The sequence below is a fragment of the Podarcis tiliguerta genome (assembly GCF_965153285.1).
Source record: "Podarcis tiliguerta genome assembly, chromosome: 5".
Classification (NCBI taxonomy): Eukaryota; Metazoa; Chordata; class Lepidosauria; order Squamata; family Lacertidae; genus Podarcis; species Podarcis tiliguerta.
The window spans coordinates 41079518-41213681 of NC_139538.1; the positions used below are offsets into that span (position 1 = coordinate 41079518).

Below are 134164 nucleotides of genomic sequence, written 5' to 3' on the forward strand. Positions count from 1 at the left end.
AAGGGAAGTACTGGGAAATACTCTGGAAAGTGTGGAATAACACTTGCTTTGATGCAACATCATCTAACTGCCCTGAAAACAAATAAGAGCGGATGCTCATTAAATAGCTGATACTGTCTAATATCCCCACAAGAAATCAGGATGGTAGTTTTTTCTTTTAAAAGGTTGTGTGAAAGTGCCCTTAGAAGATTCTTGGTCCTGCGATCTTTTGAAGGGAAGGGTTGTGTGAATAACCAGCAGCAAGCTGTTTTAGAGATTTGCAATTTTGTTGAGCAGACAATTGTTGTAGGTACAACCTTAGGTGAGAATAATTATGCAGATGAGGACACTATGTTGAGATGTAATTTGGTGCCGACCCTACCATTAGGCAGAGTCAGGCAGATGCTCAGGAGTGTGGAACAGACAGAGGTGTGCAGAAGACCACATGACCAGCCCTGCACCCCACCCTCAGGCTAGCCTGGTACCGTCAGATTCAGTTGAGGGCATTGCCATGTTGCCAGTGTGGAAGAGTCAACTGCCAATGTTGCTGGTTTCCATACACTGACTAGGAGAAGGCAACATCTTGTCTTTCCTCAGGCAGAAAAATATCTTAGGCAGGCTTTGATGTAAGCTGACTCCACATCCAAGGCCTGAGCATTTGAACCCTGCATTTCATTCTTTTCACAGCCTTGGCTCTCTTGTGATTAGGCAGACTCTCACATGAAAGGGAGCAGAGAGGCAAAGATCCTCTTCCTTTGTTGGAGAGAGAGAGAGAGAATCAGAACTGCTACCTGTGAAACCTAATGTGAGATCCATCATCCATAGCCTTTGAAACACAGGCTTCTTATTTCCTTTGGAAAACAATTTTGGGGAAACAACTGCCTACCAGGAATCTTGCTTGGTTTTGTCTGAAATCTAAAGATTTCAAAACTTGAGATGGCAGAGCCTTCAAGCTTCTGCTTAGTGAAGTTAAGGAAGATGGTGAGACTTGGCTGTGGCCACGTGGGCATTCTGGGACAGAGCTAAGGTTTCCCATCCCAGGGATGTTGATGGGATCAATGCAGGAAAAGTTTGCTCAGATTCCAATCCTGCTCCAGGAGCGATGCCAACTATTAGGGTGTATCAGGAGCAAGTCTGTATTGCTGCTGCTTTAGCTTCTTCTACCCTTCTTCAAAAGAGAAACCTTCCACACACACCCAACAGGCCAGAGAGCCTCTTGGGTTTCCCCTTAAATATGTGGCATAGCTTCTCTCTCCAGCCCTGGTCATCCAACAGGGTCACAGGATGCCCATGCACTTTGGGCCAACTCAGTCCTGGACACGTAAGGTTTGGAGAGGCACAAACACAAGCATTCAACTGGCAGCATCCTGGCATGGACTTCCCCATCCTCCCTGCAAATCACATTGCCCTTTTCTCTGCCCAGATGCCCTTTCAGGAGGATATCCAACAGGTGAAGTCTACCCCAGATGCATCAATACTTCAGCTGTTGAATTCTTCTCTTGGCAGCTTTCAAGACTGGGCTGGCGAACCTGTGAATCATAGAATCGTAGAATTGGATGGGACCCCATGGGCCATCTATTCCAACCCCTGGGCAAGCGGGAATCTTTTTATTGGACTCTGGCGCCCAAAAGCTGGAGTCAGCAAGAGCGATGGTCAGGAATGATGGGAAAAGCCCTCCAACGCTATCTGGAGGACCACCTGTTCCCCAGCCCTGATTTAAACGCAAAGGGACCTGCCCAAAGTGTTTTTCCCCCTGAGATGGAGAAAGCAGCGGCAGGCTGCGGCCACCCTATTCGTGGGCTCTTTCTGAAGGCCCCCCCTCCCTCTTGAGCATCCAGGCAGTCGAGGCTCCGTCCTGCCCTGCCCCTTCTCGGATCTGTCCTAGAGCCAGAGGGGGCGGCCGCCACGATAAAAAGGCTGGACGGGACGGGCTGCGGACGGAGCGGACGAGAGGCGGCAGCGCGGAGACAGGCTCGGCTCACCTCTCGCTCTCTGCTCCGCGTGGACATCCTGGTCGGGATCGACGCCGCCTGAGCGCCCGCAGCCCCTGCGCTTCTCCTCTCCGGCTCCGTCGCTCGTGGCCGCCAGCATCGCTCACTTGTTGCCTGAAGCCCCGTCTCTCCTTCTCCTGGACTGGCTGAGCCGCGCGTGCACGTGAGTATTCAGACGGAAAGTCTCGCTGGGGAGAGAGGTTTTGCGGGACTGGCTCTGGATTTCTGGGGAGATTTATTATTTTGGGGGTGGGGGAGAGGGGGGTGTCCCCTGCAACTCTTTCCCCCAAAAATCGGGCGCGTCAGTTATTTTGCAAGACAGAACCCCCCCCCCCAAAAAAAAAAACACCAGGTGGTAGAAAGTAATGGAACATGGATCTCAACAGCAAGTGCATTCTGTTGATTTTGAGGGGGGGGGGGCATTGGGAAAATAGCGATAAAAGAGGGGAGGGTCCAGCAATGTTTCCTTTTCTCTCCCATGAGGGGCTTGAACTAGATGACTCTGGAGTCTCTTCCGATTCTGTGAGCTCTGCATTCTCAGGTGAAAACACTGACAACCGCTACCCCCGCCCCCCCCCAAACCACCCAAGGCAGCGTCTAAATAAAGGAAAAGCAGACAAACAAACACCTCAGCTCTCTGAATTGGAGGTATTCAGCAGAAGATTATAAGTCACCATCCCGCGCGTGTGGGTGGCTGGAATGTTCTTGCCTCAACCTGTTCACATCTGTCTCTCTGTCCCTCCACATCTGTCTGCCGGCCATCCATTCATCCTGGAGGAACGGGCTGTGCGTTTTTTTGTTTTGTTTAAACCCTGTAGGGTATCAGTGTTAGGTGCTTCGCGTGGGATAACTATCATCATTTCCTGGTCCTGCATTTTTTGTTTTGGCTGTTTTCACACACACTCTCCCAGACGAGTGTTAGTTTTTAAAATACTGTGTTACAAGTCACCTTGAAAATCTCCAGTGGAAAAGCAGGATATAAATGTTTTAAAAAATCAGTCGCAGTAACTAACAATAGAAACCATTTAACTGCATAGTTTTATCCTGTCTTCATTTGTCCCTAGCATGACAATAGGATGGGAAAAACTAACGTGATGAGTCTGGACTACAACTCCCATCATCCCTAGCCATTGGCTCTGCTGACTAGGGCTGATGGGAGATGGAGTCCAACAGCAACTGGAGGCCCCTGCTGTAGTACAATATCCAGTCTTTTGGGAAGGACCAACCCTGTTAGACTTGCCCAGCCGCTTTCCTTCTCACACTGTAACTTTGTGTGTCTGTAATGATACCTGATCAAACATGGTTTCATTGTAGCAGGGAGTTCCGCTGACCTCGTTCCTTACCCAGAAAACTATGTTTCCACTAATCAGGTTTCTCATATTTCCCAGGTCTTGCAGTCATCCTTGGACCCACGATGCTTTCTCATCTCACCTTCCTTCTGCTGGCATGCCTGGCTGGGCCCAGCTGGGCCCAGCGTCCACAGATTCAGCTGCGGCTGGTGGGGCCCAGGAGCCAAGTAGGCGAAGGGCGGCTGGAAGTGTTGTACAATGGGCAGTGGGGCACCGTGTGTGACGACGACTTCAACATCCATGTGGCGGGCGTGGCTTGCAGGGAGCTGGGCTACGAAGGTGCCGTGAACTGGGCGCACAGTGCCAAGTATGGCCCAGGAGATGGTAAGGAGGAACTGGAATGGGGGGACATGGGGTGCTGCTGCTGCTGGGCTCAGATTTAGATGGGTTTCATAATAGAATCATGGAACTGTAGAGCTGGAAGGGACCACGAGGGTCATCTAGTCCAACCCCCTGCAATCCAGGAATCTTTTCCCCCAATGTTGGGCTTGAACCTACGACCATGAGATTAAGAGTCTTGTGCTCTACTGACTGAGCTATCCTGCAGACTTCAGCCTTCTGACCTATTCCCAGTTTCCAAGCTGAGGTCCTGCAAAGAGGACCTCTGAGCAGGTACAGAGAGCATTGTCTTCACTGTCAAGTAACCACAGTCCACATTAAGATCATGGGCCCTTGTTTTCAGGATCTGAAATGCTGCTTCCAGGCCAGTCTGAGCTGTACAGCACATTTCTTTTTAGAAACAAGTGCTTTGGTCAGGCTCTAGCCTTCTTATCAGCTCCAGTGTCACCAAGGGCTCGCAGTGGGTGGAAGATTTGGTCTGGCACACCTCAGTAAAACTGCTCTCGGCAAGGGGCACCATAAAGAGCAGGGCAAGTGTGCCACCTGAAGTTTTTTAGAAGGAACTCCCTGCTAATGGCTCACTTCAACCCTCCTCAGTGTTCCAAAGTGCTGGCTGCCTTGCCAAGGGCACAGAGATGCCAACCTGGAGTGGCACCAAAGGTGGAGAAATTACTTTTGAAAATGTGCTTGTCTGTTGGCACGCACATCTGAAACGTACGTCTCCATCTTGAACCTATGCATCCAGGTCTAGGGGGCTGTGAAATGCCAGACCCCCTCTATGATGCAGCGTATTTCGTTCCGGCTAATTTATATCCATGGTGCTTTTTTCTTTTCTTTTCGGTCAGGTAATTCTACTGAAAATATCTCAGGTCTGAAAATATCTCAGGTCTGAAAATATCTCATGTCGCCGCAGATAGTCTGGCATCCGATTAGCACAGTCAATCTGCCCAGAGAAATCTGCATGATAAATTAAGTCCTTGTTCTAATGTCAAATGCTTTGGTGTTGTGCTAATGGGAAGATTTACCTTAGCAGGGATGGGCAGACTTCAGGTTTAGGGGATGTACTCTGGATCCCCCCCTCCAAACATGAACCCCAACGTTCACCATCCAGAACCAGGTACAAAATAGTGGCTCCAAAGAGGCAGATATTTGTTTAGAATGAGCACATAAGTAGCACAGAAATCTGGTTTTGGTACCCAAACTGAACTCAGGGGTCTTTTTGCTCCAAAATCATCTCCATCTTTCCACCCACCCTCAGCAGCCTCATTTAGAAAAAGATAGGTGCTTTTCTTTTACAGTACAATCCTATACATGTTAACTCAGAAATAGCTCAATGGGACTTGCTCCCAGAGAAGTGGGTACAGGAATATGGCGTTATCATTCCTGTTTCCAAGCAACTAAAATTAGGAGCCAAGAAACCCTTGATCACCTACTGAAGATCACCCAGCGGTCTCCTACCAGTAGGTTTTTGTCTGCTTTCTGCCTACCCCTGCCTTTCAGTATAAATCAGAGTATGGGTTTTCCTAGGAAAGTGGCACCTACCTGGAGGCTGTGACAGCCATGCTTGGAAAAAGAATAGCTAGGAATCCTTGTTCTGTCTATCCATAGGCCCCATCTGGCTGGACAACATGCGCTGCTCTGGCACAGAAAGTTCCTTGGCTGAGTGTGAATCCAATGGCTGGGGTGTGACAGACTGCAACCACAACGAGGACACGGGCGTGATCTGCACAGGTCTACGCCGATCCAACCCAGCTACAGCACGCATCCAGGTGAGGGCCTCTCATCGGACACTGGAGCTCTGCAAGAGGGGCTTGGAGCAGGTGTGGACAGCCTTTGACCCTCCAGATGTCACTGAACGATAACTCCTACCAGTTGGCCAATGGGTAGAGATGATGGGACTCACGAGTTCAGCAACATCTGGAGAGCTAAAGGTTCCCCACATCTGGCTTAGACCCACATCTCATGCCTATTTACTCTGATGTGAGCCAAAGTGAGTTTCATGGTACATATTCCTCAGTAACTGGCCATAAATCTGCAGCCTAATGGGAGACAAACCCAACCTTGGAACATGTCTCCCCTCATCTGTGGACGGGTGAAGTAACACGTACCATTTCCTTTCTTTTGTGCAGGACTCCAGAGTGGAAGAGGTGCGTATCAAGCCGATCCTGGCCAGGGCCAAGTTGGCTTCTCCCATCACAGAAGGCGCCCTGGAAGTGAAAATCCACGGGCGTTGGCGCCAGGTGTGTGATGCCGGCTGGACGCGCAACAACACTCGAGTGGTGTGCGGGATGCTGGGCTTCCCCAAGGAAGGACGAGTTGCCACAGGCTTCTACAGGTCAGAGCTGGTGGGGGGCTGCACAGGTGGAAGGGCAAGTTGCCTTGTCAGGGTGCAGTGGTGCAGATGCGGCTGAGAAAGCGACAGAGGGCACCCATGATGCGAGGCAGCTTGATGCATCAGTATAGGATGTTTGGTGGGGAAGCATTTGGTGCATAGGAACACTGGAAGCTGTTTAAGTCAGATGATTAGGTCTACCTTGCTTGCTATTGTTACAGAAGCCTGGCACCTGTCCCACACGGGATCTCAGGCGCCCACACAGATTCTGTGTCCCTTTTGAGAACAGAAGACACAGCAGAGGTTGTTATGCTTTAAGAAATACCATTTATTCGCCTGTTTACACCTTCCATCTGCATGGAAGAGGTTCAGATCCTACAGCATGGTCCACAGCAGTGCAGGCAGTCTTTCCTTCACCCTCACCAATATTTTCCCTTCCTCCTCTTTCTTCTTCCCAGAAACCCCTTGCCCTCCCCTGAGCTGTTACCCTGGCAACCTTCCAAATCTCCAGTCTCTGGTCATACCTGGGACAAGGAGTTGTTGATGACCCTCAATGGCTCTCTAACTTTTATTATTTTCCTTTTTTTATAACACAAAATATAACAACTTTTCAAACACAAATCAAATACTTTTGCTCCACCGAGCCCATGACTTCCTTCCTTCCCTTCAACTGGTTTCCCAATTTCTAATAAATTGCATGCACATTTCAACTGCCAGTTTCTGTCCTTCAGTATACATCAAGTTATTTTTTGGTCCATGATCAGATACTATTTTTTACGTCACATTACAAGATTTATTTCAGTCCGGCTAGTGTCTTCACATTTTTGCAATAATCTTTCAAGTACTCAATAAATTTACTCCAATCTCTTTGGAATTTCTGGCCGCCTTGGTTCCAGATCCTAAAAGTCAGCTTGGCTAACTCCACATAGTCCATCATCTTAGTCTGCCACCCTTCAATCGTTGATAATTCTTGTGACTTCCACCTTTGGGCTAACAAAATTCTTGCTGCTGTTGGGGCATACATGAATAGTCTTTGATCTACTTTTGCAATTTTGCAAAAATTGCAAAATGGTTCTCTGTTGTAATGCTCACAGCTCTGCTCTTCCCTCAGCCAGCCAGGAACCCCCTTGCAGCTTATATTCTCCCTTCATATCACAAAGAACCCCAAATCCTAGCATTTCTTAACTTCTAGGTCGACTCCACATCTCTAACACTATTGTCTATGCTGACTGACAGTTTCGGGGAGGGAAACTTTCCCAGCCCTACCTTAGAGATGCTGGGGCTTGAACTGGGGAGCTTCTGCTGCAAAGCAGATGCTCTACCACTGAGCTATGGCTGTTCTCACATAGACTCATAGAACTGTAGAGTTGGAAGGGACCACGAGGGTCATCTAGTCCAACCCTCTGCAACGCAGGAATCTTTTGCCCATCCTGGGGCTTGAACCCACAACCCTGAGACTGACAGTCTCCTGTTCTACCAACTGAGCTACCCCAGAGTCTTATGCAGTATGTGATTTGGTGTGGTTTTTTAACACCATTTTCACAATAGTCCTGCATACACAGGTGACTGGTGCACATGAGCGGCTTCCTGGGGCACAATGGCCTCTCTATGTCTTGCCTCAATGTCCATTTTTGTCTCCCACGACTGTCCTGTCCCATTCCTGTGGCTTTGTGGGATCTGACTATGCCCCCCCCCCTCACGTGCTGGTAGTCCCACGTGCCCCTGTTTTCTTCTGCTCATCTTCCATGCTCCACCCACCATTCTCTCTATAAATATAGCCCTGCAATGAGCAGGTGTGGGTGCCAGGACCATCTCTCTGGCGGGATGAGCCAAACCGCAGTGGGGTAATTACAGAGAAGGCTGGGGCTGGCCCAGGCAGCTTCTCACAGAGGAGAAGGACCTGCTGTTTCTGGCTCTGAGCCCGGGAGGCTTCCTCCCCAGACCAACATATTTCTTGCAGCCAAAGCGGGCTGTGGAAAGACTTGGGCCCATCTTCCCAGACCATGAGGGTGAGGATTCAGCTAAAGATGCCAAGGCCCTTGGTACAGCTGCACAATCTTGATTTAGATTACCCATCCTTTTCTGTGGCTGCTGGCAGTCTTGTACCATCTGCCACAGCTCTGGAATTTGTTTACAGGAGAAACCATGCAGCTTTCCAGGAGTCCGGTGGTGGTGAGGGCATGACAACAGTAGCATCATCCAGTTGCTGTTTGAAATGTGGGCAGCTCCCCCAGAGGGGAAAAGTGGGAGAAAGGAAGGGCAGTTGGATGAATAAGGCTCTGGCAGGGGTGTTTACTTTGTACAGTGGTACCTCAGGTTACAGATGCTTCAGGTTACAGACTCTGCTAACCCAGAAATAGTACCTCGGGTTAAGAGCTTTACTTCAGGATGAGAACAGAAATCGTGCAGCGGAGGCAGCAGGAGACCCCATTAGCTAAAGTGGCACCTCAGGTTAAGAACAGTTTCAGGTTAAGAACGTACCTCCAGAACCAATTAAGTTTTTAACCCGAGGTACCACTGTATTGTGTCTTTTAAATTTACTGCTGTTTTCTGTGTTGTTGGTTTTTTTTACTATTTTTATTACATGTCGTACATTACTTTGAGATGTGTGAGAAAGGTGATAAATAAATAAATTGTTATGACTATTAGCAATAGTAGTAGTAGCCAAATAAGTGTTTATAATCTAAGATGATGAACTTTTTGATAAAGAACCCACCCAAACAAAAAGTCAGTGCTTTTTTTCTTAAAAAATATTTAGGGGTACTCTTATTTTGACTAAAAAAATAAATCACCATTTTATAGTTCAAATTGGGGAAAATAAATACAGTAAATGGACAAAAGTACAAAGATACGCAAGATGTTGAGGGGTATGCGTACCACTGTGTGCCCCCCAGAAAAAATCCCACTGCAAAACGTCTCAATAGAAAGCACATTTGGGTCTCTATAGAAGTGGCAACTCCTGACACACCATGCGTGTTCTCAATACCACTCTCCTGATGCACTGATATTCAATCTTTTCACCCTTCAGGAAACTCTGGAATCAGAAGCTGAAGGATCCACGGTCCAGGTGAGGATTTTTACTAGTCTTGTCCTTCTGTTCAGCAGTGCACAATCAAAATGTGATAAGAGGAGACTTGGAAATGCTTGGAAGGAGAAGCATCATCTCTAGAGGCCAGAATATGAGATCTCTGCACAAGGCTGACCCCTCTCACCTACCCTGTCCAAGAGTCAGGGTGGGCAATGTCTGCCTCAGGCTCAGAGCCAGAAGTGAGATGTGGGTCTCAGGGATTCGTTTGCCCCACCCACTTTCCCTGCTTGCTCCCAAGAGTTCGTAGCAGCAAATTTTTGAAGCACCAGCAAAGATTGTGAGAGGAAAGATCATTTGGGATGGGGTTCACCCACCTCCCTATCACCTCTGCCTTTTAATTTTACAGTTTAAAGAGCCTGACCGCGAACAACACGTTCTGGATCCACCGGATCAAGTGCCTGGGCACGGAGGCCCATCTGGGTGAATGCAAGCTGCATGTGCCTCCCCCAGCTAGGAACCAATCTTCCTGTCCCCGGGGCATGCATGCCCTGGTCAGCTGTATAGCAGGACCACAGTTCCAGCCTAGCAGAGCCAAGCTGCCTGGCCAAGCCAAGCCCAAAGAGGTAAGCAGAAGGGGGCACTGGGCAGAGTCAGTGTCAGACACACCTTGCAAAGAAGGATTCCTTTATTTATTTCATAAAATTTAAACACTGCTTGATTGTAAAGGGGTGGGGACACCTCAAAGCGGTTTACAAAAGATAAGGCTATAAAATCAAGAACTAGACCAAAGTCTTCCTATCAAGCGTAGAACTGATGGTGCAGGGGAACTGCAGAATCCACCAGCAACTGCACTGTCATGGCAAAAAACCCCATTATTTCCCTCTTGGTCTTCCCTGTCATTGCTACTTTAGAAGTCACCCAGTCCTAGCAGCCAATTCCTGGGGGGCAACATCCCTTCGGCCCCCCAATAAGATATTTGAGGGGGCTGCTGCCCCAGAGTTGATGAGCATTGCCATTCAAATGGTGTGCGTGTGCTACTTCCTGTGATCAGTTATGTGGGGTGGGGCTTACCTGCTCCATGCCAATATTTTATTCAAGTTGGCAGTTTTGTCAAGACAGGCAGGTGCCCTCATGCCTGCTTTGACTCATACCCGCCTTTCCACTCCTGCAGGAGCAGCAGGTTCGTCTCCGTGCGGGCGCACAAGTAGGCGAAGGACGTGTGGAAGTGCTGGTGGGTGGCCAGTGGGGCACCGTGTGTGATGAAGACTGGGACCTGCCTGCCGCCAGTGTGGTGTGCCGACAACTGGGATATGGCACGGCACGAGAAGCTCTTTCCAGGGCTCAGCTGGGCCAAGGTGAGTGGAGGATGAGGCTATGCAAGCATTATAGGGGAGCTTCCCTCGTCCTATGGGGGAAGGAGAGACAAGGAAAGGACCAGCCGAATGTCCCTCCCTCTAGAACACACCACAAAGCCACACAGTTTGGACGGGGAAAGGGAGACCCGTGGAGGGTGGCAGAAGGAATATTTGGTGATGGAGAGTGTGGGCTGGGGAGAGAGATCCAAGGGACTGTTGAGGCAGGGGAGGAAGAAGAAGAAGCAGCAGGGAGAGGAAGAGCCAAGCAAAACATCCTGCTGGGATAGCTCAGTTGGTAGAGCGTGAGTGAGCCTCTTAATCTCAGGGTCGTGGGTTTGAGCCCCACGTTGGGCAAAAGAGTCCTACATTGTAGGGGGTTGAACTGGGTGGCCCTCGTGGTCCCTCCTGACTCTACAAGTCCACAAAAACAGAGGTTGGGGAAGCAGTGAGACCAGTCTGGTGACTGTCCATCCCTACTAAAAGCGGCTCCTGTTACAGGCCTGGGTCCCATCCACTTGACAAGAGTGCGGTGCAGGGGCTACGAGCGCTCGCTGGCAGAGTGCCGCTCCCAAGGGGCGATGCAGACGGGGTGCCGTCACGAAGCAGATGCGGCTGTTCGCTGTAATGTGCCCCGGACAGAAGCTCGGAGCCAGGTAAGACCCGATTCCTTGGGGGCACACAGGGAGCGAGACAAATAACACGAGGAGGGGGATCAGGTGTTATTCTTTTAGACTCTGGTAGCTGAAATGACACTTGCTGGGCCCAAAGTTCAGGGCTGGGGGGCTGGAAAGCGGCTGAGGCCCATCTCAAGCCCATGTGAAGACAAACAGCTGCCACTTGGTTCATCCAAGAGGTGAGGTGCTCTCAAGCCTGCATCCCTTAGTCACTGGGCCCTTTCCTTCTCTGAATTCTTAGCAGTGGTCATAGGTACACCTGTGACCCAGACCTTACTACACTGGAATGATCTAGCCCATTAATCCATTTCCCTCTTTCAGGTACGCCTGGCCGGAGGGCGCACTCCAGAGGAGGGCGTGGTTGAGATCCTGGTTTCCAAGGGAGGTGCCTTGCGCTGGGGTGCCGTCTGCGGGGAACACTGGGGACTCCAGGAAGCCATGGTCGTGTGCCGGCAACTGGGGCTGGGCTTTGCCAGCCATGCTCTCCAGGTGAGTTCTTGCACCCAGATCCAGGTTCTGATCCTCCCTTGAGCAGTCAGCTGCAAGTGGCTCACTTCCTCAGTCGCACGGATGGAGGCTGAGGATTCCTGTCCAAGCATCCAGAGCTGGGGAGGAGTTGAACAGGGCGCCCTGGAGCTTGTGCGATGAAGAAGGGCTGCTTCACACCCAATGCTCCCAGGGTCGTGTGGGGTTTTGCTCAACAGAATTGCCTTTGCTCTCTTTCCAGGAGACGTGGTACTGGCAGGGAAACTCTGACGCTGCCAAGGTGGTGCTGAGCGGCGTGCGCTGCAAAGGCACTGAACTCTCCATCCTGGAGTGCCAGCACCATGGGCCTGTGCACTGCCCGTCCGGAGGGGGGCGCTTTTCTGCCGGAGTCACCTGCACCAGCAGTGAGTGGAAAGGGAAACAGACCAGCATCACATGATATGGCAGCTACATCTGTGGGGATGTAGCAGCCACGTAGAGAGCTGGTGTGGCATAATGGTTAGAGTCTTGGACCAGGACCTGCGAGAGCAGGGTTCGAATCCCTACTCAGCCATGAAGCTCTTTGGGTGACCTTGGACCCGTCGCCTTCTATCTCTTAGCCTAGCCTACCTCATAGGGTGGTTGTGATGATTAAATGGAGAAAAGGAGAACCATGTACACCGCCTTGAGATCCTCGGAACATAAAACTGGCATATAAATGTAATAAATAAAAAACATGAGAAGCACAGTTCTGTCCTGGGGGAAGGCAGGTAGATTCATCTCTGGCCAGGTCCAGACAGAGGGGGGGGGCATATGGGCCACTTGGCCTGGGCCTCCGATTCCAAAGGGGAGCTTGGTCAGCATATTCACAATCGCAGGGGATGCACCGGGCCCCTGAAATAAAATTATTTGTCTGCATAACTTTTGTGAAAATTATTTATATACTTACTTATTTATAAGACCTCAGTTATCCCCAGGGTAAAAAAAGGGGGGGCACATTATTTACCCGGTCCGGGCTTCTGCCTGGCTCTGCAAGGCCCTTTCTGTGGCCATATGCCAAAGCTGAGCCAAGGACTGCAGTGCTGAGTTCCAAGGATGCAGCTATTCAGGAGGCGCTTGGGAGGGAGCAGTACGGCAGAGCAGGGTTGTCAGAGTTTAACCTCCCACTACACACACAGTCGGGACAGCGGGACACCTCATGTAACTTTGGACTTCTCTTTGCAGCTGCCCCAGATCTGGTGATGAGCGCCCAAATAGTGCAGGAGACTGCCTATCTAGAGGACCGCCCACTGAGCATGCTGTCCTGTGCGCACGAGGAAGGCTGCCTTTCTGCCTCTGCCGATCGCATGGAGTGGCCCTACGGCCACCGGCGCCTGCTGCGCTTCTCCTCGCAGATCCACAACCTCGGCCGGGCTGACTTCCTTCCAAAAACCGGGCGCCACGCCTGGATCTGGCACCAGTGCCACAGGTAGGGGGTTCCCTCTTGACGCAGCGCTGCCACTCCTGCCATAGTCACCGCTAGCAGAGGGATGCAGGTGCCCTATGGAGCACGTGCAGGATTTGGAGCTGGATGCCAGAAACTGATTGTCAGGTTCTCCCTGCTATGCATATGCGGTCCAGACTTCCTTTCCTCTCCCCAAACCCAGTGGCTTCCTCTCCCTGTGAGATGAGGCTCACGTGTCCCAAAGAGCAGCATTTACCCCCGGCGAGATGTTTTGTGGTGCAAGCGGAGTTTGTTGCATCTGGGAAAATAGCAACGTTGACACCAGGCTTGTCATTATGGGTGAGCGGGGTTGCAGAGCTATAATAGTAGCTCAGCCGACAGCCCCGCCTAATCCTCCTGCACTGCCCGGCTTCATGGATCAGCAGATTTCTACTCCTCCCCACCCCAAAAAAAGGGCTCCAGTGGCCGCTGCCCAGCCCAGCCCACTTTCTCCCCAACCCTCACCTTCCCCTGATTGCACAGCAGGCTCCTGATGGCCCTTCCTCCCACAGGCACTACCACAGCATAGAGGTTTTCACCCACTATGACTTGCTGACTCTCAATGGCTCCAGGGTGGCTCAAGGACACAAGGCCAGCTTCTGCCTGGAGGACACCAACTGCCCAGATGGTAAGTGCCAAGAGGGAGCAGGGCCAAAGCCAGAATCTGGGGTTGCCTCTACAGCTGGGGTCCCCAAACTTTCCCCCCGAGCCACTCCCCCCCCCCCCCGGTTCCATAAAGTCCTCTCCAGTGGGTTGGACTACATGACTCTCATTGTCCCTTCCAATTCTATGATTCTAAGTTATGCACACAAGCAGTCCCTGAAAGCAGAGGACCTTGGTAGAGATGCAGGGCAGGCCTTATTCTGTATCAGTGCATTGAGAACCCAGCCTATGGTCATTCCCCTACAGGACTGCAGCGGCGCTTTGCCTGCGCCAACTTTGGAGAGCAAGGTGTCAGCGTAGGCTGCTGGGACACATACAGACACGACATTGACTGCCAGTGGGTGGACATCACTGATGTGCCAAGTGGGAGTTACATCTTCCAGGTAAGTGGTGGCAAGTGACAGGGATGGGCAGGTGGACCGATCGGGGCACAGAACATCCCCTTCCCACAATAGCTCTCTGAGCCACGCTTACAGCAGTCTCTACCTTCTGCCCTACCAGGTGGTTGTGAATCCTAAACACGAGGTAGCTGAGTCAGACTTCTCCAACAATGTCCTTCGCTGCCAGTGCCAGTATGATGGACACCGCATCTGGCTGCATGGGTGCCACACGGGTAAGAAGAGAACAGCGAGGGAGCCTTGGCTATGGCCAAAGCTGGGTGGGGGAGATGCACATTGCAACAGCACTGCAGAACACGAATAGTGTTATGATCTGGGGTTGTATGACAGCAAAAGGTGTGGGCAGAATTTGGGTCATTAATGGGAATGTAAATGCCCCAAAATACATTCAAATGAAGGAAAGCTACTGCATATCAACCCAAGCAAATTGTGCTTCCTTTTTCTGGTTATTTGACTATAAATTTTGATAGAATACAGATAATTTTATAAACTTTGTTGCATTACAAAGTTTCTTCATTTAATTATCTTTCCATTGATATATATATAATGATATTACTAAAAATAAAAGTGGTATTATGAGCTATCAAACTTCGGAAATACACTTTTTCCAAAAGGTTTCCACAAATTGGGCCACTAGTGTATAAGTATTATTATTACTATTATTATTATTATTATTACTATATTAGCCACCCACCTGATTGGGTTGCCCCAGCCACCCTGGGTGGCTTCCAGCAAAATATAAAAACACCATAAAACATCAAACATTAAAAACTTCCTTATGCAGGGCTGCCTTCAGATGTCCTCTAAAAGTCAGATAGTTGTTTATTTCATTGAGATCTGATGGGAAGGCATTCCCCAGGGTGGCCACCACTACCGAGAAGGCCCTCTGCCTGGTTCCCTGTAGCTTCAATTCTTGCGGTTCGCCAGAAGGCCATCGGAGGAGAATCTCAGTGTCTGGGCTGAATGACGGGGTCGAGGTGCTCCTTCAGGTATACAGAGCCATTTAGGGCTTTAAAGGTCAGCACCAACACTTCGAATTGTGCTCGGAAACGTCCTGGGAGCCTTTAGGACTGGTGTTATATGGTTCCAGTGGTTGCTCCCTGTCACCATCTGGCTGCCTTATTCTGGATTAGTTGTAGTTTCTGAGTCACTGTCAAAAGTAACCCAAAGCCACTGTTTCTTCCTCTCACTTGTAGGTGATGAATATGGAGCCAACATAGAATGCGATGAAGAGGCACAGCAGAGACTAGCCAGCAACTTGGTCTGAGGCAAATGCGGTGCAAGGAATTCAGGTTCTCAACTGTTCCTGGGCCCAGAACCTGCTCAAAACTCAGAGTAAACAGCAGATACCAGCTGGCACAAAAATGATAGCTGAAAGGATTGTCTCCATGCCTCCCTGCCTCACCACCAGCCTTGGGGTGACATGCAGCAGCAGCAGCAGCAACAACAACTATCCTTGCAGTGCCTGTTGCCCCTTGCCTGCTTATCACAGCCCAGCCTGCACAGTCTGCTTCCTATTTTTACTGAGGTTGGCAGCTACGGACAGAAATGGGGCTGAAATGAGCTGGGAGGCTATAGTCTTCTCTCTCCACCCCCACCCCTACCCCACCCAGGCCAAGAAAGTAGCACTGCTCAGACGAGGCCCTTTCCTCTTGCCTCTCTGGCAGATGGGCACGGGAGCAGCCCAGTCCAGAGCGACTACCTCAACCAGCTCCACCCGCTGAAGAATTCTGCCTCAGGAGCCCACGTATTTGGGGGCGGCCCTGTTTGCTGGCTAGTCCCACAGGCATCCCCACCTCTACCACTGGCATGGAGGAGCCAGCTTCCTGCCCCTGGGCACAGAACCCTGTGACGTACCTCTGAATGGATGCAGAGGAAACCAGGCATCTGGGCCTTGCCTGCTACACACTCCAGCCAGAACATTCCTGAGGCTTAAACTTTAAGGGATTGGGGAAGAGGGTCTGGTGCTATCTGTGGAGTTATTTAATGTGCAATGGACTGTGACGGCCGACAGCATGGAGGGCAAAGGCCCTGTGTAGGGGGTCACTTGGTCACCTCAGGGAAGAGTCCTCGACCCCACTCCACCAGCCCAAGCGCCAAAGGGCTCTCCGTTTCCACATTTCATAGAGCTTGTTCCTGCCAATAAAGATTGTTGTGTTTTGTTTTTTTAAAAAACTAGGCAATGGTGTTTGTGTGACTGAGTCATAGAGTGGAGTAAAAACACAGAGGTATGCAGTGCCTCCGTTGGGGGTTGCTGCTTCTTCGCTCTTCCTGCAGGAGGCAAGACCACAGGGGCAAGTGGAGAAACAGCAGGGGAAGGCAGAGGGGTGGGAGACCCTGAGGGCAATCTTCTGGGGGTCACATGTCCAGAAGTGGGTGTGGCCAGAGGTAAAAGTGGGTGGGGCAATGAATGTAAACATCACCTATGCACAGTAGGCTGGCATCCCTCTCCTCCATCCAGACAAGAGTTCCAGGACACATTCCAGCCACTGAAAAGCTCAAGCAAAGTGAGAGAAGGTTGTGGCCTGAGAGTCCAAAGGGCCAAACAGAGAGGGCTGGGGGCTGCAATTGACTGCTGGGTCTAACATTCCCCATGCCTGGAGAAACACTACTGCAGGGTTTCCCAAATTCCAGCTGGTTTTGGACTACAATTCCCATCATGCCTGACCACTAACCCTGCTAGCTAGGCATGATGGGAGCTGTAGTCCAAAAACAGCTAGAGACTCAAGCTTGGGAAACCCTGCCCTACTTCACAAGCCACAGCATTTATAGGACGATCCCTGAGAAGGCTCTTTCTCTCCGCAAGCGCAGCGGAGGGTGGGAACAGCTGGTGACTATGAAGCCAGATGGAGCACACACCTTGCAGGAGGAGTGAGGCTGCTGTCCTATGATCAAGGACGACAATGTAGATAGCTATCGATGTGTGGTCACAAGTGGAGCCTTCATGCGATGTTTAAAGAAGTCAGGCTGAAAGTCCGGGTCATAGCAAAGTGGTATCTCTCCCCTCACTCAGCGCTGACTCCATTGCAGTGCTCCCCCTCCCCAGGCAATGAGCAAAGCCTGGAGAAATGGCAGATGGACAGCAGCTGCTTGCAATCCATCAGGTCTTGTGGGTTGGGGAGGGGGGTAGCCCTCAGGCCTGTGTCAAGGCATGAAGAGGAATGGGTGGGAGTGATTTATGCCTGCCTGCAGCAAAGGCAAGACCCTGCGGCCTTATTGATCCTCCAGCACCGCAGTGGAGCCATATACCAAGACCAACAGCTTCACTCTTACCTCTTGTCCTTCCTTGCCTGGCTACTGAACTCAAATAAAAGGGCCTGTCCCTGTTCCTAATCCTGGCCGGCAAGAGATCAATAAACACCCAAAGTTCTGCTAGCGTTCCAAAGCCCTTCTGGCAGCCAGCCCCACCTATTTCAGGGTGCATCTTGACCTAAGGGAGAGGAAGGGTGGAGGGCACAGAACCACTCCACAAATATATGCCTCTCTTCCACCTCCAAATCAGAGCAGAAGGGGGAAAGCGAGCAGAGGTCAGCTTGACCAAGGCACTCCTGAAGCATTTGGCTAGACAGGAAATTACAGAAAAAGCAAAGGCATAAAAAGGGCCGAGCCAAAGAGATCCACCCCTCAAATTAAGCAGCACCTGCTACATTCCTCTGTAGAGGGTGTCTCACTACCCCTTCTAGCCAGCATCCAAAGTGTTGAGCCAACATTTGGGATTAAACTCCAGGGGAATTTAAAACTCTTCTGTGCCCCTTTTGTCCAACCGATGTTAGGATAATCTGGAAGGGCCCCATGCTTTGACAGATCTGGACGTCCTGCTCCGTGGCTTGAGCAGAAGAGCCAACGGCAACCAGGGACACCTTGTGCAGCCTTGTTCATGTTCTGGCTAAAGGCAGAGAGTATTAAATGGGTTCTGAAGAGAGCCTGTTCATAGCACGAAGCCCCAGGAGGGTGAGGCAGCAGAAGGTAATCACTCCTGGAGCCTGGGTGGGACAGAGAGAGCAAGGAGGAGTGTTCAAAACAGGAAGACTTTATGATGTAATAAAGCTCTTGTGTGGAATTTAGCGTCATTTTCAGTTCCCAATGTGTTTTTGAGAAGAGTGGTTTTTTGCCCCTTCTCGCTCCCTTTTCACATTTGGCCGCCGGCCTCTCCTCCATTTCTTCCACTTCCAAAGTTTGCACATTCTTATGAATTACACTTCCTTTGGCATCCTACACCTACTGGCACCCTGTCCTGCTCCCTCCTCGCTTGGGTGGGGTTCCTTGTTTTTAGCTGCTTCCTGAACTTTCAGTGCCACAACATTGCTTTGAAGATCTGCCCTGTTCCTCCGTTCCCAATAGTTCTCTCATGCTCTTGCTTTGACTACAACCTCCTCTCTGATCTTGCATTAAACCATTTCCACCTGTTTACCACCCTCTATACTAAGATTAGCCAGCTCACCTTCCACACAGCACTTCAAGTGAGAGTGAAAAGGGAAGTGGGAAGCTTTCATTTCAAAATAGACCAGACTCAATTTAGCCTGTGGTCCGTTCACTTCAATGCTGGGGTTAAAAGGATGTGGGACACCTTCATGTTCCTCCCTCCCCATCCTGAGCATTACTGCTGTCCAATATTCACTGGTTTCCTTTGGAGCCCAATACAAAGCGAGTGCTGTTGCCTTCCTTCCCTGGGCGCGCTTGCGTCCTGCCCAGTTTCATCTCCTGTTCTCCATGGCCTTGTGCCCCTGATCTCTCTGCTCTTCTGTCCCAGGACATCCCTACCTGAGATTTCTGCTCCTCCAAGCTCAGTCATCTGTTCTCTCAAAGGCAGGGCAAGGGAACCTTCTTCATTCTCAGGGGCTGTATCTTCTCATAGGCAACTTTCTTGGTGACACGTGTCGATGGTGGACAGGGCTGGAGACAAAAGCAGGTGTAGCCACAGACAGGACACACACTTTGGGGTGTAAGGCTACATTCCAGCCACAAGCAAGCACCTCTTTGCTGTCACCCAAGCAAGCGAGAGGGGCTCACAGTTGAATGGCACATTCTAGCCTGGCAAAAGCACTCAGAGAGGGTGCAGAGAAGGGCTGGTGGGATGTGTGGGCTGAAGAGAGTGAAAGGGCCAAGCAGAGAGGCCTAGAGGGCTGCGTCTGCCAGGCCCTGGACCTGAGTCTTATACACTAATTCACAACCTTGAAAGGCTGCTTCGAAGATCAGGAAAGGTGTACTTTGGGAAATCCAATCCAAATCAGACATTGAAGCTACTATAAGCTCAGTGTGTGTGTGTGGGGGGGGGATGACAGGCACTGAAGCTGTACTTGTCATCTTCTTTTCCTTTGTAATGTTGCAGGGATAGTAGCAACTTTGGGAGGCTGGGGAAATTAGTTTGGTAAAACAAGGGCAGAAAGAATTAAAGGCACTCTGCCAGACTGCCACTTCCCCCATCTCTGAAGCAACCATATGGGGTTGCTAATTAGTAATAATACTTTTTAAAAAAAATTTAAAGCATAGTTCTCCAGCATCTTATATAGCTTGGCAGTATAAGGCAGCCAATTCAGAGGGCATGTGAAAGGTAAACATTAAACTAGCTTGATGGTTCAGTTCTGCTCTCTTAAAATTCTCTTTCAAGTTGAAACCCACTCAGTGCAGGCTCCGGGCAATTTCTGATGTTGGGAAGCCAGGAGATACACATTGGGACCCGGTCTCTGCCTTCTGGGTCTGCTTCAGCTGCTTCCCTGGATATTAAATCGGTCTTCAAAGTCTTGGTCTCAGTCCCAGTGGACCTGGGTTCAGAGTTCAGGCAAAACATTCCTTCCTGTAGAAGACAGCCTCTACCATGAACTTGAATTCCCAGTGATACGCATCCATGGTCACAATATACGTCGATGTTTTCAAGCTCATTGCACAGGGAGCTGTTTTTTAAAACTCTTTAGGTGAAAACCATCTATATTGCCATAACCAGAGTCTGCCTGACCACGATCTTCCAAGCTCTTGTCATTACCAACAAGTCCTATCCTACAGTTGTTTGCTGCTACCAAGGCTTGTCTGGTAATGTGCTATGCTGTTCTCTTGCAGACTGCACATTTTACAAGAGGATGGTGGCCTTAAAAAAACAAACAACCCACCTATTATCCTTCTGTACAATATGGGCCATTGTGTGCTAATGCACTTCCTTCCTCTCTCCCCGAGGTGTGATATAGACTCAAAACATGGTTGCCAACTATCAGCGCTGAAGAGGAATAAAGCAGCTGCTGCCACAGCTATAGGCCTGGGCTTCTGAGCTTCCCAAAGAGGGAAGGGCATTTCACAAGACTTAGATGCCAAAGCTGGGCTTTGGGAAAAAGTTGTTTAGCCAAACCCAGAGGACGCAAGGCAAGGGCATTTGTACTTTTATGCTGTGAATTGCCCTGTGATCTTCAAATGAAAGGCAGTATATAATTTTAATACATAACAAAATAATAATAAATAAGGGTGGCTGACCGCCACATCTGGGACTCCACTGCCCCTCCTCTGCTGCCTTACCTGCCTGCACATGTGGGGTGTGTGAGCCCACGTTTGCCATGCTTGTGGACCTGAGGCTGAGTAAGGTTAGCCACCCCAACACAAAACTTTTCATGGAGGCTGGACTAACCATCTGGAGCAATGGACAGTGGAGAAGACAGTGAACTCCCCAGTGCTGTAGCCTTTTGAAGTCAAGCCCAACAGACTAGGGAAACGCAAGAACCGCCTCTCTACATTTGATCGTACCCGGATCGTGATACCATTCTCCGAGGTCTTTCTTCGTGTGCCTCCTTCACGAGAGATCCAGAGGCGGCAAAACAAGAAAGGGCCTTTTCTGCAGTGGCTCCCCTTTTGTGGAATGGTGTCTCCAGGAAGATTTGGCTGGTGCCTTCATTATACACCTGTAGCTGCCAGGCAAAAACGTTCCTCTTCAACCAGGCCTTTGGCTGATTGACATCCGATGCCCTTTCAAATGTGTTGGGGGGGGGGGATTATTGGTTTGTTGCTATTTTTACTATGTATTTTGTGGATTTTATATTGTAATTTTATATTGCGAACCACCCTGAGTTCTACAGGTGTAGGGTAGTATACTAACTAACTAAATGTATGTGTGTATTGTTTTAGGGGGGGGGGTGTACATACACACAGTGCTTTTTTCTGGGGGGACACAGGGGTATGTATACCTCTAAACATTTTGTGAATCTCTGTACTTAGTCCATTTGCTGTATTTAATTTCCCCAATTTGAACTATAAAATGGTGATTTTCTTGAGTCAAAATGAGAGTACCCCTAAACATTCTTTTTTAGAAAAAAGCACTGTGTACACACACACAAACACACAGATGGTCCCTACACTTTATTCTGAAGGCCTTCAAAACAATGGTCAGCTGCATGTGTGGCACAAATTCTGTCAATCTAACACAAAGGCAACGAGAAGGAGCGAGAAGAGGGACTGAACCAAGGTCCATCAGGATGGAGGTGCAGAAACAGCCACCCAACACAGGACTTGAGGCACAACTTCATGAGGAATGCTTTTACTTCTGAGCAACATGCCTAGGACTGCATGAAGTCTCCTGATCAAGGTACAAAAGAAACAAGCCAAGCATTTCTGAGGGAAAGAGTAGCCAGAGCAGAGACATTTCCAGCCCTTGTGCTGATGGAAACTCCCTCTCAAGTTGCTCGCAAGGCACAGATGGCTCATGGCTGCTGGCCTTTCATGTCGGCAGCCTCCGCAGGCTGCCAGAAGCTATAAACAGGGGTGGGACACAGTTTAGCCGCTGCGCTGTATCAGTATTTAGAGTATTTAATTGGCCCAAATAGACGGGGCTTGTTTTCGGGGAGCAGCTGGCAGGCCAGAGCAAGCCAGGCCTCACCAGGGGGTTAGAGACTACTGGAACTGCCAGGAAAAGCAGTGAGCACCCATCCGCCTCCCCTTCCAGAATGCTGCCCACATCAGAGTCTCGGGCTCCACCCTGCCCAAGAGGAGACACAAGAGAGAGCTGTTCCAGGCAGGGAGATGCCTGCGAGCTTGGCTGGCCAGTAAACACTCGGCCTGCCAGCACATTCCAGGCTTGAGAGCTGTCTTGGCCTACCTTGACCTGACCCCGGGCAAAGCTAAACACGACTGGATGCTTCTGAGACAATATTTCCCATGCAGCGTCTCCCCAGGCTCTGACAAGGCGGCTCCAGTCTCCCTTTTCCCTCTCAGGCCATGTGGCGCCACAGACACCCTTTCAAACGGGCTGGGAACATTTTGCAGCCTGGGGGCCACATGTCCTCTTTGGCAGCCTTCAGGGGGCCACTAACCAAAGGCGGGTGGGGCCAGAAGCAAAAGGGACTGGAGCAACAAGTGCCAATTTGCTCATCTCTCTGTATTTGCCATCCAGGCAGTGCAAGGATACAGGCTGGGCAGGCAAAAAACACTCAAGGAGGCTGCAATGCAGGGCCAGCGAGGGGCGTGGCCAGTGGAGGAGGGGTGTGGCCTGGGGAGAGTTCCAAGGGCCAAGCAGAGAGTTCTGGAGGGCCATACAGTGGTACCTCGGGTTAAGAACTTAATTCGTTCTGGAGGTCTGTTCTTAACCTGAGGTACCACTTTAGCTAATGGGGCCTCTCGCTGCCGCTGTGCGATTTCTGTTCTCATCCTGAAGCAAAGTTTTTAACCCGAAGTACTATTTCTGGATTAGCGGAGTCTGTAACCTGAAGCATCTGTAACCTGAAGCATCTGTAACCCAAGGTACCACTGTATTTGCTCCCATCCCTGCCATGAAGCATCAGCCAAGAGGACTCTGCCGCACCACTCCCATTTTTACAGCCTGTGAATCCCGAGTCTCTACCCGCTGCTGGGCCTGGGACACGTTGTGCTGCATTTGGGCTGCAGTCATGCCTGCTCCTGCCATGCTGTTATCTTTGGGTCTCGAACTCTGGGGCAATCAGGCGGCAGCAGCCGCTACTCAGGGAGCCAAGTTGCTCCCAGGGTGTTGACCCCAAACACAGCTGGGAGAGTCTGACCACAGGAATCTCCGGCACGGCTTAGCAGGGGCGTGTTGTCGATGTCAGTTTACAAGGAAGTGGCCAATCTGCCTGCAGCTCGGGCGTTTGTAATCAGGCTACCTGGAACAGAGAGGACTTTGTCTGCTGGCCCTGGGGAGGCATTCCTGGGGGGGTCGGTGCCCGTAAAGCGAAATCCAACCTTTCCTGCAAGCTGGCCAGAGCAAGCATGTTTGTGCTGTGACCTGGGTCCGGCAGCTATTACAAGCCCTATATTCACAAGGTGGGAATGACATGCTGTAGGGGCCTCTGCCAAAGCATTCCTGCTATGAGGAGGGGAATCCCAGCAGCAGCAATATCCTGGTAGGGCCAGGGATCTTGCATACAGCTTGGGTGGCAAAGGCCTCCCGTAAACATGCCAGCTTCCCAGCACGCACAAGGGAAAAGAGCATCTCAACACCAGCTCTTTACTGGAACTTAGCTCTATCAGGATTCTGCTAACATACAAGAGTTGCTGTTTTCTGTGCATCTGATGCTGACGTCCGGTCAGCATTTGGACATCCTGAGGAGCCGGGAGGAGGTCTGGTCCAGCCATAGCGTTGGCAACTCACTGGCTGCCACCACCGGCTGTTGCTGAATCCACAAGGTTGCAGAGGTTAATTCAAGAGCAACTTGGAAGGAGTGTAATTGCACACTGCACCATGTGATTTTTTAAAAAATAAAAAAGCCTTTAATAAGAAACTCAATGGCGGGCACTTGATCATCCTAAAGGGCCCATTGTAAAAGCTGCCACAGCTCAGTCCAGTCCCACAGAACCCAAGGGCACCACACTGCTCAGTGGTCTTCCTGCTGCCCACAGTGGAGGAAGGCACCGCATCCAAGAAGGGCCGAGCCAACGTCATTTGGATATTGAGGGTTATGTTTCCATGGCACAACAAGTGGAACAGTGCCCAGTCTTTGGGCCGGATGCCCAGTGGCAGCTCTTGCAGAGGCACTGCCAACTCCGGCTCCACTGTTTCAGGGTCCCAGGGCAAGGCTTGCTGGGGCTCATTTGAGCACGTTTCTGACGCTCAGGAGTGCCCATGTTCTTGCTGCTTAGCCCAAAGGGAGCAACAGAACTTTCCCCGATGCTGCCGAGCGCAACCTGCCCGCCTGCGCCCAAGCCCCAGTCCTGCTCAGGTGAAGTCTCAAGACATCTCTCCCCTTTCTCCTTGAGATGGTGCGGCCTCACTCACGTCCTTCCCAGGCATCTTCTCGTTGTTTCATCTCCAAGCGCTTCCGCTCTGCGAGGAGAAAAGGGGCAGGTGAAGTCATGGGGATGCACTCTGCCAGCGCAGGAAAGCGCCACACTTGGAAGGTGCAGGGGACTGCAGCCTGTTAGAATTCCTGCTCCATGATTGCAGTCATGGGATTGCTGTCTATCACATGACGGTATATGTTTTGATTCCACAGAGTGGCGCTTCTCCGAAGCCTTGGCGCTTCCTCTCCCTCCTTCCTCCACCTCCCGCCCTTCCCAGCGCACCAGGCTCTGCTGTCGTGACACAGCACAACCACTTTCCTCAGCAAACTGTGGTTGCCTACCCAGCTGGCACTCAGAAAGCGTGTGCCCTGTGCTGACCTTGCTTCACGCCGCCGTGTCCTTCCTCCCATCTCAGCCACACTGTGCCTGCCCCTTGACCAGCCTCTACCGGCAGTGCCATGCCATGTTCCGATGGACTGCGTCTCACTGTGCTAGGATCAGAAAGCCTGCCTGGTGACCCGAGGGAAAGGCTAGCGAGCGGAGAAGAGCAGGGAGACTGCAGAGTTGGCAGCTTCAATTAAAACAAATCACCTATTCCTATGCATGACTTACACTGCCTCCTGCAGCTGGCACTGGCTCCCAGTTCCACATCCTGGAGCAGTAATCAGGATTGGAGCACCACCTAGTGCCCAAACCTGAGGATCACAGACCTGATGCCCCCTCATTTTACCATATAGCATTTTGGGAGAGCAATTGAGGAACGGGGCCAAGTATATGGGAGCGCCGCTGCTGGTGCCTCCTGTCTCATAAGCATCTGGCTGAAGCCATAAACTAATCTTCCAGCTTTTGTCCCTCGCAGCGCCATGGCAGAAAAATGGGCAAAAAAGAAAAAGAAAAGAATAAGAATCACTGCTCTAATGTGGTCACAAAGAGGACATCTGCAAGGACAGTACAGTAAAAATATGAGAGCAGGGGGAGGCCTGGGCTGAACGAGGCTACAGTAACCTGGACATCATATGTATACAATGAGAAATCTGCTGCAGGAATTAGTCCAAAATGCTGTGTTCACAGGGCACACGCCATCATTGGCAGGGGTAATAGCGCTGGAAACGCTGCAGTGATTATTGGATTCAGATCCTATTCAAAATGCTAAAGTGAAAGCTATGGAGAAAAACAATTTTTAACAGCTTCTGATTATGCTGGGAATGTCAGAGAGACCCAGAGTAATCCATGCTCATACTCCAGTTTCAAAAAGAATGACAGAGGGTAATAGAGTCATTGTATGAGAGAAGCTTCCTCAGAAAACTCCATAGGAAGGGGCCAGGCTGTGCTGTGTGTGTGTGTGTGGAGTGGGGGCTGGAGAGGAGCAGGTGTAGGGGAGAAAGAGGCTATATTAGAAACAGGAAAATCACGGGGAAATTTATCACCTGAACTGACAAACAACTATCAACACTTTTTTTTTTAATGTGCAAAAAGCTTGTTGTTAAAGACATATACCTACAGTGACTAAAATATTTGCATTGTTAATTACCTGCACCCTCTTCTCCTGATTTTCACTGCTGCCTGAAGGGTCTTTGCAAGCTTAAAATACTGCATTTTGTTTCAAAAAGAGCAGCAGGATTTTTTTAAAAAGGCAAAGCCTAACTTGACCTCTCTAGGATGTACGGTGCTCTTCTTTGAGATCAGAGGCTATTCAGCTTCCCTCTTCAAGCCCAATTTTTGACTGTCTCTAGGGGGCATGATCCACCAGCTCTGCCCCCACCCTCCACCTGCTTCAATGAGAGGCCCTGCCTCATCCCACTTCCCTGAAATCTCTTCTTCCTTCCACATTTTAGGGCAGGGGTGAGTAGCCTGCAGCCCAAGCAATGTATGTGTCTGAAGCAGATGGCAAGGTGGGGCAGGAGGACCAGGGGGAAAGAAAGTGGGAGAAAGAGAAAAGTGGGAGAGAATGAAAGAAAGAGAAAGTGAGAGTGAGAGAAAGTGAGAGTGAGAGAGAAGTGGTGCTCCCCACTTTGGGTCAGGCTGCCTCCACTGCTGGCACACAGTCCCCAACAGATCATCCCCAAGAGAATGTGGCTCTCAAAAGAAATAAAAGGTCATTGTCTCCCTACAGCATATATTCCTGCAACAAAATCAGAGGCTCTGGATGAACTGAAAACGAACATGGGAACCAAAGAGCTGCCAGCTCCTTTGCCCAACCTGCCAATCTGGAGTACAAGACAGATCTGAACATCTTCTAGACTACCTGCCCTGCAAGGCCCATAGGCCTACTGTCAGGTTCCACTATATACAAAAGACTTTACTGATGTAATAGAATCAACTCAGCCCAGAGGGAGTCCTTGCCTGTGACTTTTAGTACCAACTAACCCTTTCACACCAATTCAATCCAGTTGCATCTTCCATAAAACTCCTCCACTTCTGAGCCAAGTCTGTGATCCTTGGTTCCACCTACTGCTACCCCTAGGGCAAATACTCGGCCGAATCAAAAGTCACATATCCATCAGGGTTAAGGGCCATACACCACAGGTACAACATGTGTGTGAATTTTAGTCTGGGCAACCACTGGGGAGAGTGGGAGCTTTGTGGATTCCCATGAAGACTGGAGATGTCAAAATATCCCAGCCCAGAGGACTAGGACATTGGGAGCTGGTACCTGGAGAGACAAGGTAATCCCTAACTACTCCTTTCTTAACAAAGGATGCTGAAGCTGCGATTGACAGCTGTAGGACAGGAGAATAGCATCCTCAGGCTCCTACAAGCTGCTCTGCAGTGGCTGGCTCCTGCTACCCAACAGAGCCCTCCCAGTCCTCACAGGAAATAACAGACACGTGGGGAATCTGAAAGGACCTCACTGATCTCATTACAGTTTCCAAACAAGTATGGCAAAGCTGCGCACTCCCCAGCCAGGCGGGCACGCTCCACCGCTGTTATCTAGCTGGTGCAGCTGAAGGGCAGGCGGAGAGCCAGATGCCATCACACTGGGAAGGGACAAGGCCCTTAATGGATACAATAAGCCCAGGACAGCAGCGTGGCTGAGGTGGCAGCTCATCTGATCATGGGTCTCCTGTGCCCTGGAAAAAGCTGGTAGTGGTGGGGAATGGGGGAAACAACCCCTTTCCCCAGCCAGGCCACCTGGTTCCCCCTTTGTTGTGCAGAGGATGCTTCCCTTAACACCATTCTGCCTTAGCAGCAGAAAGTGGAAGGAGAGGGGAGGGCTAAGAGGGAACCCTTTCCCAGAATGCAACCTGACACCAAGGGTGATCCCCTCTCCTGTATCCCTGCATGTTTCCGTGACCTACACATTGGCTGCCTAACAGACTCCCTCAGGTCCTCAGGCAGGCAGAGCTGTCTGTGTGACAGCAAGGAGAGTGAGCGAGCACGTGGTTGGTGTAGCTTACTTGCAACCCCGCCTGGAAGCAGAGAGCCAGACTCCCCAGAGACTCCCGGGACGTGGGTAGTGAGTGAGAGCAGGGAGGCCTGAGGCGGAGACATCAAGAAATCCCCCAGCATCCCTCGCCTGCACTCCGCAGCACCGCAGCCTGGGCCACCTCTGTCTCCAACACACTTCCTGCCTCTACAACACAACAGCGTTCACGTCTTTCCCCGCACCCTTAGGCTTACCTCGGGCTGCTTGCAGCTGCCTGCGTTCAGCTTCCCGCTCGGCCTTGCTTTGGTTGCTCCGCACGCCCAGGGCGCCTGTCACCAGTCTCCTGGCCAGAGCGGCTGAGGTCTCGGGGCGCTCTTTGGCTGGCTGCAGGAATTCTAGAGGAATTGGCAGAGGGAGGAGAACAGTCTCAGTGCTCAGAGTCAGGACTCCCATTGCTGGAAGATGAGAGTATTTAGGCACTACACCAGCAGATGAGTCCTTTTCCAAAAGCACATATTAAAGGAAAAGAGATAAGGCAGGGAAGAGCCTGGGTGCTGCCCTCTATCACATACAAAGGAGGATAGCAGAGGAGGCTGAGAGCACCTCTAATGGTTAGGAAAACGGGAGTGCAAGCAGCTGTCAAAGGGATCTGCTATGGGCAAGAGACACGTGGGAGCAATGGGGTGACAGTGTGTGTGTGGGAAACACTGGCTGGATGGGGTATGCTGGGCTGCACTGTTGCCTGCCTGACTCTTCTCTCCTGTGTGTCACACACCCACAAAGCTGCATTGCAAACAGGCCATGTGACACCGGAACGTTTCGAATTGTTTTAAATATCTGCTTCTAATGTTATCTTCTATTGATGATTTTAATGTTTGTTTAATTTTCTGTATTTTTTTTGTAAACCGCGTTGCAGATTCTACTTTCAATATTAATTTTGTTACTTTTTCTTAATGCACCTTTCAATTCCCTGGGTGTTGCCTGGCGTTGCCCTAGGAAGCCAACCAGACTTCCTGTTATTCTCAGCCCCAATGAGATGCAAGGGGGCTCAGGGACTAGGGCAGCCGGCAGGAACCCGAAGGGGGGCAACCCATTCTTATTGATTCCACTGTTACAGTTAACAAGCCCTGTTTGGTGCTAGCAGGAGAACTTCCACTGGTTTAAACTGCAGCTGCTTCCCTGGAAAGGTGGTTGTAGGATTTGGGAAGCCCAATGTTCATGTAAGAGAGAGACAGACTTCCAGCAGACCAGGTTTCATAAGCAGTTGTGCTGAAGAACCCGTGCTCATCTGCACCTGAGAGGAGCAGAGATGGAGGGTCCAGGTGAGTGGGTGGGGCTGTTGAAGCCCTACAACTATGGCTACCTACAATGATGCGGGATAATCTCTGCAAGGTAAGAATACATAGTGCAGCTATGAGCTACGGGCTGGAAGATGCTCAGCATCCCAGGCATCTCTTTCTTCTGGACTCACCAGAAAAGGCTCGGGCCTTGGTCTTTGCAGCTCGCGTGGCCTGGGACAGCGGACGGGTTTTCACCATCAGGTGCTTGGTGCTGAGAGCATCTCGGGCTGCGAGAAGAGAAGCAGGTATCATACGGGGAAGAAGACTCCCTTCCCAGTGAATACATTAGACAGGCCATCCCCACAAGGTACCAAGACAGTCGCTTCCTGTTGCCCAGTCAAGCCCTGCTGAAAAGCAAGCCTCACCTGTGATGGGGCTGGAGAAGATCCCCAGGGCGTGTCTGTCATCCACCCATTTAATGTCAAAGCCTTTCTTCCTGGAGAGCAGAAAAGAGAAATATGGGGACGTCAGGGTTCTTGTGGGGGTGCTGGTGGGAGGGTGTACAGAGGAAGAAAAAAGCAATTGTGTGCAGTCCTGGGAGGAGCTCAAGAGAGGGTGCAGGGCTAAGGAGGGTTGGAAGGATGCCTGGTGGGTAGTGATGCCAGAGCATGCCTGGGCATCTTTGGAACAAGACTGGCCTTTGCATCTCTGAGCCAGGGGGCACATCTGGATCCAGGTCTAAGGACTCACAGAAGTCAGGAGGCCATAGAAGGGAAAGCTCCAGGTGAAGAGAGCCATCACCCCCAGCCCTGCCTGTAGGGTGTGATCCACACCCAAGGGGAAGGTGTGACATGCGACATAGAATCGCCGAGTTGGAAGGAGCCACAAGGGCCCTCTAGTCCAACACAACGGGGACAAATGGCTCACTGGTAGATGCAGAAGACGCGCAGCAGGTCCTCGGTGCGAAACTCCGCTGGGAAGTCGTAGATCTCAATGACGTGTGGCATCTCAGAGTCACTCAAGTCCAAGTCAGCTGGGGTGTAGTTGTAGTAGTCAAAGCGTGGTTCCTGTAGCCCCGCAGGGTGTGGTCTGTGGGGAGAAAGCTGGAGGGAGGAGAGAGGAAAGCAGTGAGGGGTGGTGAGCTGCTGCAGCCCTCAGCCTCGGCCTCTTGCCCCTTCCCCCAAAGCAGCCCAGGCCACCGGTGGACTGCCACCCCAATGCCATTTCAGGGAGCTCATCCTGATCCCCCACACACCACCTTTGAAACGACAGCCAGGCGCTGCCTCTGACTGCTGAGCGCCGTGGTGCATCTCAGCCCCTGAGCCCTTCTGGCAGCCCTGGAGCGGGTGCGCTGGCTGATTGATGAAGCCGTGGGCTCGTGTTGCGGAGAAGGATTGATGGCCCACGGGAGATTGGGAGTTATTGATCAGGTGCCTCCTGCTGCTTGCATACTTTCCCCATTAACCGTTTCGCCAGGCTCCCTCGTTCTTTTCAGGGGAGGAAGCTTGAGTGGGTGCCCAGCTCCCCAGCAGACATCTTCCTCCCTGCTCCGTGAAAGGGCGTTGGTGGCACCCAAACCAAGGAAGCTGAAAACCCCAGCTTACAGAGCAGGCGCGGCAGCCCCCTCTCCCCTTGGCTAAGCAGGTGAAGCTAGAAGAAGTGTGAGACAGAAATAAAAGGGGTGATTGGGTTCAGACACAGGTGGGAGAAGACCTGGGCCCATGTTTTACTTGCGGTAGCTATTGCCCCAGTAAACTCTGGGCCAGAAAAATATATGAATTGCGGAACAGTTGAGAATAATGATAGACAGCAGCCAGAGATTTTTTATTCTTTTTAAGACAGGTTCAGGGAGGAGACAGGTGTGCTGGGACCCGGCTCCCGAGATGCTGTGCACACCTGCACCCCAAAATCAAAGAAGAGAGCGGGAGAATGAAGCAGGCTGATCTCACACTGTTCCTAAGGGAAACAAATTACGCTGTGATTACTAACACACTCTAGATGTGAGGTTGCCCTTGAAAACTTTTCAGAAACCACAGCTGGTGCAAAATGCTGAAGCCAGAATAATGTCTGGTGTCTGCTTTTCTGGCCATATTACACTGGCCTTGTTTAAATTGCAGCGGCTTTCAATTCATTTTCAGACCCAATTCAAGGAGTTGGTTATTATCAATAAAGCCCTAAATGGCTTTGGGCCAGGATATATGAAGGCCTGCCTCCCCTCGCATGAACTTGCCCATCAGTTGTAGTCATCTTCCGAGGCCCTGTTCTGTATTCCACTGACAACATATGTGCATTTATTTATTTAGAGCTTTTATTTTCATCCCATTCTTTGGCTATAAAAAGCTCCCTGAACAGCTTATAAGTCACTAAGCAAAGATTTCTCTGCACTCAAGACACATCACAAAAGGGAAATGGATTGGGAGGGATGAGAAAATAAGCAAACTCAGGGTCAACTTCTTTATTTACAAGCAGTTCCAATGGTGGAGGACATTGTCTTTTAGATGAGCAGTTAAGAAGGTTTTATTTCATCTGGATTTTAGTGTATATCCTATTCTGGATGTTTTATTTTGGCTTTTTAAATACTTGCTAGTTTTAACTGCAGCGAGATTTTAACAGCTGTAAACCACCTTGGAGGATTTGCAAGAACCAAAAGCCAAAATGCAAACACGGTTCCTTCCCCTGCAAAAGCGGGGAGGGAAGAGACTCAGGCCTCTGGGAACAACTGCGAAATGCTGGCAGATCTCATGTCTCCAGGTCTGCAACATCATGGCCTAATGAACAACGACCCTTCACTGAATTGCTTAGCCTGACCACTCAGCTCCCCTCCATACGTGTGCCTTGGCAAACCTTTACCCCCAAAGTCAACCATCATAGCTGCTGGGAGACTGAAAGCTGGATGCAGCTTTCCTAGGGAAACGCACTTGTGCTAGGTCCCTAAGCGGCACAGCTCCGCACGCATCCTGTGGGCAAGGGAGTCTATAATTCAGCCAGACTCTGTCTGCTTCCCCAAGTACCTGTACCAACAGAAGCCACGGCTGTACAGGGAAAGTCTATAAATTCCAGCTACTTCGGTCAATAAAAGACAGCAATTCAGATAATTTCTTCGGGAAAGTGAATTTGTGGGTGGGTGGAGCACGGAAGAACGAGCCGGCGAATCAGGGAGGAAGAGGTGGATCTGCAGCAAGAGGGACAGGATGGAGTGAGTGCCTCGGTGGATTTAACAGGATCCAAGCTATTAACTTGATCGTTAAGGAACCTAAGCGAACTACACTCGGTCGCAGCGGGAGCTGGCCAAGAAATGCTTGAGGGAGCAGCCTCTCATAACATTAAGTGGCATGGCAGATCTTCAGAGATGATGGAGAGCAACTGCATGAGCACCCCTGACCTTCACAAACCACTGGGTGCAGCAGAAGGCACACTGAGGACCAGGAGCTGCCTGCCTGGCAAGGGTGGTGACAATCCATGCACAATGCGCAACATGTACAAACCTGCCCACAAAGCCTGCTTATCTCTGCACACTTTAGGCTTGACGGATGTGAGCCTGCTCTGCAGCGACAAAGCACACACATGTTTCGGGGCAGCGCAGCGGGGAACATGGCACCGCATTCTTACAAATATGCTTGCAATGGTTCGCGCAGGAAAAAGCGAGCCCATTAATGGGCTTCCTGTCTTGGGTTGCTTACAGGAACCGTGCGCCCTCGTGCCGCATTAACACAGTCCCAGCCTCCTGCTCGCAGTCTCCTTCCCAGAGATCGCTAATGTTCAGATGTTGTCCTGTGCTGGGAAAGCTTCTGCCGGCGGATGCACAGGCAGCAAGGAGCAAGAGGACACAGGAAATGAAGACTGTCTGCCACGGCTCAACGCTCTCCAAAGATTTATCCACGCTGCTGCGCTGACTCTCGCTCGCTCGCTCAGCTTTTGAGACGGAGAAGACAGTCAACATGCGGCGGGGGGAGAGTGAAGCACAGTGGCAGAGGCCGGAGGAGCCTTATAGAGATAAAAGCGTGTAAGGCAAGAGGCAGAAATGTGTGCCCGTGGCAGCCTGCTCTAGCACACTCCTCCCTTTTGCAGACAGGGCTGCCTAGTTACAATCTCTCCAACAGAATTGGCCAGTTTAGCCAAAAGTAATCCTCCCAGAAACACTGTATTACCAGCTATTCCATATTTTCCACGGATGACTGAAAAAAGCGCATCACACGGCACATGCATTGGCCTTTCGGGTGTGCAGCCTGCAAGGACAGCTGGGTTGCTGGTCAGTGCTGGGCACCCAAACTAGACAAGTAATGGCCTTCAAAACGACAGAATGAATTATTTTCACATTTTCCATTGCATGTTAAAGTTTTTGTTCTGATTTGGGAAGGATCATATTTTCTTCTTTTTCTTCTTCTTCTTCTTCTGAGTGAAGGGAGACAGGTTGGACTGGATCAAAAGAAACAGGAGGGATGGATCGAATAGCCTTTTGGTGGTCCCTTCCAACTTTGTGAAATGAAAATGAAAGAATCCACTCTAGACTCCAGGGCCATGAGGACCAAAGGCCCAGCCCCAGAGCAAGACCCCCCCCCCCAGTCATTGAAAACAGGGTGTTCCAAAAAGGCTTCGCAGATTCCCAAACAGGAACCAGCAGCAGTGGTTTCTAGGTAGTGAGGAAATGCCCAAGGGCTGTGCCAGAAGAAGGCAACTCTCAAACATCTGCACAGGGCCTGAACATAAGCCCTTACCCTGATCCCCAGGCAAGCCTGCACAGAAGCATTTACTCCCAACTCCACTCTTACACACAGAGAATTAAGCAAACACATCTCACCTGCAGCTCAGCACCGACACACAAGCCATAACATCAACTCATGCAAAGCACCCTCTTTTGTGTATGCCATGATCTGATCGCTCTCATTTTAAATCCCACTTTCACACACCCGAATCTCAGCGCAACACTCCTCCTATGCAACGAAATGAGTTATACTGACCTTGGTACGAGAAACTAAAGTAAGTTTTTCACCAGGGAAAGCAATAGCAGAGGAACAGCTTTATTTAGTCACGAGCTGTTTTCCCCCTCCTTCCATTTTTATCTCACCATATTCTTCTTTTCTTAAAACACAAGCAGGAGGATATAGATATGTGCATATCTGCATCAGCACCGTCACTAGGCTGGAGCTGCAGAAAGGAAGCCAGACTCTGAGCTTTGCAGGAATCTTGCCTGTGAATTTTCACTGCCACATTTCTCCAGCACCCGGAGATCTTCTGATACCCGGACTCTGGGGACATTCATAGTTTAAAGGAGAAGCATTTTCACCAAGGACAGGATCTTCCTGTAGTATTTTAAAAACACTCCAGGGAACAATTTACTGCAGGACAGATGCAAGTTGACCCAAAGCAGGGGCATGTCCCAAAGTAAATATCATTAAATGCTCAGGAGAAATTGCTAATGTGAATGGGCCCTCCATTAGAGATATTGGCCGGCATCACTCACAAATTCTGCTGCTGATATTCGCACGAGGAGGAGCACAGCTCACACCACATCCCAGAATCTGTCACTGTAGGCAACCCAAGTCCTGTCTTATCCACACACAATCTTGTACCTCATTAAAGCGATACAAGCTTTTGTGTAATTGGTCTCGACAAAAGTCTCATGCTGTCCCTTGTCCCAGCCATCGTCCCGCCTTCTCTCTTTCATTATCAGAACTCTTTTCTTCCTCAAGGTGAATTTCCAGCACTGTGCCCATTTGCCAGGGCATTCTTCAGCTATATCAACTCATTTTTCTTAGCAGACAGTAAATCTCGTGTCGGAACTATGTGATTCTAGAGAGTCCAGCTATTTCACAAGGTTCTCAGCTTTTTAGGGCCGGGAGGAATCAAAGCTGATAAATGGATTGGGTGAAAATATATGTGGGCATATTTGTGCAATCACACATAGCTCAGTGCTCATTAAGATAAATATGACAAGCCCGGTGTTCATTAAGATAAATATGAAAAGCCCAAACTACAATTCTAGGAGGGAAATGAATACACTTAAGAACATAAAAAGAGCCTCCTGGATCAGGCCAATGGGCCATCTAGTCCAGCATCCTCTTCTCACAGTGCCCAACCAGATGCCCATGGGAAACCCAAGAACACTCTCCCCTCCTGCAGTTTATTCTGAAGCTTTATTGCCTCTGACTGCGAAGGTAGAGCATATCCATTCTGGGTAGTAGCCCAGCTCTCAGTGAACCCACACATTTATTTATATTTTATTTAACAAAATGCACATACAGTATTGCTTGATTGTAAGAAGACCCTCGAAACGGTTTACAAAGGGGGGGGGAGAGTCAAAGGTTTGTTCTGGTACAGTGAAAAGAGACTGCTGAAACGAACTGCAGTATGGACACGGCCTGGCGCTCCACAAGGTTTTGAACTACAGCTTCCAGCAGCCAGTATGCTTGCTCTGGCTGAGGCTTAAAGGAGTTGTAGTTCTAAGCATCTGAAGGACATCAGGCGGGGGAAATCAAGGCCTCCACAATTATTACATGATATTCTGCATCCCCACACCATCTACGTTTGGTTTTTTTTGCTCGCAAGTACAAAACAAAATTGTGTCTCCATTTTTTTTAAAAAATGGCTAAAAGCCAACTGCTCAAGTTCATTCCTCACTGTGGCAAATGGAAATCCTGGGGTTCTCCGAGCGTGGCACTGTTACAAAAGATGCAGCTGCAATTGTGTTTAAGAAATATGTAAACCACATTAAGACCCCCTCACCCTGCCCCAAAGAGCCTAAGTCATCCCCTTAGACTTTCCCTTAGCCTGCCCTAATGCAACACTGAGCCTTTTCCCAGAGTATCGACTCCCGAGACCTCACCTTCATTCTTTCAACTCTGCAGTCTGCACCTTCCTCCAAGTGGTTACTTGTGAGATAATTGAAAGGAAATTATCCCTGACTTTTCTAAAATTAGTGCTTTCTAATGCAGGCAGTTTACTGGTATCAGCTCTCTGATGAAAGCAGGCGCAGAGTTTGTTTAAACAAAGCAAAGCGATTTCATAATGCAGAATTCACAATGCTACAAATAGGTCATGCCCACAACTAGGCACGCATCCATGCGGTCAGGCCTTTGGGATCGGAGGCGAGAGCACAGAGAAGCAATCTGGCCACAGGACTCGTCCGCTGGTTGCCCCTCCACTTCTGTCCAAGCCCAGCCATGCTATTGCCCTACTGCTCTCCCTCTGGCGACACCAATGCAGCAGATCCAGCCTTACGGAAGAAGGAAAGCAGACCTAAAGTAGATCATCTAGATTCCTTCCTCACCACACCCGCTTTCCTTGTGTCTTTCAGGACACAACCATTTCCACCCAGCAGTATCCTGAGCATCGTAGCTGCAGAAACATGTGAACATCCAGTAAACCCTGCAAATTTTCCTTTGCAGCTGGATTTGTTTATATGAGCCTGGGAGTCGTGGAGGTTGTCTATGCGCCTTGATATGCAAGACCAGCACCATACAGAGATTGAGCCACACATGGGCAGCAAAATCGGTTTGGAGGCAATTCTGTTCTTGCTACGCCTTCAACACCTATGAAGACAAGTTCTGCTTGGTGTGCTAGCACTTCTGCACAGAGGCGCAATGGGTAGCCTGTGCAACGATTGCATGATCCGGCCTCACTTTCAACTGGCCGGTCACCTGCCAGAAAGGGAGATTTAATTTCCTTGCCGTTAACTGACTGGAATAAGCAGCAGTGAACCCAAAGCTACTTCCTGTAAAAGCTGCCCCCATGGAGTTTTAACAGCTTCCATTACCAGGAGTTTAGGATGGTTTATGAGCTAACCCTTGGTAATGAGCCTGCTTAGTTAATTTCAATGGTTCGCCGGAGCTATTAGCAAGCCGAATCCATTCAGATCAACCCCCGGCTCCTAAGCAGGCCTGAATGCACATCGCAGCAATATTAGGACACTTTGTTACTTTAGGTACTATTGTGTCACTCCAAAAGTACAGGGTTTATGGTATTGATTTAAGCTTTAATAAGGGGCTCTCAGCCATCCAGCCGACACAGTGCTTTCCTCATAAACGGAAGGCAAGGCTGCACGCTCCCCGTGCTGAGCTACTCATCGCAACACATTTCGCGCTATTCTTGCAGGGCGATATGCTAACAAGCCAGAGCCAATTAAAAACCTGCCATTTCCATGAAACTTCACGGTATGTCTCTGCACGCCTCGTGGTCATCATGAAGGCTCTGCTTCGTAGCAACGGAGCCATCGTGCAGAGGAACTTCCGCCTGCCTTATTTTACGCATTTTATTATATCCAGTCAGCCAAGAGAGTTTGGCAAGCGTTGCGGAGTTCAAGGTGTTGGAGAGTTCTCAAGCCAATTGTTGTGCTCCTCTTGTTTAATGATTTCTCAAGCACCACTTCTGTTGGAGACCTCCACGGACTACTAGGCCATTCGTGGTGTTTCTTTTGAGTCCTCCTCTAGCCTCATGACAGAATACATGTGACCATCTCCCCACAATTATTGAAGGCGACAGAAATCGGCTCAACCCAGAAAGTGTCATCATCATGCGTTAACTTTGCAAAAGCTTTCTCCACACCCTCTAACTCTCATCATGACTTCATAAAGAAGCAACTTAGTAGCTCCCATGCCTCTGGTGAAAAGCTTCAAAGTGTGCAGGCAATCTGTACTAAATGCTCAAAAAACAGAGTAGAACTCGGGCTCTCTGTCTCTGCTGATCACCAGGTTCCAGTCCCTGTACATACAGAGACCCAATGTGGCTTCTCTCTCCTCTCCCTCCAAAAGAATGGAAATGTTTCAATAAATGGAATCTAAAAACTGAAATCAGGACCACCTACAGATTTAAACTGGGGTGTGTGTGTGTGTAAAAATCAGTTTACTCCAAGAATAGAGGTTTGGATTTTCCAACAGAAAATTTTAAATCTCTTGCTTATGGTATGACCTTCTGGGAAAGGGCATTGGATAAATATTGAGATTGAAAGAGAAAGAGAAGGCGAGAAATAAAGCACATCTGCAGTTTAAAGGCATTGCAGACACACCAGCTCAGCCAGCCATGCAGGACTTCAAAACTAAAAATGCATTCTCCATAAACCAGCTGCGTCACGTGCTCCCCAACATGCAACTATCTCCCGCCACCATGTCTCATGACACCCAGATCCAGGAAAAGTCCACAGAGAGTACTCACCCCCGCCAGTAAATGCGGATCCAGGCAGTCACCATCGTCATTAAACAGAGCATCCCAGCTCTCATCTGCCACGCCGTCATCCTCATTGCCGGTTGCCGGGTCAATGCTGGTTCCAGCAGGCTCCTCGCTCCATCCAGCTTCTTTGCCTGCCTTGGCTTCAGACGGATGCCACCACCTCGTGCCCACATCCCCATGGCTTGGCTTTTGCACTGAGGCGTCCCCCGAGAGAGCGCCTGCTCCCTCCATGACTCTCTCTGCGCTGCACGCCGCCTTCTTTGAGGCACGTCCCAGTGACTGGCCAGCAGCCTCCCTTCCATCAGCACTTTGCTCTCCCATGCCCAAAGTCGCTTCTCCTGTTGCCGGTGCAGCCTCGGCCCCAGAGACATCGCCTTTGCACCGACAGGTGTGATGGGAAATGCTGCCTCCCTCCTCGTGTTCCCTGCCACACCCTTGCCCCACTTCATCCTCCAAGACACAACTGGGGTGACAATCCCTTGCCCCACAGTCACTATCTGAAGAGTTACAGCCTGCAGCCACCCCTGAACCACCTGCCTCAATTAAAGGGCTCTCATCCCTGTTTCCAGGCCCGTTATCAAAGCTCACTCCAATCTGATCAGACATGTGTTCAACTGCATGACTGGGCACACTACTCTCATTCTCCTCGCCATGCTCTAGTGTGCTCTGCTCGTTGGCTTCTGCCTGAGCAGTGACGCTCCCGTTTGCGTCTTTGATGCCACTGCCTTCCTTTGGTTCTGTCTGATCTGGAACTTTATTGGCCGTATAGTCCAACATGCTACCATCACTCATCTCTGTCGGATTGGAGTTGCTCTTATCGGTGCCTTCACATCCACCAGGCTCAACTGTCTCAGGGCAAACCAACGTGTTTCCCTTGCCTGCATCTGTTGGATCAGGCACGCCCTCACCTGCACATGCCGAGAGGCAATCCTCATGTGCCCCTGGGCCACCTGGAACCCCCTCAGCTAAACTTCCAGACACATCGCCCTCACTTACTCCAGCTGGTTCTGAGTCACCTTGGCTCGCGGGTGCCATTGTGCTTTCCCTGCTGGCCAACAGGCCACCGTCACCCACCTCTCCCTCATCCGAGAGCCTCTCGCTGCTGGATGTCTGCACACTCCCTTCACTCAGCCCTACCTGGTCTGTGAGGAGTGTTCCTGCCTGCTTGCTCACGCCAGTGCGGGGAGTCCTTTGCAAAGAGAAAGCGTCCTGCTCTGCTGACGGACACACGTGCTGCTGCTCCCAAGAGCAGTCTACCTCGTTACGCCTTGGCTGGAGCTGGAGCTCGGCCATCCTCCACAATAGATTAGTATGAGAGAGGTCAGTGCAGGACTCTGCGTGATGGTTGGGCAGTGCAGAGGGAGTTGTGGCTAGGGAGCTGGAGGAAGCGGGCAGTCTGTGTGACTCAGCCTTCTGCTGGGATGCTTTCCGAGCCTTTGGCCTTGTGCAGAAGGCATTGCTATAGCTCCCGCCTTGGGACGAGGTTCCTCTTGGTTCTCTGGGCGCATCCACTCCATCCCGGTCCTCGTGAAACAGGCCTCTCCCAGCTCTGGGACTCGGCCTTCCCTCACATCCTTTGGTGATCTCCTTCCCTGAGGAGCAGGAGAGGCTCCCCTCACTCCCATGTCTGGTGGCTAATGAGGTGCTGGTTTTTGAGCCGGCCGTCTCGCGTAGAGCTCTGGGGACGTACAGGGCCTTGTCTGGCTTCTTGGGCCGTATCCGAGTCTTCTCCATAGCTGGCTGCATAGTGCTGCCAAGATCTGTAAGAGAGGAAAGAAATCAGTCGAGTGAGCAGCAGAGCAATGTAGCCCCACGTAGGTGTTTGGGGAAGCAGGGAGGGGAGGATAACCTGGAAACAGCAGCACAATCTATGTCCCACCTGCTGCCTCTTACAGAGCAGAAATAGTCTACAGCCAAGGGAAGGCAGAGGTGGAACTAGATCAGTAACTCCTTTCCTGGCCAAAGGATGGGTGGATTTATGCATGCCGTTATGCACAGTTACAATAGCCTCATAACCATGGCTACATTCTAAGCACAGGGTACAGCTGTTTTGTCTTACTTCATTTTGCTTTCATGATTCAAATTCTCAGTGATTGTACCAGATCTCTTTCAACTTAAAAGAAAAATGGTACAGGCATTGGCTAGGGTAGAGGCATGTGAGGCAGGAAGGCACAAAGACAGAAGTTGGGAACTGGGATGCAGCCCAGAAGGTCTCAAAAATTTTTCTCTGGTTCACACTTTAATAACAAAAATTTGCTCGTGCCATGCCAATTTTTTGAAAGTAAGAAATACACTGGAAAACACAACTAGGAATGTCACTTGAGGCTCCTGCTCTCATTTGGAAAAGATATCTATCTATATTCTTCAAATAAAAAAATATATTTCGATATTATACTTGTACTATCCTATGTAAAATTGAAATGTTTAAATGTTTCTTTGATTGTCCTTGGGTTTCCCCACGACCCTTGCCATCCTCTCCTGCAGCACTCATTGAGAACCACTGATGTAGCCAGTTATAGAGCAGGAAGGGGGAGCTGAAATACTATCCACTGACATTTGACAACCTTGTGTAGCCTCTCCCCTCTACAATCCTTGCCAACGTGTTTCCAAACTTCTCTTTGCAACCATGAGGACTAAAAACATGCTCCAAGCACCAGTAATTTCATAACGGTGTGGCACTTCTAAAACCGAGGCGGCTCTATTGATTTGTTGTTTCCTTAAACAGAGCTACACCTGGAATCAAACATTCTGCCAAAAAAGCTCTATATACCCTCTATTACTCTGTATTTTGATTATTCTTTTGGATCGAGGAACTACCCATGCATCTCTTATGTGCCTTGCACTAGGATTTAATGGTACCCAGCCCTCTTTGTGGCTTCCACTCTCCCCCTAAACACTTTCAGAAACAGCTCTCTAGAAAGCAGGGCAACCATGTCCAAGGAAGTCACTGTGACTTTGCTCTGGATGTGGGAGAGAGCTAATGTCACATGGCTTTTTCATATGCTGGACCTACAGCTACCTTGCTATTTCCAAGAAACTGGTAGAAGCAAGCTCCCACCTGCACATCAGCATCCTGACCCCAGATTCTTCAAGCCCTAACCAAGCTGCTCTAAGGCTTTTATCGGCTTTGCCTCAATCCGGCACAGAGAACCACAGCAGTGCTTGTCGTTGACTCAGAGCACTTCAAAGTGCATGAAAGTCAGAAAATGGATTGCTGCCTTTAAAATGCCAGAGCCCTCCTCTCAATTTGATTGTTTCCACATCCAACTTATCCATGTTTACTGGACAGTGTTAAGTACAGGACTGAACAAGCAAAACAAGTCAAAATAATAATAATGTAGTTTTAGCCTACACTTGCAACAGCTACCTTCCAGTCTCTCAGCTGGGGCAGGGTAGGGATGGGGGTCGGACGGACCAATGGTTCCCAAACCATCCATCCCCCCATGGACCACTTGAAAACTGCTGAGGGTCTTGCAGAACCACTTAATGGGTTTGTTTGTTTGTTTTTTTGGCCTGTCATAGCAGTTGATGTGCTAGTTGCTGTCTGCTTTTTAAGTATGCCTTTAATTGCTTCTTTTATTTCTACGGCATTGCATTTTATGGTATTACAATTTTAATTCCACAGAATTAAAACTGCACTATAATAAAATACAATATAAGGAATAAAAGATAATTAAAATACACTTAAAATCAACATATTTAATTTGAGGATGTGCCATTTCCTGTATTCAATCCAAAAGCCACAGACACACCATGGTCCACCTGAATGGAGTTCATAGACCACGGATGATCCACGGAACTCCTGCTCCAGGCCTTTCTTTTACACTCAGACTTCCTAATCCATGCCCCACAGAATTGACAATGGCCTTCTCTATCTTTTGGGTGGGGGTGGAGATCCACTATCAAGATTAGTCAAGGCAAGCCATCTCTTCCATACGTCTCCCCTCAAATTAACAAGCCAAATCCACAGCTAGGTCCCCTAATAAGGTGAAGTCCAGATACTAACTTCATCTCACTTTTAATAAACTGGGCATTAGCTGGCAAGACAGATTAACACACAGAGGGAAAGGCTGTTCTTATCTAATTAGTAAGGTAGGACGCATTTCTGAGCAATTACTGTTCAGAAGCAAGGTTAGCCCCAGAGGGTGACAAGGTAATATTTTTGCTGCGATCCCAAGAAATGCAAAATGCCCATTGCCTAAGAACGTGGCCATTCTTATTTTGCACAGAGCACCAGAAAGTACAGAAGCCGTGTGAAAGAATCCAGCGAGCAGAGGTCTCTAGCAGAGGTACCCACTATGATGCTCCGCGTATGTTACTGGACTACAATTCCCATCATCCTTGATCACTGGCCAGCTGGCTAGTCCATCAACACCTGGAGGGCACCATGTTGCCTCCCTCTGATCTAGAGATATTAAAGGTAGGTAAAAGGTAGGTAAAATCTAGAGGTATTGTTCTTGCTCAGGGAATGAGAGGTCCTGTGTTAAATCTAGGCGAAGCCATGCCTGAGAAACCAATGCTCAGTGGCAGAGCACATGCATTACATGCAGAAGATATCAAGTCCCATCCCTGGCATCCTTTTAAAAAAGGATAAGGCAGCAGATGGTGAGAAAGACCTCTGTCTGAGACCCTGGAGAGCTATTATCACTCAGTGCAGACAGTTGCTGGGGTAGGTGGACAGATAGTCTGGCCAAGTAGTCTTGCCCAAAGATCTCCCAAATTCTGGATCCAGAACTGTTAGGGGGAAATAAATAGCAACATGAGGAGTCCAAGCCACCAAGGTTGCGTGCAAACTTTGAACACCCAGAGATTTGGGTGAAATTTAAAGAGTCTGTGATGACCCATTTGGTTGCATCCATCTGGACAGGAACCTAGGCTTTCAGCTGATCCAGGAAGCAGCCCGTCCTGCTTCCTAATGCAAAACAACACCAAACCCCCGCTAAGTCCCAATCTTGCTGCCTCCAGGCGGAAATGATACAGACACTCATCAAAGTCTCCAGTGCTTAGATAAGAAGGCCAGAGTGTTGCTTTGTACACTCTTCCCCCGCCCCTAATGGCAAGGGGAGGGGGCTGTGGTGTGCCATCTCCTCCTTGCAATTGCATTCCCATGGATATGCCATAAGTGCAGCATATAAATCCTAAACCGCCAGGCACCTAAGGGACAGATTTAAGCTTCTGCAAACCAGAGATCTACAGAATATGCTAAACACGTTGTATCTCCTGTTAGCTAAACTTCTGAAAATATATAGCGTGTGCTGTATTAAATTAAGGTCCACACATTAATAAAGCAGCAGCAAAAGATGTTGCCGTGAACATATCACATGTCTGCAACGAGATCGGCTTTGTGCTATCTTCCCCTTCCTACTGACACTATCTAGTCACCTCCACACACCTTCCTGTGAAGCCTATATGCTGATCCTGCCCCGTTTAATGTACGGTGACACCCAAACCCCCACCTCAATAGACACACTCAAGCAACAACTAAGGAGATTCATGCCCCATCTCTTCTCTTACTTCAGATAAGAGAAGCCCATCAGACTTTGAGGCTTATGGGAGTGACTGCTGCCACGCCAAGCCCATCTTACATGTGCATGAGGGGTCTAACGACTGCAGGATAGATGAGTTACGCTAAAAGGTAAAGGTAAAGGTACCCCTGCCCGTACGGGCCAGTCTTGACAGACTCTAGGGTTGTGCGCTCATCTCACTCTAAAAGCCAGGAGCCAGCGCTGTCCGCAGACACTTCCGGGTCACGTGGCCAGCGTGACAAGCTGCATCTGGCGAGCCAGCACAGCACACAGAACGCTGTTTACCTTCCCACTAGTAAGCGGTCCCTATTTATCTACTTGCACCTGGGGGTGCTTTCGAACTGCTAGGTTGGCAGGCACTGGGACCGAGCGACGGGAGCGCACCCCATCATGGGGATTCGAACCGCCGACCTTTCGATCGGCAAGTCCTAGGCGCTGAGGCTTTTACCCACAGCGCCACTAGTAAGGGATAAATGAGTTATGGAGAAAGCTGGATATTAGGACTAGCAAGAGGAAGGAGTGCTCTTGTACCTATGGAGGTGAATGTCTAGGTTTGACCTTAGTCAGCCCAGCTGCTACCAACCCTAAGCTTCAAAATATACAGAGAGGATCAGAAGCATCCAGAAGTGCTAGAAATAAGCCTAACATGTAGTGCAAGGACCCCCACATTTTTGCTCACTTGCCGCTCACCAACTAGAACACCACTTGATGTTACCAACGCAGGATCAGTAAAATGATGAGCCAGTGATGCACTGGCCCATCTGTGCTTGCTTAGACAGAGCAGGTAGAGACAGAATCCCTAGGAGCCCTGCCTCTATCAAAGACCAACCAGCACCCCGCATGCTCAGTGTTTCAGAAATGTAAACCCAAAATGCACAGGCTTTCCTCCTACCAGGACGACATGTTCCTTTGGGAGCACAATGCAGTTTCTACACTCGCAGATAGCACAAGCCACACTGAAAACAGGCACTCAGCCTCATGCCACTTTGGGAAAGGGTCTCACGTGCATTCTGCAAGTGGGAAAACTACACGACTGGCCAAGTTCACACATGCAGCCAATTAGGAACAGGTCTGTGAAACGCACTTGGAAACCCTGGCTCGTAGGGCTTCCATTTCAGCTGATCTAGGGTCAGGAGCAAGTGTGCAGCACACAGTCTCCCTCCCCGAGCCCACTAGGCCATACTGCCCTCCGCGAGCCCTGCATCGCTGCTCTAATCACCAACGGCGCCTACTTCTTTCCAGGAGCGGAGTCCAGGAATCCTGGCTCTCAGACCTATTGACGGCTGCTAGGCCACGTTCTCTTCCTCTCGCTCAAGCCCCCTTGACCCTTTCCTCAAACCCCAGACCACACAGCCTTCAAGGCTAACCGCCACCCTGAGGCCCCAGGTACTTGCGGCCCCCCTCTTGCCAGAGAGATTTATTTTTCATAAGCTTTGGCACAAACAGCAAGGCTGCTATCTGCCAGGCCCCAGGCCCCTATAAATATGCATCAGGCCACATTTATGGAGACGGATGGCTCGGGGGTCTGTCCTGTGGTTGTGGGGGAAAGGAAGAGTTGGGGAAGGGTGTGGCCGCAAGATTAATCACTGCCCACTCCGTTTAGGGGTATTCATCATGGCCCACTGTCAGGTAAATCACTGGAAAAACACCTCTCTAGTAATTAATGGGAAGTGACGGATGGACAGCCCCTGGGCCCATTAATCTGGACCATCAGAAGCAGACCAAGATTATGAATGTCAGGATGCATAAACTGTATACCAATCAATAGGGCCAGGAATTCATCCAAGGTTCTCATTTCCGAGGCACCTCCGGTGCATTAGGCTCCGCTCACCTTCCCCGCCCCTCCTTCTCTCTCCTCTTTCTTCTCCCCTCTGCTGATTTGAACTGAAAACAGATCCCTCCCCAGCCAAGCAGACGGTATGTACGAGCCTGGAGGGGCAGGAACGTCGCCAGAGAGCCACGCAGAAGCCTCAGACAGGGCAATGGAAGCAAACACCCCCCAAATGAAAACGCAGGCATGGCAGCCGGATCATTCATGCCGCACCTTCCATCTGCCTGCACTTCAATCTGCTTCATTCCAGAGCAAGCGCACACATCTAAGGGGTTAAAATAAAGTGGGCCTTGCACCACATAGTCACTGGATCGTACTGGTAATGGGAACCCTTGCCAAATGCCAGTCTCTACTCCAGTGAGATTATGCCATGGTTGAAATGCAGTGCCCTGGATTTTGGGCAACCTGTTCTACCCAGAATGCAGCACGAGGTTCTTACTTCACCTGCTCCCACATTTGTCTTCACTGTCTGCTGACTCAACCTTAGGCGGGAACTAAGTAGGGCTGGGTGATATATTGATAGATTTGAAGTCCATATCGTGATATCAGTTTCATAATTTTTGACCTGACAATATATTCATAATAATGTGTGTGCGCGCGTGCGCACGCTATGCAAAAATCACGATGCAGGAAAAAGCCAGAGCTCTTGCCTTATTTCAGACACATATATGAGTGCTGTATCAGTATACCGTGATGTTTAGCTGGTGATATATTGCAGTGTTGAAAACCAGATATTGTCCAGCCCTAGAACCAAGAGAGCATTCACAGGGCAAGGTGCCTGCTCTACACTTGAAGGCAATTTGTGCTCAAGTTTTTGTGGGACAGGTGTCGGATCAAACTGCTAGTAGACACAGTGACAAAGATGGTGGACACAGTCCTTTTCCGCTGTCTCCTGAGTTGCACAGGACCTTCACTCTAAAGCAGAGATGGGGCCCTCCAGATGCTGTTGGACTACAACTCCAATCATCCCTGACCATCAGCCATGCCATCTGGGGCTGATCAGAGACTAACAACATCTGGAAGGTCACAGTGTCCTCATGCCTTTTCTGCAGCCTAACCAACTCTTCAGAAAACTAGAAGGACAGCGAGGATTCCCTAGATGGTGAACAAAATGGTTTTCATGCAGCACAAGTTAGCACGGGTGCCGGTAGTCAAGCTGCTAAAACATTATCCCCTGCACCCGGGGGCAAACTTTTTACACAGACTGTAAGGAGTCTAGCAAAGAGACCAATCCATTTCCTCACCAAGAAGCAGGCAGAGCTCTTGGATCTTTTCCATTCTCCAATAAGCTAATTTCACCTGCAGAATAGTCCCCTTCATCTTTATTGACTCGGTGAGAAAAGAACGTATCATTAAGACAGCTTCAGCCCAGAGGAGTCATTTTTCAGCACAAAATATAATCTATTTCTTTCCGAACAGCCACACCCACCGTGAACAAGGAGCTGCGCTCAGCTAACTGAGTGCTCTGGGGGTCTCTCACGGCAACAAAGCCTGCTACTGCTAGGTAGGGGCAACATCACACAAAAGCCCTGCTCATAACCACGTTACAAAAACCATTTGGGTGGCAGACACAGAACTGGGCACCATGCAGAGTGGAGGCAGCCTTGCGGAAACCCAAACATTTAGCCAAAGAGGCCATAAGAGCCCCAGAAAAGTGAAGATGGGAGGGCTGAAAGAAGAAAGGCAGAGTTCCCCACCTAAAAACATAACGGCGGCTTTTAGGATTGAAAGTCTACTGGGCTTGCTCTCAGGCCAGCCACATTCCAACATCAAGATGGCAAAGTGAATCTGGGGACATTTATTATCTTAGGGCTGCTGACATTTGCTGATTCCAGTGCTTCTTTACAGTCACAGTTGCTGAAACAAAGGGGGTCTCAGGTTCTCTTCAATGCTTTTTAGGCCTGATGATCATGGAGATAAAGAAAAGACGTGACTGCAATGCATCCGAGAGCTCAAGACTCAGTACCAGGAAGTCTGGAAACAAAAACCCCAAAGAATACAATACGTATTTTAAGGAGTGGGGGCTCTGGAACAGAGTCAATTTTTTTTTAAAATCAACAGTATTAGTGACCCTCTCATCACCTAGACCAGGAATAGCTAACTGGCAGCCTGCCTCTGGCCCCCAAAGCAACTTAATAAGGTCCCAATAATGCTACCAAATTTTGAACTGCATTGTTAGAAAGAAAACCACACAGCTTTGCTCATCAGGAAAAAGAAGCAATGAGTCTACGTCTGTTTCACTGCCAACCTGCCACTTGTTTAGGAAAGTTTTTAATGTTTGATTCTATTTTAATATTCTGTTGGGAGCCGCCCAGAGTGGCTGGGGAAACCCAGCCAGATGGGCAGGGTATAATTTTATTATTATTATTGAAAGAATCAGCCCCAGTTCCCATTCCCTATTAATAATCCTGTATCATCTGATCACATGCTATCCACATCTACAAACCCAAATTAACTACAGAATCTGGACAGGCATGAGGTCAGGTTGTTCCAGCTCTGGACAACATACAGTCCAGGGAATAGAGTAGTCCTGAGAACAAGGAGGTTGGCTTTCCCTGACCTACACTCCACTGATGCAACAAGTCTTGTGCAGAGCCAACACTTTCAGATAGCCCAAACTTAGCCTGCAAATTGTAAGCCTTCCTGAAAACGGCTTATCTGTCTATCTCCTCCCACCCCACCACTGCTCATCTGACTGGAGAGTCGTCCATCATCTGTGCCGAGACAGCCCTGCCACCATCTCTCATCACAAAGCAGCACAACCTGCACCTTGCTATGGTCTGAAGAGCCACAGCCGGTCGTGCCTCCCATTAAAACCCTACGGAAGTCAGAATTTGTAGCCTTTTCAAGCACCTCCGGTTCTCCTTGTTGCACCCTCTTTAGGAACGTCTACCCTTTATGCGGCAAATACACCTATTAGACGTACACTGATGGACATGTACACAGTGTGGACATCACATAAAATGTGGACATAGATTTGGGAGCCCTGCCCCAAGTTCCCAGACCCATCCTGATGGTGTGCAACATTCATTTATTACATGGAAATACTAGCGTAACATCAATGTACACACAGCAGTTGTGCTTGTTGTGTCACGTGTGAAAGCAAGAGCATTTCTCAAGCTGCCCTTATCCAGGCAATCAAATGAAATCCAGCTCACAGGATGGCAAAGCTGTACAGCCCAGGTTACTCCATCTCTAAAATGATACTGTCGAGCTGAAAAAGGTACAGAGAAGGACAACTTAAGAGTGGAGACACAGAATCATAGAATTGCAGAGTTGGAGGGGACCCCTGAGGGTCATACTAAAAGGGGGTTCGGCCACCCTTTAAAATGCAAATGGTAGGGAGAAAGTGAATATTTCCTCCCTCTCTGACAACACAAGAACTCAGATCACACAATTAAAACTAATTAGCAGTAGATTCAGGACACACAAAAGGAAGCTCTTCTTCACCCAACGCATAATTAACTGGAAATTGACTGCCACAAAGGACCTAGTGATGACCACTGGCTTAGAGGGCTTCAAAAGGAGATTAGAGAAATTTCAGAGGAGTAGGAGGAAGTCCGTCAGCAGCTATTTCTCCAGGACTGCTAAATGGAATTTACAGTTTTAGAGGCAACTGCCACTTGGGGACCTTAAAGAATGGGGAAGAGCCGAGGCCTTGATGCCTGGGCTTGCCCCAGAACAAACTGAGTGGCCACACTTAGAAACAGCATGCTGGACTAGATGAACACTTGGCCTCATCAACATATATTTAAACTATGGGACTGACTCACACAGTGATAGCAACCTCCTGGCTTTAAAAGGGGATTGAACAAGTTCATTGAGGATGTGGCTGTCAATGGTTACTAGCCTTGACAGGTAGGCTCTGTCTCCACGGCTGGAGGCAGTAATGCTTCTGAATTATGGAAACTGGAGAGTGCTCTTGCACTTGGCTCCTGCTTGCAGATTTCCCACAGGCATCTGGCTGGTCACTGTGAGAACAGGATGTTGGAGTAGATGGGCCATTCGCCTGGGCCAGCAGGGCTTTTGAAAATTATTATTTCAAGTACCCTGCCCTGTGCTGCAGGAGAGCCTAGCTAGGCCATGGCTACCGCATCAGCCTCTGCAGAGATTTGTTTTGTTCTGTTTGTTATTAAGGGCAGGGAGAGAAACTGCAGCCCACAAATTCCATTCCTTTGGATCCTGTATCTCCCTCGCATCCGCAGTCTATTACACACTCCATCAGACGCCCCCCGCCACGCCTCGGCACCAACCCATTTCATGCTCAAGAGGGTCGAATCAGTGTCCCTTGGCGTGTCTCCTTTTCACACTACACCGAGCAACGTAACTTCCAACTTGCTGCACTAACTTCTGCGCTAAAGCCCTCCGTCCGCAACGAGGGGCAGGGCAGGAGCTGAAGAACCGCAGAAGCAACAAGGCAGCTCCCAGGCTGACTCAGCCGTTGTGCCAAAACTGAAAGAATGGTGTTGGTTCTCAAGCGGATGAAGGTACGCACCTCAGCTTACTCTGAGGGAGGCTTTTACCGCTAACCACATGAGCATTTTTCTTCTCGTTTTAACTGTGTTTTCTTTTTAATCCATTCTCTATTATGTTTTTCTCTCTCTGCATCCCATTGCAAGCGCCCTCCTCTCCCTGCACCATTACATCTCTCTCAAAAGTATTCTGTGAACCCTCCACTCCTTCTTTCTCTCTCCAAACGCTCTTATCTAGCTCTCAGTTACCCCTGCAGCCTCCATGACTTTTACTCCCTGTTTTCCTCTCTGTACCTTAAAGGCTCTTCATTTTCTGGATCACATCAAGTCTCTTAGGGTCCTCACCTCTTTCACTCCATGTTCTTTCCTATCAGCACCTTACGGCCCTCTTCTCTGGCCTCTGTTCATTAACCAGTCATTTCCTCTTTTCTCACCCTATAAGACTTTCTGTGAGTCCATTCACCTGCCCTCCCTTTTCTTCCTCCACTGCCTTTCTTTGCTTCTGTTCCTCTGCTTGCAACATCTACTTTTCCCTTCTTGGAATTCAGTGACAACAGCACAGCTGGCTTCCACTCTGCCAGCAACAGGCACCTTGAGGCTGGCCAGGTGACACGGCAAGCCAACTGGGAAAGCTGGCGCCAACTCCTTCACATGCCTCTGAGATGGAGTGTAGACAAAGCAACACTGAAAGCTCAGGTCCTAGTGGCCTTTTGGTGGGATTTCCTATGCAGCAGGGGAAAGGACCACCACCAAGGGGCATCTGGAATTCTCCCAGGTGGTCACAACTAAGCCGCCATCAGTCCCCAGGCATCAGGTTGTGCGGGGCTGATCTAAGGAAAAACATAAGACAAAAGACAAAGCCTACTGAGCCTGCTGAGCAACAGGAACCCAGAATGCCATAGTGACCCAAGCTTAGCAAAATAAATAAATATATATTTAAATCACCCAGCAACCGCATCAGAGAAAACCCAAGCAGATGTGCCACATGAAAATGCACACAAACAGCCTTCTCTACAAGCCATCCTCAGAATATAATTCCACTGGCGCGCCTGTCTTGGCAAAAAGCAAGTGATATCCTGTAAAAGGAACACAGCCAGGACGAGCGACTGGGACCTGAAGCCGCTGCTATTTGGAACAGAGAGCTCGTTTGTTTATCGGAAAAACAGGGGAAGCCTACTGTGTAATCAGGACACCCCCAGAGCAGAAATCCATCCACCACACCAGCTGCAGCACAGGCTGAAGTGGCACCCCAGCAGCTCCCAGAAGCCTATATTGTTTCCTGGCAGCAAACTGTATTTTTAGCCTTTGAGGTTTCCGATTCCACTCAATCCATAATTCCATCAATAGAATATTTAACCTTAGAGCCTTGATCACAGGAGAGAAACGGCAACCCCTTGGACCAGGCAGTGAACGGAAGGCAGTGCTAAATCTCCCTTGCCCCAGAGCACTGAGGAAGCAAAGCTCACGCCGGCTCCTTTGCCAGCCGGAGGGATTGGGCTGCTGCCCTCCCTGGGCTCAGCAGTGACCAGAACTCCATCTGCCCACCCGCCTCCTTCCTGCAAAGTGGGAGAGGCTCTTGATCGGTGCTTGGGGAACAGCAAAGTGCCCTTGAGGGACAGCACCAGGTGTCACTCAGCGCTCGCACATGCACAATGTCACTCTTTATGGCGTGCTGCAGAACGGGTGCTTCTTCCAAAATAATAACGCCAATAAAAGAGAGAGAAGTGCAAGGAGACTCCAAACAGCCCAAATTAGAAAGCCCTTTGGACGCCGCCACTCATTTAGTCTCCAGGCACATGGCAAGAGTGCCTCCCCCTCCCCAGCAAGGAATGACGAGGCTGCGCAGAATCTTTTCCTCCAAGTTCCTTACTATAGACCGGAGGTGCAATACAAGCTAAATATAATCTCTCACACACCAAAAAATCCCACCTACCTGCTCTCAGCAATAACTAAAGTAGCAGTGGGCCAACCCCCAATATCAGAGTCCCATTCCCCCACCCCAAGGACAGCCCACCTTTTATTTCCCTTTTCTTCCCTTCCCCTCCCCTTTTATGAAGATCACCCGCTCTGAGACTCCACAGCTAATTCTCTCCTGGCCTCCTCGCTGGCCCAATTCAGCCAGCTAGCCCTAAATACAATATTTTATGCTGTTTTTATAATTAAGTGTTTTAAATTTGTTGATAGCTGCCCTGAGCCTGGTTTTTGAACCGGTAAAGGCGTGATATAAATAAAAAATTATTATTATTATTATTATTGTAGACCAGGGGAATGCCTATGAACAGCTAACGAAAGTCTAGCAGTTGAGACAATGGGCTGTGTGCATTAACGCAAATCCTAGCACTCAGATCTGCTGTACAGGAAAAAAGAAATGTTGGTTCTAGACAGGTATGAAGCTTCCTTAAAAGCAGTATCCAACAGTCTAATAAAACCCAAAGCCAGCAACATTCAAAACTCAGCAGTCAGGAACCAGTTAGTGCCATGGGGAGGGGTGGGTGGAATGGGAAGCATCCAATGCAAAATACCAAAAAAAGCAGGAGAGCCAATCTCAAGATGCTGAAGAATACTGCACTAGTCATTGATGCCCAATGTGCTTTGGCCAGAACACGCCTTCCTCGGGGGCTTTTATGCTTCCTAACAGGCAGCTCAAAAACCTCTGTTTTGAAATCCCTGCAAGGCAAAGCTGCCCTGCACCACTCTGACCATTCCTGCCCCTTCTTCTTCCCCAGTCTTCCTGGGCAGAGGGTGATGTATCTTCTGTGGCGGGGAGGGCTACAACACTTGCAGGATCTTTCATCCAGTGGTCTGAGGGAAGGCTATAAATATCGTATCATTTACGCTTGCTGTTGGAGCAAGAGTGTAAAGCTTCCCATTCAGCAGCAAAAGACTGAGCTGACTGCCATCAGGAAGCAGCCTGCAAAGCAGAAGCGGAAAAACATTGCCTCGGGGCTCAGTCATGCTCCCTTGCACCTTAGGAACACTTGCCACACTTGTCATAAAGCCAGTAAGTAGCTCTGAATCCAGCCAGCTGGATGGCAGGAGATCCATATCCCACCCCTGCCCTGATTCTCAATCACCTTTTAGAGTCATACAATTTCACATCTATATTATTCCACATTCTTTTCTTTTATAACAGGAAAAAACCCTCTTGCCCTCCATACTTGATTCCCCAATGAACTATAAAGACCCACACAAAGAACAGGGAATCAATTGCACTTCACGAGGCAATTCCAAACATGCAAAGACAAATCTCTTTAAAAATAATAAGACACAACAGAGGAAGCAGTTCATTTTCTGCCCGTTGCCCGTCTCCTGAGTTAAGCACTAACACCAGTCCGACATAAGAATGGGGTCTGGAGTCAATGGCATTCCTTTAAGACTGCATGGAAAGGACAATGCAACAACGGAGGAAAGTGAATTAATGTCTGACCAAAAGAACTAAGGGAATTAGGCAGGATTGTACAGATATATCAAGGGCAGAGGCCCAGCCAGAGAGCACATCAATAAAAAGGGAGAGAGATGAAAATAACAAGGAGTCCAACAGGAATAAGATTATTTAAAAAGATGAGAGGAATGACCTTGTGGAAAAAATATCCAGCACATATACATCTCAGACCAGCACCTCCTGATAACATGCACACCAGGCCAAATCAGGTTTAGCTAATGAGCTGAGTGAACCCCAGATAAGCTACTGCTAATGGCAGGGGGGGGGGTCTAAGCAAGAGGCACCTTGCATTGCTGGTTCTTGCATTCCCCACCTAGCTGCTTTTTTTTTTTTATTGCCCTCTAAATGCAGCTTCTCCCTAAGCATGGCTGGGTTTCTGGCAGAGGAAAGGGACGTGCAATTTCTAAAATGTCTGCTTCCAAGCATAGCATCAATACAGGGTATAAGAGAATGGGGAGACGAAGAACGAGTGACAGTGATGGGATCAGGGGCACCCAGGATTAAAAGAGCACAAGACCAACTCCGTCAGAATTGCCATAAAAAGATACTGAGTGGAGAAACAGCATTAAAATTCGATGCAACTGAACTTCAGGGAAAGTTTCCTCAATTTTTATTTCCCAAATGCCTGACAATTACATTTGCAGATGACACTAAAGGGGAATTTGCGGCAAAGAGCTGAGAGAACAAGGAAATAATTCAAAGGAAGTGAGGGAGGCTAGAAATAAGACGCGATTCAGCCGGGCAAGGCACAGCTTGCAGAGACGGGAAATGCAGACGCTGAGCAGGGACAGAAACCTGGAAAGAGACACAGGGTGAGAGCAAATTGGAGATGAGCTGACAATGATGAAAGAGCTGCTGCTATTTCAGGCTGCAGAAACATCTCACCCCAAGGGAAGGGGGGATGACAGGCAAGATGCACCCACAATCAGGAAGATCAGCTTTGCCCAAAGGAACCCGGCAAAGTGGATGGAATTGGTGGGGTAGACCTGGTAGATTAAAAGAGGCAGAGGCCAAAGGAAGTGACATTCTCAGTGGTGGGTAGGCCTTTGATCTCCCATGCGCAAGATGCCCCTCCATGAAACACTTAGGCAAGCTCCTCCTTTCCTTCAGTTCCATGCTCAGACAGCCATATTCAACACTCAGTATGTCCCTCTCCCACAAGAAGCAGCCCTTCTGTTGCACATGGTCCGTATAGGCTCACCAAGACTGCAAAGCCTAAAGAGGGATGGCAATGGGCCTCAAGCTATCCCTAGTGGCAAGCTCTTGCAGGACAGCTGCATGGGCTTCACAGTGAGAGGCTGGCTGTACTGCCTGCCCTTCCTGACCCGGCCTTTAGTACCCACACTCCTGAGAATAATTCATGCCCACTAAGCCGAAGGATGCCTGCTTGGCCCTTCCCACACCCATCCACTTGAAGCCCACACAGCAAACGTGAAGCCCACAATTCCTCAAACATGGGCTGCAGCTTCAACAGCTTCGCCCATTAGAAAACTGAGTTCACTGGTCAGAAGTTGGAATCCACAGAATTCTATTTTTGCAAAGGACAATAGGTGCTGAATCTCCTAGGCCGCAGAGGAAATCTTGAAAACCTGGGAGGGAGACAGTTATCTAACTTGTTTGCTGCTCTCTTTGCAATTTCCCCCCAGTCACTTTGTGCTCCCCCAGAACCTCTATGCTTACATCTCACTCTCTTAATTGTGTGAATTTCTTCCCCCAAGTAGGAACTGGGTGTTTTAACAGGAGTGGAGAAACACAGTTGATTTGGTTTGGGACACATAACGGAAACAGGGTGTTCACAACTTTAAAATATGGAGTTCAGAGAGAGAGAGAGAGAAAATGAAGTTGAGCCCAAAGGTTATAACATGATACATTAAATGCTTTTCAGGAAATGGATTCAACTAGGGGTCTTCCACCTTCTGGGGCCAGGGACACATTTGGAAATCTAAGAAACTGTAGTGGGCACCACAAAATGCCCATTTCACAAAAGAAGAACTGGGGATGCCCAGAGACATGCTCCTAAAACAAGTGGAATACCTACATGCATCCCAAAGAAAACAACACACTGGGGAGGAAAGCAGGGAAACGCCCCCCCCCCCCAATTCACAAATGGCCAAAAAAGGCAGGTGCTCAGAAGGGTGTCTGAGGACACCATGATGCTCACAGCTGCCATATTGGGGATTCATTAATGTATTCAACAGCAGAGTCCTAGGTTTTTTTTATTTTGATTGTAATCTGAAATGACAATAGGATCTAAATCCCAGAAAAGCAGCACACAGCCAGGCATAGGTTACTGGCATCCACCTTAAATAACATAATTTATACCCTGCTGAGGCTTAGTAGTTGCTACATGTGCTTGCCTAATGAAAGAATCTGCAAAGTTCAAAAGCCTGGTCATGTACACACCAACGTGTCAGCAAAACCACGTTTATGCCCCTAACTAAATCCTGGCCTCTCCTTACTAAAGGACTACCCAACACTTCTCCCCATCTGAATTCCAGCACAAGCACTGTTCTTGCCAGAAAATGATCCACCACACAGCTGGTCACCAGCCGCCGCCTGTGAACAAGACAAGAGAGCTGAAAACACCACAATGAAAAATGGCACTTATGGCATGCACTAGCAGGAGACAGTGAAAAACACAGCCTGGTGGCTGGGAGCGAAGGGATGTGTGTTTTATGAGGCATCGAGTGCCTGGGACTATGAGTGCGTCAGGAGAGGAGGGAGGTACGCCGCAGCTCTTCTGAGGGACACCATATAACTTCCCTCCTGCAGGGGCTCTGACAAACAGAATTTCTTTCTAATTCAATAAAGGCCCGGCGGTTACCATGGCTCATCCATTGTACCCAAAAGGGTTATAGCTGCTGCTCACATAATTTTCCCCTGTCCAAAATGCACAGGAAAAGGGCTCACCTGGTGGGTGAGGGGCAGTGATGACCTTCCCAAAATGCAGCACCAGTTAAAAGGCAGGGAGAACACAAAGCACTGCCAGAACTCAGAGCAGGAGAACCACGTAAGGTAAGGAGAACAGTGTCTCTGAGACTGCTCCAGGCAAGAGGGTTCCTAGAACCAGGAGTCTGGACGTGTGGTGGTGGGAAATCTGATACAAGGAGTTTCAAAGACAGTTCATTGTACCAGGATGGATAACCTGTGGTCATCCAGTTATTGCTGGACTCCAGTTCCCCTCAATGATACACAGAACAGCCAATGGTTAGGAATCATGGGAGTTGTAGTCTAACATATTGAGGGGCCCCACCACTGCCACTGCATTCATCTAATCTATTCCAGGGCTAGTCATGGACACTTTCACATCCCACAAAAAAGTAAGCCAGAAACTATAGACTCAGACAACTGAATATCATGCAGGGCAGTGGGGCGGGGGGATAACTGAAATTCTTTTATCGCTCTTACACAAAGAAAATTTACCCAGATGCATATATTTGTACTGGCTTCTATTATCTTCCAGGCATCAGGCTGGTTGTGAACTAGAAGGCTTTAAGAAACTGAGCCAATGTATCTAAGGGGCTACTTCTTCTCCTATGACTTGTTGCAAAATTAACTAAGATCTCTTAGTGGACAGTTGCTATTTGCCCACTAAAAAGGATGTTAAAATTTACATAAGCATCTTGAATCCTTTCACCACAGCTTTTAAATGCCTTTTCCATTGAGATATGATACATAGGATTTCAGCCATAGAGTAGACCTGCTGCTGGTGGGGAAAATACCATGTTGATTGCTTTTGGGGGTGAGTAGGAGCACCATTTTTTAAAAAAAATATAAAGCAACAGAAACCTCGTGGATCTGGGGTGTGTGTTCTAGTACCAGAGAGAAGCACTCAGCATTTAAGCAACTATTAAGACAGCACCTATCTGGAATCACACCATCTTCCCGATTAAAAAAGCAGTGAAAGGCAAATATGACTTTAAAAAGAGTTCTCTAAAACGGCACAAACGTCAGGAAGAGTTGTGCTCCTCAGTGCCACTGATGTCACAGGCATTATCCAACCAAAGCTCATCATAATTGCAAAACTGTATTTCACGAGGTAACTAACAAGCTTCTACTGAGGAAAGAAAGATTTACCCAGTGACAAAGAGCTGCGGCATGCGCGATGGGGAAATGCAATAACCCCACAGCAGAAGTGTGAACTTGAAGGAAGAGGCCCGGATCCCTTTGAACAACTGCCCTTGTGATGCGCAAACACGACACCCGTCTGGAAAAGTTCTAACACAAGGCTGAATCTCCCTGGACAGCAACCACAGCACGACCCGGCCCCCACCTGAACCACGGGGCAAGGTTTTACAGTCAGTGTGGGCCTTCCAGGTAAAAATACACTCGCCTGTCCTATTGTTTTATATGGATAAAAGTGATCTTGGATAATACATGCAGAGACGAATCAACTATCTGAAGTTTAAGCCCCAGCCGCTTCCTTCGTGGAAATAAACTGCTCCCCGCCTGTTGCTCGACTGCAATAAGCTTCTGCGGGGAGGACGCAGCAATAGCCCCCGTCACATTATGGGATGGAGGAACACCGCGGGGTGGGGGGAGGACCAACAGCAAAAGGTGTCGGTATTAGGGGAGTCCAGTCCTAAAGTGGGAAAAGGGCAGGAGGAGGAAGGCAAATAAGCTGCTTTTAGGACCCGATATAGGAAAGTTTGGGGGGGTGGGGAAGAGACAAGTTACCGGGCGCACGGCAGGGTCGTGCTGGCTCTGTTGCTTCCGCCTTCGCCGCTTCCGCCCGCCCCCAGCCTGGCCCCGCCCCCCCATGGCGAGGAATGCTGGGAAATGTAGTCCGGATGGGGGGTAGGAGTGCCTGGTCCGCAAGCGTCTTCTCATTCCATCGCGTTCTGCCTCTTTGCTATGGCGGATGCCGTTCACAGCGCCCACGAAACGACCCAGTGGCATTCGCGCAGTCGCCTCTCCGTGCTGCCATTGACTGCAGTGCTGGGGTGTAACGCGGCTGGCAAGAGGCGCCTTGTGACTGTCCGGAACCTATAAAGCATTCCCACACACCCGCTCCCCGTGAATCACACGTGCGTTTCTGTCATCAGCGGGGAAAAGGTATTCTGCATCTGTTCACATGTACTTTTTGCAGTCCCCGAGGAAGTAGAAGGCGTGCATCCGGGTATAGATTTGAGGGAAACTTGGTGTGCCCTTAGCACCCAAAGACAATCAAGGTATTTGGGTCGTGTGAAAGGTCCCAAGTAGGTAAATCCTGAAGATGGACAACGGGGGAAAGCCCACCGCCTGCACTGTGGAACATATGTGTGGTTGCTTAAGGAAAGGCACTTTGCACATACTCAGAGTACTTTTTTATAATAATAAATCTATATACTTTCCAACGCTGCCTTGCGGGATATCTTTGGGTGGGAATCTGGAGTGGAATCCCTAAGATGATTGGGTGGTGTCTTGTAGGCCTCCTCCCGGCAATTCCTGCAGTCAAGCTGGTGCCCAGTGTATTGCTCTGCTTTCCTTTGAGCCACATCAACAAGGCTGAGAGCAGGGACTTGCCTCTGGGCAGCCCAGGACCTCCATACATTGCCCAGACTTGCACCCGAGGGAGGTCACTTTGGTGCTAATAACACAGTGGTTTGACTTCACCCCTGGAGGCGCACTCCATTGACTATTGAGACAGATATATGCCAACAATAGGCTTCTAAAAGCAGTAGCTTGGGGGATCATCACAAAAATAAATTCAACCCTCCCTCCCAAAAAAACCCCCTGCTATGAAGCTATTGCAGCAAAAAGCAACACTCCTGTGGCATCTTAAAGACTGACAGGTTTATTGTGACATACAGTAAACATGTTAGACTGTAAGACGCCACAAGTCTCTTTTTATATATATAAAGAGTCGGTAGGTCCCCATGGGCTCACTTTCACCTGCTGCAGGTGACAGAATTGGAGTGGGGGAGGAGAACCTTCAACTCAATCAATAGGCCATAACTTCAGTAAAAACATATTTAGGATTATCGTGAATTCTCTGTGATTTCTCTTTCAGAAATCTAAGTTGCGGAACAAAAGCCACACCTTCTGTGCCATTCCAATATTCTTCAGTGGTGTTTCTACTATGCACCCAGCCAGCCCCATTGGCAACTGCTGCTGAGTAAATCACACCAGTCCAAGCTACCTCACTGGTCTGTGAGGAGGGCAAATGCCACAAACCGGAACAGCTGCAGCAGTAGCATTTATTGTTCCAGAGTCAAGTCCTAGTAAGCCATGTCTCCATTCAACCAAAGTTCAGAGTACAAGACTAATTTCAACTGACAACTCCAGATACAACTCTCTCCCCCCTACCCCCGCAACACAGTTAAATCTTACTCTGACATTAGGCATGGGACGGGGTCTTCTACAGCACCTGAGGACAGAAGGGTGGGGGTGGGGCAGGGTGGGCCACATGCCACACCTAGGTCTGTAGGCTCCCTTCGTTTCAGTTGAGGTGACTGTTTCACTATTTCCTGGTAGAGCTGGCCATGGGTGTAAAGCCATCTAGGAGACCTACCTGAAACCTCCAACAATGGCCTTGCTTTGACTGTGACAAAATGTAGCATCTAGAAGACATGTTATTGCCCCACCAATGTTGCCACAAAAGATAGTGTTCCCTAGTCCATGTCAACGATTAGTACTGAGGGTCAATTAAATAAGCCAGTTGTAACTGGGATTCCATCACATCCATGGGCCTAGCACTGTCACAATAAATAAATAAGTTGTTTGCTGTAATTGTATGATTTAGGGACTAGCTGCTTATCATATATGGGCCAGGAAGTAGTCCCCTCTGCAAAAGGGGGCCTGGCTCATTAGCTTGAGTTTCCTTGAGCTATTTATCTTGTAGGCTCCCATCTGTGGTGCATCCACAGCTGGTTTGTGGCACATTGTAAGCTGCTTTCCGGAGGCTGGTGGTTCTGCCTTGTACTGAAGCTTGTACCGGATAGCTTTTTTGATGTTTTATGATGTGACGGAGATCTAGGGCATAAAAGACTGACCCATGTGGAATGCTAAGTCCCCCAGGTATTCAGGCTAAAAGGAGACTACCTTTTTCTCCTGAACTTCTTTTCTCTCTGAACACTTCTGTTTGACGCTGCTTATCTGATTCTGGTGAGCGTGTTCATGTGTAACTGAAGAATGGCAATGCCACATTGCAGTGTCACACAAGCACCAGCCAGCAGGATCTCTTGAGAACTGCCAAAGCTGGAAGGCTGATGCTGATAACAAGACACTGACAACACTGAAAATGCACATGTTTTGAGTAAAACTGGAGCCAACAGGGAGTGCGGCTGGGAGGCACACGTAGCCAAGATTTATGGGATTGTCAGGATCTAGCTCTGGGTTAAGACTCTGCGCAGAAGAGTTGCGTCTTTAACTTCCTTGGACCTTAACCGATTATTAGCTGAGAACCTCTGGGAGTTACAAATTACTATGCTAAAGTCATCAGACCCATATTGTAGTTGGCTCACCAACAAATTGGTTTTTCTGGACCTTGGTAGAAGCATGCTGACATCTCCCAGTTGACATGCGCTTGGATCTACATGTTTCTTTTTGAGTCTAGAATCTCTGGAGTCTCCCTTTCCTGGAGATTTCAGCCATGCTAGGATTTTCCCCTGGTACCATAACACCTGGCTCCCTCTGAATCCACTAGATACAGTAGTTTTGTTCCTACAATTTCTACCTTTTTTGTTCTATTATTTCTTCTTCTGTGATGTCGCTGGGCAAGTATACCTCGTGTGGACGAGAGATGTCCTACTGCTCCACAATCCTTTGTATCTTAATCATATAACTTCTCTTATCAAACTCTGTTCCTGCCTCTACTGTCGCATATCCCGATGCTAGACCGGCCTCCCCATTTTGAACAAGGATTTTCCTTTTCCCCATTCCTCATCTTGAACACCATCTTCACCCTGACTTCCAAGGTTCAACAAAACCAGGGAACTGCCAGCTAATTGTACACACCTGGTGAAATGCAGAGTGCCACTTTTTATGGCCCAGGTCAACCAGTCAAGCCATGCCTCAGGCCAGCGAACAAGGAGGGCGTTGGTGTTGCTCCTGCGCCACTGCCGTCTCTGCAACCTTCCGTTCCTTTGCCATGCAGACTCCCCAGGATTCCAGTTCTGATACTGTAATAACCTCCCTCTCTGTGACAGAGTGTTTATACATATAAGGTCCCAGGTTCCATTTCTCACCGTCGTCTCCAGTTAAAGCCAATCATTAGAAGAGTTTGAAGGAACGCTTTCCTGTCTGAGACCCTGTCTGGTGAGCTGTGTAGGTTGGCCTGGACCATTTGGGGTTTCTGTCTCAGCGTCAGAGGCCAGCCCGGGCCTATGTCTCTAGGACTGAATCTCTGCCAGGCAGGGTGTCCACACTCCTTTCAGGAAAGGAGGTAGATGGGCTGACATCTTCATCACACAAGGGGGGGGGGCTGTGGAAGTGCCATTAAATCATGATTCATTAACTCCCACTTCCCGGCATGCCATGGCCCAGTTCTGAGGGACTCTACTTCAGCTTCCGGGGTCAATGCCTGCCACAACAGGGCATTTTCCCACACAGAGGCAAGGGTGCTCACAGGATTCACTGCCAAGGGGCCAGTCGTGGGGCCTTGCTTACAGTGGATTTCATGCACCAGTGTCCTCAGCAGCCCTGTCTTCAATGCCAGAAGAACTAGAAGGACTAAACAAAGTGTCTACGGAAGAAGGACATACATGGAATGTCTTTTGAAATCTGGACTCTTCTCACCCCCAGCTCCCCCCAGAGTCAGTATAGGCCTTTTGGGTCTGTGTTTCCTCACCTCTTCACTTCCTACAAGTTCAGTGCCCATGGGAAACTGCAAATCACTTGTACTCTCCTAGAAATGTAAAGTAGGGATGTTGATATTCCAGTGTATTTATTTACTGAATAAATGTATGGATAAAAAAGTATAGCTTTAAAAGGCCTTTCTTTTGATATTTTTTGAATTGGACTCAGAAGTGTACAGACATTTTCATTTCTTTTCCAGTGTGTATTTGTTCCTTATTTGCTTACCTCCACCCTCAGTATACCTGAAGGAGCGTCTCCACCCCCATCGCTCTACCCGGACACTGAGGTCCAGCACCGAGAGCCTTCTGGCGGTTCCCTCACTGCGAGAAGCCAAGTTACAGGGAACCAGGCAGAGGGCCTTCTCAGTAGTGGCACCCGCCCTGTGGAACGCCCTCCCACCAGATGTCAAAGAGAACAACAACTACCAGACTTTTAGAAGACATCTGAAGGCAGCCCTGTTTAGGGAAGCTCTTAATGTTTGATGTATCACAATATTTTAATATTCTTTTGGAAGCCGCCCAGAGTGGCTGGGGAAACCCAGCCAGATGGGCGGGGTATAAATAATAAATTATTATTATTATTATTATTATTATTATTACTCAGAGAACTACTGCTCTGGTTTTCCGTAAGTGAGACTTGGTATGTTCTGTAGTGAAGAGGTGAGGAACTGTGGTGAACTGGTCAGCTCTGGTGGTCATCTTCACAGAGGTGGTGGTGCTAGCCTCCTTCGCATCATGCCCTCTGGAGCGTCCTGGGTTTGGGATGAGCATCACTGCCATTCCTTAGGGAGGAATGGACAGGTGTGGAGGATGGCAAATGCCTGAGAGAAACTTGCATGTATCTCACATTGCCTGGGGCTCAGAATCCTGCGTAGAGGAAGGGTCAGTGGTGGATCATTCCTGTCCATTTGGAGAAGGGCTGTAGCTCAGCAATAGAGCATCTCTCCTTTGAATGCAGAATTCCCCAACCTCAATCCCTGGCATCTCAGTTAGATCTGGGAATGTCCCCTGCCTGAAACCTTGGAGAGCCTCTGCCAGTCAGTGTAGATAACACTGGGCTAGATGGATTAATAACTTCCTACTTTTCTTGCAGTGGGGATCACCTGAACTCTTAAGTGCTGAAGAGCTGTGCGATTACTAGCATCACATATGCAAATCCAGGGAGGGCATAAAAGCCATCAGAGCAGCCCAGTTTTCTTACTGATGGAACAGATTCAAGGTGGGCATCTACATCACCCAGATTCCCACTCGCATAGGTTGTCATGCTGGAAGAGAACTCCTGCATCTGTATGCTAGGCAAGGGGCAGGCTGGGTTTTTATTTCATTTTGCAGCGTAAGTTAATCATGTTTCTCCCTTATCCTATCCAATTATCTCTTCTATCATCAATAAACAAATTTTAATTTAGCATAATTGGACACGAGTGTGGTATGATTGAGGGCTGGGATATAGATTTGAAATAATCAACTTGGGAGGGTTTTGTCTCTTCAGAGGGAGCCTGCAGTCCAGTGTCTGGAGTCCCATGGAGGTGTCATGGAAGGGGGTGGTCAGACCCTGAAGAGGAGTGGGGGAAGCTTGGGGAATTAGATCTGGAGGACTCTAGGAAGGGTCCTGGGAGCGTTGGGTTGCAGATTCCAACCCCCAAAAGATGTTTGATTCTAGGGAGGCTCTTTGTGGGTTAGGGGGTCATCCACCCTCCAGAGGAGACTCAGGCATGCTCTCAAAAGTGCTTCCCATTGCCTCACCTCCAGACATGCAATCTTCAGCTTCTCCAGCCAAAGTGCTGCCTCTAGTGACTTCTCCTGTTACACAGGAGCTTCTCACTTCCAGGGAAGCAACTGGGAGCAGATCTGATGCTGAGCCAGCTCCCACCACATCTCCATTGCCTAGGATGTGGAGACACAAGTGCTGCCACGCACAAACCATACAAAGGCGGGTTTGGGTTATTGCTTTTTTAAAAAAAAGAAACATTCACAAATAGATGTGGAAATGAGCAAACTGCACTTAAGGTTGGAAACATGAGCGACCCAGATCAACAGGCTCGTCCACCTTACTTGTAAACTACCACCACCATGGTTTTGGCTTAGCACCTTATCCATTTTAGGCTCATTTAAAGAGCTTAGATGTTGTTAATTTTTTTTGGCTAAGAGACCCCCTACCACCGTCACAGGACTACAAGGCTTGTGACGGATTTTCTCTTCAGCACAGTTTGTCTGCTTCGACTAAGGGTGCAGTTAGATCATTTCAGACTCTGGGTTTGTTGAGTCTTCTGTAGATGGTAATGTTGTTTGCTTGACTTCCTTTGAAATGGGAAAGCAGCCAGGCTTGCTGCGTTTCTGGGCCCTCCTTCATATTCTGCTGAGTGGGGTCCTAGACCTCTGTCCCAAAGTCCTGTCCTGAGTACACCACTGGTTTTGACCACCTCAGTGAGAAGGTGCTGACAAGACTAGATCAGAGCTAGTCTTTTGGTGGGGGGTGGGGAGAGAAAGAGAAGGAGAGATTGTAATTGTTGTGATGAAAGACATATGCCCACGGTTACATGGTGATGTCCTTGAAGCCAGCACAAACAAGCTCCACAGCTGCTTACGGGGAGCAGGCAGCAACCAAGATTCCTCTGTTGCTTAAAAACAATAACCTTAGAACAGGGAGTGTACGGAAGAACCCTGGTGACATGCCTTCAATGTATATTCCACACCTTTGACATTTCCCCCAACATGGTCATGGTAAAAGCCGTATGCAAAACATGTGCTTTACAATTGATGAGGAAAAATACACACTTCGTTATGCGTGCTTGGAAGCAGCAGCAACAATTAGAACATCTCCCTCCATAATCTGTGAGCAGAGGGCCACACCTAGTACTAGTTGCTCCCCACCTATGGAACAAACACGCCCCAATAAAGCAGCTCTGGATTTATCAGAGCGGAACAAAGACAGGTTTGCCACCTTGCTCTGTTTTAACAGGTCTGCTTTGAAGTAGCATGGGGTGGTGAGGGTGGGGGGTGGGCCACTGTTTTGTCTTTATTCAACCTTACCAATATGCCTGGGTGTTTCTTCCCCCCCCTAAATGCGCATATGTTTAAGTAAATTAAAACATACAGTTGAGCAATGACTTTGTTCCCCTCCGAAAGGTAGCAGTGCTCATTAGGACAGCTGTGCCAGCTGTTGTGTCTCTGGGGGCCTCTGCTGTGGCCAATTTGAAGAGGTTGGGGGACAGGAGGAAGAATGTGCAGGATTCACTCCCTTACTGGATCACTCCCAAGTCGAGGGACCTGAGTCTAGGGAGCCGGAGATGTTTGTGTATTAGGTTTTTCCCCCCCCCCTGCAGGCAGTAAAGTTAATTATTATTTGATTAATCTGTCTCTCGGGTAATGAAAGAGCAGTTATCGCAGCCTTGAGCACACAGCACCCTCCACCTGCTCAACACTTCCCTGCAGCCACGCCTTGTCTCTTCACCTCTTCTCACTCCAACCCCCCAGGACTCTAACCAAGCCCCAGATCTGGTGTACGGTGCAAGCAGAGGTATTGCTTCTGAGCAAATTCCCCTTGACTGAGATCCTATGTTGGGGGCCCATAAAAGTTAGCTTGGCAGCCAGGGTCAAATTGTGAGGGAGGGGGAGAGTGGGAGGCTGCATCCAAACCAGCAGCATGAATTCAGTCCAGGAGGGACAGGTCGCTCTGGAGCAAAGGATTAGGAAATGCAACAAAGACGGTGCCATTATGATCCATTCAGAGGCTTCAACTGAGTTGCCAGCCTGGCATCATCATTAGAGAATACACAGAACGCCTGCGGTGGGGGGAACTCCATGCCACACACTCTGCAGCACAGACACCAGGTGCCCTGTTGTGCATTCCGGCAGCAGCTAGCACAGGTGATCCTGGCCTGCGTGCTGTTTTGTGCTGTGTTTAATTTACTAAGCAGGGAAGTTTTACTGATGGAGGCGATAAGCTTCCATTTCTCTAGCAGAGAGAGGATGTAATAACGGCGATAACTCCTGCCCTTCGCTCCTGGGATATGAATGCCTCTTCAGCTCTTAATAATTCAACCTTGCATTTGCACATGTACGTCAGGGCACAGACACGCATGCATATACACACAAACATGCACTCCTTTCATCCACCCACGGTAGTTTCAAATTCCAGCTCCAAATTCAACCCTCTTCTTGGTTCTTCTCATTACCGATCAAAGGAGTTTTGAATTATTTGGGGCTGACACTGCCAGCACCAGTTCCTTTGGAGGCTTCACTGAAGATGTTCCCGAATCCCATGGGGTACACAACTATCGTTCCCTCTACCTGTCTCTATCCCACATCGCTCTTTGCCAGAATGATACCTGGATTCAGATACAGAACACCTAACTTAGGGGGTGATCTGGTCTCCCTTCGTAGAATCACAGAATTGGAAGGGACCACGAGGGTCAACTAGTCCAACCCCCTGCAACTCAGAAGTCTTTCACCCGACATAGTGCTCGAACCCATGACCTTGAGATTAAGAGCCTCATGCTCTACTGACTGAGCTATCCAGCTTGCATGCATGCCCTGCTTGTGGACTCTTCCCACAGGCATCGTACATGGAGGAGAGGGCTATCAAAGGCTACTCAACAAGATGGCTACGCTCTGCCTCCACAGTTGGAGGCCATAACGCTTCTGAATACCAATTGCTGGAAACCACATGAGGGGAGAGTGTTCTTGTGCTTCAGTTCTGCTTGCCAGTTTCCCAGAGTCACCTGGCTCACCTCTGTGATATACCAGGATGCTTGATGAGATGGGCCTTTGGCCTCACCAAGTAGGACTCTTTGTGTGTTCTTAACCTGTTGGTTGGAGTCACTGGGAACTGGGATAAAGTCGGTACAAGGCTCATGGAGCCAACACAATACCTTTGTAAGCCGCAGGAACCCCTGGCACCAGGCACCAGGCGGCAGCAGTTAGGGTGGGTGTATATGTCATAACTGCTAAGCTGGATTTCAACAGCCCAGGATCCTCACTTGGGCAGTAGCCAGAATTGCAAAGTCCCCAGCTCCCTGCTATTGGAGCTCAGGGACATCTTGCATCCAAAATACCCACGCGCACACACTTTCCTGGGCATTATTTAGGACGGCACGACGCAAATAGTGGAAATAACAACAGGTGACGCTTCGTACAAAAACAGCTGCGCCGAGGAGAATTGCAAACCTCGAGATCTCTATTCTCCTTGTATGGTGCTTCAATTATTCAACATTTAAAATGGGAGCTGCTGCCAAATGAATATCCCGCGACTTGTCACAACACATGAAACCCTGGCACAGCGTGAGGCGTGCAGCACCTGACACCTCCAGCTCCCCTGGCACTGCCAAACAAATACGGCTGGTGCCTTTGTTGCACTTGCTGCGGAGGGAACCCTGCTGTTGCTGGGATTGATTTTCCCATTACCTTTTAATGTCGCATATTAAAGCCATATGGATTCACTCCGTTACTCCTCTGCTTTATTAGCTTCCGGCAGGGCTGAACTGGCATTGCTGCGACTTTCCAGGGCTGCGTGTAGGCAAGGGTGCTGTGGGGGAGGGGGGGCAAACACAGGGCTGGAGGGACAGTGAAGGGACCGGGGCTAGTGCCAGACAGGCCCAGAACCCATGCAAGGCAGGCAGTGCTCTCCTGGGCAGGTAGACTTAGGTAGCTGGACTAACAGATTGAAACTTAGGGCCAAACCAAAAAAGACGTGAGGGGGGATTCTGCTTAATTTATTTACCCCTTACCCCAAAATTAATGGGGAGCACAGGTACCAGTTCCTGGGGTCTGAGGCAGTTTCAGTCCCTCCCCCCTATGTTTTTCTTGAGGGGCTGAACCCCCATCAATGTTCAGAGGTTGTGTGGCTCTGTCCCGTGGTGGGCAGTACTGATGGAGAAACTCATTCATCTACCTCACCCCTGTTTTTATCCTAAAACCATCTCTCTCTATCTCTCTTTCTCTCTCTCTATCTCTCTTTCTCTCTTTCTTTCTCTTTCTCTTTCTCTGTACACACTATACAGTATCTTTAAAGAACATTTCCCTCCTCAAAGAATTATGGGCACTGTAGTTTTCCCCTCACAGTTACACTTCCCACCAACACTTAACAAACTATAGTGCCCAAAATGTGCTTTGAATGTGCTTTAAAGCTATAGCCCCTCCCATCTCTCTGTCAAAAAGCCATTCATGACTGAAATCCAGTGGTGCATTGGTAAATTTTGAAGTTGCAGTTCCCATAGAAACACTGGAAGCCAGCTTAGGCCAAGTCAGACTATTGGTCCATTTAACTCAGTATTGTCTACACTGACTGGCAGCAGCTCCCCAGAGTATCAGGCAGGGGAGAGTCCCAGCCCTACCTGGAGTGATTGAACTTGGGGCCTTCTGCACACCAAGCAGATGCTCTGTCACTAAGCTATGGCCTTTCCCTAAACATCCATGGCCTCAAGTAGATGCCATAGCCACAGTAGTGTAGCATGCAGGGGTGGGTGTCACAGGGGCAGTTGCCACCAGTGCAAAATGTCAACACGCAGTGTCACCTCAATACAGCTGGGGGCTTCTGTTGCTGGGCTGCATTGAAAACAGCTTCTCCATGAGAATCCGGAAGTGATCTCTCCGGACGATGGAATGACTCTTATCCCTGCAGCTGTGATATCCTGGGTGATGCAGACACTGTTAGGCAGTTGAATGCACAGGTGTACTCTGTCCATTTCCTTTGCACCCACCCATCTCCTCCATGCAGCCCCGGGCACTGACAACCCACGCTATGCCACTGCTTAGGAGAGCCAGAAACTGTTCTGATCCATTATGCAACCCCTTCCCAAGAACAGCAGCTCCCGAAGAGCTGGCAGTCTGGAAACAGTAGTCCCACCTTTAGTTGGTGAGAGCGGATAACATGGTGAGTGAGGCCCGTGCATCTGCAATAGGAGCAGCCCAAACTGAAAGCATTCCTACACACCAGCAGCACATCTGCTTCCAAAGAGCACACACCATTTGCCGTGCATTGACCTTTCTGTTCCCTGTCCCCCAGAATTCACGGAAGATCTCGCCCAGAAACATTTGGGTGGTGCTACAGCTCATAAGGCAGCTTGAGAAACCCATAGGATTGTGAGAAATATGAGGTTAGCTGCTCTCTCCCAGGAAAGTTCTGAAACTGATAAGAAAAAAAAGCCATTAGCAGCTAGTGCACAATTGCCTGTGGAACCTGCCACTCTGAGAGCTGCAATGCAAATGGGGAAACTATGTGGAAAAAAGAAAGAAGCAGTCAATGAGGCAACTGTCTGTGGCTGCAGTCCTTTAAGCACACTTGCATACGTTAGAATGAGATCAATAGGATATGCTGCCTGCCGTGCATTTTTCACACGATTCTTCCTTTACCGGGGATCTTAACTCAGGCTCCTTCAAGCATGCTGTGGTTCCATGTGGTCTTGGTTCCTCTTCATCCATCCACTTCTCCCTGCGTGGGTCTGAGAAAAGAATGAACGCTGCTGGGAAACCATCTTTATTTTGCCTTTACAACAATGGGGAGGTTCAGACAGCTGCTTTGTTGCTTTTTAGGGAGCCTCACAGTGATGATTCTAAATGTCGAGGGTGGGGAAAGATTCGAAGTAACCACTTTAGTGGACAGAAAACAAGGCATTTCTTCTGCAACGTGCATCATCCCTGCAGCCAGCGCATTGCTGCGAAGCATCCAGCTCTTAACGAGGACGGCCACTTATGCCTTGGAAAAAAGAGGACAAAAGATGGCACAGATTTGCATAGGTTAATTTATATATATAGATGCAGATTTAGAAATAATTACTGACCAGGTGACCTGATGGATCTGCTGTCCAGGTGCTGAATGTTAATAGGCAACTTCAAGTGGCCTCCTGCTCTCCTTTATTTATCTTTAAACTGGGCTTTAAAGCAGGGGTGATAAAGCTACAGCCCTTCAGATGGTGCAGGGCAACTCCAGTCTTTCTTGACCATTGGACATGCTGGCTGGGGCTGACTAAAGTCTGTTTATTCATTGCATTAATACCCCACCTTCTTCTGCCAGGAGCTCCAGGTGGCCTATGTGGTTCTCCCTGTCCTCATCAATCCCCACAACAACCCTGTGAGGTAGGTTAGGCTGAGAGGTAGTAACTGGCCCCAGATCGCCTGTTGAGCTTCGTGGTCAAGTAGGGAATTGAACCATGGTCTCCCAGGGCCTCATCTACGCCACACTATCTAACAATGTCTGGCGAGCCACCATTTCCTTAACTGTGAAATAGAGGATGCCCTCAAATGGAAGACTGTCCTCTGTAAAATGGGCCACATGGCCACTCTAGCTCTTAGCTGTTGTTAAGAAAGGATAATGGTGCAGGTGCATGAATTTGATGATGGTGATGATGATGATAGCAGCAGCAGCAACAACAACAACAGCAGCAGCAGCAATGTAATCAGGGCCCATTTTCACTGCCAGATTTTGTACCACAAATATTTGAAGTGCCATATTTTTCGCTCCATAAGACACACTTTTTTCCTCCTAAAAAGTAAGGGGAAATGTCTGTGCGTCTTATGGAGTGAATGTGTGGTCCCTGGAGCCGAATTGCCCAGGGGCAAAAAGCAGATTGTGCTTTTTTTAGAAAGAGGAAAGGGGGTGTTGAAACAAAGCTGCTGAACAGCTGATCGGCAAGTGATTGGGAGGGGAGATAAGGGTCTCTAGCGATAAAGGAGGCTGCCTGGGAGGGGGGAGGTGAAGACAGCAAACTTGCAAAGAGAGGAGATAGGGAGATTAAAGCAATGAGGAAAGAAATTAGAAGAAAAGGAGAAGCAAAAAACTGCTCCAGCTAAGGAAAAGACACTAAGGCAAACAAGAGGGAAGGGGATGTTGAAGAAGGCTACCTGGGAGGGGGGAGGTAAAAGCACAATGGCACAAAAACATAGTTACAAAGCACAGATCCACATGGATCCTCAGGATTTTTGCATTGGGTCACCTCAAATTCACCATCAGATCACATAGCATGTCCATGGCTATAGCCTGCACCAAAAAATCATGCATCCATTGTTTCGTGGGACTGCAATGCTGCAAAAACATGTTTACAAAGCACCGATCCACATGGATCTTCAGAATTTTTGCATTGGGCTACCCCTAACTCACCGTTAAATCACATATCATGTCTGTGGCCACAGCATGAACCACATACAGCATGAAATCATACATCCACTGTTTTGTTCAGAATATTTTTTGTTGTTGTTTTCCTCCTCTAAAAACTAGGTGCGTCTTATGGTCAGGTGCATCTTATTGAGTGAAAAATACGGTATAATGAATTGAAAAAAATGTTTAAAATAACTTTTGTAAAAACAAACAAACAAACCCAGAAGCCTTTTATTAGGAATTGTAGGTACTGACATTCCAAAGGAACAGAAAAGACTTTTCATGTATGTGACAACAGCAATGCGGATACTACTAGCCCAGAGATGGAAAGAAGACAAAGTCCCCACCAGAGAGGAATGGCAAACCAAGCTGTTGGACTATGCCGAAATGACAAAACTGACCGGAAGGCTCAGGAACCAAGAAGACCAAAACTTCAGCAAAGAATGGCACTAATAAAGAAAAGTTCCAGGGTGGCAACAGAAAGCAAACTAAAAATGCTTTTGCAGTTCATCAGAACTATCGAGCAATATCAAGTTATAGGGAAACTGGTGCTATTAACAGTAACCCTAGTTGGTTAATTGATTTGGCAACTTCCATGCACATGACGTCTGATGCTAATTCCCCCCCCCCCCAAGAGTTAAATGAGATTCAGGTGAGGGTCATATGCCTTGTCAATCCCAGCAGGTATATAACAGGAAGACCTGGCCTGCCTAGGCCTATGGCCTGCCCACCCTGCACTGTCCCTGAATCTGGATTTGGGGAAAGCTGTAGAAAAGATTTAGGGGGATCAAAGGGGGAAGAGAGGGAGGAAAATCCCATTGTGGTCCGCTCATGCAATTATTTAATTGAATATCACCCTATGTCTGCATGTCGAGCTGCTGTTAAAAGCACAGCTACAATGGCCGCTTGAAAACATTACTTGGGCAGAATGTGGAATCTTTTAAAATCATAGGCCACCCACAACCAGTAGCATTTGGTGGGGGGAGACACTTGGCATATCTCCCAACGCTGACATCACTGTGGCTTACAAGAAGGTAGAGGAGGAAGGAGGTAAGGTTGATGTGGTGTGAACACACTGGCATGAGCACCAGTTTGGCTGCACTGGTGTGTTTGCACTGTGCCAACCTTACTCAACCCTACCAGCACCAGCAATGCCAGTAGTGAGAGGTCATGTAAGTGCCAGGACCTTACCCTGCCGGCAGTGCTAGCTGCAATCCAACATGGAAACCCTATGCATAATCCTACTAAACCTACTTGGTTTAATAGCAGTATTAGGTTAGCAAGGTCTTGTGAGATCTAACTGAAATCTCACAAGATCTCATGAGTTCCGTAAGATCTTGCAAGAGCTCAGTGAGATCTCACAAGATCTCACCAGAATCTGCCCTTGTTGCTGCCAGGCACCGCTGCACAGGTAATGGAAGCTTGGGCGGTGGTGAAATTCTTAGCATGTTGTACGCTGAAAGAAAATTATATGAAAATGATGTACTGGTGGTATTTGACTCCTAGTAAGCTTGCAAAGGACGCGTGTGGCGCTGTGGGTAAAAGCCTCAGCACCTAGGGCTTCCCGATCGAAAGGTTGGCAGTTCGAATCCCCACGGCGGGGTGCGCTCCCGTCGCTCGGTCCCAGCACCTGCCAACCTAGCAGTTCGAAAGCACCCTCGGGTGCAAGTAGATAAATAGGGACCGCTTACTAGCGGGAAGGTAAACGGCGTTCCGTGTGCTGCGCTGGCTCGCCAGATGCAGCTTGTCACGCTGGCCACGTGACCCGGAAGTGTCTTCGGACAGCGCTGCCCCCCGGCCTCTTAAGTGAGATGGGCGCACAACCCTAGAGTCTGTCAAGACTGGCCCGTACGGGCAGGGGTAACTTTACCTTTTTTAAGCTTGCAAAAATGTATAAGACAAGTGCAGATATCTGCTGTAAATGTAAGCAAAAGGAAGGCACCTTCTATCATTCGTGGTGGACCTGTAAAGTTCTAAAAGCATTCTTGGAAATGATATACTGGTAATTAAAAAAGACAGTGCTACTGGTCATGAGTAGAGGTTGACTGGCCATCTGTCATGGATGCTTCTGTTGAGATTTCTGCATTGCGGGGGGGGGGGGGCTAGACTAGATGCTCCTCAGGGTCCCTTCCAACTCTACAATTCCATGATTCTATGTGTGGAGCGCCTTTCCATCAAAAACGAGTCACAAGCTCTCCACAAACATTTGCGATTACAGGGCAGAGTGCTTGTGTCTGATTTCCAAGCAGAATCGCACCCAGACGTTGCTCCTTTTGTAAACTGACCCCTCAAAATGAAGCCCGAGCAAATGATATTATTTTGACCCTGTAGAGCATGACAGAGCCCATCTCCATAGCCAAACATTTCCCATGATAAAATGTCCGAATAATACTGCTCCAGAAACCTGTCCTTCCCACAGTTCTGTCAGGGGTTTTCTTATCTGCTACTCTCTGCAAGGGAATCCAGCAAAGCCCTTGAGCTGGGGTAGCTCAGTTGGTAGAGCATGAGACTTCTTAATCTCAGGTTTGTGGGTTTGAGCCCCACATTGGGCCAAAAAACCCCTGCCTTGTAGGGATTGGACTGGATGACTCTTGGGGTCCCTTCCAACTCCACAGTTCTATGATTCTATGATAAACTATGCTAACATCCCTTGCAAAGCATGCCCCACATGGCCTATCCATAGGGAGAGTCCTTGCCGGGCTCAGTCAGCAGCACTGCAAGGAAGCGTTAGAGCATGAATCGTGGGCAAGTGGCCCTCTGCACAGGTAATCAATAGAGGGAGCCCCGGTTGCTCCAGCGAAGGATTATTATTATTTTCTTATGCATGTGTGCACAGGAGATTTATCGCCGAGGCTGCCACGGCAAAATCAATTATTCATGTTATAAATTAGAAAATGATTTATGGCACCAGGAGGCTAAGGGAGTGGCAGGGAGCCCAGACCCTGTACAAGATACAGCTGAGTTCAGACAACCTTGTGCTCCTATGCGTTCCATGGACGACCTTCTGCCAAAACGAAAAGGGTGCCTAATTTCGGAACACCCAGCTGTGCACAGTGCCTTCTGGTGGCTAAAATATGGAATTGCACCTTTTTTGCTCTGCGACACCTGATTCTGCAGTGTTGGTCAGCTGCAGAAAATGTTGGCTTTGTGGCATTCTGTGCAGCCAGCACCTTGGATAAGCTGGGTTGCCTCACATATTCGTGTAACATTAATCACAGAACCATAGATCTGTAGAGCTGGAAAGGATCATGAGGGCCAATTAGTCCAACTTCCTGCATTGCAGGAATCTTTTGCTCATCGTGAACCCACAAACCTGGGATTAAGAGTCTCCTGCTTTACAATCTGAGCTGTCCCAGAAGTTTTAACCATGCCAAGGATTTATGGTCTGGACAGTTGGTGCTCTAGTGATGCACCCATAGGAACTGAAGGTTTGTTTTAAGTGAGTTGGCCCACTGTGCTGGTACTCCTTCCCCTTATATGTCAGTGTCACATTTAAATCAGTCTTGAGCCATTATGTTTGTGGACAGGAACATCACACACACATACTTTTAATATTCACACGTTTCACTGATTTTACAATCATTTTGACATTTCAAAACTTGACTCCCTTCCCACTCTTTTTGCGGTTCCTTAAATTTATTTTTAATATCTTCTGCATATCCAAATTAACTTAATTTGCTCATTTATTTATCTTCTTTTAATATATACTCTTATGAAACTGCAGGTTATTACAATATTCCTGCCAGTGGTTTTTTTCCTGTTTACAATTTATCTGTAAATATTCAATAAACCATTTCCATTCTTTTAAAGAAAGTTTGTTATCTTGATTTCTTACTTTCCCGGTAAGATTCACCATTTCTGCATATTCCATAAGTTTCTGTGTCCATTCTTCCATTGCTGGGACTTCTTCTTTCCATTTTTGGGCAAGTAACATTCTTGCCGCTGTAGTCGCATACATGAATAAGTTTTGATACCATTTAAGTAGTTGTGTCTCTATAATTCCCAAGAGAAAAGCTTCTGGTTTTTTTGTTTTTGTTTTCCCCCCAAACATTATTTTAAACATCCTTTTCATTTCATTGTATATCATTTCCCAGTTTGAAATTTGCATATGCTAATTTGCATGTATAGGTGCACATTTAGAAATATTTAGAAGGATCCAAATGGAGACACACTGCATCTCACCAGATAACCTGTGTGCACCTGCTGCCCAGATGTTAACTATGCATGAGTTTCAACTCCTCTGCTCTCCCTTCCTATGATTATTTATCTTTAAACTGGGCAGATTTTAAAACAGAGGACTCCTTCGAATAATGGACTGATCTCTGTAAAGCAGGTCACATAGAGCCAGTGTGGTGTAGTGGTTAACAGCGGTGGACTCGTAATCTGGTGAACTGGGTTCGCGTCTCCGCTCCTCCACATGCAGCTGCTGGGTGACCTTGGGCTAGTCACACTCCTCTGAAGTCTCTCAGCCCCACTCACCTCACAGCAGTGGCGTAGCGTGGGGGGTGCAGGGGGGCCCGGCCGCACTGGGCGCAACACCTGGGGGTTAGGGTTAGGGGGCGCAAATCCACGGGTTACGGGGCGCAAATTATTTGCCTTGCCCCGGGTGCTGACAACCCACGCTACGCCACTGCCTCACAGAGTGTTTGTTGTGGGGGAGGAAGGGAAAAGGAGATTGTTAGCCGCTTTGAGACTCCTTAAAGGGAGTGAAAAGCGGGATATCAAATCCAAACTCCTCCTTCTCCTCTTCTGTTCTCTCCCTAGCTGTGTGAACAGTTCCATCCAGGAGGAGGCAGTGATGGCCACAACTAGGATGACTTTAAAAGAGGACTGGGCAAATTCATTTAGGATAAGGCTATCAATGGCTACTAGCCAAGGTGGCTATGCTCTGCCTCCACAATTTGAGGCAGCAATATTTCTGAATATTAGTTGCTGGAAACCACAGGAGGGGAGAGTGCTCTTATGCTTGAATCCTGCTTGGCCACGGTGAGAATAGGATGCTGGACTAGGGTCTGTTCTGGACTCCCTTCTCTTCCTATGTACTCCAAAACAGCACCTACCTGAGGTGTGTTAGCACCTTGCATGAAATATTAAAATGCGGCAATTGCAATGTCTTTCTGATATCCCAGGTTCCAGTTGGTGTTGCTGATTCTCAAACTGACACAAACAAATCCCAGTTATTACCTCTGCTCAGAAATCTGACCCAAGGAGCTCAGTGCACGCAGAAGACTTCTTTAGCTGTCCTATTTGAATTTTGCTTCCTGGAGGACCCCAGCAGTGCCTCCTCCCCGATCTCAGGTCTCTTCAGGATTTATAAAAAGCTTCAGAGCATATTGTGCTTTACATTTCCACTGAGATCTGTTTGGTATAAGGGAATATGGTCTATCACTCTGATGTCAAAGTTGACTTACTTAATAAGGAATCGTTCAGGGGAACAAACTAAGCAATTTATTCAGAAATGCTTCATGTTTGTAATGTACTGGAACATCACATTTCACGATATTGTCTATCCATATGCATTTGTCATCTGTGTTTTTGGAATTTATGTACAATTTTATTCTGCACCTTATTAAAAATGGCTTTTAAAAATGTTTCAGATAATAGATTTTTGTCTCCATGGAGAGGCCGTGCGTGTGTGTGTGTTTGCATGCACACACATACACACACACACATCAAGTTGATGAATTTGGGTCACACATTTACCACAAAACATTTTGTGCCCAATTAGAATGAATCAGATGAGTTTACTGAAGATGGAACAGTGATAAACAGAGGATGAGGAACAAGATGCACAGCCAATTGATGATAGTGCTCCTAGATCACCCTTTGGCAGAAGGTCCTTTTGGAAGGGCTAAAACAGATCTTTCGTGGTCAGGCCAGATCAGTGACTGAAGATGGAAAGACTATCTGCTGTAGCTAAGAGTCTAGGCATGTGCCCTGGACTCCACCCTCGCAGTGCTGCTCTTTGTCCCTTTCTCAGACCCTTCTCTTATTCAACCCTCCCTAAACCAGTTCCTGATGGTATGTCCCCCCCCCCCCACAGTGCAGCAGTGGAAAAATATGCCTCAGCTCTATGTCAGTTGCTGGCAGTGGCGTAGCGTGGGGGGTGCAGGGGGGGCCGGCCGCACCGGGCGCAACATCTGGGGGTTAGGGTTAGGGGGCGCAAATCCACAGGTTAGGGGGTGCAAATTACTTGCCTTGCCCCGGGTGCTGACAACCCACGCTACGCCACTGGTTGCTGGCATACATTGCCTTTCATGTGCACTTTCTTGCTGGTGGTGGGAATTATCTGAGAAGGAAGACAGGCTTGTTCCACATCCAGCTGCTGAAGAACTGGGGTTGAACTGATGACCACTTTTGGGAAAGACAGAAAAACATGTTGGGGAGCCTTAGATATCCGGTCACAGTGGCTCTTTCCCTGAGCTGGATTGCTCCCCTTTACATAATGTGGCTAACATGGGCGTTTGCTGAATCCTGAGCAACTCTCCATTCTAGCAAGGCCCCACACCCTCTGACTCTGTCACAAGGGTTTTTTAGGCCACACTTGCACCATACAGTTAAGGATCTGTGATACCACTTTCATCAGTCGTGGCTTTCTGCAAAGAATTCTGGGAGCTGTAGTTTGTTCAGGGGGCTGAGAGTTATAGTCTTAATTGTTTAAAGTGCTAGCGCCGTGCTTTAAACGTAGGCTGTGAATGTGGTCACAGTGAAGCCTGAGCCATGGGCCCCTTTGGGCTGCTGCTTCTGTACCACATCAGGTGCACTGGCGCCCTCCTCATTGTGATTCTTGGTTTGTTGCCCAGCCCAACCGTGCTTCCCTATAAGACCTCCACCCTTCATTTGGCCTTTGTCCATTACTTTTTAACAGCAGCAGCAAGACATCCACCAGGGTGGCTACAGTTCAGTGATGAAGCATCTCCTTTGCATGTAGAAGCTCTGAGGTTCAGTCCCCGACAAATCCAGGTAGAGCTGAGAGAGCCCCTCATCTGAAATCCTGGAGGGCTGCTGCCAGTCAGTGCAGACAATATGGAGCCAGATGGACCAGTGGTCTGATTCAGGAACTTACATTCCTGCACATTGTGCCAAGGCACAATGCATTGCTCTCTTCTACAGTGCTGCCCTTCTGACCCTTCTAAGATATCCTAGCAGTAAGCTCAGCTCTGCTCTGCAATACTGCTGCAGCTCCTGGATAGTGACCACTGGTATGCAGGAGGAGGAAGGCTCATCCACCAATCTCTGGAACCAGTAGAGAATGGACCTAGCTGAGCCAGCCCAGCTAGAACACCTGGGATGGAAGGGATTTGGGAGTCTACTTATTACTACTGGGAAAATTGGAAGTGTCACAGAAGACAGGGTGCCTCAAGCCCCCAGAGAAGCCCAAGCAATTTTGCCTGCACCTTGGGACCTCCTGTCAGTCCAGCCGTGGACCTTGCCCTGGTTTTAGCAACTGTTTCCATAGCAGCAGCAGCAGCAGCAGCAGATCAGGTTGTAACCGAGTTTCTGAGTCAAATCCTCCATTCCAGCGCCTCAACATGCCGAGCCCTGAGCAGCTGGGGATGGAGGCAATAGCAGCCCCAGTGAAATCTTCCCTGCACCTTCCTATGCTGGCCCTTATGCAGCCTTCCCTGACTCATCCTGCTCATTCACCAGCACTCCTTCGCCTCTGCAGAATCCCAGCGAAAGTTCTGCATTAATCAGCATCCGGCCCCAAAGAGGAGACAGGAGTGAGCACGAGAATTCCAAAAGCGAAATGACCACTTCGGTGCAGGATGACACTACAAATCCTATCACTCTCCCTGCCTTCCTCCCTGCCCCCCCACATCCCAGGCTGAATTTCACAATTGCTTTCCAGCCCTGGGACTGGCATTGTGGAAATGCCCTGTGTGACAGAAGGCTCTGGGGAGGAAAGGGTTATAGTTTCAACCCCCCCGCCTCTGCCCTCTTACCTTCATCAGACTGGTGACAGCCATACTTAGCTGTGGACCCTTCTGAGAAATGCATTGGGGAAGCCCTCCCACTTAAGTTTGATTATATACCAGCATCCAATTACATACCTTCTGATTGGAGATGAAACATTATCATGACAGGAGGAGATTTAATTAAATATGAAGTAATTTGTCAGAGAGAAAAATAAAAGCAAACTGAATGATTGTATAACCACTGTGTACCACGAAAAAAAACCTTTCCTATGTGGTATATATCATATACTGCTATGTGATGGATAATCAGTTTATATGCCATATGATGATATATATGATATGCAATGATTGGAGAGGATTTCTGGGTTTCATGGGTCTTCTAGTGCTTGTGGGCCCTCATGCCCCACACCTCTGTGTTGCCCTATATGGCAGCAACTGCATCAGACCCAGAAGAGAGCTCTGCTTAGGTTTCCAGGGCTCTTTCGTCCCATCAGCAGCATTTCCTGTTATAAGCAGAGCTTTGAATTGGGGGGGTGGCAGATAATGTCACCTATTCTACCCATTGGTTTGCCAGGGCTCCTGAGCTTTTCCGAGTTGCACAGAAAATCCCACCCAACGTGCCTTCTTCCCCATCAGGGATCTGTAACAATAGGGACAGTTGTGGGTTTTTGTCTTTCATGCAACCCCGATCCTAAATACGTTAGGAGCAGCTCCCGTGGATTTCAAAGGACTTATGTCCATAAAGCATGCTTAGCATTGCAGCCTCAAAGGTTTCAGAAACCTGTCAGCATCTTACCTCTCTCAGCGTTGCTTCCCCACGGAGGATTCATCAAATGCAAGATTCTTTAAGCCCTATGCATGCTGACATCTGGGATGTTTTGCACCCTAAGGTGGCCACATGCTGGCTCCTTTGGATGTCTCATCTCTGTGACGGGCCTCCATACTGAATGAAGCTGAATGCTGGAAGATGCAGGACACATAAAAGGAAGGACTTCTTTATGCAGCACATAGTTAAACAATGGAGTTTGGCGAGGTTGGCCACCAAGCCAGATGGCTTTAGAGGAGAGGGCTATCAATGACTATGAGCCATGATGGTTGTGCAATTCCTCCACAGCTGGAGGCAGCAATGATTCTGAATCCCAGTTGCTTGGAAACCCCAGGAGGGGAGAGCGCTCTTGCGCTCGACTCCTGATCGGCCACTGTGAGAACAGGTTGCTGGACTAGACGGGCCATTGGCCTGACCCAGCAGGCTCTTCTCGTGTCCTGAATATTTCCAAGTTGTGCAGAAGACCTTCTGCTCAGCAGCACATGATGCTCGAATCAGCTTTGACGTGGCTGCCGGGGCTGCCGGCTGCCTGTCTCTCCCCTTGTCTGTTGATCTGTAACTGCTGTTGGAAAGACCACAGGGACCCTGTGAGTGAAAGGGTGAGCAGCAGAGAGAAAGGAGCTGTCAAGAGTCTCGCAACGCTGTTTGAGAAGGCCTTTCATGGCCAGCCGTCGCCCCACAATGCAACTGTTTCTGGAGAAAGTTCAGCCCCAAGAAGACTGCCAGATCGAAAGAGTCCGAAAGAAGAAACTCTTTAGGGTTGTGGGGTTGGCTATGCAGCATGGCAAACTAAAGGGTGCCCTGTGTGGCGAGTGTGGGATGTCAGATCTGTAACAGAAACTCCTCTCTTTGGGTGTAGCTTCCTCTAGAGCTCAGTGGGAGCTAGTTGGACCCATATAGCCTTGCCAGTGTAGCACGTTCTAGCTGCTGTGTTGAGTTGCTGTTCTATCATTCATAAATAAACACAACTTTTGAAGTGTGCTGCTTTCTGGGATGAGGGCAGACCTATTGCAAAGGTTTTCTCAACACAGAGTACTCTTCCCAGACTCACAGGATACAACTCCCTGGAACAGACATTGACATGTATGGAGCAGTTGCATCCAACACAAGAGGTGCTCCTGCTCAAATTCAGGTAATATCTTAAAATAGGGGAGACCTCACAGATCCACATATTACTCCATTAGTAGTGCTGTGTAAATGACCTTATGGGAGCAGGCTGTTTGCCTCCTCTGTCCATTGCATGCCTCATATCAAGAGCCTGTCTTTGTCCCCTCTACAGGGCAGAGAGGTAGTGTAAGAATCAGAGCAGCAGAGCAGCAACAGCATCACTTGAAACTGCAACCTAAGGTTTTTAGCCCAGGATCAAGCACTCAATAAAGAGGGCTGTTCATCATCTGCTGTGTTGGATCTGATGAAGTAGGCTCTAGCCTGTACAAAGTCATGCCACCACAATAAATCTGATACTCTTTAAGGTGCCACAGGACTTGCAAGTGTTTCTGTCACCTGCGGTTTGCTTCTGAAACTACCGTATTTTTCGCTCCATAAGATGCACCCGGGCAGGCCATCAGCAACCTAGGGGCAGCGGGTGGATCATACACTTCAGGTTACATACGCTTCAGGTTACACACTCCGCTAACGCAGAAATAGTGCTTCAGGTTAAGAACTTTGCTACAGGTTGAGAACATAAATTGTGCTCCATCAGCGCGGCAGCAGCAGGTGGCCCCATTAGCTAAAGTGGTGCTTCAGGTTAAGAATAGTTTCAGGTTAAGTACAGACCTCCGGAACGAATTAAGTACTTAACCTGAGGTACCACTGTATAGGGTTCATGAGAGCACCCATGAGTCTTCAGGCTTGGGGAGGCTTTCCTTTGGAGCTCCTATATTGCATTTTTGTTATCTTATATAGATTTCTTTGCTAATTATGGCATTGTACTGAACTCCGTGGTATATATTTTTAATACACTGTTTACCACTTGGGGGGCCTTTGGGCCAAAAGGTAGTATATAGGGATTAGAAACCTGAACAATACGGGTCCCCAATGCACCAGCAGGATGCACCAGTGCTTACAGCAGGTCTGGACCCTCAATGGCAGGAAGCTGGGTCTGCAAGAATCCATTTTAATTTCCTACAATGCCATAGAAGGACATAATAGTGGGTGTTCTGGAGCATTGTGGGAAACTAAAACGTCAGCTTCAGGTCAATTTTGGAACGCTGCTGCTTGCCACACTACTACGAAGTAAGTCTGAGAGGGCCCATCAGAGGGCACTTTGCACAGCCAGGAGCCAGCTCTTGTCATGGGTGTTTTCAGTATGTGTGTGTGTGCATATATATATATATATATATATATATATATATGAGAGAAAGATCATTGTTGGTTACAAGACCTACTCACATACATTTGTTCCCCTGCTAGTGCAAACTGTGAGCTCGGGGCTTAGCCCTCTTTCCTCTCCAACACAGAGCTGTATTTGGGGGCTCCAGGGGGGTTGGTGCCAACCAGTGGCGCTTGAGCAGAAATCTGTGAGCAAGGCTCCCCGGCAGCGTCTCCAAGTAACGTCACGGCCAGCACATCCCCAGGGCTTCCTGGCGGATACAAACGTGATGCTGCCAAGCAAATTCAAATTGTGCGTCTGACCTTGCTGCTGAAAGGGTTAACTCCAGAGCTCCTAGCACACGGGCAGATGGGAGCAGCAGCTGCACAGAACAACACCAACAGGATGCATTTTAGCATCTCTGGGTTCAGGCTTCATGTCTCCAAACAGCCCCTTAGCAAAGACTGGGCAGAGGACAGCCAGCAACAGGCTCTTGGAGAGAATCTTTTTCCCAGCACACCAAGAGTGACAGCTGTCGTGAAGCTCTGCTGGGGACTGTACAGCACACCATGACCATGTACACATTAACCTGCTTGTAGCACAGAAATGTAGTTTGTCTCAATCCACAATTGTTCATACTTGCACCCAACATGCTGTTTTCAAGCTATTCCACATCCTGCTGTCCACAAGGGTGGGTGTGATTAGCTGATACACCTTCGAAAACCTCCTGATTTAGGTTACCTAAGTCTCCCCCCCCCCCACAGGCGAATAAGAAGGAAGTACAGTGGTACCTCGGGTTACAGACGCTTCAGGTTACAGACTCCGCTGACCCAGAAATAGTACCTCGGGTTAAGAACTTTGCTTCAGGATGAGAACAGAAATTGCATGATGGCGGCACGGCAGCAGCAGGAGGCCCCATTAGCTAAAGTGGTGCTTCAGGTTAAGAACAGTTTCAGGTTAAGAACGGACCTCCGGAACGAATTAAGTACGTAACCAGAGGCACCACTGTAGTAATTACAATCTTGGCATATACTCACCCACAACATCATTGGACAGGAGTAGATCCACTCTTCTTCTGCCACACTGCTGGGTAATGGAGAATCAATCGACAATTAAACCAGTTTCTCAAGAAGCACTTTGCAGGGGGCAAAAACTATGATCTAGATTGTGCGTGGACTATGTAGGAAAAAAACAAGTACTTGGTCTCCATTGATTCTAGAATAGAATGGAAGCCAATGTTGTAGGCAGACCACTGAGAGATATGGTAGCAATTACAATCTTCCATCGATACCTGTTTCTCAGCTGGGGCCCACCTGAAATTTGTCGCTTGGAAGGCAGACTTGCAGGCAGTCACCCTGACTATAAGATGATCGCTGATCAACCAGCCAACTGGTTCTGAGCCCAGAGCTATTCTTGCCTTGCAGATGGTAAACGGAGATCTTCGGATTCCACCTTCTGAGAGAGCGTGGCTTGAATTGTTACAATGAATACACGGTGCGCCTGGAGTTTGGCTTAACCCAAGAGAAATAGCTCCTTTCAGCCCATGCAGTGGTCGAGAGAGGTTCCTTATCAGTGAGCACCGGCTCCTAGTGGGCGGGGCCGTGGTGTCATCCATTTGGAACCCAAATGGTCCTGATAGACAATGACTGGAATTGATTAGTCAGCGAGATCCATTGGGCGCTAATCAATCTTTCATGAGGGTCAATAGGTGGGTAGCTGGGCTGGTCCATTCCCTCTCGCTCTGCGTGCTGCTCACAAGTCACCTGGCTGTGCCACACTCCAGGGGTTTCTGGAAGCTACAAAATGTGCAGCTTGTGTCCTGCATTTCTGCTTTGGTTGCTGCAGGCAATGCTGGCAATCTCCAAGGAGCAGGAGGCCCTAGCTGTCAGGAGGGGGAACTGGGTTTTAGAACCGGCTGAAAATGCAGCCTCAGCTTGCTCTCTCAGTAAAGGTTTTTCCCCCTGCATTGATGCAAATAACGCTCTCCCCACAATCCAGGGTGGCCTCCTCTGGTTTGCAGAAGCTTCTAAGTAAGGACCCTATGCAGCTGGCTAAAGTTATTGCCACCCCCACTCCCATCAGCACACACTTGTTTCCCCACAGAGCACAGTGGCACAGTTAGGTAACTAGACACTGGACTTCATGGTGCTCTTTGGATGGGTAGTGGGATTCCCTCCAAATTTAGTAAGCCAGCCTTGCTCCTTCTGCTGAGTGGGCCCCTGGACTTTGGCCCCAATGTCCTGCCCCACTGGCACCACTGAGGAAGTGGCAAGACACTTTGCTGAGTCTAGGCTGTAGGAAACGCCAGCTGTGAAATAGCAGGCAGCATGCACATGGCCTGGTACCCAGATCTCAATGGGGAAGGCATCCAGTTGTGGCTCCAGAGCTCCCTGGAGTCTGATATTTGGAGCAGCATCAGAGTTACTTCCAATGCACCGTATCTGCTCTGATTCTCGAGCAGCGAAGCAGCCTGGCCTCAGCCGGCCCTGATTTCTCATGCCCTGGCATGCATCTGCTGTCTCTGGTACCACCTCACCTTGTGGTCTTGTCTGTAAGGAGATTTCATAATGAACAGTCTCCACGATGGATCAGTAGCTCACACCAGCTCACAATTAATCCTGTTACGGAGCGATCTCAGTTTTAGAGCCCACAATGATACCCGGCTTCTGTTACGTCTTCACTGCATATAGGATATGGGGCAGCCAGACCAGGACACAGTGTAGGCAGATCAGAAATTAAGAGTCACTGGGCTATTCTGGAACACAAGATGGTAAGACATTGCCTGTCACCTCTCCTGCTGCTGACACCTCCGCCTCCCTGCCCACTCCCTTTTCTCCCTCTGACCACTTATAATGGTCCCACCACCATGATGGGCTCTGAGACTTCTTCCCCTGGGGGTTCGCTTGAGGGAGGGGTTCCCTGGCTGCTGCCTCCTACCACTCCTCTGCATCTAGCCAGTCCATGACATTGCCCCTCTGGAAAACTTGAGGGAAAGACTTTGGGACATCAGCAGCCCTTTCCCCCCTCTTGTTTCATTAACTTATGAAGAGGAAGGGAAGGGGATGCAATTGGGAAACCCCTGAGAAGGGAACCCAACTCAACCCCCAGAACACAAAAGATGCGCAGTGGAGGCAGGAAAAATAATGTTCACACAGGATAGCAACATAACTTGACCTAGCCCTGCATAGAGTTTCGATACAGATGTCCAGCTGTTACACGGAATGTGTGTGCAACCAGTTTACAGATGTTTGTTTACTTAAGTGATAATCAAGGTTAAAAAAAAAATCCATTTTGTTTTATGTCTTCAGTCCATGTAATTAGGCATTCAGATACAAGATAGAAATAGGCATGCAAGGAATGTTTCATGGTCAGCAGCTTGGCTAGGCAAACTGCCTTGCTCTGCCTTGCTGCTCTATGGTTTGGAAGACAGCCATACACAAAAATGCAATGTGCATCCAGCACTTCTCACAACCGTATGTACGAATACAAGTGAAAAGCTGAGCACCTCCCCAATATATCCAAGTTCTCCCACACCTCTGAAATTTCGGTATAAACGAGCACATGGACATGGAGCACAAGATTTGAGCCTCCAGGGGTCTGGGGACATTTCAAAGTACAGTGGTACCTCGGGTTAAGTACTTAATTCGTTCCAGAGGTCTGTTCTTAACCTGAAACTGTTCTTAACCTGAAGCACCACTTTAGCTAATGGGGCCTCCTGCTGCCACTGTGCCACCGCCACAGGATTTCTGTTCTCATCCTGAAGCAAAGTTCTTAAACCAAGGTACTATTTCTGGGTTCACGGAGTCTGTAACCTGAAGCGTATGTAACCCGAGGTACCACTGTATAGCGATTGGGCAGCTCCATTGTTCTTCCTCCCTCTGCCATCTTGTTGCCCGTGCCTCTTCTTATCGTTATTTCCTGAACTCAATAGTGACGCCAGCTCAGAATCCACCACGTGAGAAACAATGGCTTTGAACATCCCTCCTGCAGCAGAAACCACACTAGACTTCTAGTGCCCTCTCATCTTGGCACACTTGCTGCTTTCACAGACCTGGTATCGTATATGGGGCATGTTCCATCCAGGAATGGCAGAAAAGCAAACAGGCACTAGGATGGTGGCTCTTCTTTATTTCAACCAGACCATGTGCTCCATCTGCGGGGAAACCTCGGCCCTCCGGATATTACTGAACTACAACTCCCATCCTCTTGGCCTTTTTTTGGTGGGAGTTGTAGTCCAACAACATCTGGAGGGCCAGAGATTCTCCATACTCTGAATGCTTTAAGAAAGACCCATCAGGGTAAGAGCCATCAAGGCTGCTAACTGTAAGAGACACTATAACAAAGTGGCTTTGGTTTTATGAGAGAGGACACCTGTCTTGAGAAAAGTCCCCCAGGATCTAGATTAGACTTTCAGAACCTGGTGCCTTCCAGATGTTCTGGACTACAACTCCCATCATACCCAGCCAGCTTCTCCTGACGCACCTCTGCAATGGCAGAAAAAGCAGCGGCGGGTAAAATTCTCCTTTCACTATCACTACTAAGAAGTCAGGGACGCGGGTGGCGCTGTGGGTAAAAGCCTCAGCACCTAGGGCTTGCTGATCGAAAGGTCGGCAGTTCAAATCCCCGTGGCGGGGTGCGCTCCCGCTGTTCAGTCCCAGCACCTGCCAACCTAGCAGTTCGAAAGCACCTCCGGGTGCAAGTAGATAAATAGGGACCGCTTACTAGCGGGAAGGTAAACGGCGTTTCCGTGTGCGGCTCTGGCTCGCCAGAGCAGCGATGTCACGCTGGCCACGTGACCCGGAAGTGTCTTCGGACAGCACTGGCCCCCGGCCTCTTTGAGTGAGATGGGCGCACAACCCTAGAGTTTGTCAAGACTGGCCCGTACAGGCAGGGGTACCTTTACCTTTACCTTACTAAGAAGTCAGGAGCCTGATTACTCTGCCACTCCTGCCCAAGCTTCCCTCCCTTGCATTTTGTCCTTCTGCTCTCCCTGCTCTCCCTCTTTGCATGACATCCCTCCTCACCGTTCCCTTGGTGGACCAGGCCCCAGGGACCTATTTGGACTCTTCCTGTCGCCAGGACATTGCTCAAAATGTGAATTATTCATTCTCACTAAAAGCCCTTTTTGCTGCCTTGCTGTTCTCAAGCACTCGCTCTTGCTATGTAACCGGAGCTACTGCCACGCAGTCCCCTTCACTGCGGTCACCTCCCCACCTGCTGCCAGCACACATGGGTTAGGGGCTGAGAGTATCAGGCCAGGAACCAAGGCGTGTTCCTGCCCAGTAGAGCTTCGTGGTGCTTCTTTAGCTCAGCCTTCCCCAATCTGGTGCCCTTCAGAACTACAACTCCCATCAGCCCCAGCCAGCATGATCAATGGTCAGGAATAATGAAAGCTGAAGTCCAGAAAACCTGGAGGGCATCAGGATGGGAAAGGCTGCATTGTGGCCTTGGGATTTTCCATCATTCATTCTGAGTCTGCAGACAGAGCGATAGAATTACAAGGTAATCCACAGATGGGAAATGGCTAATTGTTTTTCCGTTCAAGTTATCAGAGATCCCTTTTTGCTTGGCTCCGCTCCTCAGCTTACTAGTCCTCCTTGGAGTACCAAGACTAGCAGGATGCTCCAGGTGAATATTTGTGACGAAGGTACAGAAGGGGCCCTTCTTAGATCAGTTTGTTTTAAAATGGCCTGCATATCAGATGGCTGAGGTCGTAAGTTAGAAAGGCAGGCAGGCACCTTTGCTTTAAACAAAACAATGCTTGTCCTGGAAGCTGCAGCCGCGGAAAAGAAAGATCAGAACAATCTGAGCTTTGAAGAACCATTGCAGACTTAATATTTAATCTTCCGAACCATGTGGTTTGCCATACCTTTATTCAGTGCTTCTTCTTTTTTTCTTTAAAAAAATGTTTAGGAGTGCTCTCATTTTGACTCAAGAAAATCACCATTTTACAGTTCAAATCGGGGAAAATAAATACAGTATATGGACAAAAGTATAAAGATTCACAAAATGTTTAGGGGTATGTGTCCCCCCAGAAAAAAGAACTGCCTTTATTTCTGACTTCGTAGTGAATCTGAAGGTGTGAGACACAGCTTTGAGAAAAATTCGGAGCTGCTGTTTCACAATGTTTTTTTTTACATTTGATTCATTAATTAGATCGTACAAAGCTCAGCAGGAGGCCCCATTAGCTAAAGTGGTGCTTCAGGTTAAGAACAGTTTCAAGTTAAGTATGGACCTCCAGAATGAATTAAGTACTTAACCCGAGGTACCACTGTACCACTCCTTATAGCTCTACAACTATGCCAGTGATGATGCCTGTAGCATTTAGACTTTTTTTGCCGTAGTTGGACTGACAGTGGAACACAAAACTCTCTCTCTCACACACACCTCTCCAGTTCCCTCTGCACTGCCATTCTTTGCCATATCTCACTGCCAGCTCTTCTCTAATATCCTGTCCATTGTTCCCAGCTCCCTGGGCTGCTGCCCCCTCTCCACAGCCTCTATTCCTTGCAGAGTCACTTGCTGCCGCTTTCTGCCCCACCCACCTTTGCCACTCTCTCCCCATTGCCAGCCCCCATTCCTGTTGCTGTTCTCCTTGCTGTTTCGACACCTCCCGATTTAGTATAAACTGCCAATATCATTAGCACTCTTTATTCTTTTTGCATTGTTAATGGGGAGAAGACAACAACTCGAGCAGGAGGCATCAGGGCATCATTTTTCATATCCCGGATTCCTGCTGCCTTTTCGCCCTTCATTGTGTCTATTCAGCCAGACGCAGACCAGGGATAGGCAATACAGAGCAATTCAGTGAGCACAGCCAAGGGCCAAGAGAGGGCTCCACGAAACAGAATGCCTTCTCTATTATTCAGAGATCTCGCCAATAACAACGGTGGCTTAAAGTGGCAGCGCCGGAGATGTCCTGTCTGTTGTACCTTCATGGTTATTTGTGCTCATGGTGGCATTTGGGGCAGTTATACAGGATCCTGCTTTTAAAACTGCTGTACGCCGCCCTAATCTCTGAGAGGTGAGAGAACTCAGGGGTACCAGCACTTGTAGGCATTCGTCTTTCTGGAGTGACAGCAGATGTCATGGATGCTTTCGCTGACATTCCTGCATTGCAGGGAGTTGGACTAGGCAACCCTCGAGTCCCTTCCAACTCTACGATTCTAAAAGAAGAAAAGGCTAAGGAGTAAACCCTACATAAATCTGGAGAGGAGTCTCTGTGATGGCGCCTTGTATGCCTCCTTCCAACATCTCCTGCAGCCAAGCTGGTGCCAAGTGTATTGCTCTACTTTCCTTTGGACCACATCAGTGAGGCCGAGAGGAAGGTATTGTCATTTGGGCAGCCCGGGACCTCCATACACGCTGCCCAGGCTTGCGCTCTGTGGGGTTACTTCAGCACTGCTAATGCAGTGGTTTGACTTCACCCCCGGAGGCACACTCCATTGTCTGTTGAGACAGACAAATGGCAACTGTAGCCTTCTAAAAGCAGTAGCTCAGGGGGTCATCACCAAAGGTAAAGACTCCCACTCCCAACACAACTGTTAGGAGCCCATTCCAAGATCTGTCATTCCTGCTACCCTTCATGGTCCTCTGGATGGTGACAGTATCCCCCTAATTAAAATAGGAGGTCCTCCCTAAATGTGTGGTGTGAGCAGATGGCATTGGAAGATGACCCACCACAGGCCAGCCACTGGTTGGCTGAGAATGATTATTATTATTTATTAAAACTGTATACCACTCTTCATCCAAAGACCTTCATCTGTGGAGAATGCACACGTGGGTTTCTTTGGGCTTCTTTGTTTACCTTGTCTTATCTCTTATGGGAATGAAACAGGAGCAGAACCGCCAGGACACCAGAATAAGTTGAGGTACCCCTAGATGGATGTGGTAAAACAAGTTGGAAATTAGGCAGTAAAGTCCTGAGGATACGACTTCAGACTGTGAATGAAAAACACTCCTTTGAATGACTGCCCTGTGTAAACCAACAAGCAGCAGCAACAACTCCCTGCAAGTAGAAAACTAGGACAGTGGGGAAATGGCTGAGCTAGAAACTGCCTCCCTGATGTGCTAGTTTTCCACTTGCAGGGATTTTTAAATTTTGTTTAAGGTAGAGTGTACTTGGAATTTATATTGCCTGTCTTCAGTCTGAAGTGGTGCAGCCAATTCTATTCTACCACCTCATTCTACTGCATGCATCAATCTAGTCCTGTCACTGTTTGAGATTGTACAAGTGCATGCTCATTCACATGCATATATGTGGTGGCTGTGGTGTAATTATATGTGCAAGCATCCGACAAAGTGTATGGATATGTCTGCTTCTATACCAGTTCATGTGTCTCGATACACATATTTGTTATTGTGACAATATCTCCTAATTGGTGGCTCTGCGTGGTTTTCAGGTATCCTATCAGGCAGGAAAAATGAGGGCCGCTTCGCACAAGATTTATTTATTTGTTTGTTTCGAAAACTAATTAGTCACATAGTCTGCTTTCAAAGCACGTGAGGTGACACACAAACCAGGGTTTAAAAAGAGAGAGGCATTTCCTACTCAGAAATCACTGCTGTGTAAGAAATTGTGCGAATCCTGCCTGTGGTTTGACAAACATGTCTATTTCACCACTGTAAGTGTGCCTCATTCCCTCCTATGCACGCACACGTGTGTGTGATGTATTAACTTTTCACTTTTCACTTTAGCAACTTTCATATTATATGAAGCAACCCTAATTCTCCCAAGAAGATGAGAAGTCATCACCATGCTTGTACTCTAATATGCTTAGCTACAAGGAAGAAGCTCATAAATTTGTCCCCTAAAAGCAGCTGTTTGACATACTGGGAAAATATTCCCTTCTCTAGTACCTCAACTAAAATGGAGTGAGCCATTATGTTTGCAACTCCGGTTATAGGTGTAGAAAACATGAGAAGTAAGTGTCTATGTTTGACCACCTATTGAATATAAATTATACCTGCGCCTCGGCTCGAAGATCGTTTTCATTTTTTGCTTTAGTCTTTGCCAATCTTAGCTCCACTGTTACTTTCTGGGGGAGTGGGTGTTCTAGGTATATACTGCACACAGCACAAAATCCACTCACACCAAGGCAATCTTCTATTGCCTTTGAAGAGATAAAAGTTCCAGGCTCACCCTGCGCACTTGTCTATGAAACTCACATACCGATTCCAGTCACATTGATAATAAAGAGTCCTGTGGCATGTTAAAGACTCACAGATTTATTGTAGCCTGAGCTTTCGGGGACTAGTGCCCACTTCATCAGATGCATGAGGTGTAGTAGTCAATAGGCAGGTGTAGAGACATAGACATTGATATACATTTAGAGAGAAGAATGTAAGCAGTGGAGTCAAATGGCAATGACAGGACAATTTCCCACTGTTCTCATGCATATGATGAACTGAACGCTAGTCCATGAATGATCATGCCCAGACACATTTGGAATTATAGGGGGAAGAGCCATAGCATAGTGGTAGAAGATCTGCATTGCAAGCAAAAAGTCACAGGTTCAATCCCCTGCATCTCCAGGAGGGACTGGGAGAGGGTCCTGCCAGAAATCCTAGATAGCTACTGCCAGTCACTACTGAGCTAGTTGGGTCAATGGTTTGACTCGGTATAAGGCAGCTTCCTATATTCCTGTGCCTGAGCACATTGGAAATTTTGAGGAAGCGCCATGGGTGGCAGTCACAAAACGGCTACTGTGTGAATGCAGCATAATGGTTACCATAACTAAAAGAGCAGAAAAAGAGAAAGGACCACAAAATGGGGATGTAGGCGTGTTCCCCATTGGCCACCCCATCAATGGGGGGGGGGAGCACCAGCATCAGCTACCACTAGGCTTGCTTACAGAGAAAAGCTATTTGCACCTCCCCATTGTGTAGCACAGACTGAAGGGAGAGGGTTGAATCTGGGCATCCAGTGAAATGTTGACATGTTTGATGTAGGAGAGGCTGAGTGCTAGTAGGAACTGAAAGTGTCTGAAGAAAGTTTTCTGGTTTTATGGTTACTTTTAACGAATTATATAGTTCCTGTATCCTTCTAACCTTAATGTACACTGCTTAGAGACTACCACAGTGTTAAGCGGTATATGATTTGTTGAAATAAATTAATAAGTAAAAGAGCAAAGAACCCCTCATGTGTTGTGAATTTTAAAAGAGGATATTTGCGAAGACATTTCAAGGGCAGCATAGGAGGTACTGGCAGGCACACATGCTCACGGGCGCCCTGTTGGCAGCCCTGTTGGCAGTTTAATGTGCCACAAGACTCTTTCCTCTTTCACCTTCATCAGACTAACACAGCTACACTCCTGATACATGGGCTTCGACCATAATAGAGATCAGGGTGGATTATTATGAAAAGATGAGTAATTGTTCCTGTGGTTAAAGCGGGGGGATTTGGAAGAGTTTTGACGTGCAAGGGTTAAGATCTGGCCTATTGGAAGACCTGTTACACATGTGTGTGACTGCTTGGGTTGTTCTGTTGTTTTTCTGTTAAAATATGCCACCACCACTACCACCCCAATTAGGGTAAAATGATTGCTAGGTGCAGGTCATTGTAAGCTTGCTCAATACAGTATGCAAGAAAAGAAGCAAATGCATGCAAATTAGCACTGGCAAATACTGACTCTGCTGTGGCTGGACCAACTTGAAAATGAAATTGCACTATAGAAGAGGGCACTGGGTACATCTCACACGGATGTTTCCAATATTGGATTGCTTTGGAGATGCATGAAATATTACAATCTCCAGTGTATGATGTATTCAACCACTCACATATTGCCTGCCTGATCAATGTACTTGTGAGGCAAAGAATCCCCACTCATGCCATACTTGAAACGTCAAAGCGTACATGCTTTTATCTACATGGAGATATATGTGGGGAATTAGAATACATAAAGCAGCCCTTACAGTTTCTGATGGTGTGTGTGACTTGAGCTGAAGAAGCACCCATTAACTTTGCTTTGCTGTTAGGGAAGTGGGGTTTTATAATTAACCCGCTTGCTTAAGCTCAATACCTGCTTTAGAGGGATCGGCAGCTGTATGGTTAATGATGTGGCTGAGTAGCAAAGCTATGGATCTCATCTGCAAGGGGGTCTAAGGGGTCTTCTGTTTTATATCTTGGCCAATTTTTTGACTGATTTCTTTGTATTCTGCAGCCACAGCACTTTGTGGTTGTTTGCAGAATAGGCAGGGGTCTTGGCTGACATTGGAAAGGATTGTTAGGAGTTCATGGGTGCGAGATGCACCCTAAATTACTAGGTTCAGTAGGTGTTGGATGTAATGAAGGCTTAGAATGCTAAAACTGTGCTAGACCAGTGTATTAGATGCTTCTAAATCCTCTGGAATTAACATGTGTTAAGGGCTAATTAAGATAGACTAAGCTTCCTTTGTTGAGGCAGTCACCAGAGGGACGAAGCATTAAGGACTACAATGGACCAAAGGAACTCACCATAGACTGCAAAGAGGTGCGGCAACTTTCACTCAAGAGATAAAGCCAAGAGCTTAGAGAAGAGGGGGAGGAAGCAATATGGGCCAGAAGCTTAGAGAGTAGGAGTTATGTGGCAAACAGATAACAGAGAAATGGCTGGCAGCTGTTTGAATCCAGGACTGTGCCTAGGAAAGAAGCAAGACTCTCTTGGGGTACGATGCTGGGAACCCCTTCATCGTAGACTCAAGCTGCATATATGCGTAAATAAACCATATATCATAAAGACACCACAGTATACAAGGTGCCTCATTTTTTCCTAAAGGAAATACAGACTCTGAAACCCCCAGAATCTCAGACTGCTGTGGAGTACTTGCCCCAAAATTGGAACTTGGCATCCAGGGAATTCTCCTTTTATGCCTATATATTTTTTCCTTTGCCACCAACAGTCTTAAGGGCCAAATAGAGGTCTAGAGGGCCACTTGTCTTTCCACCCCTTGACATCTGGACCATGCTAAGGTGGTTCTAGTAGCCTGTACAAACAGACACATCCAGCCTAAGCCCTCACGGATCCTGTGAATATGCTACCCTGGCATAGGAGGTACTGGCAGGCACACATGCTCACGGGCGCACTGGCTCCCACGTGCTACGGTCCTACGGAAGGACTCTCCTCAACGCGACTCATTTAAAAAAACAAAAACGCAAGACCAACACGTGCGCTTACACCTGCAGCCAGACTAGAGAAATAAAGAGTAATTTCCTTTACAAGACCATAGTGTAATCTCCCTAGTAACAGCGCGCAAAGGGCTTGGCGCCCTCCTGATACCGTGAAGAACTCAGCAGCCCAGGAAGCGCCCAAAGTAGTCGAAGTCCAAGCAAGGGACACTCAGCCATTGGGGGTCTCAGGTGCAACGTGCTCTAGGACCTAGCAGCCCTTCCTTAAGGGAGGGAGTGGGTTGGTCAAGCCAGAGCCAGAACTTGATGGGACTGGGACGGCTAGCGGAAGTGTGAATGAGCTTTGGCAAGGACCGGATGTTGCCACGACCCTGTCCTCGCTGGCCCGATGCCGCCTCCAGGATCCGACACGGGATGCACCGGCACAGCACCAGTTGCCGGGGAGCACAAACAGCGCTTGCTTGCCTGCTTGCGCTCCTGCCATGCTCGCGAGCATCTGCTTGGCCGCTGTGAGAAAAGGATGCTGGAGAGGATCCGGCTCCTCTTGGGCTTTTGCTCGTCTCTTCCACACACACACACACCACACACGTTTAGTTAGTGGTGGTCGGGGGCGTATCTGCTGTCCACATCTTCAACCAAAGTTGGAGGGCTTAAGAGGCTCATCACTAGGCAGACAAGAGCTTATGGGTAAACGGAGGAGTCGCACGAGGCGTTGGTACGGCTCAGAACCACATCGGGGTGAAGGAGGAAAAGCGGCGGGATGTGTGTGTGCAAGAGCCTAAGAGAAAAGGGTGCCAGCCCAGGGTGGTGTGGTGGGTGCTATTTGGCAGAAGAGAGTGCAATGGAAAGGGGTGTTGCTGCCCGGATGAGAATGCCACATTTCCCAAGGCTACAGCTCAGGTGTACAGCCCGGCTCCCCCCCCCCCCCCCGCCAATATCTCCAATTATCCCTGGGATGATCTCCTGCTGCTCCAGTCCGTTCATCCTTTGCTTCCCTAGGCAAAGCCGCCGCTGCCGCTCCTATCTTCACCGGAAAGGAACAGTATGGAGCGTGTCACACGGCAATGTGTGTATATATATATATATATATACTGTATATGCATTCTGCCGGCCAAGATCAGCTTCGGGGAGGCGGGCGAACGGGAGGTGGAGTGGGTGGGAGGTTTGGTGGGAGGGGGCGGAACATCTCCCTGCCCTCCGCTTGCCTCGGGGTCTCCCCGAGAGCCCATCTACGGGTGCGCGTCGTCGGGGCTGCTGGGCTCGATTCCAGCTCTTGCCACCCCGATCCGGCAAGCCACGCTCCCTGGCGAAGGTTACCAGCTGTGCTCTTGAAAGAGGCTGCACCCCCCCTCCTCCCGCCTCGCCCTCCACACACCCCAGACCTCCGCCCCCCGCCCGCCCCCCAACATCCTCCCCGCCCGTCACAGTTTGGCTCCGTATTGATCGGCGCTGCCTGGCCGCGCTTCCCCTGCAATTCCAGGTAGTAAATCAGTGCCAGGCGGCCCAACCTCCCGGCGTCGCCATTGGGTGCCCGGCTCCGCTCGGGCCGCACTGATTGGCCGCCTGCCGGGCACAAGGCTTTACATAAAGAGGCGCTCGCGCTCCGCTGGACTTGCCCAAGCGCGAGAAGGGGCGGAGGAGCTCCACGCCGGGAGCCAGGGAGACGCGCCAGCAGCAGCAGCAGCAGCGGAGGCGCCAGCGAGCGGGCAGGCAGGCAGGCAGGCAGCACCAGCTGCGGACATTGGGGCAGCTCGCCCGGGATGCTCCGTGGCCAGCTGGGCGGCATGGCCCTGCCACGGGCCCCCGCCGCCTGCCCGGTGAGTAGAGCTGGCCGCGACCCGGCCGACGGGGCGAAGTTTCCCAAAGAGCCGGAGAAGAAAAGTTGGGCGCTTGCGAGTGAGCCGGAGAAGCGGGGAAGGGCGCACAGGGCGCGCTTGCTTGCGCCCGCTTCCCCGGACGCCAAGCGGCGCCAGCGTGCCGGGCGGGCGGAAATGGGGGCTGAGGGTGGGACTCGGAGGAGAGCCATGGGAGCCCGGAAAGCTGGGGAAGTGGAGTGGAAGGGGTGGCCCAGAGAGGTGGGGGTCTAACTAAGGGAAGGGGTACTGGCTTCGAGGAGGACTAAAGTGGAGTGGGGGCACCCTTCCCGTTCAGGTCAGCTTCAGTTCTTGCCTGAGGAAGGACTTTGCTTCTCTGGTTGCCGCGCCCCCCGACAGCATCCCAAGGGTGCCAAGGTCTGCTTGCTGTTAAGGTGACTGCTTTTGTCTCCACACTGCACCGGCCGCCGCTGCTGGCTGTGCCCCAGCTTGGGGCAGGCCGGCCACCCTGCAGTGTGGCACAGGGGAAACGGGGGGGGGGGCAACTCTGAAGAACAACTCCCTAGGCACTAGGTGGGAGGCGGGGAGAGGTATCTGTGGCTGCCTCCCAAACACCCTGGGGGGTGATCCCTGTCGCTTTTGCAGGGAAGGTCTCCTGCAGCATTAATGCAGGGCTGGCATTTAGTGGGCTCAAGGAAGACAGCAGTGCAGCCCAGGACAGGAACATTTTTCTTCTTGTTCTCAGCAGCGGTTCCAGAAAAATATAATTTGAAGGAAAAGCAGCCCTGAAAGACTTGAGCAGGACCTGAACCCTAATGTGGTGATGATGCCACACATTAGTCTTGCTGGATTTGTTTGTGCTCAGATTGCTTGAACTAGTAGCACTTTGGAAGATAATATGGTGGCTTGGGCCGGTGTGTGGGGGGGGGGGGACGCAGAGGAGGTGTCTCGTGATGTTTCCAGGCTATTTTGATGCTACCACAATTGATTGGCTGTTCAGTTGTGATGTCACCGAGGAAAATGTGGGAATGCATTTGGATAATGACATTGTGAGCTAGTGATGTCACTAGTCCACAGTAGCGCAGGCAGTGTTATCTCACTGCGAGGTTGCTGGAGGGCCGTGCTTTATAACAGAGATGGCGGTGCCACGGGGGCTATGAAGTCATTTAGGATAAATAGCAGGAACTGTGTACAACGGCAGCTGCTTGCTGGTGCAGAGCAACAATACAATTAAATTTTTGCTTCTGTTGCATCCTCTCTCTGGATGTCCAAGATTCGCCAAAGAACCTGTCTTGGCCTTGCCGCCTTGGAGTGAATGGGACACAGCTCCCTCTCTCTCCATGATAGGAAATAAAGCAGTGCCTTCACTTGGGAATTATCAAATGCCCATGCTAGCATGTCATGCAGATCCCGCTGTCTGCCCCCAGCATGCAGAGGCCCTGCTGTGTCACTAGCAGGACCACCTACCTTCCTGTAAGCCTCTAATGCTATCTGTTCCTTGGGGCAGGGTCTACTGAGTTAAGTGTATCTCCGTCCATTTGTGTAAACGGGTGCAAATTGCAGTGTAATCAACCACACCCTGTAGGAGCATGCAAGACATGGAACTGCGCAGCTGCTTCCATGGCCCAAGAGGTGCTTTTTCCTTTGCCCGGTGGAGAACCAGCACTGCCCATTTGAGAAACTTTTCACCTCCTTGGTGCCATATCACCACTTTAACGTCAGAGTGTTACAAGCACTGGAGTTGGGCAGGGAACACAGAATGCAGAGAAAGGGGATCTGCTTATAACCACAGCAAGCCGTCCAGGGCAAATTTACTGCAGTGCGGGCACTGAGTGGGCATTCTTGTACACATTGCAGCCTTTACTCAAGAGCTGGCCCGTTTACTGGGACAGAAAATGGTGGTGTGCAGGGCACAAAGTCATGGAGAGGACTTCCATCAATGTCCACATTCGGAACAAGATGGCGACCAACTGCTTTTTTCCCCCTTCTCCAGCTGCCAAGGGCATCTCTAAAAGCAAATCTATACCATGGATCCCCTTAGCAGGTGACTGCCAAGATGCCTGACCCCAGTTCTGAGCCCAAGCTTGGTCCAAGGACAGACTGGACTGGTGCCTGGATGTATGCCTTCTTACCTAGTCTCTACTGTCTCCATTCTCAGAGCTGCCCATAAGAGACAAGGGAAGGGATTATTAAACAACCCAGCAATAAGCAGGCAAAGGCCCAGCTCTCCTTCTTTGCTTGTACACAGTTTCCTCCCTTGTTCAGAGTGAAGACCATCTCCCTGGTCTTTGGGAGGGTCCCTTTTTCCTGCCCAGGTGCCTGATACTCATGTAGTATTCTGCTGCCTTTCCCTGCACCATCCGACATTTAATGCCATGGGCACATTGCACTTGGTGGGGCTGGACTCTTGCTGCATCCAAAACAAGAGACTAGCATCCTGAGAATAGAAGCAGCCATCAGCCGCTCTGGGACTAGATCATTCATTTTTGTCTCCCGCCACCAATTCAGTTCCTTTTTGGATGCTCTCCAGGCTCCAGGAAGAAGGTGTTAATCAGTTAATCAAGTGAAGGGATCAGACAAAATATTCTCTCATCACACAATTCATGTCTGGTAAAGACTTTCATATAGGAATCTCTGGGGAATGTGTGGTCATTGTGCCTCTGGGAGTTTTCTTTGCTGTGTGCATGTCCTGGGAAGTTGTGGTTTGCTAGTGTGAATACAAAGTTGTGGGGCTGGGGAGTAGAGACTTCCAGGGCTGTAGTTCAGTGGCAGAGAATCTGCTTTGCATGCAGAAAATCCTAGGTTCAATTCATGACATCTCCAGATACAGCTGAGAGAGACTCCTGTCTGAAATTCTGGAGAGCACCTTACATTCAGGGTAGATGATAGGTACCAACATGAAGCCAGATGGACCAGTGATCTGGCTGAGTATAAGGCAGCTTTCTGTGTTTCTGTGTTCCTGTGATCTACAACTGGGTTGGGGAATTTGTGGTCCTCCAGGTGTTGTTGAGCTGCAACTTACCCTCGTGACCACTGGCCAATGCCGATGGGAGTCCCAACAACATCCAGAAGGCTCATTCCTCATGTAAACAGTTGCCTCCCCCACTCCACGTTTCTGTATGGAATACCATCAATGTAAAGGACTCTCTAATTTGTTAAGCAACTATGTTGTGACGTTATGCTTTTAGAGACCAGCTTGTCCAAGCTCCAGTGGGAAAGTCGAGAGCCCTTGGGAGGAGGAAGAAGGGTTACAAAGATCAAGTGTGTGACTGTCTGCTTGACTGCCTTGTGCACAGGTATAAGCACTCTCTGTGTGTGTAGAGGAAGGCAACTTAATTAATAGCCATTTCCCTAATGATCTATCGGGAGTTCACTGATGTATGGGTTTAATTAGCCCAAACCAAATGCTGGGAGCCCGATGGTAGAACACACCATCTTTGTCACCAGGTACCTGTTACCATCCTGTTCTAATTTGACAACAAGTTAATCTGGGCTTGAACTGGAGGGTGGTGCTAGCACCCAGACTGCCAGCTCTGTGTGATATATTGCTTGCTGTGGCCCAGCACATGGGAGATGTACCCTACTCTCCGTAAGCTCCTGCCTAATCCCCATGCCTGGAGGAATCTACGGAGCTCTTCAGACTATTTCCATGGTGAGTGGATAGAGGCAAGATCCTATCTGAATAACAGGACTGCACATGTTGGCTCCTATCATGTTGTACCATGACTGTGAGCAGAATTCTCTTACTCTCTCATATATCAGGCACCCATTGAAGTTTGATCTGAGACGGACTTTTAAACCAGTGGGGTATTTATTAGACAGCCTTCTGGCTACTTGTCAGGCAACTTATTGCCAGCCACACCATGAATCCCACTGCCCTAAACGTTATCATATAAAAGGCAATGACCACGCAAGCACCACTTATTCCCCCTTCAGGAAATAACACTGAACATATGGTGAGTGAGGCTAGGTTTTGGAGCTAGCAGGATCTAGCTGGCTCTGGACCAAGAGCTGAATGGATTTGGGATGTGTCTGGTTCTGGCACTATATGCTGCTGCTGGCCTATGGTGAATCGGCTGCTTCTAAGGATTCTAGCCCACCCCTGTATCATGGGTCCAAGCAGGGAAATTGCTGCAGAAGGTTGAAAACCATGCAGAAACACTTGCATAGCCAAGCCACAACTCAGAGGTGGGTATGGGGAAGTGAACAGCAGATCTGCATGCTGGAGTCTACAATGCAGCCAGGTACTGCCACAGGGGAATGGGGGAGCACCAAGTGGCTAATACTGGAGCTAACCAGGTGTTCTCCATAGGAATGATCATAATGCATATTACATGTTTTGCTATGCACTTTGACCACCCTTTTGTGCACACAATCAGGGTGGATAAAGTATCCCCGAGAGGCTTTAAAGACAGTATTGATCCTAGCCATTGGCTGCATTTATAAGAATGCTCCAAGCTGGCAGCCCCAGAAAAAGAAGCTGCTGCTTATTAGCGTAAGTTGTCAAGTTTCCATATGCACACAATGACAGAATGAGAAAGTGCCTCCCCTGCCAAGCTCCTGGCTATCCTGATTGCATGTACAGATTTGGAAAGGGGTGGCTTTAACCAGTTTTAAGGAATAGCTCCATTAATTATGAAAATGCACCCTCAAGTGCAGGAGGGTGGTTCTGATCTGAGACGCCTGCTAAACAGCCCCTTGAACTGGGAAAGTGTCCTCTGGTGCAGGGCACTGTTTCTGCTCTACCTCTGCCTGTGTCACGCTTCTGATGGATTATCCTGGAGGAGGAGCCAATAAACAATCTGGATGTGGCTTAATGTTGAGAAGACCCTGCCTTAAGGAGCAGGCTAGGTGCTTCTTAATACCTTCCAGCTTTATGATGTTATGAGTCCCTAATTATTATACAGAAAAAGCCAGGGGGCAGGGATTCTTCTAGAATAGAAGTGTGATCTCACCAAGTCCTTGCACAAATCTTTGAATGTTGTTTATATCCCCTAGTGTGTAGTTTTACTGGTGTGCCCATCCTATACACACTGAAAGGTGCTTTTTCCTTCCATGTGTTTATATACTTCTCATAACAAATAGGAGAGCCCATGGCCAGCTTTAGATTCAATCCAGATGGGTGGGGTATAATTAATTTATTGTTATTATTATTATTATTATTCTACAGATGTGGTGAAATGGAATAGTATAGTTATTTGTTGCTTGCTTGCTTGCTTGCTTGCTTGCTTGCTTGCTTGCTTGTATATGTATCCCACCTCTTCCCATTTAATCCTCAGAACAACCCTGCAAGGTAGGTTAGGTAGGTTAGGCTGAGAGTAGCTGGCCCAAGGTCACCCAGTGAGCTTAACAGGGCCCCAGTCTTAGTCCAGCCCACTAACCACTGAGCCACACTGGCTCACCTTGACGCTCCAAATTGAGCCTCCTTGATTAAGGGCAGTATACCTCTGGGTGGCTGTGGAGGGATTAACCTGCTTACGAGTGTTTCATGGCCTTGGCTGGAAAGAGACCTGAATTAGATGAACCCTTGGTCTGATTTAGGAAGGCCATTTATGCTTATGGCTTTAATGAACTTAGATCCCTGTAAAGCCTTTTCCATTATGAGAAATGTTTGTAGTGTCCCACTGGGAGTTTTGGAGTACTGAAGGCCTTTCCACTTTTGCAGCAATTCTGAATTTCTATTTTGCCCATGCATCATACAGTGTGTTAATTCTCTATGAGTGCTAATTTAATTTCACGGTCACCAGCAAACGTCTGGCTAGCAGGAAGGCTGTGCATATATACATCTTCCTATAGAAGTGACAGAACTCCAGATTGAAGATAAGCACACAAGTACTGTTTCTGCCTGGCACTCAGTTTATAGCTTCTCCTCTCCTGTCCCTCCCTCCCAGCCCAGTCCAGTCCAGAGACAGAATCTTCTGTTTCTCTTTGATGCAGTCAAAGGGTAGAGATGGGTCATTCTGCTTGGAGGCACAGGCTAACTCAGGGTCTCCCTCTTCCTATCAAAGTCCTGAAGAGGGCAGAGTATCTGTGAGGTCTAATCCACTGTTGTTTTTGTTTGTTTTCTCTTCAACCGTGATGTGGAACTCTGGAGCAAGCCTGGTTTCGCATCCCAATGTGAAATCTGTGCGACAGCTGAATTCACTTTAGGTCAAAAAAAATCCCCACCCTAGACTTTTCCCTCTCTCTTTTTTGCATCAATCGTAGTCCTAACACTTCCTGCTTTGGGCACCAGCCCAAGGCTGCCACAGCTTTCACATTCCAGAGCTCTCCCCCAGCAAGCCCAGAGGATTAAGAAACACAACTTCATTGCTTTTCCTTATTCCTGCTTGCGCTGAATTGGGGAGTGTGGGGGAATCACTGGCACTTGAGCAATAGGCAACCAGGCCTAAACCCAAAGACTGGGGCTGGGTGGCTCTCTCCCAACAATAAGGCAGGCTGCATCAGATCGCCTGCCAAATGCAATTATTTGCAGGGTAAGTAGCACTGAAACAGGCAGATTCTCTGCAGGCGCATAGACTGCCATGGATGGAGACCAGGGGGATTTCCGGAGTACTAACACCATCTGAGCCCAGGCTAGAACGAGGCGGGATTCATTCACTTCCATATCCAAATGAGAACCCCTGAGAGGCTCATCTCCCTTGGGAAGCAGGCACACACATTGAAAACTGACCAGAAATATGGCTCAGAATTTACGCCTGGGGGGGGGGGATTCCCCAGCAGCTAGATGGGTGAGGGCAACAGGACTGACAGTCTCCTGCTTCTCTCCCTGTAGATGTCAAAGTGGCGGCTGTTATTGTTGTGGAGCTTGGTCCTGGCTTGGCCTGGTGAAGGATCTCAGCGAAGCGAGCCCATGTTCACAGCCATCACGGATCAGATCCTCCCGCCTGACTATGACAGCAACCCGACACAGCTCAATTATGGTGTGGCCGTGACTGATGTGGACCAGGATGGAGACTTTGAGATCATCGTGGCTGGGTGGGTACCATGGATAATACTGGGTGCTGTCAGAGGTATGAGAATGGAGGTGGTTGCCAGGAAAGAGGGTGCTATGGTTGGGGTGAGCTTTGACATGATGCAGGTCTAGGCAGGTTCACATACACATTCGCAAGTCTAGGCTAGGTATACATGCATCTTTGACATGTGTCAGGCAGTGGGGTGGGGCGTGGGGAGATTGCATGTCTTTCTGGGTTATTGTGGAGATTCTAGGCTGGAGGCAAGTGTAGGCTTGGCATCGCTTGGCATCCTCAACCTCCCCAAGGCAGCCTGCCTTTGTTCTAGAGCAGGGGTGAGAAACCTTTTTGGCTCCTTTGGCCAAATTTGACACCAGGTGATTGGGAGCTTTGAAGTCCTAAAGTCGGGACTTCAAAGCGCCATGGACAAGCAGTCCAGCAGGCATCAGCTGATGGGTGTGGGCATCAGCTGATGCAATCATCCAGCAGATTTTGGTTCTAGCCAGCTTTCGCTTTGGCTGAAGCCTGCTTTCCCTTGTCAATGCACAACTGTGGACCCACTTTTAAGATTCCCGATTTGTGCATTGGCAACTGTGTCTATACCGGCCCCACACTGATGTCACATTGACATCAAGTGTGGGGCAAGTGTGTGTGGTTTGGCGGAAACGGCCTCACAGGCAAAATCTGAACCCCTGTCATGGACCATGTTTGGTCCATGAGCTGGAGGGTGGTTTCTAGAGGGATGAAATAGGTGTGTATTTTTGCTCTTTCATTCTGATGTTCAACATGCTGGGGTCAGGCTGTAGCACCTGAAATAAACCTGAAGTAATAACAGTGCAAAGGTACGGATGGAGGCCTGAACGTGCATCTGCAGTAAAGCTTTCCTTTAGCAGCTGTCTTCCCAAGTCGTTTCTCTGACAAACTGTTTCTGCCTGCAGCTGCCTTAGAGCCCCTCTTGCCAGCTGGCCACCCGGGAGTCATGACCTGGTGGATGGGCACTGCAGGGGGGCTGTCCCTTTATACTTGGCCACCACTTGTATAACTTGTCCGGCCCATAAAACATTATCTGAATTGCACTGAGCTGGGGGAAGGAGCATATATCTGCCGGATAACTTTTATGTCTGGCGTTTCCTGGATCGTATTCACCTCTTCGGCTGAGTTCACTTTCCCAAGAAATCTCATTTCTTCGTAGCCTCCGTCTCTCGCTGAAACCCTTGAATTCCTCCTTAGGTGTTTCTCTGTCCTGCCCATCCTTAATGCAGCAGCAAGACAAAGTAATAACACGGCTTGTAAAGGCTTGGGGATATTAGGGTCTCAGAATTTTCTCTTGGGCTGCTGCGCTCAGCTGTCCAAAGCCACATTGTGTGTTTTATGGCCACCCATGTCCCCTGCCTCCTTGCCCCACCTTGCTCCATGCAAGTACATTCTGCATTTGCCTCTGTGGAACAGAGCACCCCACCCCAAGCTCCCCCAGTCCAGAATGCTTTCTTTCTCTTTGTGCTGCATGAACACAAAATGAAGCACAATTTCTTTTGCAGTAACAAGTTTAGCTGAGGGGTTGGCTCCTTTACTTTGTGATACAGGGCCCAACTTGTTTTCCAGGCAGCATTATATAAAGTAGATGCACGTCCTTCCATTCAGAAGGATCCTGGGCTCCCATTCTTTAACATTACAAATAAGTGAGTCATGCAACAAAATGTTGCAATGTGGAGTTCAGGATTCCAGGCACTCATTCCATTCCATTTTCCTACACCCCAAAGTCTGCCCCTCTTCTTCTTTTTATGCATTCCTCCTTATACCTCCTTCATGTGTGTGTTTGGTGCCATATTCGCTGAGCATCAAAAAGAAAAGCTATATCCCATTTGCCCTAATACCCAACGCCCCGTATCACCTGTGTTAATGCTGAACTGCTGTGGTGTGTGCCTTGACCTGGTCATCCACTCAAAGGCGAAGCAAGCCCTCTCTCTTTTCGCCAAGTCCTCTTGCCCAGCTCCAAGGTCAACAGCCTTTGACACAGCCTATGCAGATGAGCTGTCTTCATGCCCCCTTAGCCAGCTCCTTTCCTCCAAGTGGGTAGCCATTCTTTTCCAGAGTGTGATCATCCGCAAAGCAGCACACTTCCTGGCTGCAGAAGTTACCCTTGCCCCATCAGCATTATCAGGCCAGAGTTTCCACCACATTCTTTATGATGTGGCTGCCATCTTGTAATTTACTTACTTGTTTACTTACTTACAGTATTTCTGTACTGCCCAGGAACAAAAGTCCCTTGGCTGGTTTGCACTAAAACAAGACAATAATATGTGAAAATCTAATAACAGGTAAGCATAAAACCGAGAACAGGCTAAACCTAGCAGCAGAATAAATCCAGATTTGAAACCAGCAGCGGAGAACAACAACAGTGGAAAAGATCTTAAAAGTGCTAACAAATTTAAGATAGAACTTTTAAGACAGGGGAGCCTAGGGAAATAAAAAGGGGTTTACCTGGCACCAAAAAGACCACAGCAGAGGCAAGAGGTTTTAGGGAAGGCATTCCAAAACAAAGATGCCCCACTAAAAGGACTCTTTTCTCGCTCTCTGGTTGCTACTCACCAAACCTTATTCAGTGGGAATACCAGAGAGAGGCCTCAGAAACTGACCATAGATAGTGTTTGGTTGTGCATATGTGAGATGAGGCGATCCTTCACGTATCCTTGCCCCAAGCCATCTAGGTTAGGACTTTTGACTTGGAACCCAAACTACCTTACCCTCTCCCCGGTCTTTAGGGTTGAGTATCTGACAGCAGGAAAAAGCTATGTGAAAAAATGGTTTGTGTCTAAGGAAAAGCAAAGGTTCCCTTGCTGTGACTAGGCACTCTGGCCAGTGGTATCTCACCTGGGCTGAGCAGCGGCTGGCATTCTCTTGGAGGGAGGGGCAAGCCTTTCCTCTCCAGGTTCTCTCTTGCTGTGCTGACAGGCCTCGGTGTGCACCAATTGACATTGTGTTAATTGGCTGCAGAGCGAGGAAGTGCCCCAGCTCATTATTGGCATACTTGGCTTGCAAAGGTGCACAGCAGTGAGCAAGGCATTCAGCTGTGCGTATCCCCAATCTTCCTAGTTCCAATTGGCGGGGATGAGGAGCGGAGTTGAAGCTTGGCCAGCTGCTTGAAGAGCCAGCCATCCGGCCCATTCCACATTGTCCTGATAGGGATCCAACAGTTTTGCATCTGGAGGGAGCAAACATCAAGGGAGGTTTCCATGCAAGCATAATAAAGACTGGGTGTACATATATGTGTGCAGGTCCAGGAATGCATCCTTGAGAGGACAGCCCCGCCCCCATGAACCATACTGCAATAGCAGCAGGATTTCAGCTGTATCCCAAGGATCCCCTTAATCTGCTAGCCAAATAAGATGCAGTCCTCAGCAAAGGAAGTGTCAGGAAATACACAGATTGCCCTGATTGGACAGTCCCTTGGAGACTCTGCACATGGTCCTTGTGGTCCCTTCCAACTCTACGTTCCTATGATTCTATGTTCTGGACTGTCAGGAAACCCTGTAGGAAAGAAGCCTTTGAGGAACTGCAAGCCACAATACTTTTAACACTGTGAGACAGAAACCCCACACCTCATGAGACAAATCTAGGCTGTGGAGATCTGCTGCTACCATTACTACTAATATTAACACAGATATAATTATGAAGACTGCTGTCCTCATGACACAAACAATTTGTAGAAACTGATTCCAATGAGTGCTGCTAAATCATGGACTACTGGGATTGCACGATTTCTTTACAGCAGGAATAGGCAACATGGTGCTCTCCAGACAATGCTCAACTCCAGCTTCCATCAGTCCCAGCCAGCATGGCTGGTGATCAAGGATGATGGGAGTCCAATGGCTTCTGGGGGGCTGTGGAAACACCATTCCTGATCTCCAGCATCTCTGGCGGGTCTATATCTGATCTGACTTCTTAAAGTTTTAATAAAGGGAAATGTCTGCATCAACTCAGCAAACTTGCTCATTTACCTGTATTTGTGTTTAACCTGAATCCATCCATCCTTTTTGTCCCATCGTCCCACTGACCTTTCTTCATGGACTTGCATTCCAAACTGGCATCTCCATCATTCTGTCCTGAACTGTCACCAATTTGTCAATGTTCTTATTAAAGGAGACGCTACTTCTTCAGCGGTGGCTTGAACAGTGCTGAACAGAGCAAGTAGGTTCTGCTTCTTAGACACACTGCTTCTGAGAAGGCAACCTCAAAACAACATTTTGTCTGCTTTTCCATACTTCTAGCTCACATTTGGTTTATGATCTACTATAACTCCAGACACTTCTCAGCAGTATTACTGCCAACCTAGCCAAGTTTTTCTAAAGTTCAGTTGGGGTTTTTTCATTCAAAATGCTTCCTATTTTCCTCTTTTCCCCAGCTCACCTGTGGCTAGGATTTTGATTTGCCAAATTCATTTTTAATTTGACTCCTATCCCCTAAAACTAGACCTTGCTAGTTTTGTGTCACCTGCAAGATTAATAAGTAGCTTCTCCAGCTTGCTAATAGAAATCAAATAACACCAAATCCAGGTCTGATCTATGTAGAAGAGCTTCAACAATGCATTAAGTGTTCTCTGGGGAAGAATTCCATTATTTCTCCACCCGTCAGATGGTAGCATTTCCCCTTTCATCTTCTGGTTTTGTCATTAGTGCTGGTGCAACTCCCAAGAAGCATCCTATAGCAAACACCCCCTCACATGCCCAGTATCTCCTCCAGCGCATGCCAGAGAAGCTATTGCTGTCCAAGAAGTGCTCATACCAGAGACTGGCTGAGTCTTGCTGAAGTGAGACCAGGTTGACCTGGCGATCTCTGTTGCAGGTATCTTCCTTCCTCTGCCAATGGAGTGTCTGCTTCCAAGCTGACCATATTCAGCAACGTCCATTCAGATATCACTTCCACATGGTCCATGGCCACATTGTTGATACTTGGCGTCTTAATAGCACAGATGCTGCTGTTGTGCCTGGAAGCGAAATGTTAGCAGTGGGAGGGGGTGTGCTAAGGAGCCGAATGCATTACATGAAGACAAGTTTGGGCACAAGCAGGTTTGCTGCTGTTGGCTTCTCTTTGATCACTGACACGTGCTAGCTCAAGGGTTTACTGCCAGTCCCAGAGTAAGTGCTCACTGTGGTCTGAAATGGGATTGTGCTCCTACTCCATTGCTAAGGAGTCTGTTTGGATGACCCATCCCATCTGTGTTCTGTAGTCTTGACAAGGGCGGTGCTCCATATTTTCCTGGCCTAAGAATGAGGAGTGGTTGGGCCAGATGGGAAGGGGGGGTGTGAAAACCCTCCCAGGGAGCTTGGCTGCAACCATCCCAGGGAGATGTGGAGGGGGGGAGGGGAAAGGCAATTATCTGCTTCCCTCCCGTGCCAGGCCATAACCATAAACAGAGACGGGACATTTCATAACCCAATGACTGCTGCTTGTGTAACTTGTTTATCCGAGGCCAGGGTATAGCGCTTGCTGAGTCAGCCCAGGCAGAAAGCCCTAAGCTGGGAACTGGTGCTCACTCATCTGTGCAAGAGGCACTAGACAACTTTTTAAAAATTGGAAGGGGAAAGGCAACAGAACATCTTTGCAACTCCTCTTGCATGCGTCCTAAGGAGATCCTCTCAAAATTCAGGCCCCTATCTGGTACAAGTAACTTAGCTGAGATTATTACAAGATCCGGGAGACTTTGAGCATGTTCATACATATCAAAAAGCTACATTTTAAGCTTCATGTACTCCCTTTAATTTTCCGATGTCCAAATGAGTTTTATGGGCAATGAAACGGTATGTAGCAACAGCGCCCAGCCCTGTGCTCCAACTTGCCTGGCTTTGGGAACAAGGTGGGAGAGCATTTATCCTGCTTTGCCATCCTGGATCTCTTAAAGCCTTTAGCACTGGAGTTGGCAAGTTCACCTGGTTAAGCGACAAAATACTTTTGTCAGCTCTCTTGGGAAAGCCTTTATCAAGAAGAAGTGGTGTTGTGCTGCCTTAACAAGAGAGACTAGAGTTAGAACTATTCAAAACCATCTGTAGACCGAGTTCCTTTCTCATGCTTAGCTACTTCTAATTTGCTTTTGCACTTGTTCCTAATGTGTGTCCGGCTCCTGAGAGAGGGGTGAAACTGCCTTATCCAATAAAGTTTCTTAGCTGCTCAGCTCTAGAGCGCTCTGGATCACAGACTGCCACCGTTCCGGAAAGACCTTCACCATAGCCTAGGCAGCACTGTGCGTTTCAGTGGAGTGCATGTCCAATCAGGCAAAGGCTATGCCAACCACAAAAATGTGACATAGAAATAAGACTCTGGAAGAACTCAGAGCAGCTGTTAACCCTTTCACACGGCATTCATCACACGAAAGCCTCCTTCCTATTCATGATTACAGATGGGGAGTAGGGGGAATATTGTAGCCAGTCATATGAGAAAAGCTTCAGATCATCTGACTATCATGTGCTTGTTGAAATCATTGGGAAGCATCTGAATCCATGTTCTGTTTGAGAATGAAAAAATGGACAGTGTGAACATTTATAGGAACTCATTGCTTTTGATATGGCTTCAATGATGGTGTGGTAGATTTCCCAAAGCCAGTTTTTTCTTCTCCCAAGTCTCACAGGCACTAGCACTTTCAGGTGAATCTGGCCAATATATTGATATGTTCACCTCTGATGCACCTCTGATGCTCAGAATTCAGCCTCCGATGCAGCTATGGCTCTTTGTATCGATTGCGCTTCACAATCAGGCCCCAATCCTGATTCCCCTTGGGTGCTGGCGAGCGTTATTTTCTCCAGAGCATTGTAACATTGTCCTCAAGGTTTCTCCCTCCCTACCTGACCTCCTTCTCCTCTGCTGTATTAATTTTCTCTCTCTAGACTGTGCATTTTCAGCCTTCACAAACTCCATGCTAACCACATTAGAGTCACACATCATTAGCTGCCAGATGAAACTGCTCAGGCGTTTCTGCAACTTTGCATTGTGTGATGTTAGCATGGATGGATGTCTAAAAGAATCCCAGTCTCATGCTGGATCTGACTATCAGGGTTCTAAGAAGCTGATTGACTGGACGTTTGGCATGGGAGGGTGCCACTGGGCCGTAGCCGTCCCGAGGACTGGCAGGTGCTGAATGAAAGCAGTACCCTACGCCTTTGCCATCCCTGTACTAGAAGTGCCAGCTGTTGCCTGCCAGGGGTTTCCAGACTAACCCAATGTCATAAGCCGGTTTGGCATTCAAGCTCCAGGTGGGTTGTGTTGATCCCCAAACTGACAAGGGTAATTTCAACCTCAATCTTCTGGGCATCAGATCTCTGATAGATGTTCAATGCTTTCAAATAAGCTCCTCCTTGGCTTGCTTTACCAGCTGGCTTTTATTTCCTGGGAGCCCCAGTACTGCCTTTCTGGATCCCAGAGTCCTTCAATTTGAGTGAAATGAATCAGAAAAAGGAACTCTTCTTCCATAGAGATGGGAGCCCCACAGCCAGAAGCCCACCTCCAAATCCTTATAATTTAACCCTGCAGTTAGAAGGATAACCACCCACCATCTACTGCACGGTGGTCTGAAAATCTTACTGCCCTTTGCACATTTGAACATAGAACCGTAGAATTGTACAGCTGGAGGGGATCCCAGGGGTTATGCAGTCCAACTGCCTGCAGTGCAGGAATGTCAACTAAAGCATCATGTATCAAACAATCATCTGTCTCACTTGGATACCCTTTTGGGCATATGGCTGAATTATATGAATGTGCAATATATGTTTATATTAGGTATGATAGCTCATTCACATATATATTTTTGCTGGGTTGGTGGATTGTTCTTATTGTTCATGGGTGCAGATGGTTTCCCCCTTTTCTTTTATTTACAGTAAAGTAAGAATTTAAAAACCTTTTTGCAGTGCTATCTACCTGATTTGGAACATCTACAGTGCCAGGTTTTACAGCAGGATTATAGTAATAGTAGATACTGTGCTCTGAAACGGAGCCAGCCATGAAACCCATGTTATGACCTTGGCCTTGCTGTTCTTTTTGTTGTGGGGATTCAGTGGGATAGTCCCCTCGTTTGCTGCCCTGAACTGCAGGGAAGAGAAGCATACAAGTGGAATAAATATAGACATTCTGAAGTCCCCTCCATGTTTGGCTTCAAGCTCCACTCTCTTTGTGACACACCCTTCCCTTTCCCCCAGGAATAGCAGTGATGGGATGTGCTCTTTGCTGCCTCTCCCGGTAACCCCACGAAATGAAAATGGTGGACTTTGATTTTCTGGAAGAGATCTGGTGGGAAGGGTCACTGCTACCTTGAAGCACCTCCCCCATCACATTTCCTGCTCTCCATTCTTTCAGGTACAATGGTCCCAACCTTGTGCTGAAGTATGACAAGATACGTGGTCGGCTGGTGAACCTTGCAGTGGATGAACGTAGCTCCCCATATTATGCACTGCGGGATCGCCAAGGCAATGCGATTGGTGTGACAGCATGCGACATTGATGGGGACGGGCGGGAGGAGATCTACTTCCTCAACACCAATAACGCCTTCTCCGGTGAGTGCGAAAGCTGGTCCTTCCTGACATTTGCCTGCTGGCAACCCAGTTAGCATATCCAGCTTCTCCTGTGCCCTATGAACATCCTCATCCTTGATATCTATCCATCAAGACCCACCTGCCTCTCAAGAATCACCTTGATCAGTCTTACATCTTTTACTAAGTTCTTGCACCTACCCATCATCTGCCATGAGCCATCTCTATTCACCTCTGTTGTGACATGCCCATCCCATAACACCCATTAAACACGTGGTACCCACCCATCAGTCCACATTCACTCACTGATGATGAAAACATGATGTTTTCTTCACAAACGATCTTCTCATTAACAGTTCCTGGCATTTATCCTGCCAACAGCAGACTGAAAAGGGAATGGGAGTGATCCACAGAGGGGCATGTGGCAGTGGTGGTGATGGCCAGTGGTCACTCTCCTTTCTTGGCTGATGTCCTGGCAGTGCAGGCTCCCTTCCTTCACACCGTTGGCTTTGGGGCTCTTCACCTGCCAGCCCCGAGCCACTGACTCCAGTTCCCTGACCTTCACTGGCCACCAGGGTGGGATGTTTCAAGGCTGGAGTTAATTTCCCAGCTGAGTGATTTTGTCGATTCTCTGGCAGCAGCGGGTGGCGGCGGGGGGGGGGAGTGGGGGGGGAGGAGAGACTTGGCTGCTGACTCAGGGCTTTGCCACCTCTCTAGTTGCCAGCAGGGACTGCAGCTCCAGGAGCCCTGGGATCTCTGAGGGACAGGCAAGTATCTCGCTGGGCAAGGAGACATCCTTTGAGACAGCATTGGGATTACGCAAGGGAGAAAGTAGTGAAACCCCAAAGCATATTCTTTCCCACCCCCACCGGCAATGCTGCAACCTAATGGTAGAGGGTCTTATATTTTCTTTTCTGGGAAGGTGGTTCCCTAATTCCTAGACTGCTACTAAGAGACCCTTTGCTGCTTTAGGAGCAGAGGAGGTGTTCGGCATGCTTTTGCAATGCCTAGGTGTGACCAGCCTCAAAATACACACTGTTGGTTCTGTCCCAAGGCCAAGCCCCTTCCTTGGAGCTAGTTAGGAATTGCACCCAAGTCAACAGACGCTTTGCTTGGATGGCTTCACATGTTCGAATCCTAGAAATATATTGCTTGATCAGATCTGGCAGCCTGTGACTTGCTCTAGGACAATGATGGCCAAACTTGGCCCTCCAGCTGTTTTGGGACTACAATTTCCATCATCCCTGACCACTGGTCCTGTTAGCTAGGGATGATGGGAGTTGTAGTCTACGCCATTTCTAGTCGGAAATTTCTATCTGGAAATTTCTATCTGGAAAAGATAAATGCCCTCCTACCACCACCGCTTTTCCTTTGGTCCAAAGCACTGCTTGGGGTCTCCAGAAATCTGCCTAGAAAAGCGACCACTTCCCCATCGCATCCTTCCCGAGTAGGGCTGGGCCCCTCACCTGCAGCATCGACCTGCTCTTGGCTCCACTTATCAGTCTTCCTGACACACCTAATTACTGCTTTGCAGCTGCCAAAGGCTCCCTAAATCAGCCATTCACATTACTCCTGGCATCAGGGTCCGGCCAGTGCCTGCCATTGATTTTCCCCTTTCCCTTTATGATGAACATGGCTCTGCGCTGCTCTGGCACATTTTACCTTAATGAGTTTATTCTTTTGGGCCTCCCTTACCAGCCCTTAAGCTTTGCTGGGGTTGCTGCATTCATTGTCGCGCAGTCCTGATCACAACCCTGCAGTACCAGAGAGCAATTAGGCATTGGGCGAGGCTGGCAGAGTAGGGGGAGCCCCAAAAGGCGGATGATCAGGAAGAGGCATCTATGGGCAGAGGGAATGCGATCCAAATGGGACAGCCGCAAGGGTTCAATCTAGATCATGATTCGGGGGTGCATTCATCACTTGCAAAGATCTGCATCTATGGGTGTCACACTTGCAAAGTGTACTGCTGCAGTTCAGAGACAGGCTTGCAGCAAGTCTCTGCACACCAAACCTGCAGTTGCTGGAGGCTTAGGGTGCCTCCAGACTGTCATTATTTTGCAAGAGCAATTCAATTTAGATTTGTGTAATTCAAATGGATTAAAGCACTCTGCTGCCCTAGCTCAACAAACCCACTTGCAGGGGACTTTTTATGGTTTGGAAAGTGACAGCAAAATGCACTAAAGAGTGTGGCATGAAGAAATGATTAATGGGAAGACATGTAAACACCCCAGAAGCAAATCAGGATGCATGTTCATTGGGTCCTTCCAGATGTCTCTTCTCTTGAATATTCATCATTATTTGTGCTCATGATGGTGTCAGGACAGTTTTATAGGATCCCACTTTCAAGCCTGTTCATCCCTGAAAAGGTTTCAGGACAAACATACTGCTTTGTTTGCAATAGGTGCGTGTTCTGTAGTTCAGTGCTGAAAACCTGCAACTTTTCATATCACAGAAGTTCGGGGTCAGTGGGTGTTTATCCAGTTTTTGTTGCACTAAGCATAAGTTCCCCTTCCGATGGTGATGATGTGCTCCATGGGCATCACAGAACAACTCATAAAGTAGTAGATTTGAGGGTGGTGTAAACCCTCCACTAATGCACAATTATTGCATCAGTGACATTTTGCAGAATATACCCACAAAAAGCACCAGTCTGAAGGGACCCGTTGTCATATAACCTCCCCATAAACAAATCAGAACGAATGCATAGTCTAACCAGGCAAGATTTGTGCAAGCAAATCAGGATGAATGCTGAACAAACAGATCGTCTGGAGCATCAATTAGGGAGGGCCCGTAGCATAATTACACGGTTAGGGCTCCAGAGAAAGTCATGCACAACCCAGACTGATTTCCTGTCTTGGGAGAGAAGGAGAGAAAGGGAGAGCTGATTCAGCACCTGGCCAGGAGACCCTGAAACGTCTTGATACCTTATCTCTCCTCCCCAGGTGTAGCTACCTATACAGACAAACTGTTCAAGTTTCGGAACGGGCGCTGGGAGGACATCTTGAGTGATGAGGTGAACCGGGGTGTGGCAAGCTGGTTTGCTGGGCGCTCCGTGGCTTGCGTGGACAGGACGGTGAGTGTGTGGAACAGGTTGGGGTGGGTTGGCTTGAGGCTGTGATTTCAGGGCTGTGGGTCAGGCCCACGGGGGCTGGGAGCCAAAGATGCACCAGTGCAGTTGTATGGAGGAGGGGAGGACATGGGCTTAGAGGGGCCTGCTCTCCACCCAACTTCTCAAGGCCGAGCTCTGCCTCCTCCTCCCCCTCCCTCACAGCTGTCAGGACTCCCATCAGGGACTGCCATGCCAGGCGGGTGCCGTGCTGCTGATAAACACAGCCTGTCTAGGTGATTTATGCCCCTGTCACCTGCGCTTTCTTCTCCCTCTGCCTTGCGTGGCTTATTTTCAAACGATTATTGCTAAATCAGGGTGCCATGAGGGAAACAATGGGGGGGGGGACACAGGGAGTGGTTGGAAGAGATGTCTGAGGCAAATCAGGGGAGCATGAAGGATGGCATCCCCCTGTTTGGGAGCCCGTGGCTGGACTACGCCACTGCTGCTCAGGTGCCTGCGACTGGCTTTACCTTTATAGACTCATCCCTGTCAGGACCCTGGGTGTGGCACCCTCTGCGTCCGTCCTCGTGCTGGGAAGAGAGGGGTCCAGTCCAGTGAAGACTCAGGCCTCTCACCTGCCCCCACGTCCCTTCCTACAGGGCTCTGGCCGCTACTCCATCTACATAGCTAACTATGCCAGTATGAGAGTTGGGCCCCATGCCCTCATCGAGATGGACACAGCTGCCAGCGACCTGGAGAATGGCATTGTGGCACTGAATGATGTGGCGGCAGATGCCGGAGTCAACAAATTCACAGGTATGAGGGCAGAGGATTGTTCTCCCAAGAGCTAGCCCAGCTTAAGGGGAAAGGCTGTCGCTCAGTGGTAGAGCTTCTGCTTTGCATGCAGAAAGTTCTAGATTCAGTCCCCAGCATCTTCAGGAATGGGAAAGAGTTTCCTGACTGAACTCAGTTGGTAGAGCATGAGACTCTTAATCTCAGAGTTGTGGGTTTGAATCCAGTGTTGGGCAAAAGATTCCTGCATTGTAGGGGGTTTGATTAGATGACCTTTGTGGTCCCTTCCAACTATACCATTCTATGATTCTATGACTCTAAATACTGAGCTAGATAGGCCTGTGGTTTGGTGCAGTATAAGGTAGCTTCCTATGTTCCTATAAGTGGCTGGGCATTACGAAGAGTGACAGAGCTCCTCTAGCAACGTCCACCATTTTGTTTTCCCATTATGCCTCAGATGTTCTATTCTTGGAAAAACACACAGATCCCGGCTATTAGGAAAACTAAAATAGCAGTCAAAGCCAAGTTTGGCTAACTAAGCCCAAGCCTCCAGTATAGGGAGGTGTCAGGTACTGGCTGGATGGTGAAGAGTGGTGGAAGACACCAGCTGGGAAACTCCCCCCCCCCCATTGGAAATCCCAGAGAGGGAAGGATCAGAGCCAGGACATTGGTGGTGGGACCCTGAGGTGAGATCAGAGGGGGGAAATTGGGAGGAGATGCTAGATACTGAAGGGACAACAGAGTTTAGTGAGCAGGAGGAACCTGTGACAGGCAGCAGTTCAGACTCTGAGGCTGAAGCAGAGGAGGGTGGTCAAGAGACTACTGAAGCATCCTGGGAGTTTCCCTCTCCAGCTGTGACAAGCTCCCATCCCTCCCTACTCCCCAAGAACATGCAGGATAATAAGGAGGGCAGACCAGAGACCAGAGACCAGAGGTGCACAGACACACTTTGAGGCTGCCTAGGAAACATCCGGGAGAGGAGGAGCCTTAGGAGGGGTGGAAGGCAGGCATCTTCAATCCTGGCAACTGAGAAGTGTTGCTGAGCTATATGTCATTTCTGTCTTGCTCTCAGTCTCTATGGCAGTGAACTGCCACTGACTATTTTTGTAATAATTGTGGTGGTGACCATCGCTGGTGAAGACTGAACCCCAACATTAAAGTGAAGTTCAGTAATTGTGAAAAGAGGTGTAAGGGAGCAGGAGAGTGAGCTAAGAAGTGGATGGCTCGATGATTTCTAAACATCTCGATGGGAACCTGTCCCACCTGTAATGCCCATATTGCGCTAACTTCTGGTTTTCACTGTTCCTCTTCCCAGGGGGTCGGGGCTTGGCTGTGGGGCCCATCCTGAGTGAAGCAGCCTCCGACATATTTTGCGACAACGAGAACGGAGCCAACTTCCTCTTCAAGAACCAGGGTGATGGTACCTTCATAGACGTAGCGCCCTCTGCTGGTGAGTGAGTGGCAAGGGTGAGGGTGTCATCAGAAGCCATTAGCTGTGGGGCAGCTGCTTGGCCCTCTTTCATTCTGGTGGGGTCCTGCCATTTCCCTGTCCCTCTCCTTGCCTGCTGGTGTGTGTGTGTGTGATGACAAGTGCCTGAGGGCTCAGCCACCACCAGTAATTGAGCGTCTGGCTGATCACTGGAGTTTAACGAGGTGTCAGGGTGGCATCCATCACCGTGGTGCTGCTGATGACACCTATCCCCTTTAGAAACACTCCTTCCTTGTCAGCAAGAGAATAGGAGTAGGGGGACCTGCGGGGAGAGGTGGGAAGGATGGGTTAGGTGTCCATGGGAATCCGCAGAGGTCCTCTGGCCCCTGCCTGTGGACTGCCTGCTCCACCAGCCATCCTCTGCCCCCTGTAGCCTGCCACCCACTATCCCATCCTTGACAGGCTGAATTTGAGCCACTTGGGGCAAGAGCTGCCTGATAACCTCTGAGCTACTCAACCTCTGAGCCTGGCGTCAGCAGAAGGGAAGGCTAAGTTGAGTCCACAGCGTCCTTTTGCCTTCAGGGCACTCTCAGCCCTGCTGACTTCCTCTGCCGCCCCCCACAGGCCTGGATGACCCCTACCAGCACGGTCGCGGCGTGGCGCTGGCCGACTTCAACCGCGACGGCAAAGTGGACCTGATCTACGGTAACTGGAACGGACCTCACCGGCTCTACCTGCAGATGAGCGCAGGTGGGCGCTTCCGAGTAAGTGTCACGTGGAAGAGGGAGGTCCCAAAACGGTGAAAGGCCTGGGCTGTGAGCAGGGAAGTGGTGGGATCAGGGAGGGAGAGTCCAGTCCTTGAAGTGCCTAAGAAAGAGTGGAACAGAGAAGCCTTACTCTGGCATTCAGTGAACGCTTGGTGTTGGGGAAAGATACAGTGTGTGGGGTGCGTGTTTTTGTGCAAGGCCATGTGGGCCAGCCACACTCCTAGCTCCCCGCCCCCCGCTCCACAAACACTTGCCAGCTTTCGTGCATTGACTCCTGAGGTTCTGGAGGAGGATTCTTTGTGTGTTCAGCTGGATGCGCTTAGGATCAGGAACGTTGTGCAATTGAGAGTTCCCAGTTGCGGGCACACTTCCAAGTGCGCTCAGCTGAATATACGAACCCTTCCCCTTCAGACCCTTCCTGCTCAATGTGCGAAGGCTGGGCTGGAGCAGGCAGGGATCCCCACTGCCACCGCCACTCGGCGCTCCCTCTGTGCTTTATCCCCCCCCCCCCCACGCATTCTGGAAAGCCAGAGCAGAACTGCAGATCACCAAGGAGACTGCTGCCTTTGCCCCCAGCTGGGCCGCCAGATGTTCCTTGTTTTTAAAGGGTTGCCTCGTCTTTTAGACCCGCGGCTCTGCACCGTTGCTTATTCCTGCCATGTCGACCAGGCAGCCTTTTCCTCTCCTTGGTTCCTTCTCCAGCTGCTGCCTTGCAAGAGACTGCAGTCTCTGCGCTGTGCCCAGCTCCTCCAGCTCTGCTCCCCTCCCCACTCCACAGCTCCCGTGTATTCTGGCCCTGCCAGCCACAATGCCTCCTGACCCCTCCCCTCCTTAGACCTGAGCTTCCTCTTGGCCCTGCTCCAGCCCAAGCCCTGCCCCACTAACCCCCGTCCTTCCCCCAGGACATTGCCACGCCCAAACTGTCCATGCCATCACCTGTCCGCACCGTCATCGCTGCTGACTTTGACAATGACCAGGAGTTGGAGGTCTTCTTCAACAACATCGCCTATCGCGGCTCATCCGCCAACCGCCTCTTCCGGTGGGTGAGAGCCACGTGGCCACCAGAGGCTGGGGCAGTGGGCTCCCCATCTTACCAGGCTCCCGGGCACTGCAGGGAGGGCGACCCCCGCACCAGAGTCTGTGGTGAACCCGCTTCGTCCTTAGGAAGTCCTGCATGCAGAACTTGAGAATATGGGGAGAGGGAGGAGGGAGGGCTGGATTCTGCATCCAGAATCTAGCGCCTTTTAGATCCCCCACTGCCATAACCCACAGGAGGGCGTGTTCTATCCTGCTCTGCCCTCCCTCCGGTCAGCTGACACAGCTGTGACTGAGCTCCTTCCTACACCGCTACTAATACAGCAGTTCTGTTCCGCCTAGACCACATCCCTGGAGGTTCTGGCTTTCACTAATTAGCACTTATGCACGGTTCCCATTAATTGTAGGCAATCAATGGCTCGTTAAACAGAGCCGCTTACATTTCTCAGGCTAATAAAGTGATAGCAGCAGCATGTGGCAAATCTGGGCAGTCCGTGCGGAAACCTGTTGCTATGCGAGTGGGCAGGGCCCCTTTCTGGGAAGATAAGGATTTGGCAAGATAGTGTGTGGGCAAAGGGTGGTGCCCACTCAGGAGTAGTGGTAGTAGGCTTGACTCCCATGACGGGCCCTTTTGTGGGAGGGAAGAGCATCTTCTCTGCACTGGCACACTCCCCTTCTGCCACAGGGTGGTCCGCCGAGAGCATGCTGACCCGGCCATCGAGGAACTGAACCCTGGTGATGCCGTGGAACCTGAGGGGCGTGGCACAGGTGGGTCTCCACAATGTCTCTTGTGGAACATGATCAGGTGGCTTCACCTGATCAGGAATGGGCTTAGTGAACAGAGGGGTTACTCTAACCACCAGATGGCCTGGGGTGGGGGCTTGTTCCAAAATTCATATTTATATTCCACCCTGCATATAAATAAGGTAAAGGGACTCCTGACCATTAGGTCCAGTCATGGACAACTCTGGGGTTGCGGCGCTCGTCTCGCTTTATTGGCCAAGGGAGCTGGCGTACAGCAGGGATTATCAGCATGGGGATGGATGCAGGGAGCATCTTCTCACTGCAGAGACAGCAGGCACTCAAAAGAGACGGGAGAGGATTGGCAGAGCTGGGGGCTTCGGTATCCCATGAAAAGATCAGAACTTTATGATTTGGTGGGTGGAGGGGAGAGGGACAAAATATCCTCTTGCCCCAAGCCAAAAGGTCTGTGATCTGGTCACACATGCTTGGCCAACTCTTATAGCAAAGCATGAAAGCAATGTATTATTATTATTATTATTATTATTATTATTATTATTAAATAATAATAATAATAATAATTAAATATTTAATAATAATTTAACAACAACAACAAAACAACAACAACAACAACAACAATAATAATAATTAATAATTTCAGCATTTTTTGTGAAACATCTCTAAGTGACCTTCAAAATATTAAAATACAAAACAACTTACCAAGCAGAAAGAATTCATAGCATATCATAACCCATAAAAATAATTAAAGTGTGCCTCCATCAAGAAGAAGCAAGATGACTCCTACACCACTAAAAGGTGAAACCAAGCCAGGCCAGAATCTTACTTCATGACTATTACATTAAGATCCAGAGGTTGGCTGTGTGGAATTCCCACCCACCACCAAGACGCTAAAATCTTGAGTAACATTCGCAGAAATGATGTCGCCATTTACAAAGCATTTGGCACCGGGAACCGAAACAGTTTCTGGGGTGAACAGGCACACGGATGGTCAGTGTCAGTGGAGGCAATTTGGGTGGACTCATGGGGCAGAGATGTAAGAAGTCCTATTGTGTCATTCCAGGGGGGGCAGTGGTGGATTTTGATGGCGATGGAAGGCTGGACCTGATCCTATCACATGGAGAGTCCATGGCCCAGCCGCTTTCAGTCTTCAAGGTCAACGAGGTGGGTGCTGAGAGGTGCTCCTCACAATGCGTTCAGATCCCAGCCCACATCTGAGCAAGCATGGACCACTCCTTCCTCCTTTTTGTGCCTGCTCATTCCTTGGTTGAGTCTGTCTGTCCATCTCCACAGGGCGCTGGCAACAACTGGCTGCGAGTGATCCCACGTACGCGCTTTGGGGCATTTGCTCGCGGTGCCAAGGTGGTGCTCTTCACACGTCAGAGTGGCGCCCATCTACGTATCATTGATGGAGGGTCTGGGTACTTGTGCGAGATGGAGCCCGTTGCCCATTTCGGCTTGGGTGAGTGTGGAGGAGTTGGAAGCAGGGCTTGGAGCCTGAGCGGGGTGTGTGCCCTCCCAGGTCTCTTCTCATCCTGTCCATCTTCACGGCCATCCCAATGATGCTTCTGAGCTTCCTGGATCCCCTCTGCCGCTCATCCCTGATAATACCTGCCCTGCACTACCAGAACACATTGCAAGCTATGCCGACATTTGTTTCTGTCCTTCCTCTGACAAGCTCCCTTCAGTCTGAAACCTCTGCCTCTAGGCATAATGCCCCATCTTTGACTTCTCCCAGGTCTGCTAATGTTGCTGAAAAACAGGGTAGATTTGGTGAAACCTACCTATCCCCGGTGTGCAGTCCTCTTTTTTCAAAATGTTTAGAAAGTCTGCTTCCTGTCCTCCTTTAAAAAGCAAGTGGCAGGATCTTGCCGTCCTAAAAAGCAGAGCGGACGTGCGTTGCAGCGAGGCCCCTGCCTGCCCCCTCCAGCTGTTCCTGCAGAAGGGACGGCATGTCTCCACACCTCATTACTCTTCCACAGCCCCGAGGTGGCCCAACTTAGTGGGGCCTGGCTGGGTTAGAGCACGCTGTGAGTTGAGAAGCCAAGTGGCACGGAAAGTCAGAGGGCCCGTGCCCCACAATGCCCCACATCCCTGCTCACAGCTGGCCTTGTGCCCAAGAGCCATGCTAGTGTTGGCTCAGAGTGCTTGATGGAAGGACATGACCCTCATCACATCCCAAGTTCTTTCATCTCTGCAGGAAGAAATGGTTGAAAGGGGGAAGAGGGAAAGGAAAGCACAGACCACCGCATGAGAGGAAGATGGTTCTCCAGAGCAATTCAGATCCCTGGGTGGGCTGCACGGGGGTTTTTTTGTTTATCTCTCCTGGGCTCAACCCTTCCTTGCTTTTCTTCCCTGTAGGACAGGATGAGCCTAGCAGCCTGGAGGTGACTTGGCCAGATGGCCGGGTGATCAGCCGGTCGATAGCAAGCAGCGAGATCAATTCCGTGCTGGAGATCCCCTATCCCCGGGACACTCCGGGATCACCCCTTACCATTCTGCCTCTGGAGGTGAGCCTTTGCCAGCCATGTGCATCTTACTTAGAATGGATCCCTCCTCAATTTCACCCTTTCCTCTTTGAAATTTTTTTCCGTTTTCTCATCTCACTGAGAAAAGGGCCATGCAAAATTCTGTTGGAGGCTCTGTGCTGACAGAGGTATTATTTTTGTCCCCTTAGAAAGGCAAATTGCAAACCTAAGCTGTGTTTCCTGCATTAAAGCATGTCAAGAATCCTCGTAATAATGTAACTCCTTCCAATAACAAATTCAGTGCCCCCTTGTTGAAAGAAATGGACATCAAAAGAGCCACTGAGGGTATCTCAGCAGGCAAAGGGGAATCCTGAGCTTCGCAGAAGTGTAAATAAATACATCTAAAAATTAAATATCAAAAGAGGGCAATTCCCTGTCTCTTAAAAGAAAGTGAAGGCTGAGTATGTTCACTGGTCCCTAAGATTTGCGGTTCGCAGAGTGTCATATAAAAAAAACCCAGAAAATGGGAGAGAGTGACTTGCTTTAGCTGCTTGTGACTTATAGTATGCTGAAAAAAGATGCACTGCAATATTTTTTGTAGGGCCTCTTCTTCCTTCTTAAGAGTGAACTGTGGTGGTTGAGGGCCTGTCAAGCAAAATAAGTAAAGGTAAAGGGACCCCTGACCATTAGGTCCAGTCGTGACCGACTCTGGGGTTGCGGCGATCATCTCGCTTTATTGGCCGAGGGAGCTGGCGTACAGCTTCCAGGTCATGTGGCCAGCATGACTAAGCCGCTTCTGGCGAACCAGAGCACGGAAACGCCGTTTACCTTCCCGCTGGAGCAGTACCTATTTATCTACTTACACTTTGACGTGCTAAATGGGGCCACCCAAAATTAAGACAGTGACTTCCAAGTAGTTGGAGGGGCCCTAGATTTTCAGAAGAAGTTACATTTGGGGGTTGAAAGAAAAGGACAAGCTCATGTGCTACTATTGGGCAAGATTTTCTCTCTTTTTCAAACGCCATTTTCTTTTAATGGACAAACTTGGTGGTTACTTGCCCAGTTAGGTAACAGCCTTCCCAGGAGGGTGTCCACTTTCACATACCCCCCCCCCAAAAAAAGAGGACATAAAATTTGCAAATGTCAAGTTATACATATAGATGCAAACTGAAAAACAATTACTATCATTTAAACAGAAATACAGGTGGGAAGACTCTGGCCAGGTAACCTGTGTATCTGCTCTGGCTGCTGTTTAGATGCTAGCTACAGGTTCAGGGCCCCTGCTCACTTCCCCTTCTTAGAGTTCCTTATTTTTAAACTGGACTTGGACCAACCAGACCGTTGATTAGAGGATTCCTTCAGGCTGATCAGCTGGCCTAATTTCCTACTCCTCTGTTATGGGGTGGCATACAAATGCCACTAATAACATCGGTTATTTGAGTCTGTTCCCTTTGAGTGGTCTGTTTTGGAGCTCCCTGATTTGTGGCAGCAACAGTTCAAGTGATCAGGGAGGCTGTAAACCAGCCGAAGGGGCCTTGGTGTGCTAGACAGATAATAACTGAAATGACGTTTCTACAAAATGTGCTTCCGTCAGCTCAGTGAATTTCAACACTAGAGTTGCAGCGGAAGGCGGCACAGAATGGCTAGACAGTCCGTGCCAAAAAGTTCTGCAACACGACTTCTTCAGCTCTAGCTGCAGCAGGAATTGCTGGAGTTATTCCTAGTGAAGTGGTCCAGAGCAGACTTTGTCCTTCCCCTGCTCTGCTTTCTCTGCTGCCATCTGTCAAGTTGACCAATAAAGGCTGCTGAAGTTTGCAGAGAGAACCTGAATATTCACTTGCCTTGACGAAAGGTCTGGATATGACTTTGTACACCATCATCAGATAGTTGGACCAGTCATGTTCTGGTGGATGGGCAGCCGGATAAGGGCAAGCTATGTAGGTTAGATAACCTCTCTGTTTGGTGAATGCTGAGTTGTGAATTCTCTGTGTTCAGTGGCAAATTTACTAGATGTTAAGAGTACCTGCATCTACACCATGGAAATGAACAAGACTTGCTCCTGTCCATCCTCCCAAAGAAGCCCACTATCCAGGAATCTGACGTGGGTCCTTTACTGTGCATTATAGGAAATCACTTGTAAAGGATGCCCCATGTTCTTTTTTAGAGGAAGCGGCTCTGAATGTGAACCCATTTGTACATATGGATTTCCCCCTTCCATTGAAGTGAAGTGGGAAGGCCAGATGTCCCATATGTGAAGCGCAGAGTCTGGGTTTGGGTAGTCTGGCTGTAGCATTACTCCCACTGCTACACAGAACTGTTATAAATACTGGAGAGATGTGGAGTCGCAGCAGAATATGTCATCCCCTTCGTCACAGATCTTAAGAAGTCTAGAACAGCATGCAGCCGACCCTTTCCTTCTTTGCTTCCCAGATTGCAGGACAGTGAATTTGCCCATTGCAAAACACTCGGAGGTGAAGAAATAGGCACACAAGGCAATTGAGACCTTGGGGAATGATTGGGGAACTCATCTCATCTTCTGCCAGCTGTGAAAGCCCAGCCTAGGTTCCCCTGCTGTTTTAAAGTGTTGAGCAGAAACTTTCCGTATACCTTTCAGAACTGAGATGATAACAAAAAGAGACTTAAGGGCTGAGAGCTACCACATTAGCTGCTATATGGTCTGAGGCAGCCACACAAACTCCCTGATTTCCTGGAAATAGCATCTTGGAGGAGGCAAGGCAGAGAGGGAGCTGAGGCTGGGAGGCAATTAGGCAGCACACGGATAACACATTTCTCTCTTTCCCCCGCAGTGTGGCCAAGGCTTCTCTCAGCATGAGAACGGGCGATGTGTTGGTGAGTCACCTGCAAGGGGCAGCTCAGTGAATGGTGCTCGGGTGCAATTTCCTCTACCCACAACTGGGCTCAATGGGGCACAAGGCGGGCTCTTTGTGGCAGCCGTCCACAGCCACACAGCGGTAGTCTCTGGGGATAAAGCAACAGCCCAACCGTGGTGTTAAGATGCTGTTGTTAGATTCTGTCCTGTCCTGGGCCTCCGTCACACTCTCTTTCTCTCTCTTTACCCCCCTCCCTCCCTCCACCCGCCCTCTGCCCCCTTTTCTCAGATATGGATGAGTGTGCAGAATTCCCCTTTGTCTGCCCCAGGGGCAGGCCCATCTGCATCAACACATATGGCGGGTACCGTTGCCGCAGCAACAAGCGCTGCAATCGCGGCTTTGAGCCCAACGAGGACGGCACAGCTTGCGTTGGTGAGTGATGGCATTGGCAGGCCAGAGGGAGGGAGAGAGAGAGGCGCCCCCCACAGGGGCTGAGCCCTCCCTTGAAGCCACCCGAGCGGTGAAAAGTTTAACTGAGGCTGGGTTTTCTTTATTTCATAATCCCAAGATGGGAAGGAGCAAGGGAAAGCAGTGAAGCCAGTGAGGTCCTGAGCTTGGAATCATGATCTCTGTACGTTGGCCAATGAGAAGGTGGGGTGGGGGGCACTGTAGTACCTGCTTTGTATGCTGTGTTAGGATGCCTGAGCAAAGGAGGAGAAGCGGTAAAGTATACCTTCGGGCCAAATAATACATCTGGCATCAGGCATGAGTCTGGAAAAGTGTAATAGTTGCCGAACAGCTGCAAAGCAGTGGGCAAAGAGTGCAATTTGCAGGGAGGTGTGGAAATGGGTGCTTACCCCCCCCCCGCACCTGTTGCTTTCCTCTGTATGTTCAATGGTAGGTAGGGTTACCAGGCCCTTGTCAGGCAGCAAACATTTGGTTCAGCCCCTGAAGACCTTCCTCTTTGCCAACTGCCACTAACTCTTGCCTTGTCTTTCTCTTTCCTTCTCTCTGTCTCTCTGTCTCCCTCTCTGTGCAGCTCAAGTGGCCTTTTTTGGTGGATACCCTTCCTCAGGGAGCTGGCTGGGCCCCATCTTGCCCTCTGCCCCTCTTCTTCCACTTTGCCTCGGACTCTGCTTTCACTCCTATGCACTTTAAGCCTTGCCAATAAAGGACAAAAAGCAGCCTTTATAGATGAAAGTGGCTTCCCCTGTACTCCTCCCCTCCAATCTCTCTCATCCAGTCTTCTCATGGTGGTCCCTGGGAACATGGACTGAGGTGGGGGCAGCCATCTTTGCAAAGGGCACTACGCAGCCCGGCGGACGACACTCTCTCACTAGTGTCACACCCCTTGCATGTTTTCTGAGAAAACAAGACAGGGCAGAGGCCCCACCAATGCTTTGTCTCCTCAGAGTGGCTGCCATCTTCCTAGGAGCTTGCCTTTAACCAAGATGGCGGCTCCCGCTGGTAGTTGCTTGCTTGGTTAAAACTGATAACAGTTACCCTGTGCCTGCTGGTTTGGCCTGTGACATGATTGCTTCCCTTCCCTCCTCCTCCTCCTGCTCCCCCAGCCCGACTGGACCGGGATTCACCTTGACCTTGTCTTACCAGTGTGTGTCTGAAGTTTGAACCCACCCGGTCTCTCAGCTCACTCCACCCAATAAACTCTACACTGTCTATAAGCACCTGCTTGCAGCTATACTTGGGGCTTTGGGTGGGAATGCGGGGCCACAACTTATATCCAGAAGATCAATGTAGGCCAAGAATGAGGTGGTGCGAAGCTGTGTGCCAGTTTCCTTTTGTGAGAGACACGTGTGAACCTTCAGGGAGATGGGTAGCCATAACAACCGCAGGGCAAATGACTGCAGGCATTTGCATAGGACTTTGGCTACACACGAGGAGGCTTCAACTCCAAGGCCATGCCATTCTACTATTTAGTAGCTCAGTTGTTTGAGCTGTGGTGACTTCTTCCATATGCAAACAGCTCAACCAAAATCTTTAAGCCCTTGTAATTTCTATCACGATTGCAGAATCTGTGGTCCTCCAGATGTTGTTGGAGTCCTACTGGCCCAATATTCAGGGATGATGGGAGCTGTAATCTAACAACAACTGATTTTTGTTAGATTATTCTAATGCATAACATGCACACAACAGAAGTGAGCAAAGCGCTCCATACCAAAGATTATTACAAGGCAAAGGTAAGGGCGTCACATGGAAAACAGGTTTCCAGCATGGCCAATGCCTATTATACTATGAACACCATAACTGTGAAGGGGATATGCATGCTTGTAAATATGCAATGCATATGTAAATAAAATGAATAAAAATGGGCATTACCCAGGGTGTCTTGATTGGCCATGATTTCTCCTTTGTGTTGATGGCTGTGCATTTCCCATTCTCAAGTTATTGTGCTCCTGCCTTAGACACACTGAAAAACATGGTTGCTACAAAAAGCATTCAGTAAAGGAAGCCTAGAAGGCTCGGGCAAGCGATTTGTGCCACAAACCAGGAGGGGGAAAGGGAAAAGGCAGAAATCCATGTAGGTACCAATCAACCTGACTTGGTAGAAGATACCTTCACAAACCCTTGTGAGGGATCAAGCCATTATCCTTGGACTACAAATCTGGATGAGCCTATGTTAAAATATATTGCAAGAACTAGAACCCCCAAAGTTCTTCATTGGTTCAGATTAAAATCCAAGCCAGAGAAGGCCTAAAAATGTCCCGTGTTCCTGCCTCCCATCCATCACTGCCCCTTCATTTCCATGCTTTTGTTTGTGTGTGTGCTTCAGCAGTCAAAGGGAGAGGACAGTTGGCATGCTGTGTGCCAGATGCGAGAAGCACTGGAAAATGTAACTCCAGTAATCTATGCCAATAGTTCTGGGAAACTACATTTCCCAGTACACCTTGGGTCTAACACAGAAACATAGCAGCATGCAGACAGTAAAGAGGGAAGGGGAGGAAGAGACCCCTCTCCCTTTCCCTGCTGTTGGAGGAGCAGCAAAGACACATGCAGAGGAACAAGGGGCTTGAGAGGGCATAGACAGGTGAATGGGTATGGGTTGCCATTGTGAGGGTTTGGATAATTTTTTGGATCTTGTCATTTTTGGTCACAAGTGTGTCTGAAACAGGCTTGGAACTGAGTTCAACATCCCTCTTAACTATTTTCTGAATTAGGGGTGGGATAGTTCATTCCTGCTCCTCATTCCCTACCCAGCTCAATTCTAAACCTAACTGCAAAGTTCATTCATCACTACCAATGAGTGAGTGAGTGATTTTTTAAATTTTTTTGTTATTAAGGAGAGAAAAGAAACTCACACCTTTTGGGGAGGGTTAATTATTTCCTGACCACATTTGACTGTTCCTGAAACCTAAGATGATGCTTCTCATTCAACATCCTTCATAAGTTTATCTGGCTCTCTTTTGACTAATGACATTACTCTTCCTGCTTCTAGAGATACAGTTTCAGAATTTCATTCCATACATCTTTGTCTCATTTGCAGCTTAAATATGCTTCTTGCGGAGAGAACAGATCCCTTTGCTATTTTTGCTCGTAGAATCCTAGGACTGGAAGGGGTCGTGTAGGCTGTCTTCTAATGTGGGGAGCCTGTGGCTTGCTCTCTGCTTAACTATAATTCCCATCATATCTAGCCATTGGCCATGGTTTTGGGGGCTGATGGGAGCTGCAGTTTAGCAGAATCCCCACACCTTACCTGATGCAGGAAATCTAAAATTACATCAAAATTACACCCAAAATCCCAACAGTCAGCCGTTCAGCCTCTGCTTAGAACATGTCTAGGGAAGGAGGACCCAATCCCCACTGGACATGATTAGTTCCATTGCCAAAGTTCTCTTAGCACTGAGAAGATTCTCCTAATGTTCAACCAAAATCTACCACCCAGTAATTTACGTCCATTAGGTCTACTTCTGTCCTCTGGAATGCAGAGCTTCAGCTTTAACAATTCTCTCTCCAATGTGATGTAGAATCAAATCCAAGATATCATGACCTCTTGGGGCTCTCCTCTAGAGGATTCTGTTTCTTGAAGCTTTTATTTGTTTGCCTGTCACATCTCTGGCATTGTTGCCAGAATCCACATCTTCCTGATGGGAAATTCAGTTGGCCTTGCACTGCTGTGAAGCCTTTGTCCTCTTGAAAAGCAGAACTGCTTTTTCTCTGCAACAGTTTCACCTGTACAGAAGATGCTGATCGATTTGGCCAGACTAAGCCACAAAACAACATGCCTCAAAGTCTGGTGTCGCCAAGAGAAAGCACCATTGCTTAGCACATCATTTATTTGCTGCATTTCATGAGGGTCAGAACAGCTTCCCTTTTATCCATGCACTGCGTGTTGCATTTCTGCTGAGGACTCATTCAGCTGTGAGTCCACAGGGCAATTTTGCAGGAGGGCGTGTACATAACTAATGATTCTATCCCACCCTAGTCTCTTCCTATGCCTGACCTTCGCCATCACTGTTATCCGTGAAACTAACACAAGAAACGTAGTAAATAAGAGGCAGAGAGGAGGCAGGGCAGCAAGAGCTCCACATCATGGCTGATTAAAAAATCCCCCACCTAGTCTTCTGCACAAGGTATGGGTTACTGCCCTAAAGACCACATTTGAAATACATCTTGGGCAGGAAGCTAAAAAGGCTGGATGCAATTGTTCAGGGATCATTTGAATCTGGGAAATCTTTATTTGCAGTGTGTGTAGAGAGTGGGAAGAATCACAGAATGGTAGAGTTGGAAGGAACCCAAGGGTCATCTAGTCCAACCCCCTGCAATGCAGGAATCTCAGCCAAAGCATCCATGACAGATGACCATCTAACCTCTGCTTTTAAAAACCTCCAAGGAAGGAGAGTCCACCACCTCCCGAGGGAGACTGTTCCACTGTCGAACAGCTCTGACTATCAGAAAGTTTTCTCCTTTCTTGTATCTTGAAGGCATTGGTTTGATGTGGGGCTCCAGATTCTGAACAGCTCATCTGGGTTCCAGTCCAGGTTGGAGACATCGGCCATTTGGTAGCTCATTAGGTGCCTTCCAGTTCCATGATTCTGTGCTTCCGGCCCCATTTTAAACCCTCAGAGGTCTTTGCTGCTGATTTATATGGCCATATTTCTTAGAAAGGTAAGTCCTCAGATATGTCTAAAATTGAGAGAGAGAGAGAATTGACATACCACTATGCTGCTGATGGAGAAGCAGAAATGCATGTAGATCCCATGATAGTTTGATTAGAAGCAGACCTCAGGGGATAAACAGTGGCAATACAATGTCCACATATATGCCGTGTGAGTCACATGTTCACAAGTGTGGTGCCTGAATGAACCAGAAATGTGAGTGAACGTTGGTGTGCCACACAAGGGTGCTGATAAGCGTTGGTCACGTCACACCGTATCATTCTTTGCCATGTGCTCAAATGTGCATTTGGGTTTTAATGTGCCTCCGTAAGCTACGTGTCTGGATTGTGTGCCTTGCCTGGTTCTAGGGAACTGAACTCTTGAGGGGCTCTTGCTTTCTGTGCACCTGACCTAGCAGGGGCACTGAGATACCTACAGCTGGAGTAGAGGCTGGAATCCCGATCTGCCGCATCACCCCCTTGCTCTGTTGTGAAAGTCACATACTCTGGGCACCTGGGCTGTGGTTCCATAGAGCTTCCATTGATCAATTAATAAGTAGACATGTCACTTGGTCAGATAAGTTCGAGAGCACAACCTGAAGGAGTGACCAAGCCTTTTCTTGCTTCTTTGCTGCATCTCCAGATGGCAACAATCAGATAGGACACTGGTGCCCTCTGGAGGGGAAAAAGAAAGAATCAGCAGCCTATCATTGCAAGCTTCCGCACACCAGAATACAGTAGTGGACGTGGGGAAACACTACTTTCCCATGCTAAGCACTGATGCCTGGATAGTCTCAGATCATCTGCTTGGAAATAGAGCACAGTTCATGCTCTTGATAAAACTGCTTCACTGTTCACTGGGTGCAAAATGGCTTTCCTCTGGATCTCTTTGGAGGCTTCACTTACCTGCTAAGTGGCTAAATATAGGGTGCCACCTGAGCCATCTGTCACAAAGGTTTGCTGTCCCAATGAGGTCTGCATAATTAGTTGCCATGGCCAGGTTTTCACCACCACCACCCCACCCCACCCAGCAATTTGGGGGTGGTGATGGTCATGGGAATTTTGGGCACTTTTTTACAAGGCTGACCCTGAGGGTATCAGGAATGGGGATCTAACCATGTTTTCGCCAGTGGTAATAGCTGTCTGAGAGGTGCCCATGAGGTCTCCTCATGAGATTGGAGACACATGTGTGAACAGGAACACTTAACCACTGCTGCGCTCACTATGATCCTTCCTCTCTGCCCAGACATAAATGAGTGCACCTATGGCCTGCATAACTGCAGCCACGTCTGTGTCAACACACAGGGTGGGCATTCCTGCCAATGCCACCCTGGCTTCAAGACTGATCCCCAAGATGCCAACAAGTGCCTGGGTAAGTTTTTAAACTGTCTTTTATTAATATTTTAATCCTTTTTGTAAACCACTGCAAGCTTTTATTACAAACAAGTAGTATATACATTTTGGTGTGGGTTAGTGTGTGTGTGTGTTTTAAAAAATAGTAGCCAGTATCTGCTGAGCAGGCTAGCAGCTGTTGCTCCCAAAAGTCTGCAAGCAATGAGCCAGACCCCCCAGACCTTCCATGGTGGCAGGCATTGCCGTAGCATGTCCTCTTCTAGGTCTCTCTGAGGTGTTCCATGGCACAAAACTGTGGAAGAGCTGGGTCAGCGACTACCTCTTGCAATAGGGAGTAGGGTAACCGTTTCCTGCAGGCATCATTTTTTCAGCTGCAAGGAGTAGGCTCCAAGGAGCTGGTTTTCCTTGCTGCTGGGCACTCCATTGAAATCCCCGCTGGTACCTCCCGCTGGGTGAAATATGTCTCTTCCTTCTGTTTTTCAGATGTAAATGAGTGCAGAGAAAGGCCGGCCCTGTGTGATCACATCTGCCACAATGAGCCTGGCTCTTTCCATTGCCACTGCCAGCAAGGATTCTCCTTGGCGGTAGACAGGCGGCGCTGTGTGAAGAACTGATTCAGTGGCAATGGTGTTCCCCTGTGGGCGCTGCCAGCTGGAGTGCATGCCCGGCGTTAGTGGCTCATGCAATAGACAATGCCCAGCTTCCATATGGCAAAAAGGACAACTTCTCTCTCCCGAGTTAGTGATTCCACCTCCTCCAGGCGAACCCACTAGGACCTGTTTGGAGAACCGAATCACCCTTTCCTTGCTTTTCTTGAATAATAATAAAGCTCTTTCCTGACTCTCGCAAAGAACTTCAGGGTTTATTTGCCCAGGTTTTGCCCAGGTATTACAATGCAACAAAGTTCAGAGAGTCCTGCTGTGGAGTCATCTTTGTAAGCCTGAGGACCAGGCAAAGCATTCTTGAGTTCAGCCCCAAATGACTTCCTAATGTAACAAATGCTACCTAGAGCAGTGGTGGCGAATCTATGGCACATGCGCCAGAGGGGGCACTGAGAGCCCCCTCTGTGGGCATGTGTGCTGTCGCCCCAGCACAGAGCCAGCAGAAGGCGAGGGCAGCGCATAGAGTCCTCAGCTCAAATGGGGCAGCCGAGCAACCACCTTCTCCTGCCCAGTGCCAATGGGAGGTGCCGGGCGGGAGCCGGCAGGGGAGAATGGTATCGCCTCAAGAAGCCACTTTGTTCCAGTGCCAGGTAGCCAGGCAGGGCCGCCTCTGCCCCGTCCTCATCGCCCTTCACCCAGCACCAGGGCTCCAGGCCCTGCCAGTCTTTCTGTGCCATGATCGCCTCCCACTTACTGGCATACTTCTTCACTGAGCTCAACCACAGCCAAGTGCATTGGGTGAGGGTGCACCAGGGCCACACCAGACACCCTGCATAGGGGCCGGTCGGGGCTGGGTGAGGGAGCAGGGAAAAGACTCTTGAATTTATTTTCTCTAAAAGCTGCTCCGGCTGCTGCAGAAACAAGTATTTTATCCTAACAGAGAAGATGAGTAGCTCATAGAGAAGACAAACAAAGTCTCATGGTGGTGATGTCAAAACATATTAACTACGCTTACCTTCATGAAGGCAAACAACGGTGCTGAGAATGGGTAATTGTTGGGTTAATGTACAGCAAAAAGATCTATATGCATCTTCTCTTTCAATGCAAAGGCTGAGAGAGCTTGCCTGGACTTCACACAAATTCCCCAGATACAGTGCAATATGGTAACCAGGTACTTCTTTCTTCAGGGCTAAATAGGAGTCAGAGTAGTGACAGCTACTGCAGATTATGCACCAGTTCTGGTTAAATTGCCATGTTGGCACTTTGCGATAAATAAGTGGGTTTTGGGTTGCAGTTTGGGCACTCGGTCTCTAAAAGGTTCACCATCACTGAACTAGGGCTTTTGTGACAGGGCAGTCCTGCATAACACTGTGCAGAGTGTATGAGATGCCTTTCAGCAGTCAGAGCAGGTGGAATTTTATCGAGGGACCGTTCGGACAAAATTCCTATGTGACACTGACCTTGTGACAGGCTACTTATCACAATGTCACCATCATTCGCCTGGGAGACCAAGCTCAAGAAAACGATCTCCACTTGTTCCCTGGAAAACCCATTTTTTAAAAGGTTGAGCTGGAAAGGAAATTGGCTCTTGAATGTTAGTGCTGTGCTTAAATCCCAGCTTTAAATGCTACAATCACTTTACTGCTTATTTTATAATCAGGCGAGTAATGACGCTTGAGCAACACACAACCAGGAAAAAATCTTCTCTTTGGGGAGGAGTCTCTCCTTGTTACTGATGGGAGCCAGAACTTCCAAGTCCTTTCTGGGCAGCTCTGGCATATTTCTGTAGTGAACGAGTTAATCAATAGATAAGGCCAGAAGCAGGTGATTTGCAGGATCTACTGCAGAGCAATCTATATTTAAAAATGTATGTTTGCTTAAATATGGATATATTTATTCAAATGCAGACAAGCCGAATGATCGCAAATGGAAAGGCACAACTTCTTGCTACAAACCCAGTCAGCGGTGGGTAGTTTATATAAGACGTTTTGATGTTCACATCATCTCGTATGCAGAACAATTCCTTGGGTATTAAAAAAAAAACACCTTTGTGCACTTTGTGACAGGTGAGTCTCCAGGGTGAATCCTTCAGGGAGTTATTATTGGGTAAACAAGCATCAGTTGCTGGGGAAGAGTCAGGGCCCTGGTTTGCAGCAGTGAATGGCAATGTTCCAAGCAGCCTAACAGTCTTCTTCATTTCCCACAATACTTTGCAGTGATGCTACACCAGTAACGCCATAGGAAATTGGAATGGTGGTTGCTTAGTGGGTGGTGAGTGCATTTTATTTCTTCTAAGTGGAGCCCAGAACAGATGT

General features: G+C 48.9%; 3 protein-coding genes and 2 long non-coding RNA genes across 12 annotated transcripts; 2 read left to right on the forward strand and 3 right to left on the reverse strand.

Moving 5' to 3' along the window:
• The first annotated feature begins 756 nt into the window (after window positions 1-756).
• On the forward strand, window positions 757-16231 carry LOXL4 (lysyl oxidase like 4). 2 transcript variants are annotated; one of them, XM_083443807.1, is made up of 15 exons: window positions 757-2133; window positions 3359-3643; window positions 5267-5427; window positions 5788-5993; window positions 9019-9057; window positions 9425-9641; window positions 10190-10373; window positions 10872-11026; window positions 11369-11536; window positions 11775-11937; window positions 12737-12980; window positions 13508-13623; window positions 13905-14041; window positions 14160-14271; window positions 15253-16231. In XM_083443807.1, the coding sequence occupies exons 2-15, from the start codon at window positions 3385-3387 to the stop codon at window positions 15321-15323; spliced, it is 2232 nt and encodes a 743-aa protein (XP_083299933.1). In that variant the 5' UTR covers window positions 757-2133; window positions 3359-3384; the 3' UTR covers window positions 15324-16231. The 2 variants fall into 2 exon arrangements, with proteins under 2 accessions (XP_083299933.1, XP_083299934.1); XM_083443808.1 differs by lacking the exon at window positions 757-2133 and having other exon boundaries at window positions 2219-3643.
• Window positions 6541-9428, reverse strand: LOC310679129. Its single transcript, XR_014512122.1, has 2 exons — window positions 8506-9428; window positions 6541-8285 (listed from the first exon to the last, which is right to left on the reverse strand). It is a non-coding gene; the product is annotated as an uncharacterized lncRNA (long non-coding RNA).
• Window positions 16232-23729: 7498 nt separating the features above from the next.
• R3HCC1L (R3H domain and coiled-coil containing 1 like) lies at window positions 23730-58328 on the reverse strand. Its single transcript, XM_083441266.1, is given in 9 exon segments — window positions 23730-24305; window positions 27884-28024; window positions 29101-29196; window positions 29335-29405; window positions 29837-30012; window positions 38057-39831; window positions 58019-58079; window positions 58081-58128; window positions 58130-58328. Coding segments are annotated over 9 exon segments (2535 nt in total). The 5' UTR covers window positions 58241-58328; the 3' UTR covers window positions 23730-24249.
• On the reverse strand, window positions 31437-38049 carry LOC310677997. The gene is made up of 2 exons (XR_014511553.1): window positions 33318-38049; window positions 31437-33286 (listed from the first exon to the last, which is right to left on the reverse strand). It is a non-coding gene; the product is annotated as an uncharacterized lncRNA (long non-coding RNA).
• Window positions 58329-95590: 37262 nt separating the features above from the next.
• On the forward strand, window positions 95591-132100 carry CRTAC1 (cartilage acidic protein 1). Of its 7 annotated transcripts, none has more exons than XM_083441319.1 (16): window positions 95591-95851; window positions 102961-103163; window positions 111479-111675; window positions 114594-114724; window positions 115360-115516; window positions 116808-116942; window positions 117546-117685; window positions 118591-118727; window positions 119409-119491; window positions 120546-120646; window positions 120776-120944; window positions 121844-121992; window positions 124758-124800; window positions 125070-125213; window positions 131141-131266; window positions 131731-132100. In XM_083441319.1, the coding sequence occupies exons 2-16, from the start codon at window positions 102961-102963 to the stop codon at window positions 131859-131861; spliced, it is 2046 nt and encodes a 681-aa protein (XP_083297445.1). In that variant the 5' UTR covers window positions 95591-95851; the 3' UTR covers window positions 131862-132100. The 7 variants fall into 7 exon arrangements, with proteins under 7 accessions (XP_083297445.1, XP_083297442.1, XP_083297448.1 ...); XM_083441316.1 differs by lacking the exon at window positions 95591-95851 and adding an exon at window positions 95867-96188; XM_083441320.1 differs by lacking the exon at window positions 95591-95851 and adding an exon at window positions 96350-102661.
• Window positions 132101-134164: the final 2064 nt, after the last annotated feature.

Excerpts from the sequence above, each read along its gene's own strand:
- LOXL4 (XM_083443807.1), top strand. The coding sequence starts at position 3,385 with ATGCTTTCTCATCTCACCTTCCTTCTGCTGGCATGCCTGGCTGGGCCC. Across the intron at positions 11,027-11,368 it reads GGACAGAAGCTCGGAGCCAG|GTACGCCTGGCCGGAGGGCG; the intron begins GTAAGACCCGAT and ends TCCCTCTTTCAG. Across the intron at positions 11,537-11,774 it reads TTGCCAGCCATGCTCTCCAG|GAGACGTGGTACTGGCAGGG; the intron begins GTGAGTTCTTGC and ends CTCTCTTTCCAG.
- CRTAC1 (XM_083441316.1), top strand. The coding sequence starts at position 96,132 with ATGCTCCGTGGCCAGCTGGGCGGCATGGCCCTGCCACGGGCCCCCGCC. Across the intron at positions 115,517-116,807 it reads CGGAGTCAACAAATTCACAG|GGGGTCGGGGCTTGGCTGTG; the intron begins GTATGAGGGCAG and ends TCCTCTTCCCAG. Across the intron at positions 121,993-124,757 it reads TTACCATTCTGCCTCTGGAG|TGTGGCCAAGGCTTCTCTCA; the intron begins GTGAGCCTTTGC and ends TTTCCCCCGCAG.